We start from the raw sequence: 138,268 nt of genomic DNA on the forward strand, positions 1-138,268 counted from the left end.
AACGGTCCTCTACACCCATTTTCTAGTGGTCGACTGCCCAACGGCATACAACGCTATCATCGGCAGGACGGCGCTCACAAAAATGAAGGCCATGCTGTCACCACACATGCTCCTCCTCAAGTTCCCCACACACGCTGGCGTCGGCCAAGTGCGAGGGGACCAATTGAGTGCACGGACGTGTTACGTTTCGGCAACCAAGGAATCGGCAAGGGCTCCGCTTCGCGAAACATACTCGGTCGCCACCAGCTTGGGCGTACCGAACGGCAGGGGGACGGACAAACCAGATGACCCCCGAGATGAGACTGTAACCCCGCAAGCGCAACCCGCCGAAGATTTAGAACCAGTCACCCTCTCCGAAGCACAACCGGACAGACAAGTTCGAATCGGTACAACCTTGAGTCCGGCACTCAGGGCCGATTTTATCACCTTCCTGCAAACCAATGCAGAAGTCTTCGCCTGGTCATACGACGATATGCCCGGCATCGCCCCGAGTGTCATCAGCCACAAGCTCAGCATCTGCTCCACTTTCAAACCCATCAGGCAGAAACGGCGGGCCTACGATGCCGAACGGTATGAGGCAATGAGGCTCGAAGTAGACAAACTGAAGACCATCGGCTTCATCCAGGAAGTAACCTACCCAATTTGGCTGGCAAATTCGGTTTTAGTCAAAAAATCAAACGGCGCCTGGAGAATGTGTCAAGACTATACCGATTTAAACAGGGCTTGCCCAAAGGACAGCTTTCCTCTGCCACGGATCGATCAGATGGTGGATGCCACGGCAGGCCATGAACTTCTTAGCTTCATGGATGCACACTCAGGCTACAACCAAATATTCATGAGCCCTACCGATCGCGAACACACGGCATTCATCACCGACAAGGGACTTTACTGCTACAACGTCATGCCGTTCGGCCTGAAGAACGCTGGGGCGACATACCAGCGATTGGTCAACAAAATTTTTTCCGACCTCATTGGCACCTCGATGGAAGTCTATGTGGACGACATGCTGGTCAAGAGCAGAACGGCCGATTCTCATCTCCACAACCTTTCGCTCATGTTCGGCGTCTTAAAAAAGTACAACATGCGCCTCAACCCGAGCAAGTGTGCCTTCGGCGTTTCCTCGGGCAAATTTCTCGGCTTCATGATCAGCCAACGAGGAATCGAGGCCAACCCTGAAAAAATCAAGGCATTACTCGACATGCAGGTCCCGAAGACACAAAAGGACATTCAGAGTCTGACTGGGCGTGTCGCCGCTCTAGCCCGGTTCATCTCCAAGGCTACCGATCGGTGCGCTCCATTCTTCAAAGCCCTCAAAGGAAGCAAACGGCAGATTGTCTGGACTGCCGAATGCGATCGCGCCTTCCAAGATCTTAAGGCCTACATGAGCAGAGCACCCCTATTATCCACTCCTCTCCCCGGCGAAGAACTCATCCTCTACCTCTCGGTTTCGGCAACGGCACTTAGCTCTGTGCTCATTCGCAAGCCGAACGGCATCGAACTCCCCATTTTCTACATTAGCCATGCTTTGCAAGACGCTGAGATTCGGTACCCCGAGCTCGAAAAACTCGCCTACGCTCTCGTCCTTTCAGCACGCAAGCTTCGGCCATACTTTCAGGCTCACAGTGTTACCGTCCTCACCAATCAGCCTCTGCGCCAGATACTCCAGAGACCAGAGACATCCGGTCGGCTAGTCAAATGGGCCATCGAGCTCGGCGAATTCGACATCCGCTACCACCCTCGTCCTGCCGAGAAGGGACAGGCTGTAGCCGATTTCATCTCTGAGTTAACCGCGTCCGAGGGGCCAGTTTCGAAGGACGCCGCATCCGATTCATCTTCGACGGTACCAGTCGCCCACCCGACCGAAGGAATCTTTAATCCGTCAATTCCACTTTGGACTCTCTACGTGGACGGTTCGTCCAACCGACAGGGCAGCGGAGCCGGCTTGGTACTCAAGGCCCCTGACCAGACAACCATCGAATATGCCATCCGATTCCAATTCCGGACTTCCAACAACGAAGCCGAATATGAAGCTCTGTTGGCCGGCCTTCGGCTCGCTAAAGAAATGGGCGCTCAGCAACTCAGGATCTGTAGCGACTCACAACTTGTCGTGAACCAGATACTGACTGAATTTGAAGCCAAGGACACTTCGATGGTTGCCTACTTGACACACGCTCGCCGATTGCTGCACCACTTCACTGCGTACCAAGTTCAACAGATCCCCAGATCCGAGAACAGCCACGCCGATGCTCTATCACGCCTTGCATCAGCGATCGACGACAACATAGGGCGCCGTGTGCCGATCGAGGTCCTCACTCGGCGCAGTACCACCGACCTCGAAGTACATGCCGTTCGGCAGGATCCAAGTTGGATGGATCCTATCCACGCCTACCTCGCCAACGGCACGTTGCCTGGCCCCAAACCTGAAGCAACGACTATCCGCCGCCGATCGGCACGATACCTCCTTCTGAATCAGATTCTCTATCGGCGTGGTCACTCCTTACCATTGCTTCGGTGCATGACCCCGCAGCAGGGAAACTACGTCCTACGAGAGATTCACGAGGGGGCCTGTGGGGACCATTCTGGGGCTAGATCATTGGCTTTCAAGACCATTCGGCAAGGGTACTACTGGCCGACTCTCCATGCCGATGCCACCACCCTGGTCCAGAAGTGCGATCAATGCCAGCGTTTCGGCTCCGTTCCAAAGCTGCCTGCCGAACCACTCTCTCCGATTGTTAGCCCATGGCCCTTTGCCCAATGGGGTTTAGACCTCATCGGCCCCATGCCCCAGGGCAAGGGACAGGTCAAATTCGCCATCGTCGCCGTCGACTACTTTACCAAGTGGACCGAAGCCGAAGCTTTGGCAACAATCACTGCAGCCAGGGTTGAACATTTCGTATGGAAGAATATCATTTGTCGATTCGGCCTCCCGAACGCAATAATCACCGACAACGGAAAACAATTCGACTCCTCTCAGTTCCGGCACCTATGCCACCGATTTGGCATCAACCTGTTCTTCGCCTCCCCAGCACATCCGCAGTCGAACGGCCAAGTCGAAGCAATCAACAAGATCATCAAGAAGACGCTGAAGAAAAAGCTTGGGACAGCTAAAGGAGCTTGGCCCGATCTCCTTCCGGAAGCGCTATGGGCCATTAATACCTCCTATCGACGGTCGACTGGCGAGACGCCATTTTCCCTTGCCTTCGGTTCCGAAGCCGTTGTTCCAGTCGAGATCAACGCACCATCGTGCCGAACGGCATCTTACGAGCCAGAGCAAAACGAAGCCCAGCTCACTCTCAACCTGGACCTCATTGAGGAACACCGTTCCCAGGCTCAGCTTCGGAATGCCGCCTACAAACAACGGACTTCCCGCTACTACGACTCGCGCGTCAGACGCCGATCGTTTAAAGTAGGGGACTGGGTACTACGCAAAATCTCCCTCGCCACCAAGGACTCCAACGACGGCACCCTTGGTCCATCTTGGGAAGGTCCTTACGAAGTTGTCACCATCTGCCGCCCAGGCACTTACCGTTTGCGTGGTACCGATGGTCAAACCCTCGGCCACCCTTGGAATATAGAACATCTCAAATATTACTACAAGTGAACGCCCCTTCGGTCATCAACTTTTGTAATCGGTTTAATTTGGAACTCCCTATTCTATACATACGGCACTACCATTCAGCAATATTATGTCAAACATACTCTACATACGACATGCGCACATACAGAATTAAGGGACATGGCACATTAACCCGAAACAAACTGAACATTGATAAATAAGGGGCCACAGAAGGGCCATCTGTCTTTACAATGCGCCGTTCGGCACGCTCAAAAATGTTAAAAACAAAAGTCTACGAGGTGGGTGGATCGGCTTCGGTCGCTACAACATCGACATCAGCTGACGCAGGCACAGGATCAGTCGACGGCTCGGCAGTAGACGTAACGGCAGCCCTCGGCCCGGGATGACCTTCCTCCCCACTGCTTGAATCGGTGTCGTCGGTTTCCTCGGCCTCGGCATCCTCGCCCTTGTAGGCCTCCACCATCTCTTCGGTCACCCCTTCCGGCAGCGGTGGTGGATCCCGGAGGAAGTTCAGGTTCAGCTTCTTGTCAGCATTATACCGTTTGACTCGATAGAGAAAGTCGTCACATTGCTCCATGACCTCTCTATCCACCAAACGTGTAAACTCCTCCGACGATCGGTAGTCCGCAACGGCCTTCGCCTTCTCCTCTACTAGCTCCCTGGCATGCGACCGCTCGGCCGCATCCATCGCCACCTCTACCGCTGCCTTCGCCTCATGGGCAGCCATCACGTCCAGCTCGGCCGCCGCCAGCTTCGACGCCAGCTCAGCAATTTTCGCCGCATTCTCCTCGGCACGCTGGTCCGCCTCCTGCAGCATCTTTCCGGCATCAGCGATCTTCGAACGGCCCTCTTCAAATCTCTTTTGGTACCGTTCGGCAGCATTCACAGCTCGCTTCGCGCAGAGCCACATGTCCATATTAGCCTGCCACACCAACGGACACATTAATACATGCCGAATCAAAGTATCCTTAAGCTACAAATCCTACACTTACCGCTGCTTGGAGACGGAAGGCCCGACCGGTTTGTTCACGCAACGTCTTCGTTGACAGTTGCTCCAGCTCAGCCAGCTCCATCTGAGCACCGTCAATCATACAGTTGATGAACGGCACAGCCTTCCGAGGACACGCGATGTTAACCGGTCCCTCCTCTCCCTCCACCTCATCATCAGGGATCAACACCGATGTCCCCTCGTTCGGGCCCCTTGGCCGTTTCGGCAACGGCGTCACATCGATGGGACCCTCGATCTGCCGTTTGCCCGTCATTTGGAGGTGAGCCTCCCGAACGACCTCTGCCTCCGCCGCCCTCTTCTCCCTCCGGCGGTCAGCCACCGTCTGCTCATCAGCCGACGTCCCTCCCGCTGGCCCTGCCGTCTTTCTCTTCTTCGGCCCGGGGGACTGAACCTTCTTCGTCTTTGGCGCCCCTTGCCCCTCCAGACGCCTCCTCGTCGCCTCGCTCATAGGCCTCCCTCCTGCCACTGCAAAACAGGAAAGGCACGATGTCAAAAAGGAAACGGCAGCATAGAAAAAAACACCGACCCTGCCGAACGGCATCTCTTACTTTGCCTTTTTTCTTCTTCCTCTTCCTCCTTCACCCTCCGATCGTGTTCGGCCCTACCGATCAGGCCTGCCTTGAACAGATTCCGGAAGTAGAGCAGCTCCTTACAAAACCGATCTTCTTCGGCAATCTTCGCTCTCACCCTCTCGATTGCTTCAATCTCTCTGATCGGTGCGGCCGGCCGTTTCAAGGACACTGAAACCAAAATACCAACGGTCAGTACCCAAAAAAAAAAAAAAAAAAAAAAAAAAAAAAAAAAAAAAAACACTATTAACCCTGCCGAACGGCAGGTTCTACCCTACCGACTGTCTGGAAGGACGTAGGAATCCTCCTCTCAACGATAACTCCGGGTGCCGATTCCCAATCACCGGAGACAATCACTCGACGCTTGCGCCACGTCTTTTGAGAGCTCGGCACCCCCACCACAAAGTGCCCACGCTGCCCTGCCGAGAGACAGTTGGACTGAACCCACCCTCCATGATCGGCACTCTTCGCCCTCGTCACACTGTACAGCTGGGCGAACTGTTCGTAGCTTGGCTCCCCCTCACCGGCCAAGCTGAACGCCGTGATCGTCCCGAGCAGCGTAATCCAAAAATTTGGGTTATACTGCCCTGGCGCATAACCGATCGCCGCCAGGATCTTCTGCACCGAATGCTTTAACGGCAGCCGAAGGCCATGCTTAAACACATCTGTGAAGAAGACCACCCCCTTGTCATTGTCACTTAGCGACTCTAAGGGCTCCGGAATTCGCATCCCTACCGATTCCGGAATGTTGTACTCCGACCGAATCTTCGCCAACTCGGATTCGGTCAGTGTGTTCGGCTCTAAGTCATCTACTCCGAACACAGGTTCCGTGGGCTTCGCCATCGGGATCCGTTGCCTACCCCTGACGACCCTCAGCACCCCTTCCCCGGGAACGGCAACAGAGACACCACCCCCATCGGCCTCACGACCCGAGGTCGAAGGCTCATCACCCCCAGGCACCCTCGTTGAAGTACCCCCAGCCTCGGCACGCCCTCCTGCCCCCTCCACTATCTCACAGCTCGAAGAGCTCACAGATTCAGAACTCCCACTCTCTTCGGCAGAACTTCCCGAGGACGACTCATCCTCGAATGCCCTCGGACTACGCCTACGCTCGGATTCGGTATCTGACATCTACAAACAACACACGAACGTACACTAAGGGCTGTGCTAGAATCCAAATCCTATTCTACCTCCTAAAAACACTACGTTCATACGTGTTCATGCGTGTTCATGCTTGTTCATACATTGTTCAAACATAAATTCTTGCAATTCAACACTTTGATCCATGGGAATACGAAAACACGGCAACATACCTTGTTTGCACGGTGGCTCAAGTTCGTCGGAAATCGCCTCCGCCTTGTTCAAACTTGCCGGAAATCGCCTGCTCAGCCTCAGCACGGTTGCCGGAAATCGCCTCTCACAAGCTCTCTTTGCTCTCAAAATCTCACTCACCTCTCGTGCCGAACGGCAGGCGCACATTGATGAGTTCTCACTCACCTCTCGTGCCGAACGGCAGGCGCACATTGATGAGTTCTCACTCACCTCTCGTGCCGAACGGCAGGCGCACATTGACGAGTTCTCACTCACCTCTCGTGCCGAACGGCAGCCGCATATTCATGAGTTTTCACTCGCCCCTTTGCAACAACCGGCACATCATGCCGTCTCCTATCCAAGCTCACTCCCTTGGGCACTTGGGGGACTACATACCACCATCGGCAATTATGGGACCATTGTGTCCGGGTCAGAATGCCGAATACACATTCAAGTCCCCAACCGAGAAGCTTCTCAATCGGCAACTTGGGGGACTACTGTTTGTACCATATCTGACCCTCCACTCGTACAACGACACGTGGATCTCATAAACTCGCCCAAGCACCCAAGGCCTCGGACAATCGGCATAGGCTACTGATGATATTGTCTCAAAGCAGCAAAAGATCATTACAGGGCCCAACACAGCCTACAATCGGTATCCCCTACCGATTCTGCAGAATCAACCTCGAAGCACCCGCCTGAAATATCTAAGGACTCGTGTCAACCTCATAGGGCCCTCCCACGAGTCCCACATCGAAAATGAGCGCTAAGAGCATACTAAATGCCCTCTATAAGTATGCCCCTCCCACTACAATACAGGGGTAAGACTTTTCAGCTTGACTTTTATACTTCTATATGGTCAACAGCAAGAGCTCTTAAAAACAATCTTACTTGAGCATCGGAGGGTCTTAGGCTGGTTCCACACCGGTTCCATAGACCTCACGAGCTTCGCTTATCTTCTATTCAGGATCAGCATCCAAGGACAGGAAGAATCGGCATCCAACACCCAATCGATCTCTTGATCGTCCATCCCACTTGTAAGTTGCACTCATCTCTATCTATTCAAGATTTAGCGCCAACAACTTTCACAAGTACATCTTCCAAAATTCCTCTTGGATATCTCACTGATCGGTCCGCCAATTGAATGCTGACAGAAGTTGGTTTAAGATCACCTAAGTTAAGGGCTTCAAAAACAGAATAAGGCATCAGATTAATTGAAGCACCTAAATCAAGTAAAGCTTTGTCAAACAATTTATCTCCAATAATGCAAGGAATTGTAAAACTTCCTGGATCTTTTAATTTGGGAGGGAGCTTCCTTTGCAAAACAGCAGAAGCTTCTTCCGTTAGTGCAACCGTTTCATGATCTTGGAATCTCCTCTTGTTGGTACAAAGGTCCTTCAAGAACTTTGCATAACTCGGAATTTGCTTGATTGCATCCAGGAGAGGAATATTGACTTGCACTTTTCTGAAGGTTTCCAATATTTCCTTGGCTTGTTGATTTTTTTTAGAACTCATAAGCCTGTGAGGAAAAGGAGCACGTAAGATTTCTTCGTCAGTAGGTTCACGACTTACCTTCTCCTTTCTTGCCCTTCTTGCAAGTTCATGCTTTGGGATCCACTCGGATGAAGAAGCTGCTTGCTTATCTCTCTCTTTGTTGCTTTCATCCTTTTCTTTAGGCTCAGCCACTTGTTCAACCTGCATGTCATCAACATTGTGAATCAAATCTTTAGAACCATTTATTTCACCAATTACCTTACCAGTTCTCAAGGTAACTGCTTGAACATGCTCACGCCCAGTTGGATTAATCTCTGGTTGGCTAGGCATCATACCAGGTTCCCTTTGACTCAAAGCTTGAGCAATTTGTCCCACTTGATTTTCTAGATTGGCAATGGCCTTATCCGTTTTCTGCATGTGGGTGTCATTCCTCTGCATGTAGCTTTTTGTCTCAGTGATGAAACTATCTGTGTTTCTAGCCATGGAAGCAACAAGTTCTTCCAAAGATTTTCCTGTAGATTGTGGTTGAGGTGGTGGTTGTGGTGGATTGTAGTAGTGCATTTGACCATGAGGTGGGCGAGTATGTTGTTGACCTTGAGGTGGGTGAGTTGGCCCTTGAGATGGTTGAGTTGGCCCTTGTTGAACATTCGAATTGTCACTCCACCTGAAATTTGGATGATTTCTCCACCCCGGATTGTATGTTTGTGAGAAAGGATCATTCTTAGGCCACTGATTTCTCTGAAATGAGTCCACTGCATTTGCTTCCTCATGTGCCAAGGGACAATCTTCAGTGTCATGACCAATTGTGGAGCAAAATGCACAAACCTTGGATGATCCCGGTGCCAATTTCTTCACCATGTTGGTTAGGTTTGCAATCTGAGCTTCCATACTAGAAAGGGTACTTACATCATAGGATTCCCCTTTTCTGACTGGTCTTTGCCTTGAATTATATTGGCGAGCATTTGCAGCAACAAGATCAAATATTGCTCGCAATTCTGTTGGAGTCTTGGTCATTATAGTTCCTCCTGCAGCTGCATTCACATTATTTTGGTCCGCTTCAAAAAGTCCTTCATAGAAGTGTTGCATTAGAAGCCAAGCTTGTATGTTATGATGCGGACAAGTGATTAGAAGCTTCTTGAAACGGTCCCAATAATCCTGGAAGCTTTCTCCCGGCCTTTGCAGAATTCCTGTAATCTGACTTCGGAGTTCATTTGTCCTTTGTGCTGGGAAAAAATGTTGCAAGAACTTTGAAGCAAGATTCGTCCATGTTGTGATGGAATTTGGAGGTAGATAGTGAAGCCATTCCTTTGCTGTATCCTTTAAACTAAATGAGAAAAGTCTCATTCTTATCTCATCACTACTCATGCCTTCGATCTTTATTGTGGAACACACTTCCTCGAAGTCTAGGATATGTGCATTAGGATTTTCTCCAGGATTTCCCAAGAACTTAGGCAATATGTGTATCATGCCCGATCTCAACTCAAAGTTTTCCAAAGTGCTTGCGGGATATACTATGCAAGATGGTTGTCCAGTTGTTGGCGGTGAAGAGTATTCTTGCATAGTAAGTTCCGCATTTGCAGCTGCTGCCGCCATTGGTGAAGGTGGAGGTGACTCGACTTTTGGTGAGCTTGGTGATGATGAAAATGGCGAGAGTGAAAAAGGCAATGAAGTAGACACAGCTAGTTGGATGTTCCTTTCTCTCAAAGCTTGAGCTTGGATATCTTCTACAGTGCAATCTAATGAAATATCCAAATTCAGAAGGGACATAAGTAAAATGTTCCTGCAATAAGAAGAAAACAAAAACAAACTCAAATAAAATGAAATGACAAACAAAGAAAAAAAATGAAAATAAAATTAAGTACTCTAAATATACTCAAACAAAACATATAAGCAACCGTGCCAGTTCCCCGGCAACGGCGCCAAAAATTGTTGCATTCCTAAGAGGACACAAATTAATGTGCAAACAACCAATTAAAAATACCCGCAAGTGCACGAATCTATTGAAGTATAGATTATGTAAGTACGGGGTCGATCCCACGAAGAACTTGTCGGCTTCCTATAAGTTCTAATTTGAGTACGTAAAGAACACTTAATTGACACACCACAAATGCACAAATGCAAAATGGAAACTAAAAATGAGTAAAGAAGTGTAAAAGAAATGAAACAACACAAGAAAACTAAACAAAAACACAAACAGCATTTTCTATCACCCTTTTATCACCCATTTATCACCTATGAACAGTGCTAAAGCGACCGGTCGTCAGGTAAAAGCGACCGGTCGTTTTTGGGCAGATTCGAAACTCAAAATTTGACTTGAAAAGCGACCGGTCGTCAGGTAAAAGCGACCGGTCGTTTTTGGGCAGATTCGTTTTCTCTGTTTTTCAGTTTCGACCTCTGTCCAGTGTTTTGCCTATAACTTTCCAACCGTACGTCCAAAATTCACGTTCTTTATACGGTTGGATTCAGCACAGAAAATGGAAGAACACAACGCGGACCAAAAGTCCAAAACAATTACAGAAAGAAATAAAATTCAGTAAAAAAGACACGTAACGTGTCAAACACGCAACTCACACACACATTGGGGGGGGTTTTGATTTGGTTCAAGTGATCTATTTCTATTGCATGTAAGTAAATGGACTTTGAATTTAAATGAGAATGGAAGAGATGAATTATCAAGATGTGAAATCAAAATGTAACAAACACTAGGGTTTCGGAATCCACCCTAAACAATTCTACCCAAGTTCATGAATACTCAAGTGATGAACTCTAAACGTGTTGATGAAGATGTTCGCAATCAAGACCATGGGTCGTGGCTCAAGACGCATTGATTCTCTCTAATATACGTAAAGTGCATGGTTCGTGCTACAATACTTGTGCCCTCCTCATAACCGAACCTAGGTATGGTTCGTACTTCGATTCAATTACAAGGAGAACCCATTAAGTTCAAAGAGAATATGAACATCACAAGAATCCTAATAGCATGGTGTTTACATTAGGTATTCAAGAAACCAATTCACATGGATGATTCTTACTTCATCCATTTATTGCTTAGGATAACATGAGGATACACATAATCCCAACAATCTCAAGAAGCATGCTTTCAAAGGTGATCAATCAAAGAAGAACATACATCAAGGATAGATTAATTTGGTGAATTGGAATTCATCAACAATATCTAGAAATTCATACACTCAAGCATCAAAACAATAAGGTATTCATGTTTAGGGCTTCAACCTAAGCCCTAGCTATGGAGTTTAGTTCCTCATAATCATTTCAAACACAAATTCGAAATAAAACTAGAAAGAAGTTACAGCTTTTGTGAAGGTGGAAGCTCAAGGTCTTCAATGGTGGAAATCTCTTCCACTTCTTGCTTGGATGACTTTGTCTTCCTCCTCTAGCTCTCTAGCTCCCAGCTTTTAGAAAGTCTCTGCAAATTGTAATAAAAACTGAATGAATGATCCGTTGCCTAGCTGCTGCCCCAAAGTCAATTGATTCCTCTCTATGCTCCTCTCTCTCCTCCTTTTCATCATGGCACACTTTTGCCTTTGTTTTCTTGTCTCCTCTCATGATGAAGTTTTGTCCTCACAAATATACTCTCAGAAAATTCCACTTAACTAAAGTAAAATATTGTTACGAAAGGCATGGTAACAAGTAGAAGTAAGATCACACTAAGTGGAGGTGAAAACTGGCCAACTCGGATTTCCAGAGCTGTGGTAACATGCTGGATTGGTTGGATAGGCAATACTTATCCAATGGAGCTCAAATTTGGATATGTTGTAGTCAACATCCATTGGAACAAGTCTTATGAAGATCATCACCTCATCCAAGGACCGGAACATGCTGATCCAAGGCCACGAAGTTGACCTACGAAAATGAACAAAAACAGAATTTATATCAAATAATGCACTTTTAGCTCATTTTCATACAAACCAAAGTAAAACCTATTAAAACACAAAAAAGAAGTAAAAAGCTATAAAATGTCAAGAACTAACTCAAAATAGTGGGTGAATAACATGAAAAATCATGTGTAAAAATGAACCGAACAATGGTTGCAGACCCTGAGGACACAGTTCGAACATCTGCAAATAGAGAAAAAAGAGAGTATTTTTTATTATTTCTTGTAAGTCTTTACTAAGCTTTTATTTAACAATACTAACCGTGTTCAACCATGGTAATCGAATAGAGTGTCTTCTTCTCCTATGCTGCCTTTATTCTCTTGTCTCTTAGATAGGGTGAGGTCTGTATGTGAGATAATTTGCTGCAAGGGAAGGGACCTCTATTTATAGATGCATCACATCGATACCTTGCCTATCAAGAAGTAATCGTGTGTCCTTGTTGCATTTAGATTAGGTTTGTTTCAATCCATATTATACTAGGAATCCTCTTCACACTTGTTTTCTTTAATAAACTATGTATAAGTGTTTAGATAGAAGACTGGGTTTTGCTTCCTGATCAACTAAGAAAACTGAATCCTCTTAGGATTAGAAGATCACCTTATGTGGACTAAGACAAGATTTGTCTTACATTTCTCACATACCTTGTCCTTGGCTAATAATATGAAAGCCAATGGTGAGGATATGAAAGAGCTCTAGATTGTGGAGAAAATTCTTTGAACCTTGAGAGACAGGTTTGAAGGCAAAGTTACAGCTATTGAAGAGACACATGATCTCAGCACCATAACTGTAGATTAACTACAAGGATCGTTGTAGGCTTATGAACAAAGATTAAATGAGAAGTCAGAACCTGGGATTGATGAAACATTGCAGGCTCAGTTGAAACTAAAAAAGGAGAAAATGTTTCTAAAGTTTAAGAATGCAACAATGAGGCAAGAGTTAATGTAAACACTAAGAACTCCAATCATAGGAGAGGAACACCCAACATATTTGGAGGAAAAAGAGGAAGAGGTAAAGGTATAAGCTGAAGTCAACCGTGAGATAAATCGAGTGTCCAGTGTTTCAATTGTCAGAGATATGGTAACTACAGTACTGAGTGCAGGTCCAAGAAGTCAGAAAACAAGGATTTTCATGCAAAGATTGCAGAAGACAAGAATGAAAAAGATGAGACTTTGCTTCTAGCATGTAATGCTGTAGATGTTAGTGAGAAAAATAAATGGACACTGTAGATGCCAGTAAGAAAAATAAATGGATTCTGTAATGCTGTAGACTTTGCTTCTAGCATGTAATGCTGTAGATACTGTACTTTGCTTCTAGCACATAAAGCTCAATTCAATCTTGTCATATCCCCACCAAACGAGGCCTCAATATCTGATATATAAACGGGACTCTTGCTATTTTTGCTGTGAACATATCTGTTCTCACTATCCCACCCCCATTTGTTACTTTTCCAAGTGAAGCACAAGCAGAGGAAGAAACCTAAGACTTTTTATTGGTATATATGAAATACATAATTTTTTATGTATTTATTTTGTGTACGTGTTGTAGCGAAAAACAAAGAGGAGAAATGCTTATTGGTATATGCATTTATTTTTACTATTAATTTAAAAAAAAAAAATAAGTTGTCACTTTGGCCATGGTTGTGGAATCTGTGTCAACATGGAATAAAAAAAGAATTATTTTGATATAAAGATAGAGTTGCAGTAGAATAAAAAATAACATGGGACCAACAATATATAGGCCACGAACACCTTTTATCGTGGCAGAAACTTAATGGCAACGCCAGTAACTACCACAATTAGGTGTTTTGTGGTCAATTTGTGGCCAACATCCTTTGGCCACGGGTTGTCAGTGACCAAGTTAAATATAGGTCACGGGCTGTCTGTGTCTTATAATGATGTTTTCGACTAAAAACAAACATAGGCAAAATTGAATTGTGAGTATTTTCTTGTTAGGGTTGGCGAGAAAAGAAGTTCCCAAAGCAGACCGTTTTCTCATATGAGTGTTTTTTTCTTTCTATCAATTGGAAACCAATTCAACGACAAACCAAAGATATTTACTTTAATATAAAAATTTGTGGGCCTTCCTGGTTAAGGGTCCTAGGCGTCGTCCTTGAAGCCATGTCTAGAGCCGGCCAACTTGACTAAGCCCATATATACTATTTTCATTTGTTTTAATTCCTTTCAATTGGTTAAGTATGATAATTTTCTTTTTATAAGTTCAAGACAAAATAATAGTATGAAGAGAGTAAACGCAACAAAACCTCTCCACCAAAACACACAGCAAACAAGTTCTCAATACCAAAAGACTCAACAAACAAAACATCTGTAGCCACGGGCGGAGCCACAGTGGGGTCAGTGGGGTCGCACGACCTCTTGGAAGCCATGGAAATAGGCTTGGAGGTTCCTTGGAGTTGTTGGTGCGACCTCTTGGAGCTGCACACCAAGTGCTCGACGAATTGGCTGAAGGAGAAGGCTGTGCGCGCAGCACAGCGTGCCTGTCTTTCTTTTAAAAGCAACCAAGGCAAAACGACATCGTTTTGGGCTATGAATTTTTTTTTTAAATGACCTGGCCAACACGACGTCGTTTTGAGCCAAGTCTTTTAAAAAAACAAAACAACAAATGCCCAGCGTATCCTTCTATCTTATCCAGCACCGATACTTCCATCTAAAACCCCCAATTATTATTGTTTTGGTTATACTTTTGTTGTTGTTAATTGATATTGTTATTTTTGTTGTTGATAAATAATGTGTTGATACATATTTTTTTAATAGATATTGTTATATTTTTCTTTTTTTGTTCTTTTTGTTCATTCTTTTTTTTTTTGTTCTTTCTTTTTTATAATTAAGTGGGTCGAGGTGGAAAGCAAGAAAATATGGGTGCTGGGAACAAGGGATGAGATCCCAACATGCTTTCGTTATTCAAGGACGTTGTCTGATGCTTTCCTTACCATTCAAACCAGGATGTCATTCAATCTAAAAACAAAAGCAAACTAGAGAGAAAACATAAGCAGAAATCAATCAAAAATGGAGTTCCCTTCGATTCCTGAATCCTCAACATATTTGAATTTATCCCTTGCTCCTTCTTCAAACCAGGAAACAACACATGAAAATGTTGTGTTTCCACACTCCAATTTTCACACCGGTTCTATCTCTGTGCAAGCTGCAAATATGCACAATGAAATCCCAGCAAATATGCATAAAGTCTTCAAAAACCCTTCTTCTTTTGGGTACAGAGGGTTTTTAGGGTAGGTTGGGGTTGATGCTAGAGTATTAGTGTGCGTGTTTGTCTGCATTTTTTTACAAAAATTTATTATTAGTTTTACGTTAGTTTTAAATAATTGGATAAGAAATGACTCATTTGTCCTAAAAAATGCCTCAATAGTTTATCTTCAAAAAATTTCGACATTTTTACACTATGACCCTGTGACCCGAGAGTTCTGGATCCGCCACTGTCTGTAGCAAGATTGGTCTTATTAATCGTCAAAAAAAAAAGAAAAAAGACAATGAAAAAGGAAACAAGTGGATTTAAAAAAACAAAAACATTACGAGGGATATAGGAAACTTTAGTAGCGAGTAAAATGCAGAAACAATACTTGAATAACATATTCCCGGATTTACCCTTATTGACTTAGAAAAATAACAAACTTGAAAAGAAAGAAAAAAGAGAATTTCCCAACAACCTGCCATGACCTCCTCAACCTCTCTCCCTTGCTCTTCCTCCTCACCCCATAATTTCCCTTCAAAATCATATACTCTGCAGACAATTCACCTCAGAAATCTCAGACCAACATGATATATGTCTGCAATTTGAACTTGAGCTTAACTGGTTTCTGTTACCCACACTACTCCGTTTGGTTTCTGAGAAAACATAGGAAACGGAAGGAAAAGTAAAAGTGTTGGATTTTTTTTTCTTTCTTTTTTCTATTTGTGTGTTTAAGCAAAACAAATTATTGAAGTGTTGGATTTGATGAGATTTCCCAGATTGGTTTCATCTCAATTTGCACCCATTCGAGTGATAGCGTTTATTGTGCTATATATTTTACACTTCTTTTGTGAATGTACACATCACATTCACGTGCACGGTGCATGTTCCCTACAAGAACATATTTCCAATTGTGCTATTTTGAAATACATATACGTATACAAGAGGAAATTTGTATCACATAAATTGTCTTTTTTGGTGAAGCATGTGACCCCAATTGTTTTGCGCCTCCCTTTATAATAGTAGAGAGATATATATATTTAATTTGAAAAAATATGCAAGTATTAAACGCGCATCAACAGATAAAGTCAATTGAAAAAACAAAAAAGAGGCTAGTATAATATTATGTTTAACTTTAAACGGTTCGTTTTTGGTACATTTGTAAAAATGTTGTTGGGTGTCCAAACAAAATGTTGTTTTTAAAAATTTGGGTCATGGTATTGGGTGTTCAGAAATAATTTATGGGTGTTCATTGCACGGCCCAGCCCATGAACTCTTGTTGGAAGCTAAAGGCAATTGACGTTGACAAGCACTTGCACACTTCGGGGACAATAAAAATTTAAAAAAAGAAATCAAAAAACGAAAAGACCCTCTGAAAATGAAAGCGTTAACCCAAAAACCCCAACTTTGAAGAACCTCAGTGACACTGTTACAGAAGAGAGCCGGGAAAAGAGAGAAGAGGGAAAACAATGTCGGGCTTCCCATTCGGATCCTCCTCCTCCGCTTCTTCTCAGTTTACGCCTTTCATCAAACCTCCTGTCTTTTACCCCGCCACATCAACCGGGTTCTCATGGTCGTCCGCCCCAGCTTTCGGGTCCTCTAGCCCTAGCTCCGCCGTGGCCCATTCTTTCGGATTCAGGTCCTCAGCAGCGACCTCCGCTCCATCATCCTGGTTTGGCTCCTCGCCTTCAACTGTATCGGCATCCAGTTCACCCCTGATTGGCTCCGCTTCCGCTTCCGCTTCATCTCTGTTTAGCTCAACTTTCAGCGCACCCTCTCCCCTGTTTGGCTCATCTTCCACAGTTTCTTCAACACCCTTGTTCAGCTCTACTTCGTCGTCTTCAGCTTCAACCACACCCTCTTCCCTGTTTCGCTCATCTTCCACAGTTTCTTCAACACCCTTGTTCAGCTCTGCTTCGTCGTCTTCAGCTTCAACCACACCCTCTTCCCTGTTTGGCTCATCTTCCACAGTTTCTTCAACACCCTTGTTCAGCTCTTCTTCGTCGTCTTCAGCTTCAACCACACCCTCATTCCCAAGCTTCTCGTTCCCAACAGCCTCGCCTCTTTCAAAGCCAACAACAACGTCAACACCCATCACTCCTACTCCATCAGCAACGGCTTCAAGCTTCTCGTGCGCACCATCCACTTCCTCTGGTTCACAACCCTCTTTCGTATTCTCCGATACCGCCTCATCACCCGCCCCCATTTCCTTCGCAAAACCCACCTCACTGTCCTTCTCAACTCGTTTTGCTCCATTGTTTTCTACAGTCTCCACCACAAGCGCTTCTTCGACTCCAACTGCTACCACCACAACCCAAGTCTTTTTGTCTTTGCCGGCTTTTGGTACGCCTCCTACTACTTCTGCAGTTTCCAGTACTGTTGCAAAGGCTTCAATGGCAGCGCCTGCCAACTCAGCTGCTCCGTCCGGCACATCGGGTTTAACAGGGTTTGGAGTGTCCTCCGCAGCTGCTTCTTCTACTGGCTTTTCCTTGCTGACAAAAGGGTCGACGCCTGCTTCCTCATCACAAGCGCAACCAAGCACCACTGTGCCTGTCTTTGGTATATGGGTAGAATGCTGAATTGCAATGCTAGATTATGTTGTGTAGGAGTTTTAACTTTGGAGTCTACTTGTATAGAGCAATTTGAGTTCTTGTGCTTGGTACCTGAATTTGTATTTGTTTTTGTTATCACTACACAAGGAACATGAAAATGCCATTTCAAAATAACCTCATTTTTTGCTGAATATGTACATGTCTAGCTCGAGTATATTTTTAGTTTGTTAGACTTCTAATGAAGTGTGACTCTGCAAATGTAATTCTGTAGGTGTTACTACTGCAGCACCTGTAGTTGCAACGACAACAACTCAGACATCAACGTCACCTGTTGAGGCTTCAACTAGTGGGTCTGTGTACTATGCCTTAGTGATAACTTTGCATTATGTTCTTTTTTTTTCAGGGTTAATCCTTTCGGTTTTTCATAGCTCTTCTTGTTATAAACAAGATTTGTTAGGAAGAAACGAACACGAGATTAAACTTGAAACATTAGATGGAATGCTGTTGTGTAACTTTGTGGTGTACCTAAACTATCTAGTGACAACCAAAAATTGAAAAGAAAAATAAGTACAGTGCAAATAATCATATCCTTATAAAGATTTGGGACTTCTATCTGACGTCTGTTATTATGCGCTGCTTGTCTTATAGGACAACTTCAACCGTCAGCACTACAATATCTACTGCACCAAAATTACCTTCTGAGATCACAGGGAAGACTGTGGAGGAGGTACTTCATATGTTTTCCTCTTCTTTTTAAGTAATGTTGTTTTCTTGTGCAGCTTTATGAGCGAATTGCCACTTAAATCAATTTTCATATTCTAGGTTTTATGAACAAAATATTTGGAAAATCCAACTACTGATCATTAAGTGTAGTGAAAGCAAATATGTTCTGTCACACATGTTACACTATAAATTCAGTCCTTCACAACTTAAAGAAAGGTTTATGTTTTCTTTGAAAGGCTAGTCCAGGAATTTAAAAGAACGAAAGGAAACTAAGAATGAGAATCCTTGTTTATGCCAATAATGTTTGAACCCCATCGGACATAGGCCACTGAATTTACAATCTCCTCTGCAACTATCTGGAGCAATTGCTTCTATCTTTTTCATCTCATGTTCGCCATCACTTTACTCATTTTTAACACCCACTTATATATTCTTGTCAAAGGAAAGAAAGGTGAAACTTTTCTTTAAGGAAATACTTGTCAATACCAGTTTCTCTACTCCAGTCCCTCTATTATTATAAATGCATCTCCATATTATTTATTACAGGGGATAAATTTTTTCTTTATTATGACCTATCCAACCTATTCCTTGTGTTCTCATTAAAAAGAAATCTAGTCATTGTGATGCATTTTATTTTTTACTTTAATTGAAGATCATCAAGGAGTGGAATGCTGAGCTCCAAGAACTTGTTTAAGTATACTGGTTGAGATATATGAACTTAAAGCCAGTTTTCATTCTGTATGTTGATACTGTAGCAACTTCATTTACATGATATCTTCAGTGAGTAGTGCCTTTACGCGTAGTGGTATATCATGTCCATGTAAGTAACATGGGACAATCAGTTTATGTTCCTTATTTTGCTGTATTGAAGATAAAAAGACTACTTGTATAAGCATGCACAGATTGATTTTTCATTTCTTCAGTGAGTAGTGTTGTCTTCTTATGTTGGCTGATTCTGAGTTGCTCTGACAATTCATTCTCTGTTTTGTCAGGCTCCCCCTACTTCTTTCAAGCATGAAACTTCATATCCTATTACCACATCTGGTCCTTCAGCTACATCGGATTGTTCCAAACTTGTGGAGCAATCTACACTTGCCGCTGAGGTCCAGATTTCTACTGCCATCTCTCCAGTACTACAACCCTCAAGTCTGGATTTTGATGCTCTAGATCTGGAGGCTCAATTGGCATTAATATGTGGAGGCTCTTCTAGTTCTGGCTTTACTCCCAGCGACAAGGCTCAACAAGCCATTTCTAGGATCAACCTCTGGCAAGCTAAGGATTTCGCTGTGGAAGAGGGCCATCAATCTGTGGGGGAACTCATTAATAATTTACAAATTTTGGCTGAAGAGAATCTCATCCCCAAGTCTATTTTCAGTTCTGGAGTCACTTCAGCTCAAGAGTTTCAACATGCTGCAGACTTGTGGGGAACAATTCACACTTCCTTCGAGCAAGCTATCACCTGTAGAGATGTCTGTCAAAGATCTACTGAAAATTTAGAGAAAAGTAGATCCCAATGCTCTGCTCAGGACTTAGAATTGCAGAATCTCAAAGTTGAAGCTCAAGGGGTAGAAGCCGAGATTGCCAAATTGCAGACACAACTCAAGGCCATCAAGACTAAGGAAAAGGAAGTACGAATTAAGTTGCAACTTAACCTTAGAGATGCCTGGGAGTTGCAAAAACAAATCACCACTGCCCAACCTGGATTGGAGGAGTCTCACGCATTAATTCTGAGAGGATCAAAATTGAGAGCAGACATGGATGCCAAGTTTGGAGTTTTGAAAGTTATTTTAACCAGTATTGTACTATAACTTTGATGATCAAATGAAATATCAGAGTCTGTCCTTTTGTTACCAATCTGATTTAACCATAACTTGGTCTTTTGCATTGATAAGAGGAATCGTTTTATAACCATATATTTAACATATGGGCATTTTAGTCCTAAATTCTAATTAAGATTAAACTCACTTAAATCATTATTTTCAAACCAAACCAACTTCATAAAATGCCCACAAATATTACACAACATAACATGATTTTTCAGAAATATAATTACAACAAAACATTAATTTTGAGGTTATTACAGGGAATGAAACCTACAACCTTGGGTGTAAAGGTAAATGTTCTTAACCACTTGAGCTACAAGCTTGCGAGACTAGTATAATCTTTAACCAACCTTGATAAAAAAGAGAAGAGACTAGTACAATCTTTCAAAATAAACAAATTTAAATGCTGTTGGGTTAATTTTCTAAAATTGGGTCACGGTATTGGGTGTTAAGAAATATTTTCTGGGTGTTCATTGTAAGGCCCAGCCCATGAACTCTTTGGAAGCCATTGACAAGCACCTGCACTGCACACTTCGGAAACAATAAAAAAAAAATTTTAAAAATTTTAAAATAAAAAGACCCTCTCTGAAAATGAAAGCGTTAACCCAAAAACCCCAAATTTGAAAAACCTCAGTGACACTGTTACAGAAGAGAGCAGGGAAAAGAGAGAAGAGGGAAAACAATGTTCGGATCCTCCTCCGCCGCTTCTTCTCAGTCCACTGCGCCTTTCTCATTCACCAACCCTCCTGCCTCGTCCCCCGCCACCTCAACCGGGTTCTCACTCGGGTCCTCCGCTTCCCCATTCGGATCCACCGCCGCACAGGCCGCCACCTCCACCTCCGGGTTCTCATTCGGATCCTCCTTCGGTGCCTCCACTTCCTCAAACCCTTACTCCTCCTCATCTCCCTTCCCCTTCTCCCTCAACACCACCGCCCCCGCCCCCGCCCCCGCCCCCGCTTTCGGGTCCTCTAACCCTAGCTCCGGCCCGGCCCCTTCTTTCGGATTCGGATCCGGAGCCTCCACCGTCACCATAGCCTCCTCTGCTGCCGCCCCTTCTTTTGGATTCGGGTCCTCAGCAGCAACCTCGGCTCCATCATCCCTGTTTGGCTCCTCGGCTTCAACTCCGCTGTTTGGTTCATCTCCATCCCAACCCCTGTTTGGGTCATCCTCATCGGCTCCCGCTTCCGCTTCCGCTTCTACTTTATTCGGAGCACCGTCGTCCACCGCTTCGTCCTTGTCCGGAGCAACTGTATCGGCAGCCAGTTCACCCCTGATTGGCTCCGCTTCTGCTTCTGCTTCATCTCTGTTTAGCTCAACTTCCTTCACACACAGCGCACCCTCTTCCCTGTTTGGTGCATCTTCCACAGTTTCTTCAACACCCTTGTTCAACTCTGCTTCGTCGTCTTCAGCTTCAACCACACCCTCATTCCCAAGCTTCTCGAGTTCCTCTTCAGGCTTCTCGTTCCCAACAGCCTCACCTCTTTCAAAGCCACCAACAACCTCCACACCCACCACTGTTACTCCATCAGCAACGGCTTCAACCGCTCCAAGCTTCTCGTTCGCACCACCCACTTCCTCTGCTTCACAACTGTCTTTCGGATTCTCCAATGCCGCCTTATCAGCTGCCCCCATTTCCACCGCAAAACCCACCTCGCAGTCCTTCTCAACTCCTTCTGCTCCGTTGTTTTCGACAGTCACCACCACAAGCGCTTCTTCGACTCCAGCTGCTAGCACTACAAACCAAGCCTCTTTCTCTATGCCGAGTTTCGGTGCGACTCCTACTACTTCTGCAGTTTCGAGTGCAGTTGCAACGGCTTCAATAGCAGCGCCTGCCAGCTCAGCTGCGCCTTCCAGCACAGCAGGTTTGTTTACAGGGTTTGGAGTGTCCTCCCCAGCTGCTTCTTTAGGGACTACTACCGCTGCTGCTTCTTATACTGGCTTTTCCTCGCTGACAAAAGGGTCGACGCCTGCTTCCTCATCACAAGCGCAACCAAGCACCACTTTGCCTGCATTTGGTGAGTATTTCAACCCTCTTTGGCTATTTTGAATATTTTATGAAAACTTCTTGGGTTAATTGTCTCTAAATTGGTTAATTTCCCATTTAGAATCAATATCAGGTGTATGGGTAGAATGCTGAATTGCATTGTGTAGGACTTTTAACTTTGGAGGCTACTTGTTTAGAGAAATTTGAGTATCTTGTGCTTGGTGCCTGAATTGGTATTTGTTATCACTGCACAAGGCACTTGAAAATACCATGTTTTGCTGAATATTTACATGTCTAGCTCAAGCATATTTTTGGTTTGCTAGAAAGGTTCTGATGAAGTGTGATTGTGCAAATGTAATTCTGTAGGTGCCACTACTTCAGCACCTGTAGCTGCAACGACAACCAGTACAAGTACCACTGCAATTCAGACATCAACATCACTTATTGTGGCTTCCACTAGTGGGTCTGTGTACTTTGCCTTAGTGATAACTTTGCATTGTGTTCATTTTTGCTTTAGGCTTAATCCATTTCGGTATTTCATATTCTTCTTGTTATAAACAAGTTTTCTTATGGAAGAGCAGATTAAACTTGATAGATTAGATGGAGTGCTGTTGAGTAATTTTGTGGTTTACTTAAACTATCTAGTGAAAACTGAAAATTGAAAAGATAAAAAAGTGTAGTACAAATTATCATATCGTTGTAAAGATTTGGGACTTCTATCTGACTTCTGCTCTTCTGTCCTTCTTGTCTTATAGGACAACTTCAACTGTCAGTACTACAGTATCTACTGCACCAAAATTACCGTCTGAGATCACAGGGAAGACTGTGGAGGAGGTACTTCATATGTTTGCCTCTTCATTTTTAGTAATGTTGTTTTCCTATGCAGCTTTATGAGCGAAGTGCCACTTAAATCCAACATTCATATGCTAGGCTTTATGAACAAAATATTTTGAAATTTCAACTAGCGAGCATTAAATGTGGTGAAGGCAAAATATATTCTGTCACACACATAATATTACACTATAAATTCATTCTCTCACAACTTAAAGAATGGTTTATGTTTTCGTTGAAAGGCTAGTCCAGGAATTGAAAAGAATAAAAGGAAACTAAGAATGAAAATCCTTGTTTATCCAAATAACATTTGAACCCCCTCAGAGATGGGCCACTGAATTTACAATACCCTCTACAACTATGTGGAGTAATTGCTTCCATCTTTTTTCATCTTTTGTTGGCCACTACTTTCATTTTTAATGTCCACTTATATATTCTAGTCAAAAGAATGAAAGGTGACACATCTCTTTAAGGAAATACTTGTCAATACCAGTTTCTCTACCCCACTCCCTCTAATGTTATCAATGCAAGTCCATTTTATTACAGATGATAAATTCTTCCTGTATTATGACCTATCTAATCTATTCCTTGTTTTCTCATTAAAATGAAAAAAAATTATATTCCTTGTGATTCATTTCTTTTTTACTTTAATTGAAGATCATCAAGGAGTGGAATGCTGAGCTCCAAGAACGTACTGGAAAATTCCGAAAGCAGGCCAATGCAATAGCAGACTGGGACAAGAGGATTTTGCAGAACCGTGATGTTCTGCTTAGGCTCGAGGTTATCTATTTCCCAATATATCAGAGAACTTGTTTAAGTATACTGGTTGAGATATATGAAGTTAAAGCCAGTTTTCAATTCTGTATGTTGATACAGTAGTAACTTCATTTAGTTGATATCTTCAGTGAGTAGTGCTTTTACTCACAGCGGTATATCATATCCATGTAAGTAATATGGGACAATCAGTTTGTGTTCCTTCTTTTGCTGTATTGAAGATAAAAGGACTACTTATATAAGCATGCACAGAGTGATTTTTCCATTTCTTCTATTTCTACTGTGCCTATCTGTTTTCCTTCATCTGCTGGTTTTTCTTTATTTATTTACACTGTTCTTATGTACTAATATGGAATTGTTTAGAATTTGTTATGATTAATAATAATGTTTAACTTCCATATGTTTTAATTATTTAGATTGAAGTGGCGAAAGTGGTTGAAACCCAAGCTAACTTGGAGCGGCAGCTAGAGTTAATCGAGACTCATCAGCAAGAGGTACTTTCATAAGTCTTTTGTATTTTTACCATACACTGCTATAATTTGTATTACTGGGCACTAATTTTGGGATAGCCCTCATTATGTCAGTCTTTGTATATAGTCTATACTCATGCATCTCAATTGTTGTTTCCTTGATTTATGAAGCTACTCTTTTATTTATAAGATGAGGTCTGCGATTGATCCCCTTAGATAGATTTGCACATCGTGGGCACACAAATAAAATCACACGTTGTGATTATCTTTGTGGAGGCCATTATAATTATTAAAATCTTCTCTTTTAACTTTTGTGTATGTTTCAAGCCCTAAAGCTGATACATAGAAGCTTACTTTTGTTAGTTCAATTAGTAGCCTTCCAGAAATTTGTAAGCACAAGAACATACACAGCTGCCTATAGACCACAGAATTGCAAATAAATGCATGATAAGGTTCCTTCTTCTGGTTATATTGTTAGGTTGATAAGGCTTTGCAAAGCATGGAAGAAGAAGCTGAGCGTATATACAAGGACGAGCGTGGATTGGTTCTTGATGATGAAGCTGCATCGACAAGAGATGCAATGTGAGTTATTGTACAATTGCTCGTTTTAATTTATGTGATGGAAATATTTTTGGCAGCTCTATGTTTCTGCACCAATTGCATATGTTTTTTCTTTTCCCTGTTCCAGTAGTACATTTTTTGCATTAAGAAATCTAAACATTTTGGTGTCACCATTCCTAAAATCAAATTGTGAAGTATGTTCCTACCTACTCAATTGAGTTTGGTGACTTGACATGGAGTATAGGGAGCATGAACTAGCCAATTATTGTTGGTTTATGGGATTAGTCTGTTGATTGTCAGGCTATATTTTGTGAAAATTGGATTTGGTTCAACTATGCTCTCTCTCTCTCTCTCTCTCTCTCTCTCTCTCTTGCACATGACAGACACAAAACACAAAAGTACACATAAAGGTTCCTCTTTTATCACTATTCTGATTTCAATTGCAGGTATGAGCAAGCTGAGTTTATAGAGAGAGAACTAGAGCAGGTGACCGAACAGATCAAATCAATTATTCAGACCCTAAATGCCAACCAGGTAAAGGTTTTCAGTGCTATTTCTACTTCTTAAGAAGCTTTTCCAACATATGTAGACAAGTATAACGATGCTTTCATTTTGTTTAGGGAGGAGAACTTGATACAAATGATGGGATGGCTCCATTAGATGTGGTTGTACGAATCTTAAACAATCAGCTCAGTTCTTTAATGTGGATTGATGAAAAGGTTAGTATCTTTGTTGCACAGTTTTTGAGTTATTATAATTAGCTTTAAAAGGGATGCACTTAGTTGGTTTTATTAGTAACTAGGAGGTGTAAAATACAAGGACTTGCTGATCTGGTGTTTGTTTTGGGCACCCATGTGCTGGTAGTCATGGAAGAGTTGCAAGTCTGGAAAATCATAAAATCTCAAACTCGCTGTTTCCTTTAAGTTAGAAAAGTTGGGGAGGGGGAAAATGCACTTGTTCTTATTAAAGAATCTCAGTTTATTCTTTAGTTTTTTGGTATTTTGTTATTTTGTTTTTGTACATACCAACATTTGTAAGATCGAAATGTGTGCAGAGAAGTGTTTTTCAAATACACGTGTTACTATGCCGTCTATATTTTCAGATGCACTTTGATTTTAATTGGAACACTGATCTTCCTCCATTTCATCAGGCTGAAGAGTTCTCTTCGCGAATTCAGAAGCTTGCCAATCAAGGTCCTGCTGCAGATCGTGAATTAATGAGTCCAAAATACTGGATGTCCTGATCTTTAGAAGTGTAAACTACCTTTATTTTCCTCCAAGATCAGGTTCTAACTGTTTGAGATTGATATATGCCAAATATTCTTTGTAATCACCATTGCGGTGCATAAATGTTGATCTTCCTGGATAAGATGATTGTATCAGATATTCAAATCTCTATTAACAGTTTGTGAATGTTTACTTGACCTCCATAATGATTTTGCTCTTTTGTGTAATTGACTGTTTTAAGAATCCCATGGCATGAGATGTCAACCTTTCTCACCGAAAGAGGTTTCGCAGATTCTTCCAAATGTGGTTTCGTGGATTATTTTTGTACCCTGATGTAGTAGTCTAGTAGTCCCCAGTGACAGTGGCAAAAGATTTAAAACTTTATTTAACATAACAATATTTCTGCATAAATGGGGACTTATGATGGCCAAGGTGCTTATCTTTGTACAACCATTTTCAGAAGCTAATACGGTGATCAGGCCTTGTGGAATCGAGTAACAACCACAATTAAGAGAATCACAACAGAGAGAAGCAATGAAGACCTAACTTTAGCTTCAAACTGATCCTCGTCGTCTGCCGTAGGTTTTTCACTCGGAGGAGTTTCTGGAGGTAGAAACATCTCATTCACGAGTGATTGAAATGTCTCAACAAGTTGCATAATTTTTCCTTTTGTAACATCCATAATCCACCTCATAATTCGTGTAGATAATTCTGGTTCCTCGTTTTCACTCTGAGGCAGCCCTTCATTTTGAGCCACAAAGATAGAGATTAGTGTAATGAAATTAAATTTAGTAGAAGGCCATGTTTATTGCCATGGAAGAATAAAAGCAAAGTGGTTTCCTAGTTATAGTTTTCTGTTTATCAAAAACACTACTTTAAGACCAATTAATGCAGAAAGACAACTGATAACAGAAAAAATCAAACAAACATGCATCAATGAAATAGGTGTTGCCAAGTTTGTGCATCAGAAATCTATTTAAGATACCCAAAAAAAAAAATATTCCAAGTAAATTAAGTATGGGATAATTGGAAATGCATACCGGGGAAGATAGGCTCTTGGAGCTTCTTGACCAACTCATTGTTGGTAACAGCTTCCCATAGGGCTTTATCAGATGAAAGGGAGACCACCAGTCTCTGCATTCAAGTTAGATTACTCAAGTAACATTTTGGGAGAAAAAACAGCACAACGTAAAAGATGGGCAAGGGACTTGTAGCTCAGGTGGTTAAGAGAAGGCACCTTAACACAAGGATCCGTCTGCAACGATTGGAAAGCCTCATAAACTCTTCTTTGTCCATATGAGAGCAACTTTCTTGTAACACAGCAATCCAATATTTGCTGAAGCCATTGAAACTCTGTCTGAGATGAAGTTATCCCTTGCATAAAACTGTTCAAGATGGAAATATGATATCAGAAACATTCAAGTCTCAACAAGAAGTGAATCAAATCACTTAATCACAAAAGGAACAAAAAGAAATTATTAAAATCTGCTTTCACTTTGTGATTTGTTAATTATGAACATAGTATTCTTTGATTCTGGATATCATTCAAATAATTTATTATTGTTTTAAGTTAAGCTTGTGTAAGCAAATCATTAATGAACACAGTTTTTCCCTCCCTTCATTTCATCAAGTCAGCTAAAGGAAATTTGCATGGGAAATTTGATCAGTTTTCCAAAAACATAAAACTAAATTAAGGTGAGAGGAAATATAATCATCAAGTAAAATAAGTAAAAGGCATCCAAGGAAATATAAACATAAAAATAAAGATAAAGATTTAGATTATATGAAAATAAGTAAAATCTTGACTGCTTTTCATGGGATTGATTGAACATCCACTCCGTGGACAAAATTTGAGTTCCATAACAGAGTAGATAACATTACCCCATCAAAAGAATCATACCCCAAAAGTTTAAAATTTTGTAAAGTTAATAATACTTACTTGAGTTCGAATCCACCTCCCGTAGTTTAGATTAGATTAGATTAAACTAGAATATAGCTTGTATAAAAATTAAAAAAAAAACATAATACTTACTTGAGAAGAGCAGTTATTGCATTTTGGACTTCAAATTGGGAAGGAACAGGCCCAAAAACAGAGCTCAGAGAAGACCCACTTGCTCTTCTATCTTCTTTTCCATATGCAAGCTCTAGTTTTCTGCAACTCTCACTTCCACAGAAACAGTATGTGGCAGAACAAGAGGGTTTAACAGTGGCAACATAACTGGATGAAACTGGACGCTTCGAAGAAGAAGAAGAAGAAGAAGAATGTTTGATGTGGATGGTGGGCAGGTCAATATGCATGGTTCCTCCTCCCATGGCTTTTCTTTCTTTCTTCAATCTGCTGAGGCTCTTCTGAGTTGAAATACAAAAGGGAAAAGAATTGGCCGTTTTCTCTTGTTAGTGTTTTTTTCGTTGGTTTTCATATCTACACGTCAAGGATTCAACACCTGATGTTTAGCCAATCTGTTGTAAACTATTCTGAGAAATCTCATCCTTCCCCAGAGGCCCATGTTGATATATTTTGGGCTGTTGCTTCCTTTCATATATGTTTTTTTTTTTTTTTGGGGTTCGAATTGTAAGATAGATATTTTCAATCATGTCAATAACAAGGAGCTTGTAACTTAAATGGTTAAAAATATTTATCTCTACATTCAAAATCCTAGATTCAATTTTCTCCTTTTTAATATCGCTTGTATAGAAAGAAAAACAAAACAAAAAAGCGCCAATAAACTAACATTGTGACAAATCATAAATAAAACTTTAACTTGCCATAAATAGATATCCAAAATTGAACTTTATTGTGGTTGTAAGATAAGTGACTTAGCACGGATAAATTAGTAATCACGCACTCGTTCAAGTGTAATTACTTAAGAGGACCCTCTTTGTCACCTAAAGATGGTTTAATCTCAACTATACCCTTTTAATATGAGACAAGTTCAACACCAAACTTAAAATTTGAAGATAATGTAGTAATTACACTCCATTTTCACTCCTCATTTTGAACAAATATGGACAAACTTTTTATGAACTCTTCCACTTGAAAAGAAATTTGTGAGTTTTGACAAAACATTGATTGGTTCTCTGACTGGCTCAATCTGCCTCTATCGAGGAAAACTCTCATGCAACGTCAATAACACTTTTTGCTATTCTACTCAATAACACAATGACATGTATGATAACTTTTCCACGTGTCATTATGTTATTGACTGAGATAGCAAAACATTTATATCCCCGCTACAAGTAAATATTTTTTTGTCTCGATGACACTAATTAAAAAGCCAAAAAACAATAATTAAAAAAGATCTATGGTGGAAATACGACGTCGTTGTTATATACTTAATTTCTTCCATCAATGCAAAATTATTGTATATTTCCAATTGCTGCTATTAAGACATGGCGTTTGAGAGTGAATGAAGAGCCGAAGAGGACGCGTTGCGTTGAGAAAGAAAGCAACAAAGAACAGGCTCATAGATTTGTACACCATTCTCTCAGAAACTCCTCCACATCTGGAGTAGCTTTCCCATTTTTTCCTTTTTGTGTTTCTTTAATTCCAAGGTACATTTCCCTCTCTGATTTCCATTTTTGATCCATGTTATATATAAGAACTATACATACATTTATATCAAATATGAAGAAAATGTATAATGTAGGTTTGGGTTGGACCAGATGGCTGATGGAAATCCCCAATCGAGGTACGTGAAGTTGACGAGGGAACAAGAAGCGCCAACGGAAGATATCACCCCTGGAGAGCTCAACCAACCCATTCAAATTCCTCAGGTCCTTCTTTCACTTCCTGGGCTTCGAATTTTTTTTGCAGAAAATCGCAAATTTGGGTTCATATCTGAGAAAAATGATAATGTTGGATGTTGGTTTTCTGTTGTTTTTTGTGTTTTCTTCTATCTTGTTGCAAATTAGCTTCTGGTTTGCTTATAATTGATATTCTTAGAAACCTCTCCTCTGTTTTTAAATTATAAGTGCAATGCTAATGATATTTCTGACATTGAGGTGACATGTTTTAGTGTGCATTTATCTATGTGATGTACCTCAATCTAATGTTGAAATATTGTCCTTGTTATGTTTTTTTGTTGGTGTTGATGATTATGTTTAGTACTGGACAGTTAATTGTTGATAAGTGTGCGGAATGTGGGCAACCCCTGCCTGAAAGATACCAACCCCCAGCTGATGAAGAATGGACAACTGGGATATTTGGCTGTGCTGAAGATCCTGGGAGTTGTAAGCGTTCATCTGCTGTATCACTTTTCGTTTTCTTTTTTCTCGGGATGGGAGGCGGTTTGAAAGCATAATTTTCTACTTTTGTTGATTAATCAGGCGAGGAAAAACAGGGTTACATGTGGCCCACTTATGATGATTAATAAGGCAAAGAAAAACAATGTTAAAATGTGACCTAATGATTTGGAAGTTAGACCTTTAGATTGTCCAAGTTAAGCAAAATTGTTTTTTTACGCAACCAGTTCTCACCTCAGCAGGTCAGAAGGCTTTGTGTATCCAAATAGGAATAGCATTTTGGAAATTTATGTTACTCTCCTAGCTTTTACATATTGTGTTCCTTGCTGAGATCATAATGTGCCTAGATTTGTTTGGATTTTCTGAAGAAAAAGAGAGAAGATTTTTAGATTTTAGAGTATTAGTTGAGTGAGATAAATTAGATGTCACTACCCTGATGGAATATATTTTATCACACTTTCCTGATCATTCAAAATTCCTTGAATTTATTGTGTTTATGTTGCAGGCTGGACTGGACTTTTCTGTCCTTGTGTGCTGTTTGGGCGTAATGTTGAAACAATACGAGAAGATATTCCCTGGAACAATGCCTGTGTTTGCCATGCCATGTGTGTTGAAGGAGGAATTGCAGTTGCAGCAGCAACAGGATTCTTTCATGGTCTTGATCCTAAGACTTCAGTTCTCATCTGTGAGACATTGCTATTTGCCTGGTGGATGTGTGCAATCTACACAGGTCTGTTTAGGCAGTCATTGCAAAAGAAGTATCATCTCAAGGTGAATTTCAGTTCCTATATTTCTTGAAATGCAAAATAAATCAGATCATCTGGAAGAATAGGATGTGAATAAATTTCTGAAATGTAAAAGGCCCGTGTACATTCACTTTAGATAATTTTGTGTTTTCTCCAATTTATTTTTGCATTTTTGGTAAGTTATTTTGTTAAATTTTTTTCCACATGATTTTGCTTTGTACGCAAATGGCTTTTGGTGATAGGCCCTACTTTTAATAAGGTGAAGTTTTTCTTGTCTCACATATAATATATAGCTTCTGATGTGAATTTTATGTCATACTATGAAATGTTGATTCATGTGTTTGACTTTCCCGTTCGAGTGTGATGTTCTTTTGTTGTGTGTGTGTAAACCAGATGGTTTGTTTGCTAAATTGCCTTTGCACTATCCTCAGCTGGTCAGCAAATCAATTATCTACATTGTCTGCTATAAAGAGCTTTTAGATACAAGATTGTTTTTTAATCAGTGTTTACTTCGATAATTTTATGTGTTAGTAGCACTGATGCTTCAGAAAGAGCAGACTTCATTTATTTTCATTTATATGCTTGAAATTTTATCTTTCTTCAATACTTCCTTCTAAACTTAAGTAGGATAAAAATAAATAAAAATTCATTTGTTAATCAGTTTCCCAGATAGAATGTGAAATGGATGAATTTGAGCCTTTAAGTGTATTTGTTTACTTTTCTGCTATCAATATCTAGATTTAAGTCTCTCTGATGTACTAGCATTGCATGCTGAAAAGATGTATCTAAATCAAAGACCTAAGTGGTCATAGAAAGAAGCCATCAACACATTAGTTATCAAATGGTTTAGATACTCCAATTTTTAGAGCTAATACGGGGCCCTTGAGACATGATATCACGGGTTCCTGTTTTCAAAACCTCAAGATTTACAGCTTTAAATTTTTGGTGGAAACTCAGAATATTTTGTTTATGAAAGAGTAGCTTGAGGTTTGTAACAATTGCTTTCAGAAAAAAGTAATTTAGTGTTAGCTTTTATTATGGAAAGAAAGCCCTGAAATCTGTTTCCCTTCCTGAAAAAGCTAATGAACTCTTTTAGGATTATTTCATTTGAACATTAACACCTATAGTGGTGATGGGTTCTGACTTAGTGTGCTACTTTTCTGCAGGATTCACCCTGTGATCCATGCCTGGTGCACTGCTGCATGCACTGGTGTGCTTTGTGTCAAGAGCACAGGGAGATGAGGAACCACCTATCTGATAATACTTCCAATACGATGACCCTTGTTGCCCCTCCACCAGTTCAAGAGATGAACTCTGGAGAGAACAAGGATGCTGCTTCGTCTTCGGAGTCTTCAGGTCATGAACACAATGATGCTGCTTCGTCTGCAGAGTCTTCTGATCATAAAAACACCAATATGGAGTTGGCCCTGCAGCCTGTGTAGAGGATTAGCATTTTGCTACATAAATGAAAAGAATCTTTCTTTCCATACAATTCAAGTCTTTAGAAGATCAACCTGTGCAGAAATTTGAAGACCCTCAAACATCATTAGGATGCAAGATCTGTTGCTTTTGAGAAACATCATATAAGTGAGGCTTTGTTATTGTCATCAAGTTGATTCCTTTCTAAGGGTTTAGAAATGTTCATTATTTTGACACCAATTTCATTGACCCATGGATTTTGCGTTATAGTAGTCAAAACTAAGAAACTCCTACTTCAAGACTGTCACATCTGTGCAATATTATCAATTTTACTACAAAAATTAAGCTAGAAAAATGTAAGAATTGTTCTTATTTTATATTTTATTTTATACAAGCGATAGTAGGGGTGTGGAATCACATGCACTACCTCACAACATAATTTCCTTATTCAAATGATTCATTTTTTAGTTTTTCCTTCAAAGATCATTCATGTAAACAATCATCAAAATTGGAAATTCATTAGATATTTAATTTTTATTAGTCTTTCAAACGCTTTTAGCCAATTCACTGTGATTAGTTTTTTTTAGGTGAGACCCAAGGGTATCCACCGCCGACAGCAATGACTAATCCCTTTTGCCGCGGGAGCTCTCCCAATGGAGGTAAACGGCTGGCCACGAAATGCGCTCCATTCCCATGGGCGGGGATCGAACCCCCAACCTCTTGGTTAAGGAACTGTGATTAGTTTTCCAGTAACAACTAGATGATTATTTATTCTTGATTTAGATTATTTTACCTATGAGTCGTGTTTGACCTGGGTCATAAAAAATAGATGGTTCAAATCATGAAATTAAAATTTCAAATAATCAGACCGAACCAAGACCAACCCGAATTTTTATTTTTATTTTTTCTTCCACTTCATCTCTCAAAATCTCTCTCTGTAAGGCCATTTTCAACCCATGACGCCAAGCCCAAAAATATCCCAAATTATAGCCCAAAACCTCTCACAACCCAAGAAAATAAAGGAGCCTAAATTTGGGAAAACCCAACTTGGGGCCAAATAGTATCCAACTATTGCCAGGACTCAAAAAAAATTTCAGTGGAGCCCACCTGCTGCTAGTGCAGCCCATGTGCAAGAAATCAGATTAGGGCTCGTCACTGCAGTTGGTTATGTTGCCATTGGATTCCAACGGCAACAATTCAAATTTCATTTTTTTTAATATTCTAATAGTAACTTAAATCAACGATCTAGATTAAATCTAAGCTATTTTAATGGTAAAAAAAAATCCAACGGCTAAAATTTAACTCCAACGGTCAAATTAATCTAAATCATATCCAACCCCAAAACTCACTCCAAATTCTATAAATACTCACTCATTTCTCAATTAATCTACCAAAAACATTTTTTTCTATTTCTCAATTTATTTTTCCTTTGTCAATTTCATCAATCTTCTTTCATTCTCATACTTTTCATATCATTTCAAGCTTTCAATGGATAACCGTGGCAAGGCCATCTTTTTCTTTATGTTTGATGATGATTCAGATGATGAGGAACATCATCAAAGAGTGATACAAGTCATTGTCCACCATACTTCACTGGAGAATGAAGCCACCAAACATGGTGGGTCGGTAGTTGGTCGTGAGTACAAGAATCGTGAGAGGGAAGATCACCATCGCAATCTCATGTTCAACTACTTTGTTGAAAGACCACATTTTAATAGTACGGACTTTCGTAGTCGGTTCCGAATGCGGAAGGAGTTGTTTTACTGCATCTTGAATGATGTTGTCAACCACGAGCCATACTTTTGCCAGAAAAAAGATGGGCTCGGCCGACTAGGGCTATCCTTGAGCAAAAGTTAACCACTGTCTTTCGTATGCTCGCATGGGGATGCTCGGCTAAAGCGACCGACGAGTACTATGGATTGGGTGAAAGCACAGCTCTTGAATCACTCCGTAAGTTTTGTTGTGCTATTGAAGCCGTGTATGGACAATGGTACCTTAACTCTCCAAATCCAGCTAACCTTAATAGGCTATTGGACAAGGCAAGCCGTCAATGCTTCCTATGCATGTTAGGAAGTCTTGATTGCATGCACTGGGAATGGAAGAACTGCCCATCTGCTTGGGCAGGCCAATTTATCGGTCACAAAAAAAAAAAAAAAAAAAAAAAAAAAAAAAAAACCCATTGTTGTGCTAGAGGCCGTGGCCTCGTACGACACATGGATATGACATGTCTTTTTTGGAGCTACTGGATCCAACAATGATATCAACATTTTAGCTCGTTCTCCATTGTTCAATGATGTGGTACATGGAGTGGCTCCTTATGTTGAATATATTGTCAATGGAAATCAATACCATTTGGGCTACTACTTAGCAAATAGGATCTATTCCCATTGGGCTACTTTGGTGAAGACCATCTCTTCTCATGAATCATGATAACCTAAAGAAAAGGCTTTTTGCACAAATGCAAGAAGCGTACATGAAGGATGTTGAAAGAGCATTTGGAATACTACAAGCTCGATGGGCTATTGTTCGGCGCCCTGCACGTATGTGGTGCAAGGATAACCTCCACTCAATCATGATGACGTATATAATTTTGCACAACATGATTGTGGAGGATGAGTACGAATATGTTGAAGAGGAATCTGATGATGAGGATATGTGTCCACAACGATCCAGGAGGGCCAAAGCAAGACAATACGAGCTGGAGCCAAGCATTACATATGAGTACCACCTAGATAAGCAGACTCCCTCTGATTACCTGATTCGTCATAATAGAGTTCGATATCCACATGTGCATCAGAGTCTTCGACATGATTTGATCAATCACCTTTGGATGAGCTTTGGAGATGGTGAATGAGGTCGACAATTGTTTCAATCCTCCTTTTGTGTTTCAATTATCTTTTGTGTTTTTTTTTTTATGTTGTGTGTTTTCTTTTGGAATAAAATTATATTTGTGGAATTTCAATATTTTTAAGTTAAATTGTTCAAAAAATTAAATTATGAAGTTATTTAAAAAGATTAAATGAAGAAAAGTTATCCATAAAAAAAATTAAACTTAAACCATTTTTAAACAATTTAATAAAGTTACGGATTTAAAATTTGAGTCCGGAGGGTTGGAAGAAAAAACGGTTTGAGTCTGACTAAAACCCAAATAATTACTTTTTAGATGAGGAAAATTTGGGTTTAGCCCATTGTTGTAGAAGTCCTAAGCATTTTAACTATCAAAACCACAAGCAACTCACACAGTGAGACAGCAGAGAGGGCAGTGTGCCAAAGGGTTCAGGGTTTTACGTCAAACCCCTCAAAAGCCCTAAAACCAGACACCACAACCATGGCGCGCTTCACTCGACCTTCTACACCACGCCTCCTCTACACCCTCTACACCAGCCCATCCAAAACGGTACCGTCTCCTTCTCCATCCCCATCTCCCTCTCCATCACCAGCCTCCTCTCTCCTCCTCGGCTCTTTTCACCTCCGCCAATTCTCTTCCGGCAATCTCGCACGTGCCAAGGAGGACAAAGAGCCATGGTGGAAGGACTCCATGGACAAGCTCCGAAACATCGGAATCTCGGCCCACATCGACTCCGGCAAGACCACCCTCACCGAGAGAGTTCTGTTTTACACTGGGAAGATCCATGAGATTCATGAGGTTAGAGGCAGAGATGGAGTTGGCGCGAAAATGGATTCCATGGATTTGGAAAGAGAGAAGGGGATTACCATTCAGTCAGCTGCCACTTATTGTACTTGGAATGGCTATCAGGTAATTGCAATTATTGGTTTTTGCTTTGCTTCTGTCTTACTCGGAAAGTAATGGGATTTGATGGAAATGTGAATCTTTTAATGGTGGGCAGTGATTTTTTATTTCAAAGTATGGGGAAATGGAAACTTGGCATATAAGGTGTAGTTGGGTTGTTAAATTTATAAACTTGTTGAAAATGGAGGAAGTGATCACTCTGATATGCTTCTACTTTTAATATTACACGTCAAAGACAATTAAATATAAGTTTTGAATTAGTGAAAATTTTAGCAAATGTTTGAAAATCTTGGATTTTGAGTTTAAGATATACATGAATATTGAATGACAATTCGTTTTGTCGCTTCTTTCTATACCTGGAACGTGCAAGAGGCTTGAGCTAGTTCTATTGCATTGAAGAGAATTGGTGGAAGATGGACCCGGGTCATCTTTTATTGATACGTTTGTTCTTACTTGAGAGACCTGGGAAGCGTAGCAAATTAAAATGTCACCTTACTCTTGGAGTTAGTAGGAACATGCAGTATTACAATGTTCTGTCTGAAGCTACTAATGCTAAATGAAATTAGCATTGTAGATATTTGGCGTACTGTCTTTTCCAACATATATAAAATAAAATAAAAACCTTTGAAATCACCAAGTAAGATCTAGATTCTCTTGCATGTTTCCCTTTGCTGCTTTCTCTTTAGTAAAACTATTACTTGTCAAAAAGTAAATTGAGGTTAGTAATCTTAATTTCCAGAATAGAAGAAGAAAAATGTTTCCATTAACCATAAATTTTCTATTGCAGGTTAACATAATTGACACCCCTGGTCACGTTGATTTCACCATTGAGGTTGAGAGAGCTTTGCGTGTTCTTGATGGTGCCATTCTTGTCCTTTGTAGTGTTGGTGGTGTGCAAAGTCAGTCAATTACTGTTGATCGACAAATGAGAAGATATGAGGTTCCAAGACTTGCATTTATAAACAAACTTGACCGTATGGGAGCAGATCCGTGGAAAGTTCTGAACCAGGTGCATTTCAAAATTGACGAATCATGGAAACATCTCAGTATTTTAGGTTTGCTTATTGTTTTGCTACGAGGGAAGATAGAGCATTCAGTATACCTTTTCGTTTGTCATAATGAACACAAACCATTAACTAATATCTCAGGATATTGGCCACATAATTATATCCTGAGCTTTTCAGGTTGTAATTTACCCAGAAAAAATTGATTTTGATGGCTATGTGTTCTTAAATCTCTATTTTTAGGGTGTAAAATTATTTGGTTAACATAATTGTAAATTTGTAGAATTTGTGTGATGAAGTTCAAGGAATTAGAACTAATCTTAGTTTGGGTCGATTGACATCAGTTTCTATTTCGGTATGTTGAGGAATGCATTATACATGATTGTAATTTGTCCAACAACCTGATACAGCGAGACATGACTTTTCTAGTTCTTTTATACAAAGCGTGCTAAAATGAAACAAGGGACATGAACAAGCTAGATTTCCCTTGATGGTTCAGATTGATTTTTTATTTTTTTATTTTTAAGGATAGTTGTACATCATCATGTAAATTTTATTGAGTTTTGAACCTTAAATAGTGATGTGGTAGTGAAATTGATTCTTCTGTAGGCAAGGGCTAAGCTCCGGCATCACAGTGCTGCCATGCAAGTTCCGATCGGGTTGGAAGAAGATTTTAAGGGTCTTGTTGACCTTGTGCAGATGAAAGCTTTGTATTTTCATGGTTCCAGTGGGTCTGTTCTTAACACTATTGTGTTCACATGGTTCCTTTTCAATGTGCATTTCCATTTCTATATTTTTTTTCTTATTGTCTTTTTGCATCTTTTAGTGAAAAAATCGTTATTGAAGAAGTTCCTGCTGATATGGAGGCGTTAGTCACAGAAAAGAGGCGTGAGCTAATTGAGGTTGTATCTGAAGTTGATGACAAACTAGCTGAAGCATTTCTTGCTGATGAACCTATATCGTCTACTGATCTTGAGGTACATTAGACAAAATTCAAAAGAAAAAAATTCTGAAAATGTTGCGGAAAATGAATACAGAATATTTTGTCTTGACTTGTTAGATGCAACATAAGCTATAATTTTCAGTTATCTTTTTCCATTTTTACTTGTCATGGGTTTTGGTGGTTGGATGTTCCTTGCAAGGGTAAAATTATGTGGTGGCATATATTTCTATAAAGTTCTAGGTGGTGCTATCTCCAATGTTTGTTTTTGTTCAAGATAAATTAATTTTTGCATATATCTTTCTGTGCTCTTGAAGTTTAAACCCTTTTTTTTTTTTTGAGTAGGAAGCTGTGCGGAGGGCTACTATAGCACAGAAATTCATACCTGTGTTCATGGGTAGTGCATTTAAAAACAAGGTACTATCTTCTTTTAAAAAACTTATTCCTTCTAACGACATGTGCATCATTGGTTACATTTTCTGTTGTTATTTGTCAGCAATCAACTTCAAACGCTTTCAGGTTGATGTGTTGACTTTCACGTACTTTGGTTACTTAAGATTATGATGTATTATACTTTATACAGTAAAGGGTCCAAACATTTATGGTCACCAGATTAAATCTTATGTCATCTTTGAACAGACAAATTAGTAGACTCCTCAATGGGTATAGATATATCATAGATCTTAACTGCCAGCAGCTTTTGCTCTTTTATGTAGCTGTTTGGTTCTACTCGAGGTAAGGTTAATTAGGTAACTAACGCAGGGCCCTTGCTGTTATTTTTGTTTTTGGTTTCTCCTGAATGGCCTTGTGGAGGCTATATGGTCTGTGTTGGTGCAGTTCCATGTTATTACGGCATGACTTTGGAACTTTTTTAGCAAACATTGAATTTCTTTGGTCTGTTGCTTTGCCTCTTGTTCTCTAGAGTAGTCATCCTTTTCACCATTTAGGTAAAATGATTTGTACATGCAACTTGCTCGTCCCTCTTAATAATTTTCTTTATTTTCTGCCATTTATGAGTACAGGGTGTACAGCCACTTTTGAATGCTGTACTTAGTTATTTGCCTTGTCCAATTGAAGTCAGTAACTATGCTCTTGACCAGACTAAGAATGAAGAGAAGGTACTAAGTTGGTGGAAATGCATCCTGAAACTTTTCTTTTCTTTCATTCTCCAAACCTGCCTGCGTAATAAATAAAAAAATTACCGCAATACTGTAGGTTGCATTGGGTGGAACTCCAGATGGGCCTCTTGTAGCACTGGCTTTCAAATTGGAGGAAGGGCGTTTTGGTCAGTTAACATATCTAAGGTATGCCTTAGAGGTGCTGTGTTTTAATGTCAATGTAGCTTTTCTTATTTTTGTATTAATGTATTATGTTATAATAACTATGCTAACAATTATTTTGTTGGTGAAGAATCTATGAAGGTGTCATTCGGAAGGGTGATTTTATTTTCAACATTAACACTGGTAAGAAGATTAAGGTAAGTCCAAGGAATGCAATGTTTCATCTCACTGTTTTCAGTTCAAGTTAAGCCTTTATGCCTTATGGTCCTTCTGCTGCAATAATTGTTTCATGCCACCAATTTCTTCCATCTAGTCTTGTGAAATCTAATTTGATATTTTTTTCTAAAGCAATTGGTGGCTAATTACGATATGTGGATTATCAAAACAAAGTTATAATGTGGAATGGAATGATCTGGGGTTGTCTGATTATTTATGATAGTTTAAATATGTGAGGCACAGTGATTCCTCTGAAAGAGAGTGGTCATTCAATGTAAATAAGATGAAGAGTAGTAGAAACTGATCAGGAAGGAAATGTCCACAAGAGATGTAGTTGAGGATATAGTTCTTTTTCTTTTTTGGCGTAAGAAGTTCAGGGTATAGCTCTCAAATAGGGATTGAAATCGGGAAAAAATGATATGGTGGATTCCAATTTGTTTGGATAAGAATTCATGCAGCTGACCCCAAGAAGTTGGGATTAAGGCTTTGTTCAGTTGGGTATGGTTACCTTCTGTGAATCACTAGTGGTGAATCTTTCATTTTGTTTTCTTTGCTGGCAAGTCTTATCTTCATATAAACAGTATGACACTTTAATTTGTATCCTTTTGAATGTTTTGCTGAATTCTGTGATCTTCTAAAACAGGTTCCTCGCTTGGTCCGGATGCATTCAGATGAGATGGAGGTTAGTTTTTTGTTTCAAATTTTTGCTAATAAAATTATTTGATCTTTCAGTGTGTGAAAATCATTTTTACAATAAAACATCTCGAAGATGCTCTAGTGATGGGTTTTTGTCTATGGTGGTAAATTTACTGATATCAATATTTCATCCACAGGATATTCAAGAAGCACATGCTGGGCAAATCGTTGCTGTATTTGGTGTAGACTGTGCATCAGGTTTGACTTCCCTTTATCATGCACAGAGAATCACTATGCCTCTTATAAAAAAGGGAATCTTTGGATGAAGGAAAGATGTATTGATTCATTAGATTTACACTATCTACCTAGTAGTCTGAGTAGGGAATAAGCAAAATCTTGTTGAGCTTTCTAAAAGAGGGAGGGATATGTCAGAATGGATGTTAGACAGAGTCATTCAGAAATATCTAAATTTTCAGTCATGATGAAGTCATAGCTTTCTTAATTTTGTGCATGACATTGACAACAAGTTTGAAGCGTTATAACATAATGATTATAATGCTTTGTTCCTGTTTTCTACACATTTTATTCCTTTCATAAATTTGTTCTAAAGCATGTTTTCTTGTATCTTCAGGAGATACATTTACTGACGGGTCAGTTAAATATACAATGACTTCTATGAATGTCCCTGAGCCAGTGATGTCATTAGCTGTTCAACCAGTTTCAAAAGATTCTGGAGGACAAGTGAGCTGATTCCCTTTGATTTTGTGTGTGCATGTGCCGTGTGTGTGTGTCTCATTATTCAATGGCACTTACATTAATCTTTTTCTTTTTTTGTTGCTAGTTTTCGAAGGCTTTGAATCGTTTTCAGAGAGAGGATCCTACATTCCGTGTTGGCTTGGACCCTGAGAGTGGACAGGTCTGATGTTCAACATGATTTCTCTCTCTCTCTCTCTGTCTCTCTCTCTCCCTCTCAAATGTTCAAAGTATATTTCTTTTCCACTACAAGAAATAATTATTGCCTTACATTATTGTTCCTTGAGTAGACAATCATCTCTGGAATGGGAGAGCTGCATTTGGACATTTATGTTGAACGCATTCGGAGAGAATATAAGGTGCCTGGCCTGTTCTCATTTTGCAATATATAATATCAGGAATATTTTTTTTTAGGTAGGTTAAGTTTTACCTTGTACTGCTGCTGTATTCCTATTCCCATATTTGTTCTAAACAGGTTGATGCCACTGTTGGAAAACCTCGTGTAAACTTCAGAGAGACTGTTACTCAACGGGCTGAATTTGATTATTTACATAAGAAGCAATCTGGAGGACAAGGTCAATATGGGCGGGTATGTGGGTAAGTCCAGATGATGCCTTTATATGCACGATGTTCAGACATGATTGTATTTGTGCGATACATGTGTGCATAATCTTTTACATGTACTCAAGTTACTTCCTTTGGAAACCTGATAATTGGCTTTCTTATTGCGACTTGGTGTTTTCTCCCCTGCATGTAACTTGTTTCTTAATTGGTACATTGCAGATATGTTGAACCGCTGCCTGCCGGGTCACCAACCAAGTTTGAATTTGAAAACATGATTGTGGGACAAGCTATACCATCAAATTTTATCCCAGCTATTGAGAAGGGTTTCAAAGAAGCAGCCAATTCGTGAGTCCCCATCTGGTCTTAAAAGTTGGCTATAGGAACAAGGATAATCCAATATCTAATCCATTCAGGATTTCACACTATAAAAGTTACTATATTGCTATAACGTCCTTGTCTAAATGTCTGTCCCTTTCTATTGTGTTTGCTCATAATGATATCCCTTGTACAGGGGTTCCTTAATTGGACATCCAGTTGAACATGTTCGTGTTGTTTTAACTGATGGTGCTGCCCATGCTGTGGATTCCAGTGAACTTGCCTTTAAATTAGCTGCAATATATGCATTTAGAAAGGTCCTTGTCATATCCTTGAATGAAGTGAATTCTTTTTAAATTTGATTTAACACATATTCTGGAACCTACTTTTGCCTGCATGATCTATTTTTCAACTTCAAAATTTTGTCCACTCACTCCAGTTATTCTGTATATTAAGTTCTGAAATTTTCAAACAGTGCTATACGGCTGCAAAACCAGTGATATTGGAGCCTGTTATGCTCGTTGAGTTGAAAGTACCTATGGAGTTTCAGGGAACTGTAGCTGGTGATATTAATAAGTGAGTGTTTTCTTACTTTACTGAAGTACTAGATCTTTTGTTTTTTGTTTTTTGTTTTGCTTTCTTGTCAATCAAAATATATGGGTTAATCCCACTATTTTTGACTGAAAATGTTACTGCTGTCATTTGATAGGAGGAAAGGTGTTATTATTGGAAATGATCAGGAGGGAGATGACTCTGTTATTACTGCCCATGTAAGTATCTCTTGCAGTCTTGTAGTTCATACTTCTTCCTTTTTGCTTAGCCAATAGAAGGAGGTACTTTTGCTCAGCTTGACTTTAATGCTACTAAGAAAATTTACATATTTTGTCCAACATCTGTGTACGATTCAAGCATATATGGTAATACAATACCATACTTCCAGCTTTTCTTCTGATCAAAGGGTTTGGTATGAGCGTTAGGTTTGTTCTTGGGAGATATGGGAGCTTCTGTCGATGGTAGTGGTTTAGAAAATGTAGGAATTCATTAAATTCTCAGCTATTTGTACTTTGTAGGTATGCTCTTTTGTCTGAAAGAAAAAGTCCTAACAAAAAAAGAGAACTTCTCAGTTGGAGTTAGTGCCCTTATACTTGCTTGTTTAAACCGTATGAATGTGTAGATACTTGGTTTGATACTTTTACAATATTGCAGTGTGAAAACACTTGGCAGATCTGATATTTCTTGCTATTCATCATTTTATTTATTTAGGCATCGTTTCTTTTTTGGAGTAGTTACTTGCATGTCTGACATAAAACATTCTACATGTTGAAACATTTCCCGTAGTTATTAAATTTGGTTGGAGTGGTGTTTGCATTACCTTAAAATTAATGGCTGTTTTTATGAGATAAGTCCCTGAAAAATATCGTGAATTGGCTCTTAGGTTCCTCTGAACAATATGTTTGGGTATTCGACTGCTCTTCGATCAATGACACAGGTAATGAAGAACATTCTCTTTCAAGTGCAAAAAAATTTTATTTCCGAATTCCCACTTGAATTGTGCGTAAGTAATACTTGTATCTCTGCAGGGAAAAGGTGAATTCACAATGGAGTACAAAGAGCACTCGCCGGTTTCTCACGACGTGCAAACGCAATTGATAAACAATTACAAGGGCACCCATGCTGCTGAATAGCACACGATGTCTAGACACAGTTGGTAAACAATTACAAGGGCACCAGTGCTGCTGAATAGCATGTGTTTCGTCAGATGCATTTGCCCCATTTTTTAAGTTGCCGGAGTCCAATGTGTTTGTTATAATGTTAAAATTTTGGAACTTTAATATTATTAATTCTTTTAGGGAAAGAGTAATCTGTGTTACATGATCCATAATTTTGAAAAGCACCAATAAAACTCAAATTGCCTATTAAGGGCTGAGATGATGTATCACTTTCTCCTGAACTGTGTATAATATAGTTTCCTTTCCCCATTATTCTGGGCTGAATACTTGTACTGTACCATTAATATAAAAAGAAAAAGGGTTTGCCCTTCATAGATTTAAGGCATTTTTCAGCATTCATTAGGCCCCAAGTATAATACATACAATTTAATATAGTAGCTAAGTTCGTATCTCTGCTTATACCATCAAAAGGATAATTTGGTGCTATGAAATGGCTCTATGTACCACCCTTCAAATGCTTTATATGCATAAAGCGTTACACACCATCCACACTACAAGTAGACACACAGAAACATAGCGGAAATGAAGAAGAGCTCAACAGTTTTTTCTCAAAAGGGTCCATTGGTTCCTACTAGTCATTCTACTTTTAGCAATTTGCTTGGTCAACGACGCTCAGCAGCAATGTCATCCAAGCCGCCGGATTAGAGGCAGGAAGGCTCTGCCTAGACAATGTAACCAAAAAATGAATCCTGACTTGTGGTAAAGGCAAAATGTACACAACCTACACATGTTCACCACTGTTGTCTGCAGTGATGGGGGCGGTCCATCGGAATGTACAACCAATACCACAATGACAACACACCGGTCGTGACACCATCCACTGGATAGTGTGGTGGCCATGGTGTTGGATGAGTGACTACTGTGGGATGTGATGCATACCATGATTATCAACCTCCTTGTCTGAACAACGTTGTTGATGACTCAAAGGCTGTCTGGGAAGCCTTGGTGTGCCCGAGAACAACTGAGGTGGCTTAGATACCACATGGTCTGACGCTTAGCTTGTTGCTTTTGTGGGTTTATGTATGCGTATTTACTGTGGAAGTTGTTGTATAATGTGTTACATAAGAGTAGGATTATAATTATAATTTCCTTTGCCTCGAATCTTTGTGATTGTAAGCTAGTTCATGGTTGCAGATTGGGTTTGTGCTGACTTTTTTTTGGTAGAGAATTGCAGTGGAATTTGAAGCCTCCTATGTAAAACAAATGAAGATGTTGACAATTAAGACATTTGCAACTACATTCAGCAAAAAGATCTTATGGAAGGACTCTTAGCATAAAACAATGGTAATTTGTTCACAATAAGGAGCTTGCTATTTGATGTGAACATAGGAAGAAGCCGCCTCTAATAATCAGTAATCACCTCAACATGTTTGTTGCGCTAAAACATAAAATTACTGATTCTATATCAAGCAACAAAATGAAACAAGAAACATCCAAATCATTCTAACGAGTTTACAAACTAATTCATTTCAGTCAACTCATAGGGGGCGGTAGTGGAGGGTTATTGAGAGGGGGAGGTGGGGGCATTGATGCGTGTTGCATATTCGGGGGCCTCATTTGAGGTGGGGGTGGTCGCCACATAGGTTGTTGGTTTCCCATGGCCATAGGTGGTGGAAGAGACCTTGGAGGAGCCGGAGCACCCTGTGGAGGGGGTTGTGGCATGTTTGGAGGAGGAGGTCTGAACTGTTGCATTTGTGGTGGAGGCATTTGACCTGGTTGCTGTGGCTGACCCTGCCAGGTTGGTTGTACAGCCATCTGCATGGGTGGGAAAGCCATACCTTGAGGGGGTGGTGGGCGAAGTGGAGGAAGACCAACACCACCATTTGCAAAAGGTCGTGGAGGCACTGGAGCACCCATGGTACCATTGGACTGAGGACCATTGGCAAGTGTTGGGGGGCCACTAGCGAACAGTGTATGAGGCCTGCTCTTTGAAGTAGGATTGCTTGCAGCCAAAACTCTCTCTGCAATGTAATTCTGGTAGTTAAGTAATGTCCAGCAATAATAACATTGACCTATTCTAATCCCTAATTTTTGTTTTCCCTAAAGGCTAAGCCAACTACAAACTATTTGTTTTGTTTGTTTAGTGAACCCAACTACTAACTTAATATGGTATATTTGTCTCATCCAAATGCATAATGTGCATAGTACCAACAAATAAGAAATGAAATGAAAACCAGGAGGAATCAAATTCTGGTCTCAGCTAGATATAGACATTAATGCTGCACATATGAACATACAAATGGTAAAAACGGGTTATACGTGTCTCATTTTGGATTCTATCAACAGATGCTCACTAAATTCAACGACACCCCCTTATTAAAGAAGAAGCTTTCATGTGGCAAAAAGAAAAATTACAAGCACAAAAGCAGCGGCTGAGTAAACAAGAGGACTTACCTGCTGGAGTACCATGACGCTCCCCTTTAGTGTCCTTCTTATATGCATATGACACTGTTATTTGACGATTGCATAGATACTGGCCATTCATTGCCTAAAAAAAAAGAATAAGAAGAAACCCAAATTCTTAATAAACTCAACATGAAAAAGACAGCCATTTCAACAAGCATTACAACAATAGTTCGAAGATATTAAGCTTTTACTGACAGGTAGAAGGATACATACCTCAATAGCTGCATCAGATGCCTCAAAGGAATCATAGCTAATGAAGCCAAATCCACGGGAATTTCCGGTTTCGGGGTCTCTCATTATCTAGAAAAGAGAATTACCAACATTACAGTCCAATTTGCACATATGCATAACCATTTAATTTATCACAGAAAAATAAAAAATTGGCAATGATCATTATGCATGAATTTACCCTCCAAATAAAGTCACAAGCATGCTAATGTATCTCTTCACATTACAAACATAACTTAATGACAAAGGAAGAAAGAAAAAAAAGACAAACTTTAAAAATGACGATAATCCTTTGCAAGAAGTTATTTAAGTTACGAAATATTCAAATAAAAAATGTTATGTGATGAAAGACATGCTGAGGCATTACCTTAGGATTTGTAACTATGACTCCAAATGCACTGAATGTATCATAGAGGAGTTTCTCATCCACATCCTACAAGAAATATTGGGTTAAAATGCAACGTTAGAACTGATGTCATAGAGTATCTATCTATTTGCAAAATAAAGTTTTCCGAAAGTCTTAACAACTTACAACATCAAGATTTCCAACGAAAAGGTTTGCCCCTACATCCAAGCTCTTTTTATCTTGGGATGCCTGAAACCAAAAAATCATACAATTCATCAAAATTCCATTACTTGATGACATGGGGCATTCAGACACGGAGCAGAATGCTTTTTATGATGTTAAATTCCATTTCATAATTACTACCATCTATGTGGCACAAAGCACATAGAATCCAGAAAATGTTAGTTAGGAAAGCACAGTTCAATACCTTATTTACACGTATTGGCTTCCCGTAAAGTTTGATCATATTAAGCACCTTGATTGCCTGCATAGCAGTCAATAAATAAATAAATAACCAGAAGCAGAAAACTCTAACAAACAAAAGAAAGAGTAACTTGAGAACAAGGAACATTGTGGCTTATGTACAACACTTACATAATCAGCGTCCTCTTCGCTACGGAATTCAACAAATCCATATCCTTGATGAAGGTTTGTCACTCTATCTTTGGGAACATACACATTCACTGAAAGACAAAGAGCTCAAACATCAGCAAATCTAAATCAAACCAAGTACACATATCTTCATTAGGATTTTTAATACACAGGTACACATAGATACAACCATCTAAATCTACAAAGCAGGTTTTTGATGAGATACATACCAACAGGGCCAGCTTGAACAAACAGCTCCCACAGTAATTCTTCAGAAACCTGAAAGCAATAAAACAAAATCAACAACTTGAAACAATAATATAGTAAGACCCAGTTGAGCAAACTCAACAAAAAGGCCCTAAATGCTCAAATTTCTCATCTTTGCTGCGAACACTTTGCTATCCCAAATCAAAAAATAAACAAAATGGACAGAGAACCTGAGGGTCGAGATTGCCGACGTAAGCAGTAGCGTCTTGATTTCTCTCGGCGGAGTGCTGGCCCAGCAAGTTTGCTCCTACTCCTGGAGCTATTCGAGTCGTCATTCTCTCTCTCTCTCTCTCTCTCTCTCTCTCTCTCTCTCTCTCTCTCTCTCTCTCTCTCTCTCTCTCTCTCTCTCTCTGTGCTTGTTTACTTTGTAGAGAAGAGGAAATTAGCGAATCAGCCGAAGTGAGATTGGCTGCGTATCAATTGATGCCAAAATTTTGAGGACCATCTAATGGAAACAAGATTGTAGCGTGTTGAATTACTACACCGCCCCTTGTGGTTTGGAAGGCGAAAGAGGAATGGGGATGGCGACGGTAGCTGAGCAGAATGGAGATGGAGCGTTGGAGCTGCTTAGGATGAAGATGATGATGGCTGGGTTTTGGGTTTTCTTTAAGCCCTAAGCCCAACAAACCACGCACCCAAAGGAAAACCGCAAACTTTGTCTGAAAATAATAATTACATTATTGAAAAAATTTAACAAAAACAATTGAGAAAAGAAAGAAAGATAGAAAGAGAACGATGTCGTTTGGCTTTTAACTTAGAAGAGAGGGAAAAAGGAAAACAAAGCTTTTAAATGCATCCAACAATTCAGACATGTACTCTCCACTTTGCACCCGAATTTGAATCCCCTCCTCGTACTTTAGATTAAATTAAAACAAAATATGGCTTATGTTAAAAAAATGCATCCAACAATAAACTGACTTTTTTTATAGTAAAAAAAATTAAATATTAAATATTAAAATGGGAGGCCATGGTTCGTATCCATCATCAAAGAAAGAAAAAACTTGGGTGAAACATGTGTTCTCCAAAATCTCCCTAATCACAGAAGGTCACGTAAGGAGTGAGATATAATGGATATACGACATATATATGCATGTGATATACAAGTTTTTCTCATTGAAGCTAAGGAGATACTCCTCCTTCATGTGAATCATAGTTTGACACAAGTAAAAACAATTCATCAAAATAACAAAAAGAAAATTTTATGCACACATATCACACTGCTATTGGCAGGAATGTAGGAGGTCTTACTTACGGGGAAGGAGGAAAGCATTTTCCAGGAAAGGAGGAAGCAGTGTCCTTACTTAAATTCTGAATGTTAAGCCAATCCAAAAGAAAGTTGAATGGCTAGATATAATTAAGCAGAAAAGCATTCTTAAGGCAAAACAAGTCGACAAATAAAAGAACCATATTAATCATGTAAACAATTCATGGCGAGAACGCCCCAAAGAAAAAGATCTAGAAACTCTATTTTATTTTATTACTGGATACATTATTTTGTAAGCTACGTCCCACTTTTCAACAAGGGGCTGGAAAACCCAAAAATTAATTAGTTCCTAACATGAAAGAATGCTAGTTCAGGCAAATGCTTGGAATCAACCCAGCTTTCAAGATCATAAAACTAGAGAGACAATATATATTGTGTTTAGGTGAACTAGGTGAATGCTTCTCGCAGCTCCGTCGGTAGCTCTAAGTCGGGCTCGAACTCACTAAGAGGGGAAAAATATTCATCCACCATGTCATTGGACACTTTCTCAACACTTGGAGGATCCCACTGCATATTTTCAGAACAATTAAAATTATATGAACAGGCAATGCGGACATTGATCTATAGATGAAAAAGTAAGGGTTGCAATATTGCCACTCATTATTTTGGTATTCAAAAGAGAAGCAATACCCTTTCCAGGTATTTCCATCTCTTTCCTGGTTCCACTTTCTTCAATTACTAGAGTTTTCAGTTAGATTATCAAAAGCCATCTAGTCTCAAAGGATCAAAGAAGGTACCTTTGGTGCAAAGTCCTTTTCGACTACTCGTGCCCGAACGCCCTAATGATGTCACCAACCAAGATATTAGTCACAAAAGCATGATAGTATTTTATCGGAAAAATAAATAAATAAATAAATAACGAACTGTGTACCTCGCAAAAGTCATTTGAAACCTGCTTAGTGATAGCCTGTAGGGACATTCGGTACTCACGGACCAAGCACTGATCAAGGGTCTGAAATCTACCTTCTCTTATCTGAACCAAGTAATAATGAAGGGCCAGGTCATATATTTAATGCAATATATTTAAACCAAGTCATCTCAAACATGTTTCATGCAGGCTAAAACATGTTTCATGCAGGCCTACTCACAGATCGCAAGGCAACCTTCAAGCTCAATGGTGAGACTTCTTTAAGTCTCTTTAGAGTAGAAGTGCACCATGCGTCATTTGTTCTACCTGCCTCACATTCCTGCACATTTATTTTTTAAAGCACGCAATCAGATGTTGTCCAAGAGGCAAGAAGGTATAAAGTACAATGATGCCTCAAAGATCCCCTCATTGCTGGAACATGGAAGGTATAACTTCCAAATGAACTTCCTTAAAGCACGCAATCAGATGTTGTCCAAGAGGCAAGAAGGTATAAAGTACAATGATGCCTCAAAGATCCCCTCATTGCTGGAACATGGAAGGTATAACTTCCAAATGAACTTCCACCCATCATCATATGGGGCCCAGAAGAAAACCAAAAGATGCTTACAATATGAAAAATGAATATCTTTTTAAGGAGTTTTTAAAACTTTGTGAGGTAGCTAAGAATTGGTAATGAAGTTATGTGTAGCAGAATCAGATCAGCAATTTGTTTCGGTCAGTCATTGGAAGTTCTTTAAAGAAAGCAAAAACAAAACGAAAAAAAAAAGTTGATAGCACCCTCTCAAGGCATTACAGTAAACCTTTTAAAGGAGGCAACCAAACCATTTTTCACTACAATAGCCCTAAATACTTCAAAGGAACAATGTCCTGAAGATTTCGTTTATCATCTGGAATCTTCTCCATGCAGGAAATCTTCAAAGAAGGTGCTCAGATTGACACGTGAGTAATTTGCCTCCCAGATCAAATAAATCTTTCTCAAAATGACTGCAATTATTTTCTATGTTTCTTCACTTCTTTTATTTTCAGTATAGTAAATATATCATCTACAACGTGATTAAGAGAACTCTCTTTCCAGATTGTTACTTAGAAAGTATCAAATATACTTTTGTTTTCTTTTGAGAGACAAATATAACCTATAATTTAAAACAATTTCAATAATAAATTTAAATGCTAAGGATGGTATAGTACACATACCCTATTCTTCCAACCAATCCACTCCCATCCTACATACCTCACACTCAAATTATCTCCTACTTTAACCCATCATGTTGCATACATATCTCGTGTGTCACTCCTTTGAATTTAAAGAAATAAAATTGAAAAAAGTTAAAACACCATGATCCCCTGAAAATCTTATAGAAATTTTTTATTGGTTTAATGATTCTAAATCTAAACTAAAGAGAAGTAAGTCAAAATTGATACATGCTTACCAAAGCATCAATAATTTCCTCAACCGTGTCATGGCTGAAACATTTATCAACTAATTCAATCCTACACAAACCAGACATGAATACATAAGCTAGCTAAAATCGTTATATATATATATTAAAGGAGCACACAACCACAGTTTGAAAAATTCATACAAAAAACATTTAAATTTGGCTGAAAATATAGAATATAAGGACGATTTGTAAATATTCTAAAATGTCCTTGGAACTAATTGCTATAATTAAAACAAACCTATGAAGCACACTTGTCTCATCTGGATAGACAAGTTCACCATACTTGTCTAAAGAAGCTTCAATGACAGAAGGATCATCAGTGACTATTTTCCCAAGTTCTTCTTCAATTAAAGGAAGCCTCTAGGATAAAAGGAAACAAATCACAAAGGTTATATAACAAAGATAAACCGAAAACAAACTTTAAAAAATGTGGAAAGAGTCCTGAAATTAACTGAACTATGCAAATAGTGTGTTGCAAGCCCAGAAGCAATCATGTCCAATCCATTGAGCCTTTCACCTGTAAGGGCCACGAACTCCCCTACAAACAAGACCAGACATAGGCAAACTGAATTTGGAAAAGTAATGACAGTGGACACTCTCCCATGCAAAAGAATACTATTAGACACAAGATGGGGAAATAAAAAGGGAAAGGGGCCAACTCTAAGGTTAATAGAAAGAAGAAAAAAAAAAAAGGATGCTGAAGCACATTATTATTTTTTTTTTTTTCACAGTTGTCTTAAATGAAGAGGCAAAATGATGCCAATTTTAACAGCTCCTCAACATCATTATTTCCCTAAATAACTCCCAGATGCTTCCTCAACTTCAGGAGAAGAAGGAAGACAAATTGAGTCACTTTCACATGAGGGCAGCACGGATTTCAAACCCTTTGGGAATCTCCCAAGCAATTGTCCGTATTTAATATAATTCCCATGATTTCTCTTGTTAAAATACATATCCTCCATCAGTCTGGAGGAAAAAAAGAAAATCTGCAACCTTATCTTTTCTGTTTTTGTCCTTGTACTACAAATGAATAATCTAAAAGCCAAGTTACATGTATGAAAAACCAAGCAAGCATACCTAAGTGACCCGGTAGATGTGACAGGTAAAAGGATGCCCCAGCATCGGGATGGAAACCAATTAGAGTTTCAGGGGTAGCAAATACCTGCAAATTGCAAGGATACACTATAACAGCTTCTACCAGCACATCGATGTAAAGAGGAAACAGTTTTTTATCATTTGAAAAAAAGACAAAGAAGAAGTAATATCAAATTCTTGTCTGACTCCTTTCTCTATGGTGAATAAATGAAGATCCTACTGCTACAGTTAAAAATTGTATACTCAAATATGATATTGAGCAAGCCAAAACCTTTTTTCCCCAAATGGATAGGTTGATTCCACATAAACGATTTGCAGAAATATGAACATATATGATGTCTTTTTGGAAGTACATATGCATTGCACTGATACAGCTGAATATATTATTTCCACAGTTTCAGTTGGTTTAAACTTCCACATAGGGGCGGGGTGGTGTGGGAGGGGAAGCAAATGAGCGACATAGTTAGGAGCAGAAATTACACATCAGATACACAAGTCACTTGTGCTTTTGTATGTCATTTTACTATTTTACTACATAAAGGTGAGCTAGTTTTAAGTGTCCAAGCCAGATTCACACACAAACTGACATAGATGTCGTGCCAAAGTGGGTGCGCAAGATACAGACGTTAGAGAAAGGGAATCAGATGCTTAAACAGTCCCCTATAGCATAAACCCCTTACCAGGCTGTGAAGCACATTTATTTATTTAGTAAAGATAATAATTAATACTGCACCAGAAACACCCATCTGTAGCTTGTACGCTAAATTCTTCAAAGCGCAAGGGACACAAGACATATTCTATACTGGTTAGACTTCCTAAAATAACTTGACATTTTTGCTGCATTACATCAGTCCCAAAACACCTCGACAATGTTTCAGTTCTTTTCATATACTAAGAACTAGTTTTATTCCTTTAAACATGCTCACGTCACAAGCAGTTAGTCATATAAAATTATGAATGCTTGAGTGTAATACAATTAACAGTGGGAGGATTTGCAAAATAGTTGATGGGAATCCTCGTGAAAAAAGAGAACAAAGAACAATGAAATATGGACCAATCACCAAGCCAACAAACATCTACAATAGAGAAAAGTAATGTGTACAAGTATCCTTGTTACATACAGTTTTATCAGTTGCAATGCGGAATGTCCCAGGTATTGAGACCCCAGCACCACCACCCATGGTAATGCCATTCAAGATAGCCACCTGCACGGAGATTAATCATGAACTTAAAAATGAGAAGAAAATTAAGAAGCGCTGCAAGATTAGGGACCTAAAATGCTTGTTCGCCCAAGAAAGACTCAATAATGATGAACTTACATGTGGCTTCAAACATGTACCAACCATATACATAAATGCATATAGTGTACTAAAAAATTGTTTACATTCTTCTATTTTCCCTGCACATTGTAAGGCAAATTTACAGGACTGTTAACACAATTGTCTGATATTAAGCAGAAAATGAAACCAACTGAGCCATAAAAGAGAAATCTACTTTGCACCCCTTTCAACTGGCTACATAATGCTAACTTCATCAAATTTGAAATCAAGTAAAAGTACGTAAGCCATAAATATATGTTTACAACTTATAAAATTGTTTGATAGAAAATCAGAAGCAAATCAGAAGGGAGTCCTACCTTTGTTTATCATATGATAAAGAGAAACTACATCTCCACCAGCACAAAATGCCTTGCCACTGCCCTTCAAAAATTCAAAACAATTTGTCAGCTGCCACCTGAGTAATCGCAACTAAGCAATATCAGTAAAGCATTGGACCAAAATTGATGAACAAGAAAAACAATCACCTTCATTACAATAAAACCAATATCAGGATTATCTTCCCAGCTTTTGTACAGTTTCTGCAATCTAGCCCCCTGTATACTCATTATGGGAGTTCTTAGAAATGGGTTTCAAAAGAAACCTTAAATAGAATTAAGGGTCTCAAAAAAAATCCGAAAAATGATTGCTTTAAGAGATAAAAACACACCATTGCAGTCGTGAGAGCATTGAGCGCTGAAGGTCTGTTGAGAATCGCTGTCCTGGACCAAGCTTTGCCTTCAACCAATACCTGAGAGACATTTAACAATTAGAGAGCTTGCGTTTCAAGTCTCTGAGCTTAGATAAAAAGAATAAAGAAATGGGTCATTGAGAAGAACTCACTTGGTGGTCAAGATCATCGTTGAGAGCATGGTCTGGGAGAGAACAGAGGCCTCTGCAATGGCTAAGCAAACGGCAACTGTGAAGGCCGTTTCTTACCAATGAAGCTGCCTTGAACCTCTGCATCTTTCTCTTTCGAAATTCTCTACTCGAAGTCACTACCGAGTAGAACCTGCGAACTCTTCTGATAACATAAACCCGTTTTTCTAATTCCGGAAAGAATTTTTTTCCTTTTTTTTTATATTCCATAACCCATTTGAGTTTTGAGCATAATGGGCTAATTCAATGTTGATATTTAGCCCACCCAAATTTTAAACCCTAAAAGCCCAATCCTTTTCTTTCTATCGCCGCCTCCGCTAAGCTCTGGCCTCGGAGATTCCGTCGCCTCCCTCTCAGTGTCATCCCTGATCTCAGACCGCCATCGACTCTCTCTCTGTCACTCTCTGCCTCTCTCTCTCTCAAACTCTTCTCAGTCTCCATCGTTTCTGTCTCTATATCTCGAACTCAAACCCTCACCCAAACTGTCATCTCTCATCTCATAGACTCTCAGGCTCTGTCTCTCTCTCAAACTCTTGGACGTCGACGGTCGACCAGGCTCACCATCTGCAGTCTGCAACTGACGAGGTAATTTTTTAACTTAGATTTTTTGTTCCATTTTTATACTAATTGTATTATCTATGATCACACTTTCAAATTTGAAACATTTGATTTTTTTTTTATTATTATACTTATTTTGCTGCTGTTGTGATTAATTATGTGGTTATGCTTAGTTTGTGTGTTTTATAGATAATAGATTTGAATAGGTTATCTGGGTTTTCTGGATTGAAGGGGTTTCTGCATGTGATTGTGGTTTAAATGTTTGTGTAATTAAAGTGATAAATGATAAGTTTGCGTAATCCGCATTGTTGTTGAGTACTGAATTGTCCACATTTCTCAGCCTATATATATATATATCTATGTAATTTCACTTGGATGCTTTTCGATTTTCAAACTTTGTTGACCCGTTCGTTTGTCTGTGTTTCTCCTCCCTATTATCTGTTGTTTTCTTTTCTTTTATGCTTTCAGAACATGGTTCTGTCTACTACCACCTTTGCTCGTGGTGAGAAGGTGGGGTTTCAAATGCTGATATGCTGTGTTAAAATTACTTTGTTCTTGGGATGACTGAATCTTTAAGTGGAGGCACAATTTTTATGTATAATTTTCTTTTCTGACTACTGTTCCTAATATCTTTTCCTATTTGGGTTGGTTTTCATTCAGAACTTAAGCAGAGTCATCTAGTAAATTGTAGCTAATTTCGATTATGTTTCAGCTGCACAATTAGGTAGGTAGTCTGATTGAAGAATGGATAAGACCATGAAAAGCTTAATTGAGCTTGAGACTGAAGCCGAGCATCTCCTTTTAGCCCGACACCAGGTAATTGTGTTTTATATTCTCTGAGAAGAAGCTGAGAAGTTGGAAAGTTTAAGCTCAGAGATTCTTTTCCTTTTTGCAAACAAGTTTAAACTCAAAGATGATAGTACATTTCACATGTTTCAATAACAAATTGATTGGATTAAAAGATTGGAACCAAATGATTATGTTTTAGATACTGTAGATTGTATATAACTGGCAAGACAAATTAATCTATTCCATCATGGTTATCTGGCTTGATTATTCGAAAAATTCCCTTTTGGTTCCTTAATAACTAATATGTTTAATTGAGTTTTGTTAATTGATCCATCCCAGTACAATTAAGTGGCTTTATTATGTGAACAAATTCAAGTTTATTATAAATGAATATATTTTATTGGGTCTTGTTAGGAAGACATTGAAGGGATTATGTTTGTTATGGTGAAAATGCAGCTAGTTGAAAATGACAGGGTGAGGAATGGGAATAGAGAAGCACTTACATCTCTGAGGAAGATAGCTCGGACAACCAAGACTAGTGTTCCATCTCCCTTTGAGTCGATAATGAAGGAGATTGTGGGGCCTGAATCAAGACCTTTGGTGAAGGAGGTATGCCCCACATGCGGCAACCATGACTCAAATCAGCGCACTTGGATGATGTTCCCAGGAACTGATGTTTTTGCAAGGATTCCATTCCATGCTGCCCATACTGTCTTGGAGTCAGGTTTTCTTTCAGGCCTCTTTTTCCTTTTTCTTTTTGTGCAATTATTTGGGAGCATAACCAACAGTAGTAAGTACACAAGAAATATTTTAAGAGGCTTTGTTTGAGTTCTTTAGGAAATTTGGTGTTGTCAATAATCAGGTGTAGACTTTTGATTCAAAACTTCTTCTTTTCTTTTTATTTTGGTAACTTTAGAAAACAGTCATTTTTCTCAACTTATATAGTACTCAGAGTAAGATTCTTGACTGGTCAAATTGACAAACAATATCTGAATAATGAAAACCTTGGTGGCTATCGGGTGGGATAGGTGGTATAGTTCTTAGATTTTAATGCCTTTGTTATTGTAGTTTATAAGGTTTAGAGTATAAGGAAAGAATCAAAACAAGTGAATAAAGGAATAAGAAGTTGAAATCTTTTCTGAACTAGGATATCCATTGGTAGCCCTTGTGAGCTTAAATGATTAAATAATCTATGTAGGATCTATAAAGAAATTGATAGAGCAATTTATGAATCTACCAAACTCCTTAAGCTCTAGAATTACCTTCCATTCAATAGGGCTATAGATGTTTATAAAGATATCATCTCCTGATATGCAACTTCCCTTAATCTCACAAAAGCTGTGCTCGAGATTATATTAGAGAATTTGAAATGGAGATGAGAGGGATCTGTTCATCAGAAAGCTTAATGCATGGTTTTTTGCTTCTGCTGAAAAGTTTTCAATCCAACTGGTTATTACTCAAACTTTCTTATGTTCCTACTGGTTAATGGATACATAAAGGAATTCAGTTGGGTTTTGAGATGAACGTTGCTGTATGGCTGTTTTGTCTCTCATTACTGTCTAAAGTTGGAAGTACAGCTCATGAACTCGCAGAATTCATGAGTTGTCATCTGTGCTTTCTCATATATATGTGTGTGTGTGTGTGTGTACATATATGTGTTAGTTAGATTGATTTTAATTTAATTATTTTTCAATTACTGATTCTGAAACTTAATTTTGCCCTTGGCATCCAGAACAAGAACAACTTGACTTCGATTCTAGAAGGCTGCAAAGCATTGTGAAGGAAAAGTCCCTTTTGATTTCAGAAAAAGGTGTCCTTGCAGACAAGGTCTCTCCGGGTGTGATGAAGTCTTTGGTAACCCTGGCAGACAAACCAAAGTGAGTTGTGCTTGATGCATTGATATTCAATCCCATTGTAACCTCACATCCACTCCCAACTAAGGATAAAGGAATGAACATTAATCTCTCTGGCTAGCATTAGTAAGTTAGTAACATAGCTCTGTGTAGACTAGTGTTAATTTCTCAACCGATGAAAAATGTATAGGAAAGTGATTGTGTTTATCTATTGAGGGATTCACGAGTCTTGTAAGATGTTATATTTTTGCACACTAGTCATAGTAGTGCTCATTTCCTCACCAGAAAATATCAATGGTAAGACAGGTTCTGCAGGATCCCCGCACACTAGTGCTTCCTATTGTATGTTTTGTCTTTGTTTGTCCTTTTAAGTGCCAAGTTTACTTCCCCCTTGCCCAAAAAGATTGGTGTCGGGTTCAAGGACCATTTTGTTTCATATGTACAGAGTCTGCTGTGTGGAAGTTTCATGTGTGCTGCCAGCAGAAGTGAAGGTAAATGTAATGGGCTTATCTTGTTTAGTATTAGCTGCCACAAATGCCCCCTTGCTGGAGGTTTCAGATAGAGACTTTAGGAGTCTATAACATAATTTTACTTGGACTAAATAGAAATCAATATGGCTGCTCTGTTTTCGTCGTGTTTGTGTGCTTCTGCTTATAATATAAATAAAGAATTGCTGACAGAGAGAGAGAGAGAGAGATTGCTTTATTTATTTATAATAAAAATAAAAATAAAAATAAAAATAAAAATAAAAATAAAAATAAAAATAAAAATAAAAATAAGCAACACCAATATTTTGCTCTAATGTCAATGTCACACTTCAAACTGTAACATGACAAATTATTAAGCTATAAAATCCTCATCTTCTCTCTGCCTTTTGCCTACTATGTTATTAAAAATAAAATAAAAAATTATGCCAAAACTATTTGATAAAATATATTTTTAATTTTGTATGTTAATATATATAAATATAAAAATAAAAATTCATTGAATATAAAAGTCCCTGTAAAGTTAGACATTCCTCACAGAAGAGTCAACTTGTGTGTCAGCTTTAACCACAAATGCCACCAGTCTGTGTACTCTCTCCTCCTCCTCCTCCTCCTCCTCCCCCTTGGACAATCAGACTGCCTCTGCCTCCGCCTCCTCTGGTCATCTGCTACTCTCACCCAACGCTCCTCGTCTGCTCTCGTCCGCGCGCGTGTCCAGCTGTGACTTATTTCTGTAATTTCATCGCCTTTCAAGGGCAATCGTTTGCATCAGTTGAGACAGCTGTCTTGAGCACGGAGCGAGTATGCCTCCAGTCTAAGTCTTGGGAGTGAGATGTTGTACTGCAGCAGTGGACCGATACGTATGGACAAACTAGCTGCTCCACCGAATAATACATCGTACGACGAAGATACGATCATCTGTTGATCTGTCGCTTGGTTTTTTTTTTAACCCTTGTGACCTTCTCTTTCACTTCATTTTACACAAAATTTCCAATTATTTTTTCATTCCTCTCACATTTTAATTCTTTCTCGATATAGAAAAACGTACAAGTTAAATCTCAATTACATGCAAAAACACTCATTAGGTTATTTTTAAACTTTTTTGCGACCGCCAGAATGAGAAATTAAAACGTCTAAATTTACAGCTTATCTCACTTATTTTTTTACGTAATGTAATTATGTAACTTAAGTTGGGAAATAAAATTTGTGATATTAAGCAATTTTCTATGTTATTTTTTGTATTAAGCTCAATTTAACACGTATATTTTTCTTCTGCAATAGAAAACTAGGAGGCTACAATGCAGGAGCCCCTAAAACACCACCACTCCATAAATCCAACTGAAGGCTGACTGAACAAAATGAGGTATATAGTCCGCTCAGATATGTTGATGCTGGTGTTGGTGTCCCAAAGTTAACTTTGCGAAAGTTAATTTCCTCATATATGCACGATAACTAAATGTAGAGACTCGGGATCCCTTTAACATGTATATTTGATTCAAGCGGATGCATTGTTTTCCAGTTTAGTGAAACAATCATAATGCATATCCTTGAGTGGGTTTTATACCCAAAAAAAATAAACCACACCCATGGTCGCACAGGATTCCCAATCCTGTTATCTTTCTTTATGTCGAAGAAAAACCAAAAGCAATGTTGCCAAAAGTGAAGATATATAGTACGATTTGAGATCTTGATGATAATCGACTCTTTTTATTTTTTTAAATGATAAAATGATGGTGAAACCCATAATGGCTTATAAATGCATACAAAAAGAACAAAAAATTTATCATACTCGTAATTTGCATTATCGTACCTACGTTCTTTATATCAATGTAGGCTTACAAAGAAACAAAAAACAACAATAGGCTCATGGTCAGAGAATCATGCTTTAATCAAACAACAAATTATGGTTCCTTGACATTGAAGTTGTTCCATTTTCATTTTTGTTTCTTTTTGAATCCGTCTTTTGGGTTGCAATTTAATGGCGGGACTAGAAATTTTCATACGGATGGGTTAGAATTCTTTTTCCTTTTTTTCATTTAATGAGCTTTCTGGGGTGTGTAGTGAACTAAATTTTTCTGAGATGGAGTGGGCTAATTTCCTCTAAGTATGGTGAACTTTCTAAAATTAGCACTAAATTTTATTCATTTTTATAAATATTTACACTCACCCAAAGCCCACCCCATCTCAGAAAAATTTAGTGCAGCAACCTTCGTTAAAGACGATATAGAACCAAAATAGAATATGAGTAGTATTACGGAGCGGATTTTGGGAGAATGATTTGATTGTGAATATAGCCGGAAAGAGATGATGGGGAACTTCAATCTGAGCATGACTCAGAAGAAATCACCACAAGAGGCTTTTTATTCAAAATGTCCTAGTGGACTTATTCACTAATCCAAAAGGAAAAGATGAGACGAGAAGAGAGGGAGGAGGGGAGTTTTTCTTTTGAGACTCACATAATCTCTACAAAATGTGGCTCATGAACGAATGCTTTATTACCTAGTTGAATTAAAAAGAAAAAATGGTGTATGATATGATTATTATGTTTTTATGCCAATTATTAAATGTTATTTGGATAGAAGTTACAATTAGTTATAATTTTTTTTTTTAAAGTAACTTATAAAGGAGATAAATTGCAGAAAGATTTTTTCAGTGAAAGCTGCACATAGATGGATGCCATAAATATAAAACCTGCCATAGGTCGTCTAATGTGGGGTCTATTTATTGAGCCCAGAAGACTTGACAGTTAAATGGTTAGGATAAGAGTTGGTGCCTCGATATAAACTCTTGGAGCAAAATATTTACCATTTCTTTTTATATTTTCCTTAGTTTTCTTTCTTATTAAATTAGGGTAAATATATAAATTTGGACCCTATTGAAAACGTTATGTAAAAAAGAAAAAGGGAAATTTGTCGAAATTAGGATTAAAAATATATAAGTGTGAGGTTGGACCCTATCGTTTTTATTTTGTCACCATTGGCATTGCAATAAAATATCCAGACATGTGTTGAAGACATCGCTTTCTCTCCTCCTAAATTGGTGAAACATTTATAGGTGGATGGGGTTAAACCCAAAAGATATCTAGTTAGGATAAAGTATTTATCAACTTTGGTGATCCATTCACTCATTTTCTTTTCTTCGCTTTCAATTATATTTGCAGGACCTCGGTGATCGTATTCCAGTATGATATAATAATTAGTTTGTTGAAATAATTATAAACTCATGAGAATAATTTTATGATGTGGGATGTTAAATAATTCAAAAATATTATAATATTGTCTACTCAAATTATTGCTTATAAAGCTTGAGTTAGGTCGCTTTCAATAATCAAGAAACAAAATTCAAGCCTCCTCGAAACAAAACCAAACCAAATCATTTACGAAATTTTTATAATAAAAAAATAGAAGAAAATAAAAGAAAAGGTCGAAGGAAGGAAGTAGATATAGAAAATGATGATCCTCTCTGCTCCAAAGTGATGAAAACTCGACACGGCAAAACAGATAGTGGGCCCCTCATTAAATTACCATAACCGTGTTACGGAGGGAGAGAGGGGGAGAGAGGCATGGCCATTACCCACAAGGACACACAAGTCACCTACAGCCAAGCCAAGCCAAGCCACAGTGTTTGAGGAGAAAGAGTTTCCCTTCCCAATTCCTCCACAGTCCTAACTAGTTGGACACAGAATTTCATTCATTGCCTTCGTTGCAATAATAATTAGGGTGAGGCTGGACAAAATTGTAATTTTGAGAAAGAGAAACTGATCCACTAATCAAGTCCCTCTGCACAATCCGCTTCATTACTCTCTTTCACTTCCTCCTCTGTCTCCTCCCTCCCTCCCTCCCTCCTTCCCCCTCTTCTATTCGCACTTTGCTTTTCACCTTTTAGCCTCTCTTTCTCTCTCTCTCTCTCTCTCTCTTCTTAAGCAAACTGGGAAAGAAAGAAAACCCACCCCATTGTTTCCATCAATGTGACTATTTGAGTGTGTCTCAGTCTCACTGTGATCTTTATATATGAGCTAAGCCCTCTTTTCAGAGAAAGCTTGTGAGAATTGGAAGAAAGGTAGCTGCAGACACCACCACAGTCAGTGAGTGAGTGACTGACTGACTCTGTTACTGTGCCGCTCTCACTCTCATACACTCAATTTTCAACAAGCTAGAGAGAGAGAGACTGTATGTACCCGTAATGTTCATCTAACTGACACGTCATCATCTCTTTGCCCATTGCAGGTTCTTTTCTTTCCCTAAAAAGACCTCGTCGGAAAGGGCGCCCCGGCAAAGACCCACGAGATCATTACCAAAATGCTGGACTACGAATGGGGAAACCCCTCCACCGTCATGCTCTCCCCCGACAACGACCCCGGATCCGACCCCACCCGACACCACCACAACACCGCCATCATTTTCGACCACTACGCCTCCCAAGCCTCCGCCTTCAACAACCTCGTCCCTCCTCCTCCTCCGCAGCAACAGCAATCTCACCACGCCGCATTCGCCCACCACTTTAACTCGGCCCAGGCCCAGCAGCTCCACTCCATCTACGACGCCCAAGCCTATGCTAGCGCTTCGGCCTACGCGCCTCCAAACCACCACCCTCTGCTCGCCCTTGACCCGATCCACGGCGGCGCGGGCCACGGGCTCATTCTAGTCCCGAAATCCGAGGACCTGTGCCGGCCCGTGGACTTCGCGTCGAGGATCGGGCTCAACCTCGGCGGCCGGACCTACTTCTCCTCCGAGGACGACTTCATGAACCGGCTCTACCGCCGTACCCGACCGGCCACCGAGACCGGGTCGACCCACGCCCCGCGGTGCCAGGCCGAGGGCTGCGCCGCCGACCTCTCCCACGCCAAGCACTACCACCGCCGCCACAAGGTCTGCGAATTCCACTCCAAGGCCTCCACCGTCATCGCCAACGGGCTGACTCAGCGATTCTGCCAGCAGTGCAGCAGGTTCAAAATTACCCCTAATACCCCTCCCCCGATCGCGTAATGACAGAAATGCCCCCGGGGTCTTGCTTGCTGTTCTCCTCCCGCCCGGCCAATGATTGGCGAAATCCCGTTCGCCGTACACGGGGGTCGATCCCCAAGGGCATTTGCGTCCGTATACAAATTATTACGTGCCCCGTTTTCCGTTTGGTTTGATAAATGCACGTGAGCAAGGGTTTTTCATGTCTGAAATGATAAAAAAACCCTGGTCTTGCTGTGGATTGACGAGAATGGCCATGGGAGACGAATCATGTTTGGTGCATGGCACAATGATTGGCGCGTCCGTACATGTGGGCGATCCCGAGGGCATTTCAGTCCGTGAAAAATATTATACCCTTTTTTGGGTTATTGCGCTTGCCGTTTATGGAAAGAATGTGTTGAAATTGATTAATTAGACAGTTAACCAACTACTTAACTAAATTACCTTTATGATTATTAATTAATAAACTATAATTAAATGCAGCATTTTGACTATATTTTGTGGTAACTTTTTCTTGCAGATTTCATCTTCTTCCGGAGTTTGACAACGGAAAGCGCAGCTGCCGGAGGAGATTGGCCGATCACAATCGTCGCAGGCGAAAAACTCAGCAAACAAATCAAGAGAATCACAACTCACAAGTACAGCAGCTAGTGGAAAATGCCCGGAATTCTTCTTCAGATAATGTTGCAAGTAATTAATTAACCCTTGCTTTATTAAGCCATATATGTTTTCTTTAATTTTGTTTTAGTATGTGGAAATTGAACTTTTGTAATATTTGGTTTTCTGGGATTTGTTTGGTATAGGGTCTCCTCCGGAGTCGGCAGCTCATTCAGCGTCCTCTGTGACCGTGGCCCTGTCGCCGCCACGAATGACGTTGGATTGTTTTAGGCAAAGACCCTATCAAGCTGCTGCCACAACTTCTTCAGGGTCATCAAGCTCACTTTTTTTCTCAAGTGGGTAAAAGCTAATTAGTTAATCAATGGCGTTGTCTATTTTCAATTAGTCTAGCCTTCCCTAAAGTTTCAGTCTTAGTCTGAACGAATTTTAGTCACATTAATTACATGCAATATTGGAGCATGAATTTGGCTATTCTCTATATTCTATGCAAGTAGATTCTTTAACATTTTTATTTATTTTTCTCTGCAATTAATGAATGCATTTTAACTTGGTGGAAACAAGGTTGCCGGAAATTAAATTGGAAACTGTTTGTGTTTGGTTCCAGAGAAAGTTATGTGTTTGTGTTTGTGTTTGTGTTTGTCTTGGTGCTAGAATTTTCCGGGAAAATGCAGGGAGAGATAGAAAGAAATTGACTGCAGCACTAGTAGTAGTAGTTTCAGTTTTGTACTTACAACTTTAACTTTAATCTGAGGAGGAATATAATGAAGGGATAGAAAGAGGACGTGAAGCCGTCAAGCTGTCTCCCAAATGGAAGCTGTACTAAAAACCAAATTAATTATCAAGCAGCAATTTTGATCAAAATCAATCAATCACATGCTCTCCTCAATTAATCTCTCTCTCTCTTCTCTCTCTCTCTCTCTCTCCATAGGATCGTTGTGAGCCGTACATCCACACTTCAAAGGGTCCCCATTGGGACCTACTCAACGGAAATCACATGGATGGGTAGAAATTGTTAATCATGGCAAGCAATTATTTCACCATAATATGAATATCTCTCCACACAGGGACATAAAGCCTGTGTTTTGGAAGTACTTCTTTTAACAGCGCTACAAAACTCTTTCAAGTACAGGTGAATTTTCAACAAGTCATATGCGACTACATTTAAATGGGTTGCCACGCTTTAGTGAGTCGAATTTCTGATAGCGTCAATCGTCTTGTTCGTGTTGACGAAATATCTCCTTATTAGACGGATTAGGTTAATGAATCGAGAACTTAACGAATTATTCATTTTCTAATTAGGTCGATGAGTTTCTAAGGAACAATGTAAAATAAGAACAACAATAATTCTGTCAGCTAGAGCTGATGTTACTTTGTGAATTAATGTGTAGCATATAGTACTAAATTGAGGGTATTTTTTTGTTTTTTTTTGCAACAATTACGTGATAGAGTTGCAAGAACTGTAGTAGGCATGCAAGTCATGCAAAGATCCTTGTCGTCCTTTTCTAGAAGAATTGCAAGTGCGGATGACATTGACTTATAAAATTAGTCACATGACATTGTAACATAATAATAAAAGTGATCCTCTTTGTCCCAATTGAAGATTACAAAGTTGCATGATGTGGAAATTTAATATTGGGGGTTTCCTTTTTCTTGTTTTCTTATGTGATTTCATTAATCCTTTTCTATCATCTTCATAAATATAATATATATGATTGTGAATGATGGGTTCTTTTCATTCTCTGATGTGGAAGTGGAAGCCTCCTTGCACTTTCCAGGAAATTTGTTGTTACTAGTTAGGCCTTTTTCCTATGTGTCTTTATTCATCCTACTTTTTTGCTAGGAGCTTCAATTAAATTGAGATATGCTTTTTTTCTAAATTAAGACAAGCAATTGATCTCCTTCCATTCATTTCAAATCATGGATGTTGAAAACAAAAAAAACATTACTTCGCTAGTTGTAAAGTGAACTCTCACCTCAAGACGTATACGGTTTCTTTAGGTAAATCAATCATATCCGTCACACTCTATTTTAACATATCTAAAAAGAATCTCGAGCCTCCATATTTAGAGTTCATGTAATCACCTGCATTTCTAACATATGAACCATTAAAATTAATATAGTATGAGCGTTAATTTTTTGTTTTTTATAAAAAATATGAGTCCAATAATGTGAGAGCTATCTTGTATAGTTGCCTATAATTAAAAAGTGTGTATGACTTGTGGCTGAAGTAGGAAATCCCATCTCACTGATGAGCTCATTTTGTAATTGTTTGGAGAGAGGTCACTTTCTTGCACCTCTCACTTTAAGTTTCGTGTCCCCTTATCCTATATCAAGCACAAGAAAAAGGAAAAAGGCTATAGCTATCCCCTCATCAATTGGTGTTCATTAGTTTGACTGACAATATAAAGAAAAAGTAATTAATTGAAACGGTAAATCATATAATTTGATGTGTAGTAATTTAATTGTACTGGCTATTTTCGTTTGTGAGTACTTAAACATCTTGTATATGAAAGAATTTGCAATCTTAATTGAAATGCTTATGCCAAAATTTCTTCGATCATGCGTGATCGTTAGTGGATGCATGCTAGATTGTCTTAATTTTGATGTTAGATCGCTTCGTTATTGTAGTCCTTTGTAGGTAGCTTGTATTAGCCATTTGTGATTAATGATTTTTTTGGCCGAATTATGAATGCAATCCCATAATTTTTCAACAACAAAAAAACATCTTGCATATAGGAAACATGAAGTATAATATAAAATAATCCAATGCATACGACAAACCTTAAACATAAGGACTAATAACCTTCCAAGCAAACCAATCATTATATCAATAACCTTCAAAATAATTCCAACTTAGGTAAACCTAACAATCAATCATTATATCAATAACCTTCAAAATAATTCCAACTTAGGTAAACTTAACAATTGAGTGTTTCTTAAGGAAGCACTTCCAAGTATTTTTTTAAGAAGCGTTTCGATTTCTAATAATTTTTGTTGTTGTGTTTAATAAAAACGCATATAAATAAAAGTGTTTTGTTACTACTTTTTACAGAAACACTCCCAAACCGGCCATATTTTCTGTTAACTAATCGTTGATTAGCCAAAAAGAAAAAGGCCGGTGGTCCAAACTTTAGTTAATAAAATTGATATTTTGTGAGCTCTCAAGTCCTCCACAGGGAGGAGTAGTGGTGATCGCAAGCCAGTGAGTGGTCCAAACTGGCACGCAAACAATGAAAATATATTGCAACTCTCTTTGTTTAAAGAGAGAAGTCAGAAGAATAAAGGAGGTACACTTCATGTTTCATTCAATCAGTGCAACATTACCCTCAGCTCCCCAATCCCCAATGAAATCGTCCCATTTTTGTGGGTCGCAACCAAAGCACATGCCACACTTCCTGGCTAGCTATACTCAGTACCTCACCATTATATTATTGAAAAGATTTACTGAGAAAGTATGATTGAAAGAGTAGCAACTTTTAAACTCCCAATTTAACCGTGAAGAAGATTTACTATGAAAGCCAAAAGATGTGAAGAAGCAAAACATATTTGATTGGCATAACCCTCTGAATTCCTATTGTGAGGATAAAATTAGGGATTTTAACCGCAATGGCAATACCAGAGTTTCATTTGATACTCTAACTCGTTTTTGAGTCATTAAGAGGCTTTCAATTCTCTAACGTTTTTCAATTTAGTCATTATTAGAGAATAATTACGTCAAAATATTGAACGGAATTTAACGAAATGACTAAATTGAAACACATATGAGAATTGGAAAACTGAGTATAAAATATTGAATTTGAAGGTAGCATGGAAAGTGAACTCAGAAGTTGAAATTGAAATCAACATATTTTTGTGATGAAGGGATTTGTAGGCCCCCCGCAATTTTCACTGCAGACTGATCTTAAAGCCACTGTCGCTGTGGGTTGTTCTTGTGGCACAGAGAGCATACTTTTCAAACCCTGCACGTGGATACTTGTTGTAGGCTCCTAGTTCTGATACGTGGGGCATGGCATGGAGAGAACTTGCAGGTCTGGTCACGTGCAACGCACGTGATACGAGGAAAATAGTCTTTGCCCGTTTGCAACTACAGCTGGAGAGAGAAAAAAAAAAGGGAGTTGGTAGTTTGATATGAAATGTGAATGATGAATTGGTAGGTGTGTGTTGTGGAGGCAAAGGGTTTTGTTTCGTTGTGTGTTCTGTGGCTGGAGGACCACGCAAAATAATGTCACAAATATGGATATGGGGTAAGTCGGTAACTCTCCTTTTTCTTCTTCTTCAAACTACTCACGGAATTCAGCTACCTATTCTTAGGAAGTTGGTAAGGTGTTATAAAGAAGTGCTCGTGTGATTTTACGAGATAATTTTTTGTGTTCGGATTCTTAATTTGAATCAGTCACGAAAACACTGTGTTAATTGAATTACTTGTTTAAAAGTTATTACATACAGAATCTTCTTCGACCATGGATGTTTAACTCATGATCGAAGAAGTTCGATTAAACTCAAATTCCTGTTTAAACTTTGAAAATCTACCTTAATTATGAGTTATGAGATCTAAAAAAAATCTATGTTCAGTCCTACACACCTGTCGAAAGGAGCAAAAACATGACAGACATGCATGAGCAAGCACATCAAATTATTGATGATATAGGCAGTAACATAAAGTGTCTCACAGGGCGGAACAGAGGTACGGTCAGATTCTTTCTTCTTCTTCTTCTTCTTCTTCTTTTTTTATTTTTTTATTTTTTGAGGGTAATATTTGCCAATTCTTGAGAGGACAAAATTATGAGTGTCTCCGGGCTTATAAGTATCCCATGACCATAATGTCTTTTCAAAATATTTCATGTTGCTCAAAAAGTTTATTTTCTCATCATTCTTCTTGTTTCTTGGTAAGAAAATTCTATTAGTGCAAATGTGTACTCATTATACAAACACTTTTATGACAGTTGGGTCTACTAACGGATTTACTTTTTCAAAATAGGGTTTCAATTTGTGAATCCGATATTAAATGGGCTTGCAGATCATTACATGATTAAAAAGTACGATATCTTATTTTGTCAACGAGATCTAATTCAATTAAAAATTATCTTAATTGGCATATTAGTGTTCTCATGTTCGAACTTCCATGACACCTTAGTAGTGTGTATGTAAGAAACTCCCCTACTCCTATAGATTAGAGACTACCACTTGTGTTAAAAAAATAATAATAATATATTATTTTGGATGATTAAGCCCAATGAATAAAGGCTTTTGTACAATTATCTGTAAACTACCCATACATGAACTTAAGATTATTGGTGTATCTATATATATAAATCAAAAGACAGAGAATGGTGAAACATTCAAAATACTAGAAAATGCCCTTGGTTAATAATGCAAACATTAAGAATTAAAAATATTAATTAAATGAGGATAATATGGTAAATTCATAATTTTCATATTTAAAAAAATTAAAAATTAAAAGAAAATTCATATAATTGATCATATTTTTATGGAACACAACTACCCATTATCTTTTGAAGTGCGTGCGGAGAGACTAGTTTATTTGATGTGTGATTTACATCACATCATGACTTGTACCGAGTTAACAGCTACAAAAAATAGTTAATTATGATTTAACTACAGTGAAAAGTACTTGGTTACGGATGCTACATTGAAACAATGGCTACACCATTTATGCCCACCACAAGATTTAGATGTCATATGTATAAGTAGGGTTTGCGACCCCATACAGAACAGTAGCAGTTTTGATTTCTCCACGGAGTTTCCAGTACTAGAAAGAAAGCATAATTTCTCAAGTCTTTGTCGTCCTCACACACACGAAGCAGAAGGACTAGGCATATAGCAATCATTATTATTATTTTTATATAAAAGAGGACATTGGTACTAGTATTATTTAATGGGAGTTGTTCTGAGCTTTGGCGTTACTGGTCAGGGACTTTTAGAAGGAAACTTAATAAAGCAGGAAGGTCTGAAGATAATGATTTGCCAAATGTGTGTAAACTTTGAAGTCTTGCAAATGGTGGATGCTCTCCATCGCATTTTGCAATGTACTCTCAGTGATAATGGAAATTACGAAAAAGACACACGCATCTTACGATAAATCTAAGGTAAATTGTTAAACCATATATAAGAATGTGGGAGTCTATGTACTATATGTGATTTTGTTTGTTAACGGTGTGGGAACACATAATTTCGGCAACCACTCAGGTGACGCCATGTGGAAGACGGAATATTCCCTAGGTCATGTGATTGTGCCAATTAAATTCCCATTTAATTTGCCAATTATTAAGATTTAAAATGGAAATATCTCCATAAATCAAGATCCGATTTTCATTCAATCTCATTGATTTACCCATAAATCATACCAAACAAGGAGGATATATAGAGGCAAGCTATTTTCACACATGAGGTAACTTCTAGTGGCTCACACGCTACTTTTGCTCTCTCTCTCTCTCTCTCTCTCTCTATATCAGTGTCCACCCCACCTTCCTTCCTCGGAGAGAAAATTACATCCTTTCAGTATTATCTGTATCTCCCTAAGACTTGTACTGACTTAAGCATCGGAGGGCCCTTGGCTAACACCACACTGGCGCTCTCCGATTGATCACTTTATTTTCCAGGGTTCTAGGGAGAAGATAATAAAGAGACGCAAGGATCTTCTCTAAATATTCCAGGGGAGGAAATTTGCACAAACAAATTGGTGCTTTCATTGAGAGCACCAATATGTTTATGCAATTTTCCTCCCCTATAATATTTGGAGAAGATCCTTGCATCTCTTGAATGTCATTTGCCTCGAACTCTGCAAAATAATGGTGGTCAATCGAATAACTCTGATGCTTAAATCAGTAAATGGTCTTAAGGAAATGAAGATTATACTAAAATAATGAAGTTTTCTCTTCGAGGAGATAGGGAGGAGCGGACACCGAGAGAGAGAGAGAGAGAGAGAGAGAGAGAGAGAGAGAGAGAGAGAGAGAGAGAGAGAGAGACGGCGAGAAGCCGAGTGAGAGAGATGATTGAGAGGTGGCATGTGAGCCTTGTGTTTTTGCTAGGGTTTTCAGAATTACCTCATATGTGAGTTATGGTAAATCATTGTTTTATATAGAAAAAGATGATATGATAAATTAAGGAGATTTGGTGAAAATCGAATCCTTGATGTAGGGAGATATTACTATCTTAAATCAAGATAATTGGCTAATTAAATAGGATTTAATTAGCATAATTATTTGACCTAAGGAATATTCCATCTTCCACATGTCTCAAACTGAATGGCTGCAAAAAATATGTGTTCCCACAAACAGAATTTTTGTTTTGTTTAAACAATCCGGAAATTTATTGAAAATGTTATCTCGGCATTTTGGGCTCTTGCATTAAGATTTTTTTTACACGAGTCCTGAAATATGCTATTTTTTTATATATAGGATCTTGAGTCCTAACATTCCACTCTTCTTATGTACCCAACATTCTCATTGGCCAACTCTATTGACACTCTGAAAAAAAAAAAACAAAAAAAAAAAAAAAGAAGAAGAAGAAAACAAAGAGAGGCTCTATCGACACTGGTCCCGCTGCTTAAGAACTAGACATTCGAATTGGGGTAATGCTAGGCTTACCACATTTTTCATACCACATTCATACCACCTCTCTAATAGAGGTGGAGCCCACCAATACAATGGGGCCCACATCTATTAGAGAGGTGGTATGAATGTGGTATGAAAAATATGGTAAGCCTAGCATTTTCCTTCGAATTGAGATGGAGCTATATAGAAATCTTATAAGATTAGGACGTGGATAGAAGTATAGTTGATCCCTCATTTGTTAAGATCGAATAGTCCTGATCCATATTGATTGCAAAAGGAAAATGGAGGCCCAATCGTATTTTTCTTGTTCATTAGTTCCATGTTTCAAGAAGAAAAGTTATTGACATACCTTTCAAACTAGTAATCAATCTCTAAACCTTTTCATTGTCTCGTTCATCTTCCTCCTTTTCTTACAGTCCTTAATGAATAAAGAGAGTGAAATCTCTACAATGGGAGTGAACTTATATTTTATTTTCGGTAAAAGAATGGAAGTGAACTTTATCAAGGACAAATGCTTTTACGAAACAAATACCAGTATGCATGCGGGACAAGAGGCCTGTCCCAACACATAAAGAAAATATGTAAACCAACTAATTAGAATGTATTAATGTCCATCAACGAACCAAAAATAATATACAGTTCGACAAACTTATAACACAATAACACCACATCCACACGCGGCACGGTGTTACATACCATGAATCTGGAAAATTTTCTCGCCCTAATTTGTCTAATTGGCTAACTGACCTCACACTAAAACAAAGCAATCAAAGAATTATCTACCTTTTCACAACCAAAAAAAAACAAAAAAAACAAAAAAACAAAAAAAAGGTTAGACCACACTGGCTCCGTGAAAGGAGTTCCACAAATCACACTCTTGATCTTCTTCAGCCTTGGTTTTGCCCCTTTCAGGCAAGAAGCCGTATGCCGGACTCGGAGCTTGCCGGAGATCAAGCGTCAAATGCGCACCACTGCCCTCATGGAACCTGTCCCAACCATGTGGATAATTATGATCAGAAAACATCTGGTGCTGCTGTGGTTCGACTGAATTGGACCATGATTGGCCATGATCACAAAACAAATCTTCGGTTGCATGGTTGTTATGTGACGATGAATCCCAGTTTCTGTCTTCCGATGAATTAATGAGCTGGCGAGCCAAGACGGCTGCGCGGTTTTCGGCAATGAGCTCACGAAGTGCAGCACTGGATCTTGAGGAGAGATCAGAGGGAGATACCCAGGAATCAAAACCAGTGTTCCTGGATGACAGAAGAGAGAGAGCACGTCCTGTCGGAGTTGATAAGTATCCAAACCTCCCGTTTTCTGTTCACAAAAAGAGAAATTCTCCATGATTAGCGATAGGGTTTTCCTTTCATTAATATCGGAGGTTAGCAATAGGGTTTTCCTTTCTATAATCTCTTTTCTTTTGGCGGAAACTAAATTCGCAATGGCAAACATCGATTCGGAAAGACTCAAAGAATCTCTAAAGAATTTCTAAAAGAAAATTATCAAGAAAGCTAAAAACAAAACAAGAAAAATTAAGAACGCGATAAGGAGAGAAATGTACACACCTTGAGAAGAAGTTCTGGATAGAGAATCATGAGAGCTCTTTCGTCTTCGCTCATTATGGCCAGCTAATCTCCTCCTACAACTCCTCTTAGACTCGTCAAACTCTGACACTACATGAAACCTATACCCATTTACCGATTTACCCACCCATTAGAATTTAGAACAACCAACATCATCATCATCTTAATAATACCAACTATTGCCAAAAATATATAATAAAGTGTGATGAATCTTTTTTTTCTTCTGTTTGAACATTTGCTGACATTATTGAATGCATCAGACTAATTCTGATGTATGAGCGAATGTATACGAAAACATTGCTAAAAGGTTGGCTTAAGCCCTTTTAAAAGAATCATCATCCTGTGATCTTCATCAAAGTTACTAAAAGTTGTCATGATCTTACAATTAAAGCAGAAATAAAATTCTTCTTGAGGCTCAAAAGCTTATTGGAAAAAACAAGTCCACTTCATAACCCAATAATTGTCTTGTAAGTTTTTATTATTGAAACTCAAGCAAAAACAACACAAAATAAAAGATTTGATTCCCCCTATTTCATCCTATTTTTACACTTTATATATATATAGTCCCCTTCTATTGAAAGATCCCTCAAATAATTTTATTTGCAGGATGTCCTTTAAGGTCTCCTACGATTTTTTTTTTCAACGATCCAAACCATCTATTTTTTAAGTCTACATTCATAGATCATCCTTGCAAAAAATTAGAGAAATCAAAAACTGTTTCGACATCCAATTGTGTCTTATAAATATGTTGCACCGTACTGTCCAGTTCAATAAAGGATCACATTTTTAGAACAAAAGGAAACTGATCGAAACTAAGGTCAAAATTAGAATCCGATTCGCCTTTTTGTCTCTTTTGTAGTAAAAGAATATGTTAGAAGGACCGGATTTTTGAACTGCATTAGTGATTGAAAAATGCAGTCATAAATAAGTGGTTTTACTACTTTAGGCCAAGAAAACATTAATATATATGGTATCAAGAATAAAGTTGTTTCTTTTCCGGTCTAAAAGTTTAGCCTCCCATTCATACTTCTTCAAAGAAATTATGGTAATTTGCACTTAGTTAATGTTCTAACAAGTGATGATAAACCAAAAACAATTGTTCTCTAATGATCAAGTTCAAGATGGCAATTTCCACTTAGTGTCAGTTTTTTTTTTCTTTTTCTGGAAAAAAATGGTTAAAATATTTAAAATATTAATAAAAATGGAAAGGAATTGTAGTTCAGATTAACAACTTTATCCATAAGAATAACAATAATAATAAGAAGAAGAATTCAGCACAAAAATAAAGAAGAAATGAAAAGGAAGTAACCTGCTGCACTGCTGACAGAAGCGCTGCTCTTGTCCCAACACCGTGACCTTGGAAGCCTTGGAGTGCATCTCGCACACCTTGTGCCTCCGGTGATACTCCTTCGCGTTCATCAGCGGCACGTGGCAACCCTCCACCTGACACCGCGGCACCACCTTCAACGCCAAAGTCGCCCCGCTCCCATACAGTTGCTGCGCCGCCGCCGCCGCTGCAGCCGCTCCTCCTCTGCCTCTCTTGCTCATCACGCCCACCGGGAGCCCCGCCACGTGTCGATCATCCAGGGCATGAGCATGAGCACGAGCATGATCCTCGAAGTAGTGCCTCTTCCCCAGCTTCAAGCACATCAGGTGTGGGTCCGGATGGTAGTGGGAGAGGGCCCCGCCGCCGTAGAAACTAGAGTGCTGCTGCTGCAAGGGATGGCCCATTATGAACGCGTGACCGCCGGCGCTGGCCTCGGAGCACGTGGCGGAGCTGGAAGCCCCCCCCGTGGCTGCCACAGTGACGGCGGCCGGAGAGTAGAATGAGTTGTTGTCAGTGGCAGCAGCAGAAGCAGAAGTAGAAGTAGCACGACCCCATATATCCCAATTGGTGAGGTAGGTGTTGTTATTACCATTTTGCCCTCTGCTGCTGCTGCTTATGTGACTATTATTATTATGATCAAGCCCTAACATGTTCATGTTCATGTTCCCACCTATTTCCATATCTCTTCTCCACTGATCTGAGAGAGAGAGAGAGAGAAAGAGAGAGAGATGGGTTTTGGGTTTGGATAGTTTTGGTGGTAATATTGGGTACAAATTATAGGCAGAGATAAAGGACCAGCTGCTAGTGTATTTATATGTGTGTGTCTATATATATATAAGGGGTAAGAGATTTTCACAGAAATGGGGGAGCAACAGGCTGTAGGAGTTGCCTGCTGGTTGGGTATCACATATATAAGAGGAAAGGGGTTTCAGAAGAGAGACAGCGAGAGAGAGAGAGAGCAGTGAAGGGTTCTCTCTGGGTTTCTTTTGTTCTACACCAATGGGGTTAAAGTGATTAAGCAAAAGGCTGCAAATTTTAAGTTCACTCAGAGAGAGAAGAGAGAAAGAGAGAGAGAGAGAGAGAGAGAGAGCAAAGTGGCACGTGAGAGGGAATGGATGGACATGGGAGCGCACGTGGGAACAGTGGTAGGGTGGAGCCAGCCAAGCTCCTCTGGAAAATGATTTGATTGAAGAGAGTCACTGCTATCATCAGTATTCAGTATGAGAGAGAGAGAGACAGAGAAAGGTGAACTTGTGATTAGACCAGAGAGGGTACTGAAACAGAAAGAGAGACGGACACGTGGCTTCCTACTAATTGATCCAATAACAATATCGTTTTCAAGTTAAACATTTACCTAGTCCTGTAGCGTGCGATTTTCTTACAAAATGTCTCAAAATAGTACTTCTAATAGGCTCACTTTCATTCTTACAAAATGTCTTAATTACAACAGTACTCCACGAAACTTTAGTCAAATCTTATTTTGTCACCCAAACTTAAAATGGTCCACTTTCATTCTTTTATCAAGATTTGGTGACCCACATTGCCCATGTTGTCAATTCAATCTAAAAATTTGTTAACTTTGATAACGTGACAGGGGAGTTTTTGTAATTTCATACACACGGATCATTATCCAGCAATTAGGTGAGTGACGTGGCAAGTGGACCCACCTCCACATAGATAAAAATATAATTAAATATTATAATAATTAAAAATAACTAAAAATTAAAATAAATCAGAAAAAATATATTCAAATTATACGGAGTTTCACTAAAATACCCAAAATGGGGGCTAAAATTATAAAAATACCCAACACCCAAAACACTTTATAAACATACCCAAAACTCATCATTACACACACTCAAAACCCATTTATAAACATACCCAAAACTCATCATTACACACATACCCAAAACCCATTTTGAGTATGTTTCTATGTTTAAATAGTGCTTGGGTATTTTTATAAATATCTATAATTAAAAACCCTACCCAATCGCCCTAATCCTCTTACCCACCCACCCACCATCTACCGACCACCACTCATGCCTCCTTGCGTCGCAAGTTTATAGCTTCGCCGACCAAAGAGAGAGAGAGAGAGAGAGAGAGGGATGTTAGATTGACATCTCTCTCCAAACCAAGAAAAAAAGAGATAAATCAAACAAACAAAAAAACAAATGAGAAAAAGAGAGAGAAACAGTGGCGGACCCAAACTTTCGTTCATCTGAGGGCTTAAAAAAATTCAACCAATATATAATCAAACAAAAAATATTTCAAACTTTGAATATTAATAGCATCATCTAATAAGTAAATTTACAATTGTCCTCGACGACTTTTCATATTCTGAAAACGTTGCATAATAAGCTCATTATCAATACTATTAAATATGTCTTTTTCAAGATATACTACCAAACAATCATTCATCCATTGGTCTCCCATTCGATTACGCATTCTGTTCTTCACGATGTTCATAGCAGAGAATGCCCTTTCTACTGAAGCTGTTGCAATTGGAAGTGTTAACGCCAATTTTATGAGAAGATAAACTAGTGGATATGCCTTATACTTTTTTGTCTCAACTAGTGTTTTTGCAAGAGCAGCGATACCTTGTAATTCCGAGTTTGTAACAAAAACTGAGCAGCGATACCTTGTAATTGCAATTTGAGCAAATTACATATTTGAAAAATTCAGGGCTAGTTAACAAAAAATGCAGATGAGAGAAAGAAGAACTCAGAAGGTTGAAGAGGAACCAGAAGAATTTTGGGTGGGGTGTCTTGGGGGAGAGAGAGAGAGAGAGAGAGAAGGGGGGAGGAATGAGGTGGAGAGAAAGGGAGGGAGGTTGCGCTTTGATGAATTTTGGTGGTTGGTTGGTTATCCGGTGTTGCATGAGTTGGGGGTGAGTATGGTGGATATTGGTTAGGGAGGGGGATGGACGGGGGAGGATTGGGGCTGTTGGGGGAGTGATTGGGGCTGGGTAGGGTTTTTAATTATTTGAATATATATATTTTTGATTTAATTTAATTTTTAGTTATTTTTAATTAATAGAATATTTAATTATATTTTTTTCTATGTAGAGGTGGGTCCACTTGCCACTTCACTCACCCAATTGATAGATAATGATCCATGTGCACGAAATTACAAAAATACCTTTGTCATGTTATCAAAGTTAATAGACTTTTTGATAGAGTTGACAACAAGGGACAAAGTGGGTCACCAAACCTCGGTCAATGAGTGAAAGTGGGCCATTTTGAGTTTGAGAGGGCAAAGTGAGATTTGACCGAAGTTTCAGAAGGCATTGGTGTAATTAAACCTTTCTAATAAAATTACTCACTTATATATAATATTTTACTTTGTCAAATTTCCAATAAGATACTCTACATTCTTCAATACGAACAAATATATTTGGCAAAACGAGGTTTCACTCTTTGCTTACAATGTTTTTCTAACAAGAAGTTAAGATGTTCCTTATTTATTATAAAAGTGTTTACAGTTCTTACTTTAGTATAAGAAGATTTTGTATTTACACAAGCATTTGAAGTCTTAGATTTGATTCCTCCCTTTCCAAATATCACTTGTATTAAATTTTTTTATATAAAAAAAGTAGTTTGTATCTTGCCTTTGGTTTTACTATTTACTTAAAAGAATGCCCAAATACATGAAATTTTACGAGGGGGGCTCACTTGTGTAAAGACAAAAATGTGGTTGATGTTGGCTATAAACTCTCTCTTTTTTTTTTCGACAAAAATTAAAATAAAAACTCTCTCTTTTTTTTTCTTTTTTTTTTTTAGTTGTTTTTGTTTTTGTTTTGTTTTGGTAGCCGCTAGGAGGGGATCATGAAAGGTTGGTTATAGAACATAGAGGATATCAATATGCTATCCAGTGCCATCATGGTGGGACATGTACCTGATTTTGTAGGGAAAGTAAAATCTTTTATAGGTCCCCATGACATTTATAGCATGAGTGCCTTACCTTTCACAATTAACAGATTAATAATGTAAATAACTTATTTCGTTGGAAAAAAAAAAAAAAAAAAAAAATCAGAAAAGAGAATAATATTGACAAAATTTCAAATTAGGTTTAAATATACATGGCAACTTTGGTGTCAGTCATTCCTTAAGTCATTTCATCTCTTACTTAAACTTAACAAACCCAAAATTTACAATTTTGTGCATTGACCATACCTTTTTTGTTGGTCATGCGACCCTACTAATTTTGTACACAAATTTACAATAAAATGCGTGCAATACTTGTCGGTTCTTGTACGAACTTGCCTAAATAATTTGAGATTCATATTATTCATCCGACCACAAAAAGTTGGAGAGAAATAGGTCAACTCACACACCCTTTTTGGTTTTTTGTTTTAACCTTCTCATTTTCCCAATATTAATTAGTTAAAAAAGGGAGGAAAAAACCCTAAACTCACATTTATGTCAAGCCATAATTTCATGTGTGTGGCGGCCTCTTACAAGTTATAAAGAATCAAAAATTCAAACTCATAATACATACGAAAAATAGTATATGTATCACATATGTCAATAATTATATTGCTTATCGGTTGCAATCATAATTTTCCTCGACAAAGGGATAGACAAATACATTCTGAACAAGAAAAATTGCAAGAGATAGACAAAGAGTAGCAATTTAGCAAATATCTTTAAAGTCCCCCCCGGCCCCTTCCCCTTAAACCCAATAGAAAGAAAAAAATCAAAATTTCACAAACTAAAAAAAACCTTAGGTCCTTTCATGCATTCATATTATACATGAAAAAATGTTTTATGTAAAAATATTGACTATGAAAAATGGTTTTTCAGAATAATCATTTTCTCAAGATAATTTTTGGCGGCTTTTATTCCTTACACATCAAATAAGAAAACTTGATTTTATGGGATTTTAGTATGAAGTATATATTGGCTTAATGAGCCATCATTTTTAGCCTAAATCGTATTTTGCACTAAAACTGTTTTTTCATATTTTGATTTGGTGGGAATTTGATTTTCTAGTATTTTTTATTTGAATCCAAATATAGGGTACTTCCTTATTTACATTGTAAACTGAAGAAAATGGAGTAATGTAAAAATAAATGAAAGTAAGAGGACAAAGACACTTACTTAAATGCTGAAAATGGAAATAAGATAATCTGTACACTTGGAACCACCACCAACTGAGCAAATGGGTAGTTTGAAGCACCTACTTGTGCCTTAATAAGTCCGCCACAACACATGTGGGTACATATCAAAACGTAAAGTATTTGAAATAATATACATATAGAAATACATAACAGCATATTACTTTTAAAATATAAAAAAACTTGAGTGGGGCTTGGGACCACATTGGTACCAGTGTGGCTCCGCCCCTATTTATGTCCCTTTTCAATGAGAAAGACTTTCTGAAATGAGGATAGCACTATTTTGCTATCCCCGACCAATAATGTTATGACATACGTGATAATACTTCCACATGTCATAGCATTATTGACCGGGAATAGCAAAACAGTGTTATCCCTGTTGCAATTGAGTTTTTCTCCTTCTCAACACCCATTCTAGAATTTTTTTTCATATTCAATCAACTAGAGTTTTTGGATTGGTGTTCTTTATTTTATTTTTTTTAAAAATTCCTATAAAATTGAACTTCACTTGGGTTCCACCTTCATATGCGATCATTTTGGTTGGGATGGTGGATAGCAATGTTATTATCCCACAATTAATGCAGGATGAAAAGTTGGTTTTGAGATTTTACGTACCCCACACATATATTTTCTCCCTTGTAAGGTCTTCTCTCCAACCACGTACTCAAAAAATGATATGAATATCCACCACTCTTTTTCTCACAAACAAACATATTCCAGCATCGTAGACTTTCGACATAATGACCCATATCATAATAGTGTGAGTGAAATCATTGAACATAATTGTGACCAGTGACGGATCTATATGGGGACAAGGTCGAAAAAATTTGAACAGTTTGATTACTTGCAAGTAAATACATGTACATGGATTTTGTTTCTTTGCTATCAAAATTAAAGTTTGGCAGGACATAAATCTGGTTGTGAATACCCAATAGTGGGAACTAGGATCCATCATCATCATCCACAAAAAAAGATCTCTGATTTCCAATATTACTCCTCACATTGGCTGATTGTGACCACTCCTTATTGGCATTCTTTTTGAATGGTCAGAAAAATAATTCATACTTTGGAAGACTGTTTTTGCTGACAAATGGTGGTTTTGAAACCTAAAGTTACCAAGTTATCTGGAAACTTTTTTGTTTCTGCATTTATCAGAAGTTATACGGCAAATCTCCTTGTCATGGTTTACTTAATCACAGTGTTATAATATAAGTAAACGAAACAATTGATGATACTGCGTGAGAATCCCAGGTGGCAATGCATGCCAATGTGAAAACAATATAGTTTCAAAGTAGTTTTTTTATTTGGAAGAATTTATTCGGATCCAAAACAAACCAAATTGTCCAGACATTACTACAGGCAATCGTGGAAGATGCAGTAACAATGACAGATCGAAGTACTTTTTTGAACAGCTATCCCCAAACGGTACCAGACAGCAGCAAAACGACCGTGAAAAAAAGGTATTGGAATTACTGTCACTTTTGCTTCAAGTAAAATAGTAAAAACTAACTATGATAATTGAGTAAAAGCAAAAGTACTCTGCTGTCTGCTCCTATTCAAGGAACTATATGGACGACTTTTTTGAGCAGCAGTCGGTGAACCCACAAATCAAAACAAAAAACCACATATTAGTTACTGCCCGACAGTCACTTGTCAACTCTTTTTCTTTTCTTTTCTCTTTTTCTTTCATTTTAATTTTTGAGAAAAAATCATTTTGATGTAGCATATACTTATCACTCCAGTTAATCATTTTGTGAATATTAACTCTAAATTTGGATATAACTTCCACATCCCTTCTTTCATATATACCTCACTCTCTCTCTATCTTATACATTGAATAAAATTAGGGTGGTGATTTTCCCACTCTCCTTTTATCCACCTACACTCTCTTTTGTTTTTTTATTACTTTTTACTATAAGATAAAAGAAAGTATAAATGAACAAAAGAGAAATCAGAACGTACAATTTAAAAAAAAAAAAAATATAAGTGGATAAAAAAGAAGTGGGAAAATCAATACCCTAAAATTATAGCGATGTATGCGCTTTCTCCTGGCTTGCCATCAATGCGTATGGTTAAAAAAGACTGAGGAGGAAATGAGCATCCAAAGAACTGGGACCCATGCCACTGATTAAAACTCTGACTCTGCGATTGTGCCACGTGTATGGTCGTAAAGTTCAGTTGTGCATCGTATGGTCTCTTTAAACGTACATGCGCAGAAGACTCAGAGCTCAAAAACTTTATGTGGTTTTGTAGTTTGCGGGAAATTTTTTAGAATTTTCTCCAAACAATAAGATCAAGAGAGAGAGAGTGAGGGGGAGGAAATTGAAACTGTGTACTCTAGCTTCGTTGGCTACATGGCAAAGTGGGTACTCGACACGTGTCCAAACAGACCATGGTTTCAAAAAAAATTGTAAGTACTCTAATAACAGAGATGAGCGTGCAAGTTACTGAGTGTACGATACATGGGGAGCATGAGGCTACGTTGTTTCTTTTAATGAAACACCAACAAGGATTACAAAAGAGATGAAGAAAGCATTAGCGGGGGGACCATTTTATTTATTTATTTATTTTATTTTCTGGGTTCATCTTTTAAGGGTGATGATGATACGGGATAGGAGGAAGGAGGGGTCCATCAAACCATGTTTTTAATTTCACTTGGAGATCTCATCAACTTTGGGATAATCATTGTACGAGAATTCGGATATTATATTTAAAGCATCACAATTATGGTAATCAAATCTAAAACTTTTACGCATGGCTTGTTTAGGCATGTTTGATCAAGTCCTTATTACTTTAAAAAAGGCATCTTTAATATCCACAAATACGTCATATCATATGATCGTATATATCCAGAGAGAATCAACCTTCCTCAAAGAAGGTACACCCAATGGATCGAGCAGATCTTAAGATACAAGACTAAGGGTGGTAAAAGTCAGTTAAAAAAGAGAAGATGATTGCGACCTTTCACTGTGAAAAGAAAGTCCAAAGTTCACTGTATACCTAAAGAAAATCATTCAAACGAAAAACACAGTATACAGCTCTGATAAAACATTATCCATACAGAATATGTATATAGGAGAGAGAGAGAGAGAGAGAGAGAGAGATTAGTTGCATTAGCACAATTCGTTTTGATAAAGCAAAAGGGTAGCAAAAATCCCATTAAGAAAGAAAGATGGTTTCAAATGTGAAGACATGGAAAGTTTTCACCAAAAAAATACAACCTAAAGACGTGTGTGGAGGAAAAAACGACACAGACAGAGAAGTTATTGTATGAATCTATCTGAGACTGCTGAGTCAATCTGGGGGCCATGCTTAAGTGCTTAGCGCACAACCCTCCATCTTTCTGAGTTGATAAAAGAAAAGTGGGTGCAGAATATTGCAGATAAATATGTGTACCACAACATTATGTTTTTATGTATATATATTATATGGACCCTACCAGCTAAAAGCTAATCTTCCATCATTTTCAACTCCATACATGTGAAATAGAAACCTCCCAATTTACTTCACATTTTGAATGATCTGTTTCATATCGACAACAACTAAAAGGATGTCTACTCTACAAAATTCAATTCCATTGGAGCTTTGTGCTTTTGGAGGAGTCACATGCATGCTGCTTTGGATGGATGAGCCAGAGGGCTCACCAGAGCCATTGAATTCAATTGATGAACCTTGTGAAAAGTGTGTCAGGTATATACGTAGAGCTAGGATTTTGGTCTGCATTCCATAGTGCTCTTCTACTGTAACCCACTGGAAAATTCTGCCATACAACAATCAATCACTTTGAACATGTTTGCGTTCGGAGTAATATTCTCTATTGTTATTCCTTGATATTACATTTGGGTGAAAAATAAAGGCTTGGCTTTGGCATTAAAAACCTACTTGGGCTTGTCCTGGCCGACGTTTAGCTCTGCAGAGTGTTGGTCCCATTGCAAATCTGTGTCTAAGTAATGGAACCAAGAAATCCAATGTAGGACAGATGAGCTGTGCTGTAAGAAAAGGATCACGTGGCTGGCAATTGTTGGGTTGGGGGCCCAGATTTATTTCCAAAGGAGCTTGGTCTTATTTGGGTCTCAAATTTGAGGCCTACCAGAAATCACATCACACAAGTATTGTACACCATAGTCACTGACTCACTGTCACATCACATAAGGAGCTTGGTCTTATTTCTTATGTAATTTTTGAACATTGTTGTTTTTAATTTTTACTTGACATTGTTTGTATAGGGACCCGCGCAGGAAGAGGGTAAACTAGTGGTTAGTCCGATGAGCAAGCCCTTATGTGTTAGAGCATCCACAGTGGGGGGTGTATAAGGGGGTGTATGTTAAATATACACCCCGAGTCACCGGAATCGTCTCCAATGGTGAGATGTAAATGGATGTAAATATACATCATCACCATGGGGATGTAAAATAAAATGTATATTTACATCCATTTTTACATCCCTTGCAGGTGGGACCCACCCGAGAAAAGAGAAGAAAAATGAAAAAAAGTCAACATAAAAGGCTGGGACTCACGGCTACACCCCCGAATTTACACCCCCTCACTGGAGCAAAAAACATATTTACACCCCCCGGAGGTGTAAAGGGGATGTAAAAGTGGCTTTACACCCCCGATTTACACCCCCCACTGTAGATGCTCTTAGAGATGTTTGCGTAATCCTCACGGCTTCGTCTTGTCGGTTGTAATTTGGTTTCTCAATAATGTATATCACTTTTTCTCAACCCAAAAAAAAAAAACAAACAAAACAAAACTTCCATCGAGACTTTACTGAAAAAACCCATTAATCTAACTGAGCTGGAGCTGTTAGCCTATAGGGCACATGAAGGAAGTTAGACGGATATGGGTCAGGAATGTTTACCTGAATATTTTGTTTGATGAAAATCTAAGCCCAACAAAAACAAGTTGAGCCCAGATTTGTTTACTACCTGGAAATTCATACTACACTATTACTAATTGATTTTAAATTAAAAGTTCACATTGCAATATTTTCTTTTAATACAAGCGATATTTTAAACTACAAGAGAGTAATAGGGTTTCTCATACACATTGCCAATGTGTCATGGAGGGTCGAATTTGAAAGACCACTGGCCTGCAAATCAAAATCATTTTCCACTGAACTAGACCTCGTTGGCATTCACATTCGAACTTATTCACTCAAAAGTTGTCTCGAATGCCATTGATGAGTTAGATCTTGATGGTTAATACCTTTGATAAATTTTCCTCCATTGGTGGCAGACTTGTAAAAGCATCCAGGATACTCTGCAACATTAATCGCCATAATTTGCGTGCATGTCACTATGCGCCACGTGTAGAACTAGAACCTGTTTCTTCACAAACATAAATGAAACTTTGTTCTACCAAAATTCCTATAGTTTGGGATTGTTTTCCCTTTTTCTGGTGAACAAGATAAGACAGCCAAACATAAAATTGATAATAAAAAGGAAGCACACATATTATTAATTCCATGACTTGCTGGTCCATGGTTGTTATATTGGTTGGCCTATCAATTACTGTTCTGTAAAGGGAAATAATTTCCAGCGGGAACAGCATAAACTAACTACCAGCAGTTGGAAATTTGAGGTTGCAAAAAGTTACTGTATACCAAGACAGTTTTTCTGTTACAAAAGTTGGTTTGGTAGTGTCAAGTCAAGTACTTAGTTGACAAGTTATATATGAACTAACAAACTGAGAAGAAGCTAGCTGGAAACACAAAATTGGGTCATAATAGAAAGTAGTCAGGAAGCAACACTGTGGTTGTGTCGTGGCCTAACATGGTAGTTGTTTGTGACTTTCCAAACAATAAAGTATGAAACTGTTTCAAATCAAATGCTTTCTCAGAGTTTGACCAATTGAGTCATCCACACGCCTAAAAAAATTATCACAATCCTAACGACCACGAGTGCAAGTTTCAGACATTTGAGCTAGCTAGCTATCCTTTATTATCTTTACCATACGTGCACCAAACTTGGACTTGAAAGCTAATGATTTCCCAAACTTATAACTTATAAGTGGGTTTCCACCCGATTTTAACTATTTGTCATGAAATGTTATATTAAATGTTAATTACGGGTTTTATGCGATTAGTAATGTTGTCAGAACATATAACTTTGTCATCTTGATTGAAAATACGAAAAAGAAAATTTGTAAAAAATACGTTTTTATGACAAATTATCATAAGGAACATTTAATATTGGTGAATTCACTCCTTGAATTGATGCCCTCAAAAGTACACATATATATCCTTTGAACTATGTATTCAAACCCTTAAACACAACATTTGAAACTTCATTTGATAGTAGGATCACATTTTCACATGATCATCACAATTATGTCATTGACTCATATATATATATATATATATATATATATATATAATACAAATGTTTCACACATCATGATAAAAATGTTTCATCTGTAGTAACCGCGCACATCCTTAAACACAACACACCATTATAATTTCCCTATCATAAGATGTCTGTTATCTTATCTTCCATCTGTCCTTCATATATTAAAGCTTCCTTCCCTAACCTCGAAACCCCTTCAACGGCTCTACCTGCCATGTCTCTGTTATTCAGTTATTACCTCTCCCTTTTCTTCTTCTTCTTCTTCTTCTTCCTCAACCTCCATGCTTGGAGAGCCAGCCCCGACACCGGAATCTTATCATCAGAGCATACAAATCATCACTTCACGTTGCATGGCACACAACGTTATGTCTACTTTACAGGAAAACCTAGGTGGGTGCGTCCCATGACGCCCATGACACTCACCTACGCTTTCTCTCCTGACAACATGATCAACTCCTTGAGCTTGTCCGATATACGACACGTGTTCAAACGGGCTTTTGCCAGATGGGCATCCGTGATTCCAGTGAGCTTCGCCGAGGCTGAGGACTATGGCTTCGCGGACATCAGAATAGGTTTTTATAGTGGTGATCATGGTGACGGAGAGCCGTTTGATGGGGTGCTTGGGATTTTAGCCCACTCGTTTTCACCGGAGAGCGGGCGGCTCCACCTCGACGCAGCGGAGACGTGGGCGGTGGACTTTCGGACGGAGAAGTCCCCGGTGGCCGTGGACTTGGAGTCGGTGGCCACGCATGAGATTGGTCATTTGCTAGGGTTAGGGCATAGTTTGGTGAAAGAGGCGATTATGTACCCGAATTTAAAGCCTAGGGATAAAAAGGTTGATTTGCAGCGTGATGATATTGAAGGAGTGCAAGCTCTGTACGGATCTAATCCAAATTATACGGTTGGTGATTTATCGGAGTCATACATTTCGACAAATTTGGCCGTTGATTTCAAAACTTCTAGACGATCAAAATGGGCCAATTTCATCCTGGCTTTGATCATAATCTGTTCGTGCATATGTAATTGATTAGCTAGCATCACAAGTTTGTTTTTTTTGTTTTTTTTTTTGGGCCGAGATCAGATCAGAGAGTGTAATGGTCCTCTTTTACATTAGCATAAAGGTTTTTTCTTTTTCTTTTTAGAAAGTTTTGAAGTTCACAAATGTCACATTTGAGCTTCAATATGGTAGTTGCTATAAAATTCTCGAGATAAACATGAAAAATAGGTTTAACTTGTCTGAGCTCCAACCTAGCCCATATAGGCAAACTTGGGCCAGCACTATATGACATCAAATTTGGATCAAGTTGGGCTCCAGTTGGACCTGATCTCTAAAATATACCTTAAACCAATGTTTTTTTTGGGTCATTTTCTAGGAAGGAGGAAGGCGAAGTATTATATTAGGTTACCTCAAGATTGTCTTCTACGTAAATTGAACTCGGGTGCACACTTTAAGGAAAGGGGAGAGTGTGACCCACTTTGACACTGTGGTGCCACACCCATATGCTACCTTAAACGAATGTATACGAGATGCTAAATATGTAGATTAAAAAAAACTTTAACATAAGTTGTGATTAGTCATTATTATTGGGCGCACTAACCAGATCTCTGTCGTTTTCCTATGTGGGAAATCAAGCCATAAAGTCAAATTGGAGTCTTAATCAAAAGGTATTCTTTAAACCAATATAAGGAAAACATGGTGGCCAATGATGTGATTAATTTGTTTGGACCCATTGGACTTTAGAAGACACAGCATTGATTAAAACATATTTTTTTATATATATGTGTGTGTACACATATTGATGCAAAGTGTTGAACAAAAATGAATCTATAAAGAGAATTTCATTTGTCATTAAAGAAAAATAAACAAACAAACAAGAAGAAGATCTACCAGGAAGATGTGGAGGCTGGCGGAGTAAAATAATATCCATAGATTAGATACAAGAAAGAAAAAAACGAAAAATGTATTGGTGGGTGGTTGGGAGGTCGATGGCATTGGCCATTGGCAACTCATTTCTCTCCCTTTTCTCTCTCATTTTCTCTCAGATGGAAAGTAACTTTCATCTCAAAAGTCAGTGAGCGTGTGTCTGTTTATAAAAATGATATCTTGACCTACAAGCATATTTCAATTTTTAGTTATCATCCACGGACAAGAAGTTTGTACGTAGCTCTAAGGTATTACTTATACACGAGTTTGCAAACAATCTTGAATATTCCTCATGGGTATTTTTTTTTATATAAGCGCCAGTCTAAACTACAAAGGTATCGGGGTTTTTTTCACACACATTATCAATGTGTCATGGGGGTTCGAATATGAGACCACTGGTCTACAAATCAAGACTCTTTTTTCACTAAACTTGACCCCGTTGGCTCAAATTTCTAATTTTAAATCCTAGTAAATGTTTCGTCACAAGTTCGTCTATTGGCATTAAAAAAGAATAGGAAAAAAATAATCCATGTTTAGAATTTTCTTTAGGTAGCATGCGCATGCACTGTGATAAAATCAAGACAAATTAATGCCTAAGTGCTTGACTAGTGGACATCTTTAAACTAAAGAACCCATTATCAAGATCTTGTCTAATGTACCTTATATTAAATAACCCTTTTATCATCGTGATAATCATTTGTGTCCCTGCCAAAGTCATATATTATATATTTCACAAATCCAAGTGAAATTGACCAACATGTTTTATGATATAATAATGTGTTTGTGAACTTGAGATCATCTCTCACAGCCCAAGTAAATGTTTATATGTTTACCTACAATAATGGCGGTGAGAGATATACTAATTAATTGTTTAAAAGAGAGTATTTACATGCCGATATAATCTAGCTCGATGAAAAATGACATTGGTTTGCAAAGGTGAATTAAAACAGAAAATCTCAAATGTAAAGATAATTTCTCTTAATCATTCGAGCTACAAATCCTTTACATCACTTGTTTAATTTGACTCGCTTTACACAAATAACTATTAAGATGACATTTCTGATGGGTGATCACTTTCCCTCATCATCACAACATCGAGAAGTACTACTTAAAAACGAGAAAAGATTTCGAGTGGAGAGAGAGTTGACATTTCGATACTAATTAATGAAACCTAAGTGGCTGATAGAAAGCAACTCCATGTGTTCCAAAACTGTGATTGCAAAATCCATTATTTCAGACCACAAATTAAGATTTGTTTTTTTATAAGTGAAGAGGTCAACTATCGTTCATTGGACGACACTGTTTTTGTTTTGTTTTTGGATTTGAAATTCTTATGAATAAGATAGAAAAACAGAATCAACCAACTAAATTCATTCTAAGAAGTTATATACACGTGAATGAAGATATTCTTGGTTTTGTGATCAAGAAGATGACACCCAATTAATTTTCTCTGGATGTTAGCGTAGAGGCAATGCCTACATATGCGTAGAAATTAGAATTTTGACATGTTAAATGCCCCAAATCATCACGCAAACCATCATATATTAACATCACCAAGAGAGAACAAAAAAATAAAATTATCCAAGATTAGTATTATTTTTTGACCAAGAACTCTAAAATTGTTATTTGCAATAATACTTGTTAAATCACGAATGTATATTCAGATATATATATGATTTCATATCATCGATAACTTTGATTGATAATAAAATAAGAAGTTCTTTCTTGAGATTTTGAATATCAAACCGTCAAATTTTAGCTCAAATAGACATCAAATTTCCAATATATATAGAAAAATATTATGTTATCAAACTGTGAATACGGACCACTGATCAAATTAGTTCTTGTCTAGCTATGTAAGATTGCTAAATCCATTGAATTTGTAACAACTAGATTGAAAATCAAGGAAATTCAAGATAAGCATAGAGAATCCATTTCCATTAAGAGAAAGACATTAGTGACGATCTTTAATGAACGAAGATATACATTGAAGATAAGCATATATGCTTTCTACTAATTAATCATTCTTTGTTACTAATTTGGTGTAGCTCAAAATAAGTAAGAGAATCAAATGTAAAGAAGGATTGGGATTGTATTGGAACGAACGAAAATAGCACTATTTTCATGTGCTTTGTTGCTAGAAACTGCAAATACAACTTGCTGATGCAGGTTTGCTTGTAAGTGGGATAAGAGGAGGTTGAGGGTATGAAGGCGAAGCAAACCATGTGACCCATCTTAATGACAGTTTGGAAACAAAGGAAAGTGTGGACCAATGGAGGAAACGTCTCTTGGGTAAATCATGTATTATTTTTAGTTAGTTTCCTTCTTCAATATATATATATATATATATTTTATACAAACGATACTTTAATCTAATCTAAACTACGGGGAGGGAGAGTCAAACTCAGATGCACATGTGCTCTAAAACCAACTTGGCTAAGTCCATGTCTACAGGCTGAGAGAGAGAGAGAGAGAGACTAATTTGATAGAGTTGGGGTCATATGGGAATGCTTCTTTAGGAAGCACTTCTGCTCATATGCGTTTCTAATAAAAGTGATTTTATTATATAAATGTTGAAATTTTCATATAAAAAGTTCTAGTGCTTCATGGAAAAGCATCTTGAAGTGCTTCTTGAAGAAGTACAGACCAGGTGCTTCTCCAGAAAGCACTTCTATTACCCATAAACACTTTTAAGTTTTTCTGTCAAACGCTGTCATAAACGCTCTTGGATATTCCAGAATCACTCTAAAACATGCCAATAAATGTCTCTTACCAACAAATAATTTAAAGTAATTATACAGAATTCAAATCAAAATATATAAGTTTTAATTCTCAGATGATGTGACACTATTTTATTTATTTGATTTCTAGTCGATTCTGGTAAATAATACATAGTTATAACCCGACTCGGAATATTTGACTGATATTTTGGGGAAAGCTCTGATGACTTTTCGGTATGATTTGTGTGTAATTTATTGAGTGTTTGTAAGTCCAATCAACCAGAGAGAATAAAAAATAATAATAATAATAAGAATAATAAGAAGAAGAAGAAGAAGAAATAATAAGAAAATAGAATTGGACGGAAGAAAGAAGATGGCTTCATTGTCAATTCAAGAGACCCCCAATGAGGAGGAGTTTTGTTGCTTTCTCATAAATGGCCAAAACACGTACAGTGGAAGAGACCTTATCAGCTTGTGTACTTTGGAGATATTTCAGAAATGGAGCATGTGTAAGACGAAGAAAAAACAATTAAGAATTCATGATTTAAATGAATGGCCTAGGAAGCAACAACATCCACTCAAATTTCACATCTCCAACCCTCAAATTCCAAGCACTCACTCAGCCTCCCTCACAAACAAGGAAAATAATAAAAATCTTGGGAGAAAACATATATATATATATTCTTCTTCCCTAGTTTTTCATATTGGTGACAATAATGGAGAGGGCCTAGCTATCTATTAAAGGCCTTCCTTCAATGAATCTGTAAAAGTTAGCAGCTTTAGGTACTATGAATTCTTTGGTGAGAAGGCATTCAATTCTCCTCTCACTCATCAGCAGAGTCTCAAACAAGCAAAGAGGAGGGTGCAAGTAAGTTGTTGTTTTTTCCAACTCCCCCAAGAACCCCCCGGCTGTGCCAGAGACAAACCCTACACTTGTACAAATCAAATACTCTACTCCTTGTACGTACGTACAAATCAAATACTTCTTCCCTACGTACAAATCCGTCGTCTACGACTTTTTTGTGTGTACATTTGGGTAATCAATTTGATAAGAAGAGATCACAAAATCTGTATTAGTTTAATTAGCACCAACAATCCTACCTTAATTGATTAATTATCACATGACATTAAGCTTGTTTTGTGTACTTCATGCAGCAAAGCTTCTTGATTTGTAAATTAATTAGCTCATGATATTCATTGATCCCAACAAAGCTTACGTTTTTTTATTAATAACTTAATTACTTAAAAACCACACCACAAATTAAGAAAACAAAACACATATCGAAAACAAGTTATATATAACATATATATATATATATATATATATATATATATATATATATATATAATTAACATAATCTACTTCTATAAACACTTAGAACCCTTTTAGTTTGACGAGGCTGCTGATCATCATGGCTAGCTGTTTTGATATCACACTCACACACTCACAGTCTTAAGCTGTCTTAACACATTACATCCTTGAGAAGCTTGTACCTTCGTGCGGTGGGTCTTGGTGACGGCACGCCGCTGTTCTTACTAGCCTTCTCCCCGCTGCCGCTGCCGCCACTGTCTTGATGATCACGGTTTTGTTGATGATCGTGTTGCTTGATCTTGTGGTCACCGGAATATTCGGACCGGCTCGAAGCGCCTCCGGTCTCAACTCCCCCGACCACGCTCGATTTCTTGGAAGAGCCACCGTGCCTTGTGGTGCTCCTCTCTTGATCACTTCGGCACCAATCGCACAGTTCAATTGGCTCCGCGTACTCACTATAAAAGTTACTACAATACCTGCATATATTTGAATACATATTAAGTTTTGTTTTTTCATTTATTCAACAAACTTTCGTTCATGAGATTTGATTACGAATGGTTTCACAAGGTAAATAACAAGCACAATTAATCAGGCCAAAAAAAAAAAAAAGTGTAACACAATTTCACATGGGTATCATGCTTAATTAATTAGTAAATGATTTATTTATTTTTAGTATCAGCATTAATTAGATTATGACATTATAAACATGTTTATATACATATAAAGGTTGATGATGACATAGGATGGTTTTGCTATGGTACTATATATGATGAGCATCATCTATATGCATGGTATGGTACCAATAATAATATAGGTTGGTTGGGTGGGTGTTTTATGGAGAGGGGTTTCTACCTATTCAGTTACCAGTAGCTATCACACATGAATCATGATGATCATGATGATGATGGTGATGATATAAAACATCATGATTTCTATATTTATACACACCCACTGACTCACACATACATACATATCTATACACAAGCTAGCTAGCATATATTTTATATATCCATATATCTATTTGTATGATGCTTGGCATGTATATGATGATGATGATGATTATGGTGATGATGGTGAAAATCCATACGAGTGTTGAAAGCGGTTGCGGCATTTGTTGCAGCGGAAGAGCTTGTCAGGAAAACCCACGTCACCACACATGCAGCAGACAGTTTGAAGATCCACCATGGCTGATTTTTCTTGAAGCAATTCAAGAGCTACGAACCCTTTAATTAACACACAGAATATTTTCTATGTATCAGGAGCATACCCGAGAACCCAAGAACCCAAAAACCCAAAACACCAAACCCAAGCAGAGAGAAAAGATATACAGAGAGAGAGAGAGAGAGAGAGAGAGAGATGAGAACTAATGATTTTAAGTCGGTGTGTGAATTCCATGTTTATACATGAAATAATTAATAATTAATATTAATTATAAACATAAATATATATATATATATATATATATATATAATTAATATTAATATATTGGAGGAGATATATACATAGGTAGACCACAGGTTGCTTGCAGTCGTTTTCAGTTAGGGCAGAGGGGAGAAGAATGGTGAACCTTAAAAAAGAGGTGGGAAAATGACACTTCTGCCCCGGGCTGAGCTTGCCTTCTTCCCTACCTATCATTTCTTTTGCATTTCAATGTCCATATCATAAAAAAATAATAATAATAAAATAAAAATGGCATGTTCCATCCCAAGAGCTATCACTACGCTCCTCTTTAATTGAGTGTGATGTACGCACTTGGATTTATATATTTTGTATGTTTATGAACTTTTTGCACACATTTCAGATTTCATCGTACACTTAGTAACAACTTTTTATATTATAGATAGTGTCATTATTTTTCTATTGATATTAATTACTTGCACTTTACATCTTTGATGTGGTTGCTGTCTACATTTTTTATATTGAAACAAATGGGGGAAAAGAACAACTTCTTGTTGGCTGCCTTGAATATAGGCGCATGAAGCATTCCTTCATCAATACTCAAATGCACGATGGAGAACGCATCCGGAATTTTAGGTTATAATTAAATTTAAATTTCTCTACGAACAAGATACTCCACTTTAAATAGATTTGTTATGAATAAACAACATGTAATGCATCATCTTAATTATAATTCCACACTATATATTCAAATGTAGATATTTGCAAGTTAATGTGTTATATTGTTTCTTACAGGAGAACGTTTTGAATCATATTGACACATTTAGATGCTTACATTCTAAGATTATACATGTTTTATAGTGTATAATAAGATAATTCGTTCACTAGTTATGTGAGCCGGTGTAGAACCATCCCACCTCATCAAATTTTAAATTGATGGACTATACTAAGTACCAATTAAGCTTCATGCCATCAAACTAAACCTCAATGCTTACCCTTTGCCTACCTCCAAAGTTATATTTGCAAGTTGCAAAACAAACTTAATTTTCTTACTAACAGAGATGAGGAATTTGAATTTGCAATATCTTTTAAAATTTATATAATTAGTGAGTGGGAAATTAACATATACGTAATGCATAATATTATATTATTTTATTATTTTATCATATTTATAAGAGGTTAAGATCATTTATTCTTATATTCAAAGTTTTAGGTTTAATCCCCTCCTCTAATATCGCTCGTATCATTTTTTTCTTTTGGGCGAAAGAAGTGTGCATTAATTTCTAGATATTTCTAAAAGTTACACCAAACCTTGACCTTCTCACTTTATACAGTAAATCCAAAATGTGAAAGTTGGCAAAAACAAGTGGGGAGAAATTTCACGCGCTTTTGGAGAAGCATGGTTGGCAAGTTCCAAGCATTGCAGTGTGGTAAAAGGGTAAAAAGCAAATAGTATGGTCAACATTTCATTGGGTAAATTAATAGTTCAGTCAACTTATAAAGGTATGGATATGTCCGTCAATAACCTATTTGTAGTGGATAGTTTAGGAATATTAAGAATTCCACGTACAGTATTGCTTTTTCTACCTTTAGACAAAGCCCACACCACACCACTAAAAATAAAGCGAACCTGCGATTTTGCTACAGTGCTTCGAGGGGTATAAATATACGAAACAGTACCGTGATCATGACGGTCCAACAAGGACTGAAAGCTACCAAAGAGAGAGCGTAAGCAGATCAATCCAACGGCCAGAGATCGGTTTCAATGTGCAACTCATGTGTGATATTATAAAATTGTACCTCCCCCAAGTCGCTGATAAGCACAAAGTGGGCCCAGGTTTCACTTTTGGTCCGCTTTTATTTCGAATTTATTTATTGGCATCCGAGTACCGGTTTCAGCCTCCAATTACTGGTGCCTATTTGCCCTTTTCAGAAGAAAATGTAATTTTTTATGGGGATTCTTTTGTCACTTATTGTTGCCCTTTTTCTTCTACTTTTTTATTTTTAAATACCCATTTTATTCTTACTTATCCTCTTTTCAGAAATTAAAGTTTTTTTTTTTTTTTTTGGTTTTTTGGGTGTGCGTGTTGGGGGAAAATATCTTCTCCGCATCTCACCTCACTCTTTTCCCTATGTTGGGTAAGACATGACTGCATGGAAGCGGATCAAGAAACTAGGGTTTGGTATTTCAAACTATAAATCGAGGAAGTTGGCCAAATTAGACCCATTAGCTTGAGTTTGTTTTGTTTTTTTGTATGTTGGGTGAGACATGACTACATAGGAGAAGATAAAGAAACTAGGGTTTGCCATTTCAAACTGTAAATCGAGGAAGTTGGTTAATTAGACCGATTAACTTGATTTTGTTCGGGTTTTTTGTTTGTTTTAAAATTAGTGTTAAACCGTATTAAACCGGCTATTTTTCTTCAAAACTCATTGTTTCTACGTGTATTGATGCTATTAAATGGGCTTTAACCTTATCATACTATTCTCCCAACATTGAATCAACCCGCCAATAACCTTAATTTCTTCCTCTTTTCTCGCTTCTCTTGGAACCGTTGTATTTCTCTTTTCTCTCCATCTCTCTTTTAGTCGTCTGTAAATCATTTCTTATTTTCTCTCGCATTGCAAATATCGCCGTAAATAGCAATCATGCCGTGATTTCATGAAATGATTTAGTTAATTAATTTAAATGTAAAGGGTGTTTTGATAATTAACATTGTTCTACTTTGAAGCCACTTGCTTTCTCTCTCTTAGCATAGATCAAGAATTTTTGACGGTTTGATTAAAGGAATTTCTCCTTAATCGAGCTATTGGAGTTGCTTTCAATGACTAAACACCACCAAATTAAAGTTAAATAAATCCAAAATCGCATTTCAGATCCGCTCAGCCAACATTAATCTTATGGACTAGCGTTTCTTATGACATTTCTTCATTTGTTATTGTCCTAACACGCACGTTGATGAATAAATTAGTTATAAAATCAATTAGAAAGGTCGGCAGAAGGAGCTAATCATCATCAACTGTCATTAAAAAAAAAAAATTAAAAACAAAAACTCTAGCAGTGGGGCTGATGGATGGTGATGGTGATGATCGTGAAGGAGGTGATAGGTGGGTTGGCAAAGCTACCTCCCCTAATCCCTTGTGGGGTTAGGAAATTTAATTTGATATTAATCTCTAAATTCTGAATCAACTATCACAAACAACGACACAAAACTAACTTAGCCATCATTCTTAACTAACTAGCCCATAATTACTCTTCAAAATATTTAGCTACTTTGTCATCATATCTAAAAGCAATCATCAAATCAATTATATGATGAGAAAATTAAGCCTAATCTATATGAAAAAAATAAAAATAAATTATCATCACCGTTATCAACAACAGTAAAAGATAATCAAGTGATGGAGTAACAGTATTGTACGAGGTAATTAGATGGTTGGGTGGGAGGGGACATATGTAAACCAAAAGATTGAGTCGAACAAACCGCCCATCACAATCACAATCGAGAAAAAGCTATCCAGCCAGGCAAATGAGGAATTCCTGTGGTTGTAAATGTATACTTATGTATTAGTGTTATACTTTAATTTTATCGGATATGAATTTTAACACGTGAACTAATAACATTACGTGATCGCATTTTCATCACTCGTATATGGTATGTGTAAGGCTATCCTCCATTCCCCAGGTGGAGAGGGTGCCACGTCTCCTTTTGTATATCAGCAGTTCTTAATCATCATGGATTAAATTCTTATGTTAGACACGTCACATACATGCATGATTACTAGATATGCATATTGCATGCATATGCTATATCAACGAATTCATAGATATATGCATGCACATGCATGCATTCATGTTGCCATAGGGCAAGCTAGTGTTTTTATCTCTGGGGACCAGGGCCATATATAAAAATATAAGAACATTTGTAAGAGTGTACCTATTTTGGGGTGTACTCAAAAGTATTTAAAATGTGGCTATACATATGCCAAGTAAGTTATGTTATCATCAAATCATTGAAAGATGGATCGACCCAAGCCCAGCTGCTAGCCTCCTCCCTGCATGTGGCAATTCAAGTCATCATCATGTTGCACAAAACGTTACTTCCACGGTTACATGATCCGAGCGAGCTAGCTACTAGTGATCATGAGAGTTACATACATCTAGCTGAAGGAGAGGAGATGCATGTCAGTCGGTATGATTACTTAGTATTATATGCAACATAATTAAGAATACTGATTCTAAAACTCGTCTGTCGTTCGTGAAATTTGAACTGTGATGATAATTTTTAACAGAGGCCAAATGCCACACTAGTATTTTCAAGTGATCTTATATGGTAATTTCGATATGTCTTTTACATTGTCACACTATACTCAATACCAATGCTTTTATATTGTCTGCATATTTTCAATTTTATCAAAATAGTCCCAGAGAGGGGTGGCAATGGCAAAACAAAAGGGCAACAGCTTGGAGTACGTCAACAGCCACACTCAAGTGTTTCCCAAAAGAAAGACAATTTGGCAGCACCACTTTTAATTCCATTGCTGACGACCAGAGCCCATGAATCACATTCATTGGGACCGCCTAAGATTTGCACCACACTTTTCTTTTCATACTAGGGCAATTCTACGCTCTGATTGTGCAGACATTCTTAAGTGCCCACATACGATCTCAACCGCCCACGTGTACATGATCTGCTCATGCATTCTAATGTTGAGATAAATTAGAGAAATTATTGTGTGTATGCGATTAACACTACACTATTCGAACTCGTTTTCTTATTATTTGAGTATTTTTATGACTCTATTGAAATATGCATTTGAAAGATTCTTATGATCATCTAGTTGTTGTTGCATTTGAAAAATCACTTGAATTTGAAATTATTTGAAAGATTCTTATGACTGTATTGAAATATGCAAGAGACAAACTTATGTATCACTATTGTGTACAACCTTTCTTTATGTCACGTGATGAGAAAAATAAAAAATCGGACATTTTTCTTCACATGTAAGTTGGGGTGATTAGGTTTTAATTGTCAATTTGAAATTTTTTACCATCCAACAAATTGAACATCTTAATTACTGAATTCCCATTTGAGAAAACTTTAGGCACCCCAAACCAAGAGCATGAGGAATTGCTACTTATTAGATGTGGTGATATGATTTTCCGATTATGTGAGATTAGTCCTCAAGTCAATCACACAAGAAAAGATAATCATAGTTTACACCCAAAAAAAAAACCATCATCTTGCTGGCAGGAAAAAAAAAAACCTTTATTTCATTGTTGGATTTAAAAATATGAAATGAATACTTTATGCATCCATCACTAGAATGAAAATGAAGTGAAAAGACATCACATAAGAAAATCATAAGTGAAAATCCACTTAAAGAAGATCCGTTTTTGTTGACAATTTTCGATTTCTTTTATCCTCACTTTATAATTGCTGTTTTGAGATTTGAAAGCTTCAACTCACTAATAAAATAAGGTTATAATTAGGTTAAATAGTCTAAAACCTCATTTTCAGAATGGCTCTTCCACTTTAAAGAATTTAAAAATAGAGATAAATAGTCGTCATTGCAATTGACGCCTACATAATATATCAATATAGTCCTTTTCTATTAGGAGATTCCTCAAATAATGGATACTTTGTGAGGTCTAGTATGAATTTTACTTCAATAATCTGAATCGTCTGTTTTTCAAGTCTTCATTCATAAATCATCCAAATAAAAAATTATACACATTGAAAACCATTAAGACATCTAGTTGTTGTTATATAAATAAAGTCTCATATCAGAAACTTAACAAAATAAAATATAACATATAATGAATGATTCCACTACTAATATTACCAATTCCTTTTGTGATAAAACCCAACCATCTATTGGGCTTTGTAGGTGGTTAAGTTGTGGATAATATCGGTGTCGCTAGTAGTGGGCCGCTGACCCGTCTCTCTAAAATTTAACATAATATAAGAGCCCAGGTTTTCTTGTGACATGTGCTTGTGTTCTCCTTGCAATTTAAGTGATCTTCTCCCCTCCTCTTCAAGGGAGGAGGGGGAGTGAAAAAGATATGTTTCTCTTTCCCATGGAGATATTGCCTCTTTCTTGACTCCGACAACTCCTTTTCTTCAGGGGGAGATAATGATTGAAGAGAAATTGTGTGTGCGTGAATTAGCTAAAGTTGATATGGAAGAATTTGTCATCATTTTCAGCTACCGTTTCTGTGGCCGTTGCCGTTGCCGTGGCCGCTGCTACCGCCTTTGATTGCTAAGCTTTCCGTTGCTATGGCCATTGGCGATGCCATGTTGCTGTGTTTTGATCCATCTTTACAACATAAAAAACCCTAACTCTAAACACTACCTATTTCCGCTGCACTATACACCTTGCCTATAATTCTAGCTTGCCACCGTTGTCTACCTTGCTACCGTAGCTGCAGCCTACCTTGCTATTGCCGCCGTTGCTGCCTACCTTGCTATTACCGCCACTACTGCCACCCCGCCATCCATGACCATGCTTAATGTTGATGCCTTTATTTCTTCACTTACTTTTGGTTCTGACTTACCTACTGCCGTGGTCACGGGGTTTCTATGTTCCGCCTTACGTAATGCCTTGCTTTTATGTGTTCTGCGATATCTACGGCTGTGCTCGCAGTGTTTCTGTGCTCACAAGGTTTCTGTGTTCTGTCTTACCTACTGCCATGCTCACAGGGTTACTGTGTATTGCCTTATCTATTACCGTGCTTACAGAGTTTCTGTGTTCTGCCTTACCTATTGTCATGTTCTCAAGGTTTCTATGTTATGCTTTTATGCGTTCTGCTATGTGCCATATTTGTTAGGGTTTGCTCTTGTGTTTATGCTGCAAACTTTGATTTGGTTTGTCAGTTGTTTCACTCATGGTTTATGACAAGGCCTTCTTTATAATTGTTCGATTGGTCAATGTCAAGCATGGTGTTCTATGACTCGATTGTCAAGTTGGGCATGCGAAACATCTTTGCCCCAACTTGAGGGGGAGTGTTGGCGAGTCGTCACTTAGTTAGGATTTTGGTTTCTTATTTAGTGAGAATGTTGGTTACTTACCAATTATTATTTAGTCCTATTGTAATAGAGATTTATTTCCTATTGTAGTTTGGATTTATTTCCTATTTTATTTAGGGTTGTACTTATTTATAAATACCTCAATATTGAAGAAGAATAAAGATATGAGCATATCAGAGCATAATTGAATATTCGCCCTACTTTGTTTAACAGTTGTGAACAATAAAGTAAACGAATATGATACTTCAAGAAAACACTAAAATGAGTGTTGAAGAATACACAGAGTCCTACATCATTAAAAAAAAAAGGGTGATTGATGTGGAATTGATTGCACGTGTAGCCCACTAAAAAGTGATCCCACATTAGGAGAAGTGTTGAAGAATATGCAGAGTCTCACATTGGAAACTTAACAAAATAGAAAGTCTCATATGTTGCTAGTGGCGGGCCAAGGGTTCGTCCCTCTGAAATCTTAACAATGAGAACCATTAAACATATCAAGGAGATGATATTTGGAGGCATACATGAAAGATACATGGTTTAAATCATCGAAATACAATGCGAGTGAGCCCACAAGAATGCCCCAATAAACGTATTTGAAAGATCCATCAATTGAAACTTTATGTATATCAATCTCCTTATCTTGATGGATCCCTTAAATAGACATACGCCTTGTGTGGTCCACTGCGAATTTTATTTCAACAATCTGAACCATCTATTTTTCAAGTCTTCATTCATAGATCCAAATTAAGCTAACCATCCATTTCAAGAGTGACATGGTCCCTTGCAAATCCACCTTTGATTAGAATTTTCTTAAGCGTGCTACTTGAGTCGCCTCCTTGATACTAATATGAAAATTAACTAATGACTTTGTAAATTTATGTATTTGGGATCTAATAATCCTTGTGAGGCCTGCTACGCATTATAAGTCAATGAAACAAACAATCTATTTTTTGGGTATTTTTTTCAAAAATCAGCTATGCAAAAAAATAACCGCTTGTATTCGAAATCATTTGACCACTGAATTAAATGGTTGTCATTTTAGTGTTTTCTTAAATGATTTGTCTATTTTGTTAGTCAAAATTAGAAGTCTTAATGGCTTCCAATTTGTCTAATGTTTTCCAGATAATCTATGAATGAAGACGTAAAAAATAAAATCACTCGAATCATTAAAATACAATGCGAAGTTCACCTTAGAGTACTTCCACCCCTCCCCTTTTGTCATGGCAAAAAGGGGCCTAGGCTCCAAAAACAACCTCCACAAAAGACAAGTTGCCATGGCAAGAAGTAGGCCCATGAAACTAGGCAAGCTCGAAAACAAGACTTTTTTAGGCAAGTTGACGTCATGCTAACATCAACGACTAATTTTAATTACAAAAAAATTAAAAAAAAATTACCAAAAAAATCACAAAAAAAAATTCTATAAATATCTAGCCATGTTCTTCTCACTTCCCACACCAAAATCCAAACAAGTTTCTCTCCTCATACCTCATGTAAATAATGGTTGTCATTGAGGTTGTCATGGCAATGGATGAGAATGCATAAAAAATAGCTAAGACAGTCACGATTCAAGTGAATAGTATTTGCCCTTACTTATCCTTGCCCTTTGTCATGTCATGACACAATAAGGTGGAAGTGCTCTTACAAGAGTACAAAAGTATCCTTCAACTAACTAAAGTTATTAACCCGTGAGCCATATTAAATGTGTTTCACAACCGACCCAATCGCGGGGCTCACTGGATTTGGTTCAGGTCGGCTAGGGTACGGCCCAGATTTTGTGTACCACTTGTCGTTGCAAGAATTCCCAACAACCAATCTATCCATATCCAGATGAAAAAGCACAAACAATACAGATAAATTGGTAGCAGAACTCATCTGTGTAAATCAAATTCACACTTCTGCAAAAACAGAAAACGAAATTGTACAGTTGGGGACTTTTATCCCATCTCTGTGCCCCTGATAGTCTTTTTCCTTTTTCTTTTTAATCAAGCTCTTATTAGGATACTTTTTCGCTAAAGCTAAGCCAAAAAGATTCATCCACGTTGCTGTTGTGTTGTAAATCACAGCACCTTACCAAGTACAATTTTGAAAAAGGAGAAATGGGAAATCATAGACAAGATTTGCTGAATCCCAAGCCACATAATATATATATATATATATATAAGTGAATGAGTGATGATCCAAAGCCATGGGAGACAATATTTGCAGGCACGCCTATTAGTGCGTAATCATAGAATTGTGATCTCCACTTTTTTATATTGCTTTGCTGATCATCTCCTTCCTCCCCGTATCCCTCATATCCCCTTTTGCTCTTGCCTGCGGTTGCATCATCTCTAGAGTCTTCTCTTTATTTTATTGGGTGAGGAAGTGGCTTTTGAGGTGGGATTTTAAACAAGATTATCTCAGGCTCCACATTCAACAAGTCTCATCAGTCTGTTCATGGTAAATAGCAGATGCATTATTTCAAAGACTTATGAATAAATCAAAGAGGAGGAAGGAGAGGGAAAATGATCTAATAACACCATGAGTAAAATCCTAGACAATGTGTAGAGAATGCCGGTCTCGAACAAGCTATATGATTTTCAACCAACACCATGAGCAAAACGAAGTGAGAGAGATATTTAGGGACATTCCATTCTTTCCTTGCGCTATTTTTTCAGATTGGAGGGACAGTTGTCCTCTGTAAATTGTAATTTATACCATTTTTTACAGGATTAATAAAATATTCTATGATTGTGTTTCTCATCAATCAAATAAATGGGAAATTAATGTCTTTGTATGAAGTTAAAAGTACCCTTAATGTGGGAAAGTTGACCTAGTTGGATTTGACGATGTGCAACCATGGAAATGATTGCAGGACTATTTGGTTCAATGGGTATCAAGGGATTTGATATTACTCAACCGATAAGATGGTTTATACAACATTTCGAGAACTAGAGTTGAATGACAGAATAAATTCATGTAGCCAACCTCAAGTAGTATGGGATAAATGTAAAACAAATAGCAGGTGGAAAGGTCTGGAATTCATCATTTTGACTTCTTGAAACAGTTGTTTTCTTCGAAGTTCCAAATCTGTTGTGGTACTCGTGTCATTTCCAATCTTACTAGATAGTACCTAACTTTGGCTTTTCAGAAATTATGATCCCATAATTTTACAAAATATAGGCATGAGACAGGAAAATTCACAGAAAATGGAATGGTTAACAGCCTATCCAGACTTATCAAAAATGGGGGAATTGACAGGATTGTGGATTGATGAAATATCATATGCAAATTTAACAAAGGTACAGAATCATCTAGTTTTCTTAGGGATAACAAACCAAAGTTATGCAAACAGATCAGATCTGGAATATTATGAGAGAGTAGTAACATTCAGATAAAGAACAACACTACTAGGTAGTTTAATCAAATAAATGGCTTTTGAATAAGTGAACTCACATTATGTCGCACCAATAGCAACAACGAAGTCAGTAGCAAACATTTTCTTCTTCATTCTTTCCAAGCATAGGGAGCGCGGTCCACGACCAAATAGTCTCCTCTGATATCCTTCACAACTCGAATCTCATCATCAAGGTACACAGTGTCAAACCTAAAATGTAACAGGTTGGACCAATGAGGACATTAGTAGTGAAGCCTCAAAACTGTACATGTCAAGCTGTATTCCTGTTGTTCCGGCAGATAATATTTCCTATCACAGGTGTTGCATTTCTGTCTTTCAAGGGTAAATAGAAGATATAGAAATAAGGCAGACTGCAAAGTTTTCTCATTTCTAGTTCTGAAAGATAAACAACTAAAAAGTTGAATCAGCAGTTTTCTTGCAGGAGAAAGAGAAATGATGAATATTCTGGAAGAAACCAGGTGCACAAGCCAATCAACAAGATATCATCTATTAGGGGAAGATATATTACTGCCTTGTGAGAGAAAATCCAGCCTGAACAATTATGAATAAAGTTATTTCCCTACAATCCATGGTCTTGAAAAAAAAAAAAAAAAAAACAAAGTTCAGCAACTCTCTGCCGGACAATAAGCTGAATTCCAAAATTAGTCATGCTACTTAAACCAACGACCTAAAGAAATTATTGACGATCTTTAACAAATAGTATTTGAAAGTGCTTCTACAAGCCAACATTTGATTTTGATATCAAGCAATAGGCCTGAAACAAATAGGGCAGGGCTCAAGTTAGTTTATATTCATCTGATATTTGAGGCCGGTTTCAAGCACATGGCACGCTCAGATAATAAGCAAGCTAACTTCCTATATAATAAGCAAGATGGACAAGCATGCTCCTTTTGTAGTTAAATCCCAATTTACAGAGTAAGCCTCTCTTTTCAAAGCAGTTCAATGCTGCACCTCAAAACCACTGAAAAATTAGAGAAAATTAAAGAGTGCTCATTCCAAGCGAACCAAGAAACTTCTGGGAATTCAGTTCAGACATTGTCAACAAATTTAAAGGAAAAGCAGCTTTCATAAATAGAAATTTTGCCGGGAGGCGAGTAGTGATAAGAATAACCTATTGTTGGCAGGAAGAATCCTAAGGGCCCGTTCGGTAACGTTTTAAGAGGTTGTTTTCATTTTTAGAGAACAAAAATGAGGCAAAAACACGTTCGGTGGCCCAAAAACAGAAAACACTGAGAATGTTTTCATAAAGTTCATGTGTACTTGTAGAAAACAGAAAAAAGTTGTTTTCATTCTCGTGGAAAATGTTTTCATAAAAATAACTCACATATTATTATTTCAAATTGTACTACCATGCACGTTTTCATTGTTTTTGTTTTCTGAAAATGTTTTCTAATTAATCTACCAGACGCATTTTCATTTCCTGAAAATGCAAATTCGTTTTCTTGTTTTCATTCTTTGAAAATATTCTCAGAAAACATTCTTCGAAAACGTTAGTAGACGGACCCTAAAGATTTCCAATCATTAGCACTTGCAAGAGCACCTCCAGCGCTCCTCTTTTGCCTGGGCAGGAGGGGGCCTAAGCCCAACAATTGGCTCCAGCGCACAACAGCAAGACCGGGCAGTTGGTGGGCTCCACAAGCTTGGGTAGGCCCAAAGGCAAACCTTGCTTGGGCTGTTGCATGGGTTTACTGATGTCATTGATGAAGTCAGAAACGGAAAAAACAAAATAAATAAAAAACCAAAAATTTCAGAATTTTTTATTATAAATAAATACCTAGTCATATTCTTCACTTCCCACACCAAAATTAATGGTTTAAGTATAAAAAATAGAAAATAAATTAAAGTGAATAGTATTTGCCCTTGCCCTTTGAGGTGGAACCGAAAAAGGAAGGCTGCCACCAGCGGCGGACCTATGAATTTTTCAGCGGAGGTGCAATTCTTAAAAGCTAAAAGCTCAAAAAAAACAAAAAACAAAAAAAAAAGGGACTCAAGAAGGAGAAAAAATGCAGGACTCTTGTGATGCACACACACTTTGGGTGATGTTAAATTGGTTTTTTATCAAGAGAATTCCCAATCCCACTTAAACAAGAAATTCCCAAAACCTAATTGAAAAAAGAGAAGTTCCAATTAAAATCCAATTAGGTAAGAATTATAAAAGCCCTTTAGAAGCCCACGAATGGCCCAGCAGTTTCCCCTTTTTTTTATCTTAATTTTTTTAAACCCTGGTTCAAAACGAACAGTGGCAAGGATGTAATCATCCACCTCAAAACCCTCTGTTCACATCAGATACATGAGCTTCATAGCCTCCTGGCAGAGACCATTCTTTGCACAACCCACTATCATAGCCTTCCAAGAAACCAAATTCCGTTCTGGCATGCTGTCAAAAACTTGAAATGCCTCCGTTACATAGCCACATTTTGCATAATAGAAATCAAAACGCTACCCACAAAAACATTAGACATGGCAGGACTTTTATTTGCAGACGGAATTTCCCGTGCAGAACGGTTTCCAGCTGGGCGCATGCTTTCAAAGCAGATGAGTAAGTAAATGAGTTGGGCTCCACCCCATCCTCCATCATTTCATTCAAGAGCAGTGCAATTCACTTGCGCATTTCATCGAACAGCTTCCGTGCATGAGCAGAGGTGCAACTTCAGCAGCTTTTATGGAGTTTTCCGGCAACCGGAGGTGCAGGTGCACCTCCTTGCGCCTGCACAGGTCCGCCACTGGCTACCACTATTCACATGAATAGTGTCAAACCTTGCCTTGCCCTTGCCCTTTGGGGTGGAGGTGCTCTAAGTGATTACGTTCCCCTTTATTGAGGAGTTGGGTTTAAATCATGGAAAGTGAGGGATAGAAAGGTAGAAAGTTATCCCACCTCTATGGACTATGGCCTATCTATTTGTGGGGGGGGCTGGCCCGAAGGCCAGTTTCGCCCGAGGGGCTGACGACGTCAGCGTGACGTCAGCGCAAGCTCCAGCCTATAGAAGACAAGTGTCAAGGCCTTGGCGCTCCGATATGCTTCTCCTCCTCCAATCCAATGGCTGTCATTTTTTTGGTAATAAAATTATGAAAAAAAATTGAATTTTGTTTTAAAAAAATACCAAAATATTATGAGTAAATGTCTTTCAAGACCTTATTTTCATTTTCAACATTTAAGTAAATGTCTTTGTCCTTTTACTTTTATTTATTTTTATATTACTCCATTTACTTAAGTTTACAATGTAAATAAGGAAGTATCCCCCATTTGGATTCAAATAAAAATACTAAAAAATCAAATTCCCACCAAATCAAAATATGAAAAATCAGTTTTAGTGGAAAATACGATTTAGGCAAAAAATGATGGCTCATTAAGTCAATATATATTTCATACTAAAATCCCATAAAATCAAGTTTTCTTATTTGATGTGTAAGGAACAAAAGCCGCCAAAAATTATCTTGAGAAAATGATTATTCCGAAAAATCATTTTTCATACTTAGTTAATATTGCACCTCAGCTAAAAAATTTCTGGGTCCGCCAGTGCACGTAGGAACCCGAAAATCTTATCCGAAAATATTATCCAAATTAATTATTGAGGTAAAAAAATTTGTAAAAAAAACAAAAAAAATGAATAGTAATTGCCCTTTGCCATGGCAACGGGTGGAAACACACAATGCTATTTGCAAAGGCAACCACTATTCATGTGAATAGTGGCTGCCCTAGCCCCCCTTGCCATGGAAAGGGACAAATGGCTGGAGCTAAGTGAATTTTAACATTTCTAAGTTCTAACTACACAAACAAAACCAGCTATCTCTTGGGTATTTGTTAATATCAAAATAAAGCAAAAGAACTCACCAACCCTGCCCAAACGGTGGCAATGGAATCTCCCAATTCTTCCCTCGTAGAACCGCACTTGTAAATCTAGCACAACCCAACATCACTAATTACAAAGCAACACCAAAACATAAAAATTAATACAGAGAAAAAGAAAAATTCCCAAAGTTTCAATTTTTTTTAATTATTTTTTGGTTCATACTAGTACGAAATACCAATGCATACTTAAAATTGACTCTCTGCTTTGAAGCGACGGCGATATCAGAGCGGACGAAGAAGACCCCATCTGGAGGAAAAGTGATGACATTGTTGAGAACCCTTTTCCCAACATCAATGACCTGCAAAACGTCGCCGGTTCGCGTGCCGAACAAGGAAGCGTTCTGGATGATGAAGAGCTGCTCCTTCTCTGTCGTCCAAAGCAGCCGCCAAGTGGCCGACAGCGACCCGCCGGTGGTGATACTATCTTTTCCCAGAGCACCCAAGTCGTCGATGGCGCTGACGATTGAGGTGAGCTTTGCGGGGTTGTTCTGGGTCTTGAGGCCTCGGTCCTGATCGGAGATGAGGCTGAGGAGGTGCTGCTTGGCGAGCTGTGATTGGGCTGCCGTGGAGGAGCAGGTAATCTTAGCGGGGCGGGGGGAGTGGGGTTTGAATGGGATGGTGCCGAACGGGAGACACGTGGCCATTTGAATTTGGGGTTTTTGTAAGAGAGGGAATGGTGTTGAAGTTTTGAGCTTTCGAGTTCATGGCTGGTACTGGTAGTTGAGTTTTTGTCAACTGGATAATTGGCGGTTGAAACTTGAAAGGTTGGAGATAATTAGGAATTCTTATTTAAAAAATGACGAATTTTTACGAGGGCTTCAAAACTCTAAGGAAAGCTAAAATCTTTTTAATTTTGTATGGTCCGGCCCAGATAGATTGGGAAATCCTCCATGGTCCAGTCTGAATGGAGTTGATGGATTATACAGATCAGGCCGGCCCAGAAATGGTTTTTTTTGTTTTGTTGATACAATCAAATCTAATCTACAGGAGGACTCAAATTTGGGTGTAAGGAGGCGGGATCACTGTACTGGCTAATTGGCTTAATTCATATATACGATCCGTAAATGAGTTTAGGAATCGTGATGTAGTAATGAGAATTCTTCAACTGAAGCACTTAACACAACTCAAGACACCCATTTGGACTACAAGAGAATAAGCATTGTTTCTTATAAATAGAGGTTTTGATTCACAGAGAAATACACAAAACATAAATCAGTCTGACTTTACAAATTTGTACTGTTATTTTCAGCATAAGAGTATAGTAATCTACTCTAGGAGTAGTAATACTAGAAGCACCAAGTTTTTTTCGCATGGTTTATCCACCAAATGATATGTTAGAGATTTGAATATAAATGACATAATTACAAATTAGTGGACGAACAAAAACTTGGTGAGATGGTGAATAAACTTGGTGTGTGTAGCATTACTCTTTATTATGCGATAAATTCCTTATAAGTTGTATACTTTCATTTTTAGTAAATATAGAAATATAGAAAAAGAATAGTCGCATATCTAATGGTATTTCAATAGAAGATCTAATGGTCTTTATTAAACTAGTTTTTTTTTTTTTTTTTGGTTGAGAAATTGTGAGATTGCATTCATAATTCAGTCAAATAAGCGACTAATCACAAAGAGCCATTAAAATTACGAAGAAATCTAAAATCAACATTAAGATAATCTGGTGTGCATCCACTCACAATCACACAACTCTAGTATAGACATCCCAACTAAGATTGCAAACTCATAACAATCAAAAAGAGATAAAGCTTGGAAAAACCATCATAACAATACAAATAAAAACTCTCACAAATGAGATGTGAAAGCTCTCACAAAAGAGAAAACCCAAAGAGAGTTTATAAGACTTATCCCAAAAATAAAGAAACTTAACCAGTCGGATCGCAACCTCATTGTCACAAAACCAATCAATTGTCCGCAAGTACTGTTTGTACCATATCTGACCCTCCGTTCATACAGCGACACGTGGATCTTAGAAGCTTACCCAAGCGCCCAAGGCTCCGAACAATCAGCATCGGCTACCGATGATATTGTCTCAAGTGGGCAAAAGGTCGCTACAGGCCCAACATAGACTACAATCGGTATCTCCTACCGATTCTGCAGAATCAACCTCGAAGCACCCGCCTGAAATATCTAAAGACTCGTGTCGACCTCATAGGGCCCTCCCACGAGTCCCACATCGAAATTAAGTACTAAGAGCATACAAGATGCCCTCTATAAATAGGCCCCTTCACTACAATACAGGGGTAAGACTTTTCAGCTTGACTTTTATACTAATATATTGTCAACAGCGAAGGCTCTTAGAAAACAAACTTACTTTAGCATCGGAGGGTCTTAGGCTGGTTCCACACCGGTTCCATAGACCTCACGAGCCTCAACTCTCTTCTATTCAGGATCTGCATCCAAGGACAAGAAGAATCTGCATCTATCACTCAATCGATCTGTTAGATCGTCCTCACCACTTGTAAGTTGCACTCATCTCTATATGTTCAGTTTTGGTGCCAACAAGTACTAAAAGATAACAAATTTGCACCAATCAACTTTCCTCTTTGGCAAATAGAATACATACATCAAAAAGGATAAATCCTCATAAATCTGTTATAGAATTATGTCATAAACGAATCAACAAAATAGAGAGGAAGACGATGCAGGAAGGGGGAGCAAAAGAGGATGTGAAGGGGAGGATGTTGAGAGAAAAGTTCAAAAAAGAGGAAGATGGGACCAAACTCATGGTAGTCACCACTCCTTTTGGGGTGGGGCTAGGAGTTTTCTCTCTCAAACTAGTTAAGGAGCTTACTTTTCTCATAACAAATATTATCCTTAGCATAGAAGATAGTGACGGAAGAACATGATTGTGAAATTCATGTGATCACAGAGGATCATGATTGTGAATTTGTGATCTTTTTTGTATTATAATACAATATAAACTCCAAGGCATGTGAGTTCTACATAGCCATACGTTGCAATGCCTCGCTAGTTATTGTACGGACTCACCAAGTCACGTGGCGTTCCCCATTTCAAGAGCCTTTTTTTAAAAAAAAAAAAAATTCAATTATCGACCATTTCATGACTATTAGAAGAATTAATATGATTTTTTTTAGAGTGCTGCTAAACGAACTTTAAAATTAATTGAGTACACCCTATGATTTAAGTACATCCTAATATTTTAATTAAAATATAAAATTAACTAAGTACACCATATTTAACTACCAAAAATAGCCATGATACACCTATACACTCTATCAAAAAAACACCTTAATACCAGTCCTAAATCAAATTTCTCTTTTTACATGAATTTGTGCCCTATGTTTATATTTATAAATGTATTGAATTTACAGACACAAACATTGAACTTATTATTTGATTTCACAAGTTATATGAAGGAATTTTCATGGGCCCTCAACATATTATTTGGATCTAAACCAGAAAAGCTATAAAGGCATTTCCGATGTTTGTAGCAAGTCTGCAACATACCCACATGGTCGTGGATATCTTCAAATCATCAATATTAAACAACCCAGAAACTGCTCCCTTTGAAGAACAAATTAAAACCAATTTCCAGAGGAAGGTTACGAAACATTGTGGGCAGTGAAGAACAAATCAAGATAGTATAACCCATTTGATAACAAAATCAAAATGAGATTTACCAATATCAGACGACCACGACACCAGTATAATGGTACGACAACGGCATTGCTGTAACGGTGGAGAAGCGGATGCGACGACAGTGTTAGTGTGACGGTGGAGGAGACGATGTTATGAAGGAAGCGTTGCTATGTCCGGTGTAGGAGACGACGACGGAGTTTCATAATTCAATATATCTTTTTTGGTCATTTTATATTAGGGTATTATTAGTAATTCAATAAATAGTTTGATAGTAGGGTGTACTCAGTTAATTTTAGGGTTCGTTTAGCAGCACTCTTTTTTTTATTGTCTAATCAAATAGATTTAGATAATCTATTTAATAGCTTCTTCTTTGTTATGAGGTTTTGGGCAAGATTACCTCCTTCATAACTTCATTTAGTTATCTTTTTAACATAAACTTTTAGCAATTGATGCCAACACAATATCAAAGTTTTTTGTTCTTATTTTTTTGATATAAACGATAGTCGAAAATATAGATGAGAATGATCGGACTTAAATACAAAGAAGTGAACACATTATGTTGACCAAGTGACACAAGACAAGTCTATAACATGTCCAAGTTAAGAGGAAATTATGCTCATTATTCTCTAGATTGTTCTTCTATGCTGACATCCAGATATTGTTACTGTGCAAACATCATATATTTTATACTACATGTTTGTGCTTTCTTTCATGTTTATAATGACATCCACACTATAATAACGTCCGGACATTCAAATGAAAAAACAAAACAAAAAAACTGACACACAGATTTATATACACACACAAAAATGTTGGAGTTTGAGGATTCTTCTCAGAATTGAATTTTTTTGAACCCTGTTAAGCTCATTGCAGAAATTATAACTTCAAAAAAATAAAGAATATTGAAGTCTTACAACCAATAGAAACGAAACACAGAAAAAGATCAAAGTCCAAATTTTGCATGCAAAAGGGCCGTCTTATCAGAGAAGTGTCTCCTATCACGGACGCAGAACACGTGCCCAAAGCCGATATCTCACTTATTATTAAGTGATGCGAGCCTGGCCCACAACCCATATCCACCGACATAGCCCAAATTAATATTCCTCTTTTTTCGGTAACTTGATTATTATTATTATTATTATTATTTTCTTAATTAAGTAATTTCATTTGAAAAATGAGAGAATCAGAATCACTTGTCCAGAGAATATATACGGGGGATTGGCAGAAATATATGATGATGGATCAATTGACGCCATTAATTAAATAATTAGTTGAATTGTTTTTTAATTAATCAGGATTAATGAGCACATGAGCATGCATGCACTGCGGTGGGTTACTTTGAGAAGGGAAAAATGCGTTAAATATCGGGATCACCATTTTCCCTGTCATGTATGTCACGTGATTCGAGACATCTCTCTCGCTAAGGCCAAGACCCAAGAGTACCAAAAGCTTGCTATATCCTAATTTAATTTCCTACCAATATTATAGAGCATAGTTGATATTATCAAGGTTCATACGAAAAGGTAAAGAGGGAGCAGAAAGAAAGGATGATGATTTGCATGGAAAATTATCTGTGATTCACATGAGTAATTGTAAATTATTGATGTATATAAAACTTGGATCCCGAGTCTCTGTATTTAGGGACGGTGTATTTATTCATATTTCGCTAAATCTAGGTCATTACAATAATCTAACAACTTAAAATATGGCACATCATTCAGTTTTTTTCTTATTCTCTAAACAGACATGACAAACGTTAACTAAAACTGTTAGATTGGAGTTCTTTTTGTTTCTTCGCGTTCATGTCTCCTTAGTTTACAACAAGTTTCTTTTTCTTTTTCTTTTTGGCGTTTTGGTCATCTCCTTCTTTCTCCCTTCTTGACTGATGCCCTCTTGAGATTCAATGGAAAACCGTTCATGGTTATATTAATCTTCAAACCCAACCAAGTTAAAATAATTTTTTGCTTTTCTTCGGTGTTTTATGTGTTTTCTGGCTTCACAAGAGGAACTTTTTGTCGTCATCTCTTTCCCCTCACAATCTTGTTTTCCTTTGATCAGGAAAGTAATTTTCCATCCCCAATGGATTTGTCTTTAGTTTTACTCCAAATAAATTACCTATTCAAGAATTTTGGAATTTTGGAATTTTTCCATTTCATTTGGATTTGAATATTCGCTCAACCATGGGCAATTTTTCATTGAACCCCAAAGAAAAGAAGATTAAGTGGAAGAAAAAAAAAAGAGAAAAGAAACACGCTCTAAACTTAACGTCTTTTTAGAGAAGAAGAAAAAAACTTGATGACGTGTTATGTTCTAAGGGATTAGATTATTACAACGCTCTAGATTTAGCAAAATGCGGGTAAATACACCGACTTTAAATGCAGAGACTCAAGATCCATGAAACTTAATAAAATTTTAACTTATTTAAAAAGGGGAAGTGATTAATTGAAAAAGGTATGACATTTAACTGTTTTCTCATAATCGGTCAAATTTATAACTTTTAAAGTATTGAATTACAGATTGTAATATCGTTATTTTTTTATTCTTTTTATATTAAGCACATGAAAAGTAATGAATCAAAATAAGGTCAATACAGATGTCAAATTCATATACATATCTACAATAATCATCAATTATAAACGAATATCAAACATTGATACAATGGATTGATGTGCATGGGGTCACATTCATCTATAATTATGGCGGATATGTCAAAAAATCTAGAATGAATCAACGATCATAAATCACTCACAAATGCACGGTGTCAAAATCCTTCTCTTAAATTAGTTGCCACTCGAACATAATTAAGGTAACACAACATTTCACATGAGGATGAGGATTACGCATAGGAAAATCCAGCTTGCGCCTTAATAGGTCCGCTGGATGTATCAAGAGAATCACGTCAGATTATGAATCAATCAAAACAAAAGGGAGGGGAAAAGGGGGACGTACTTTCCTCATAACAAGTGGCGCACCGTACGGCTTGGTACTCTTTCTTGTGCAAAATCTTTGGTTTTTCCCATGCAACCCCCAATATCAAAATGGTGGGCCTCCACCACCGCCACCTTCTGCTTCCAACACGTGCTTGCAGATGAAGCCTATCCTTTTTATTAAATCCCGCATATTTATATAGGGGAGTGTTCATTGTCTCTCGCATTTGGATATCCATCAATTTATTATTATTTTTGGTAATTATCATGAGGTGTCCGGGTCAGTTTATGCGCACCTCGATTAATCTCCACTTACGGAACTGAGTCTGCCGTTGGCCACCAGGTGTTGCAATTACTGGAATTCGAACTAGGGAGCAAACCCAGCTGAACCCCAGAGTCTTACCCAAATGGCAGACAAACCACTGGGCCACTCTTGGTTGTTGATATCCATCAATTTATGATACATTGTAGATGTTCCGTTAAGAAAAATATGCTAGCAATAGTTGCGTTTCGGGGGACTTCCATTAACTAATGCAAGAGATCCTTTTTTTCAATATAGGATATTTGATTAAATAAATTACAATATATAATGAGTGGTTCTATTATTAATAGTATCGAGATATTTTATGATAAAATTTTATACTTATTGGGCTATATAGGTAGTTAAGTTGGGGATAATATTAATGTTGCTAGTAATAGGCCGTTGGCATGTCTCTCTAAAATTTAAGAAACGACACATGCATATGTGTTCCAAACACTCGTTTATGTAAATACTAATAAACTTTGAAAACAAATTATTGTGTAAAAGTGATGTTCATTTCTTTATAGTTTGGATAATTATTAAAGTAGATTATTGTTAAAATATATTATTCGAATCGGCAATGTACGATAACAACTTAATTTTCTAGTAAGAATTCAAGGGTTAAGAATATTTAACCATACATATTAAGTCTTAAGTTCAATTATCACATTACAATATAATAACATAACATGTTAGATTCTCCATAGAATAATATTTACATGGATAAATTTATAATGAAAAGCTAGTATAAAATAAGAAGAAACAATATTGACAGCTGGGAATAGCTGTCGGTGGTGGGCATGGATGTCCATATCCATGGTCAAGTAAAACTAGAAGTAAAGGGAGGTAGTGGGGCGGCGTCAGAGAGGGATAATTAAAATATATATAAAAAAAATCTAATTTTCTTCATGTCTTCTCTTCTCTTCCTTTAAATTCAAGCTCTTCCTTCCAGTCCTCCTTTCACATTATAAAGGCCACCCCACCCCGGCGGTGTCCATTTCTCATTTATGTCTTCTGTCCCGACCACCACCTATCTCTCTCTCTCTCTCTCACCCTTCTAGGCTTTTACAGAACACCTATTCAATTTTCAAAACACATCTTTTTATTATTATATATATAAAAAAAAGAAAAGATGTTCAAAATTAATTATGTGCAGTTATTAATTTTAGCATCTCAGGGGTCAGGCTCATCAGAAAATGCATCTTCAATTAGTATTTCTTGGCCTCCAATCCAATCCTCTATCTTAAAATAGTACATTGAAAAAGAAAAAGAATATATATATAAAGCGTTGCGAAAATAGCACTTGAGGACAAATTTCATCTTGTACAATAAGTCATCTCATAACCTATCTATTTAAAAAAGCAATTGCACGTGAGAAACTATATATTTCAAATCTCTAAATTTCAAGTCCATTACTTTTCCAACTTAGACACATATATATATGTTAGAATTTGATTTTATAGTGTGCAAAATTTATTGAGATTATAAAGAAACAAAAAAAGTTTTACACACGTATCAAATAGTGATTGATAAATAAATAAAAATGAAAATATTTTTCTCACTACTTTAATTCAGGGTGTATTCTCACAACAAACCTTCTTAATATAGTTAATTTTTTTACTTTGTATTTATGATACCATGGTTATGCATATGGACACGTAAATGGTGGTAAGAATACACTTTAAATTAAAATGGTGGACAAAAATGCTCTCAATGAACTGAGGGATTACATCCAATAACTCACTTTATTATTTTATTTTTTTGTGCTTACCAATTATTTACTTATTTTGTTGGCGTTACCAATATTGATCATTGATAGTTTGCATCAATTTAGGGACTGGAATAAGCTTCGAACCGAGTGTCCAGTTTGACTTGAGGGAATTCCCATGTATCTTCAATCTGAGCTGGAATAAATAAATTGACTTACCCTTATTAACTTCTTGTTTATCCAATTACTTGTGTTTTTAAGCTACCACCCACCTTATCATTTTCACATTAATTGAGAATCAAGTCAGCTCGAAAACTATGAGAAGCTTTCTTCCTTGTGGAACAAATGTTACTATTTCGAGTATAAATTGATGGACTCAACGCTCTTAATTGGTGACGAGCATTACCACCACGTTAATCACCGTTGAATAAGTATGATTTCGCGTATTTACTACACGAATCTAAAAAATTAAACTCATCCAACAGACGTTAAAATGTATAATGTCCTCTATTAAGAAGGCACAACTTGCACTGCAATTCAGGTCATGCAATGCAATTATGGCAACAGATGGAAAATGCTAGCTATATATTACCCCTCTAGCTTACAGCCTTACTGCTGTGTACAACTGTAAATGGGTGGTGTTATGCATAGGCTGCATGAGTAGCCACGTGTCCATGATTGCATGAAACCCACCATACACTTGGCTGTTTCCATATTAGCATCATCATCACCATAAATAAATAAATAAATAAAATAGCAAAAGCCATTAACTTTTTATTTATCCATACTGGGGTTTGGGGGGTTGTAGAAGCACTGGTGTGTTGTACTGGGCAGCACTAGTGTGCTCTGCAATGCCCTGCTCTCTGCTCAGACAAGAGAAAAAAAAACCCAAATTTAAAACACTCATCTCTCTCTCTCTCTCTGCACGTTCCTCTGCTCCCTCTTCCATCAATATATCAACCCCCATTCTTCTCTCTCTCTCTCTCTCTCTCTCTCTCTAAGAACAGAGCTGAGAGCCAGAGAGAACCCACAAACCCATTTCTCTAAAATCACTCAGCTTTTTTACTCTGACTCTCTGCAAATTGGTAAAGAACAATAATGGAGGACGTGTACGGAGGAGGAACATCTGCTTCCTCAGCCCAACAACAGCAAGACTACTTTCCCATTGACGACCTTCTCGACCTGTCAAACGACGACCTTTTCTCTTCCTCTACTTCCTCCACCGACTCCATTGACCTCCACCCTCCGCCACTACCTTCGCATCTCCACGTCAGCTCCACCGTCTTCAACCCCACCGCCGCCACCGACTTCACCAACGACCTCTGTGTACCCGTAATTGCCCACATTTTCTTTTCCCCTTTCTCTTTTTCACTTCAATTTTCCCATTTTGTTTTCTTTAATTCTATTATAATTTGGGTTTCTTTTATTTTTGGGTTGAATTAGAGTGATGACGTGGCGGACTTGGAGTGGTTGTCGCGCTTCGTGGACGACTCCTTCACCGACTTCCCCACCACCAACGTCTTCGGCTCCGCGTCCTTCCCAAACGACACGTCGTCCTTGTTTCCGAGCCGGGTTCGCACCAATCGCTCAAAATGGGGCGGCCCACCCGAGCCCAGCGACTCACGGGCGAAGCCCAAGAGAGAGCCATCGGAAGCTTCTCCGTCGCCCTCCAAGCCGCGCCGGTGCGCGCACTGCGCCTCAGAGAAGACACCGCAGTGGCGGGCGGGTCCAATGGGCCCCAAGACGCTGTGCAACGCGTGTGGGGTCCGATTCAAGTCGGGTCGGCTCGTACCCGAGTACCGACCCGCGGCAAGCCCGACGTTCGTGCTGACTCAGCACTCCAACTCTCACCGGAAGGTTCTGGAGCTCCGTCGCCAGAAAGAGGCTTCTCAGCAGCAGCAACCCGAAGAGCAACACCAGCAGAAGCAGCAATTCTATCTTCACCGGGATGAGTATCAAGTGTGCTGAGGTGTCATGTACGTGTCGGTGTCTCAGTTGATGGGTCATAAATGTGAAATTTGGATGGGCATGGACATCATCAATATTTTCCACTTACTTTTGGTTAATTTTATCAAAAATGGAAAAGTTTTTTGTTTTTGCGTATAATTTATAAATGTATTTATTTTTTTTCTGTGAGCGGGCAAAATTATTAAAAATTTAATTAATGGATTTGGGGTGGGCCGGTGGTGGGGGGTTTAATTAGGGGGGTTTCAAGTTTCAACTACCAATGCAAATGCAATGCTCTCTCTCTCTCTCTCTCTCTCTCTCCTTTTTCTCCTTTTTCTTAAAACATGGCGGGCGTGATGGGGTTGGGGGAATGAATGGCACGTGATGAAGTGGCAGATGAGGCTGACCGAATATTCTTCAATCTTCACAGAACAACACTTCTTTTCACATTTCAATTGATAGGAAGGCTTGGATCATAGGGTTGTTGAATAATTTGAGGGCATAACATACATAAAAGAGTTGTGTCGTTCAATGAGCTAGTGATGTATTGTGACAATTGTGCTAGCGACAGTTGTTTCAATGAGCTAGTGATGTATTGCGACAATTGTCCCAACGAGTCAGTGAAGTGATTGTTAGTTGTTGAGGACGAGTCAGTGAAGTAATTGTTAGTTGTTGATGCATTATTGACGAGCCAGTGAAGTGATTGTGAGTTGTTGATGCATTATTGAATGAAAATCGAGCTTACAAGAAGTCAAGCTTAGCTTAGTTAGAAAAACTGAAGGGGATGGATGAAATCAAATATAAAATGTTAGTACAATTTCTATGCCTATAAACTATGACTGCCATAAACGCATCTCAGAATTTTAAAAATACAAGTGCATGTGCCCCTCAAGAGTTCCAAATTCACTGGCCCTTTGTCTAAAATCAGTCTTTGGGGTCAGATAGCAAAAGCCCCACCCAGCACGGATGGCCTACCAATTTATGCCAAGGCATAGATTTCTTGGAGCACGAGGCTCCATACATTGCAGAATTAGCAAGCAGAACAGAACAGGTAGAAATCTGGGAAACTTGTGGTCATACAAGTTACAGCACTAAGCAGCAAAGTTTGCAGAGTTTATTTTGCTAACAACATCAGAGATATCTTCATCTCTTTACAGGGGAGACTAGCAATTTCTAAACTTTTTCTTTGTTTCTTTTCTGGTTGTAACTTGTAAGGGCTTATACGTTCTTCTGTGTCTGATTTTTGTCCTGCATGAGATATGGGGTTGTTGCAAGCTGATTTCTGTCTCGAAATTGAGTGGTTTTCAAAACTGAGTCGGGTTGTTCATTGAAATGTATTACAAGAAGGGCATGATGAAGCAGATAAACTCTTATAAGCCAATTTATCAGCAGATAATTAACAAAAACATACAAACAAATAAACCCCCCACCAAGATTGATCGCCTATTCAGATTTCAGATAAAGTACTTTGACAGGAAAGACAGAGAAGGAAGAGAGATTAGAGAAAGGAAGAGAAAGAAGACTGCAGTCATAATGAGAATCTTGTTGCCTCTGCTCGCCCTCTCTGCTTCTACTAATGTTTCGGCTGCTGCTACCAGCGCAAGCGGCTCGTCACCCTGCTGTATTTCTTCTTTGTCTAGAAAACAAAACATACAAACCCCATAAATAGAACATCAGAGGAATTAAATTCTTTAAAGTGAATGAGGATGAATTTCCATGTGTTTCATTTCATGGAGTGTCTAACTATCAACAAAGTAAAGGCAGCCGCTATATATTCCCACTCCCACATTATCATCTTACACTCTAAAATTAGTATTTTATCGTTTTGCTTAAAGGCATTACGTACAGAAAGAGTGCAGGATGACAAACTGGTAGTACGAATAGCATCGCGCCCATATGAACTCAGTGATTGGCTAAACACCATACCTGTTCCTTCATCAGAGTCTCCAGAGATGTCATTGAACCAAACTTCCTTTTTCCAACCCAAAACATCTTCTCTAGTTAGTCTGAGAAAAGGTCCACCCCCTAGGTAGTATGTTCCTGGAATAAATTCTGACAAATCCCGACCAATGGCAGATGCATAACTAGGAACTGTAGTGTTGTGTTGAGTACTCATCTCGGTTTCTTGCTCATGCACAAGCTGGATGCCGCATTCTTTCACCCAAAACAAAGGTTTCGTAAACACTGAAACAGTAACTTCATCGCTGCCTTCCAATCCACTCCCCAACTTCCAATGACTTAACCACACCACTTGTTTTTCGTTGTCTGGAACGCCATGGCATGATGGTGTATAGATCCACTTCAGACCCTTTGTCTTATTACAGACTCTGATAAGCAGTGGATTAGGTATGCTAGAGGAGGAATAACCGTTGTAACACTCTGTGTAGACAGTGAAGATGTTCAAGCCTCGAATCCGAAGATTGGGAAGTAAAGGAGGCACAGTAAAAGACACTGAGGATCCTTCACTTCTGTCACTGAACTGTCCTGGAACCTCATCTCCAGGAAGAAATGTGCTGAATATACCATATTCATGCAGTCCCTATACCAAATGTTGATATCAGTAATTCAATTCTTACATATTATATGTGTATGTGTGTATGTGTGTGTGTGAGAGAGAGAGAGAGAGAGAGAGAGAGAGAGAGAGAGAGAGAGAGGCACCTGGATGGGATGCATAGTCCCAGCTCCTGAAGAGAGCCTATCTGGGGTGTACATCCTAATGGCTTCCGTGGAATTCAAGTTGCACAAGCCCAAGAGCTTTCTCATTTCAACATCCACCATTCCAATGGGTTCTAACTTGTACCAGTACTCAATCTCAGCTAGCTTGAAGTTGTAACCATAAATAAACTTTTCTGGTAGACACGAAATTGATTGAAATGTAACTCTTTCCAACGACTCACAATGGATCGCGACAAGTTCTGTTATTTGTGGTAGCCCTACAAGCGATTTGAGCCTCGTACACTGGGAAAATGCAAGGTGATCAAGCCCGGTAAGGCCTCTGATGCAATCTGGTAAGCTGCGAATTGGATTATGACTTAAATCCAAGCTCTGCAACGAGGATAAGTTACCAAAATCCTTTGGGAAAGCATCATCAGAGAGATTACAGTTTGTTAGACTTAAAACAACTAAATTGCAGGGTAAAGTGGAAGTGTGTAATTGATCTATCGGAATCCCATCTGCTTGAAACACTTTTAAAGATTCCATTTTCCCCATCTCCATTGGGAACTCATTAAGACTTGAGCAACCAGATATAATAAGTGTTTCAAGTGATGTTAGCATAGAAATGCTCTTTGGAAGCTTTCTGATATTTTCGCAATCTTTCATATTCAAGTAAACAAGTTTCTCCAGGTTTCCAATGGATTCATGGACATCAACCAAGCTCCTGCATTTATTAAGAATCAACCTCTCTAGATTGGTGACCAAAGAGAAATCCCCGGTTTCGATGAGGTGACGGGAATAGCTGAGATCAAGGATCTTTAAAGATGGAAGACTCTGCAAGAAGGCAGGGAGTTTATTCATACACATGTATAACCATCAAAATCCATAAATAAAATAATTAGAAAAGAAAAAAAAAACGCGTGGAGGAGTAGAATATATACCTTTGTTCCCTGCCAGATTTTTCTTAAGCTACTGTAGTGCATTTCAAGAACAACCAAGCTCTCCAAAAGAAAATCACAGGGTATAGAATCTAAAGGAAATTCAAGCCAATACAACCATCTCAAACCTTTAGGAAATTCTTCATAACCTCCATTGAGTTGTACGGAACTAAGCTGTAGTAATCTTAGTTTCACCATCCTTGTAAATGCAATGGTTTCCAAGACCACCTTATTCGAATTTCTTGAACGATTTTCTACAGGGTACATATGCATGTTCAGGGCAAGTCCTTCAACTTTTTTCGAACCCTAACAGAGAAAAAAAAAACACTTAGATATGAACCAACCAAAATGCACACACGTACATAAAAGAAGGATGTTTCTTACATTCTTTTCTCTCAATACACTTAGAGAATCCTTATGATGCCATAATCTACTACGCTTCTCAGGCTGCTTCGATTCGAGGCGAACAATTTCTCTTCCCATGTCACGAATCATTTGATGCATCTTCACCTTTTTATACTCGTCAATTGTTACCAAACATCTATCGATGAGATTTTGCATGCCAATAGTTGTAAAGAAATCACATCCATCTAGTATTGTGACAACAACATCCATGTCATTTCCAATAAAGAAACATGCGATATGGAGAAACAGATTTTGGTCATGGTCATCTTGTAAAGAATCGTAGCTTATTCTGAGCTTACTCATGATGTCACTATTTGGAATAACTTCCAATTTCTTTAATGCACTTCCCCATACATCTATACTTTGCCCTGATAGAGAAGAACCCAAAGTTTGAAGAGCTAAAGGAAGCCCTCCACTGTGCTTTACTATGCTTTCTGAAAGTTCCATGTAACCTCCAGTCGGATGGTCCTGTCCGAAAGCATGCCAACTAAAGAGCTCCAATGATTCAACATGATTTAAAGTTTCAACGTTATGCACCTTAACATCTTGATGAGCCTTTAACAACCCCACAGACCTAGTTGTTATAATGATTTTACTTCCTGGGCAAAACCAATCTTTCATTCTAAGTATCGCATCTAATTGGCGCGTATGATCCACATCATCGAGAATAAGAAGTACTTTTTTACAGCTTATGACATCTTTAATCTTAGTGATCCCCTCACTAATATTGTGTATTTTCACTTTTCTCCCATTCAGAATATCAGAAAGAAGTTGCATTTGTACTTGAACCAATCCATTGGGTTGTTCAGAAATTTCCCTTATATTTTCAAGGAAACTTCTTCCTTCAAATCTTGAAAAATTTGAATTGTAAACAACTTGCGCAATGGTTGTCTTCCCTATTCCACCAATCCCATAAATTACACATATGCCAACATTGGAGGATCCATCTTGCAACCATGAATTAATGTCTTTCACTCGATGATCGATTCCAATCAGGTAAGGGGAAACACTTAAGGGAGTGCGACTTAGCTTGCCTTCAATCACTTTAACAATTTTCTTAATAAACTTTGCCTCGTGCCTAGAAAATTGCAATCAAAATGAATATTATTGAATCAAACATGGCATGCTATGACTTCAAATAATTAAGCTATTAAATCTGTGTTATATGGAACTAATTGTGAATAATGTTTGGCTCTTCCATGTAAGTGAAAAGAAAAATTATGCATACATGTCAAATTGTGATTGTCGTGAATGAAGAATAACATCCAAGTATTTTCCAATAATTACAACATGACAAAGTTATGTCTTGAAGTACTAGAGTCTATAGCCAGATAGAAATCTAATTAACGAGGCTACATAAAAATCTACCAGTTGTAATGGGAAGAATGATTACCCATCAGCTTCATTCTGTAAGACCATCCCTGCCAGATCTGCAACTTCTGTAAGTGCTGCTCTCCATCCGCTTATCCTGTCCTTGTTCAAAGATCGGTTCTGTTGGTGTCTAGCAAATGCTTTTGCCAAGCTTCCTGTCTGCTTCCTCACCTCAGATGGGTCAATGTCATAGAAGACTGGTAAAACTACATGCTCATCAGAGGCCCTCTTGCGTTCAAGGATCTTCACAAGCTCGTCAAGGCACCATTTGGAAGACGCGTAGTTTTTCGAGAACACAATGACAGAACTTCGTGAATGTTGGATTGCTTTCTCCAGCTCTGTCTTGATCCCTTCCCCTCTCTCAAGTTCATCATCGTCTCGGAAAGTTTGTAGCCCTGAATTGACAAAGGCTGTATAAAGGTGGTCAGTAAAAGTCCTGCGAGTGTCTTCACCTCTGAAGCTCAAGAACACGTGATAACTACAACCACAGTTAGTATCAGAAGTGGAGGCTTCTTGAGATCTTACAAGGGCCATGGATGAACAAAGATGCAATAAACTTGCCTATGATCTAGGGAAATATCAGATGACTTGTTGCTGGTTTCTCAGCTGAGATATCATGATAATTTGATATAAGCAAGCAGCTAATATATGTTCTTAATTTCTTGGTCAAGCAAAATAAAGTTGGGGAGATTCTCATTTGGCATGAGTAAGGAAATGCTTAAAGCAAATTTGATACGAAATATTTTCTTTGGATTAAGTCCAACTACTCCACTTAATAGTTTTCTATGGTCTAACCCAATTGATCATATTTTACTCAATGATAATATTAACCTAGTACTCTTTCAAGTCCCATTGGATTAGTAAATTAGGGGAGTGGGGACTACGTGCAAAGTGGCTAACCAGCTGTTGACCACAAAGCATGAGCACTTCTAGCTAGGAAAAGAGTACATGAAATTCATCGTCAGGAATTTTTTATACGAGTCGATGGATCAGCAGAAAAACAGAGGAAGGACACATTGTATTTGTATGTGGTTTCACATTTTTCTGAGTGGCTGGCCTATCTCAAGTTGCAAGCTCGTGTCCAGAGATTTTGCTTAGCTTTTTTGTTACCAATTTGCAAGTTAGACTGTATAAAGAGTTCTTTTTACATCTGCATAAGTTTAAGATTAAAAATTTGTCAATATTGGTAAGAAGTGAGCATAAATGTTTAAGAGAATCAATCGATAACGTGTCCTTAAAGATTAAAAGTAACCGCTCTTATCAGCCAATTAACCTGCATGATGAAGGCAGAACAACTCTTATCAGCCAATTAATCACCAAATTAAAAAAACCATCAAGACTAATCAATCACAATCATTCAGATAAAGTACTTTGACAGCAGATAGACCATCTGAAGCAAAGATGATTGCATCAAATACAACAATTTTCATGGAGGACTTGTGGCCTGTCATTTCTTTCACTGAGAAAGAGAAGAGCGAGAGACTACTAGAGAAAGGAAGAGAAAGAAGACTGTGGCCAATATGCTCCTAAAGACCGCTTCCGGTTCGACCAAAAAAAGAAGAAGAAGACTGCTTCCGGTCCATGGCTTTCACACGGGTAAAATTTTAATTGAAGCTTTTCCATTTTGATTACATATGGGGGTGGGGCAGCATTTGAAATACATTACATTGTGGGCTGTCCTTTTTCTTTTTTTAGTGAGGGAAAAAAGAGCGTGAGCGTACTAGAGAAAGGAAGAGAAAGAAGAAAGCACCAATAATAACGATAATCGTGCAGCCTCTGCAACCACAGTTGTTGTTTGTCCTCTCTACTTCTATTAATGTTTCTGCTGCAGCTGCTGCTGCAAGTGCAAGAGGCTCATCGTCACCCTGTGGCTGCCTTTCTTCCTTGTCTACAAAACACACAAATACTAGAAAGTCAACATAAAATATCAGAAGGAACTAAATTCTTTGAAATGAATGTGGATGGCTTGGCATGTGTTTCAACATCAAAATAATGATAATAAAGCAGCAGCTATTCCCACTCTGTATTTCAAAACACGAGCAGGAAAAGTGCAGTAGGATAAACTGAGAGTACGAATAGCATTGCCACCACAATTAACTTGCGGTGCTAATTTATCAGTGATATCTAAACAACATACCTGTTTCTTCATTAGAGTCTCCAAAGATTTCTTTGAACCAATCTTCTCTTTTCCAGCTAAAAACAACATTTCTACATTCTTTATTTAGAGGTCCACCCCACATGAAGTATGTTCCTGGAATAAACTCTGGCAAATTCCCACCAATGTCAGATGGATAACAAGGATCTGTGTCGCCGTGTTGGCTACTAATCTCGCATACTTGCTCATGCACAAGCTGGATGCCACATTCTTTCACTTCAAACGAAGGTTTTGTAACTATTGTAACATTCACTTCATCCCCGCCTTCCAATAGACTCCCAAACTTCCAGTGACTTAACCATATCACGTCATTTTCTTCGTCCGGCAGACCATAGCATGTTGGGGCGTAGACCCAGTTCATACCCTTGCTGATGTTACTGACTTTGATAATTACTGGATTAGGCATACTAGAAAAAGAATACATGTTGGAATTTGCATAAATAGAGAAGATGGTCAAGCCTCTGATCTTGAGAGTTGGAAGTAGAGGCACAGTAAAAGACACTGAGGACCCCTTACTTCTATGGCTGAACTGGCCTGGAACCTCGTTTCCAGGAAGAAATGTGCTAAATATACCATCTTCATAGAGTCCCTATACCGAATAGCAATTAGTAAAATTGTTCATTAATAACCAAACTTCTCTTTCTCAACTTACATAGCACATGATATTGCACACAACATCGCTGCATTTACTGACGAGCAATAGTTGAAAATCCAATATTTTGAGCATGCCGTATAAGTTTTGGAGAGAGGGAGAGAGAGAGAGAGAGAGAGACCAATTACCTCAATGGGATGCATCCTGCCATTCGAATAGAGCATATCTGGGGTGTACATCCTAATGCTTTCCATCGATTCCAAGTTGCACAACCCCAAAAGTTTGATAATTTCTACATCCACTCTTTCAATAGGTACTAACTTGTACCAGTACTCAACCTCAGCAAGTTTGGAGTTGTAACCATACTTGATACTCATTGGTAGGCATGAAATTGATTGAAACGTTATTTTTTCCAATGACTCAGAATGGAGTGTAACCAATTCTGTTACTCTTGGTAGTCCCTCAAGCGATTTGAGCTTTGTGCACTGGGAAAATGCAAGGTGATCGAGCCCCAAAAGGCCTCTGGTGAAATCTGGTAGCCTACAAAGTGGATTGCTACTTAGATCCAATCTCCGCAATGAGGGTAAGCTACCAAAATCTCTTGGAAAAGAATCATCAGAAAGATTGCAGTCTGTAAGACTTAGAACAACTAAAGTGCAGGGTAAAGTGGTAGTGTGTAATCGACTTATTGGAACTTCATCGGCTAGAAACACTTTAAGAGATTCCATCTTCCCCATCTCCACAGGAAACTCATTAAGGCTTGAGCAACCAGATATAATAAGTGTTTCAAGTGATTTTAGCATAGAACTGCTATTTGGAAGCTTCCAAATATTTTTGCAATCTTTCATATTCAAGTAAACAAGTTTCTCTAGGTTTCCAATGGATTCATGGACATCAACCAAGCTTGCACAATCTTCAAGAATCAATCTCTCTAGATTGGGGACCAATGAGAAGTCGCCGGTTTCAGTGAGTTCATGGGAATTGCTGAGATCAAGGATCTTTAATGATGGAAGATGCTGTGAAAAGAAAAATGCAAGAAGGCAGGAGTTAATTCTTGTAGATTTGTCTACCAGTTAATCTCTAAGAAAAACTAAAATGAAAAGTGTGGAGTAGCATGCATACCTTTGTTCCCTTCCAGATTTTTCTTAAGCTACTATAGGGCATTTCAAGAACAACCAAGCTCTCCAAAAGAAAGTCACTGGGTATATAGTCTAAAGGGAATTTAAGCCAATACAACCATCTCAGTCCTTTAGGAATTTCTTCATAACATCCATTGAGCTGTACAAAACTAAGCTGGAGTAGTTTCAGTTTAACCATCCTTCTAAATGCATTAGTTTCAAAGACTACCATATTTGATTTTCTCAAAGAAGTGTCTACAGGGTGCAGATTAAGGGCAAGACCTTCAACTTTCTTTGAACCCTAGTACAAAGAAAATAGAACACAAGGCATTTGGATTAGTAACCAACATGAATGCACAAAAACGGAAAAAAGATTATGTGTGCGGCATACATAATGAGCATGTTTCTTACATTCTTTTCTCTCAATACATTGAGAGAATCCTTATGATGCCATAATCTACTACGTTTCTCCAGCTCTTTTGATTCTAGGCGAACAATTTCTCTTCCCATGTCACGAATCATTTGATGCATCTTCACCTTATCATATTCATCAATTGTTAACAAACACCGATCGATGAGATTTTGAATGCCAACAATTGTAAAGAAATCACATCCATCTAGTATTTTCACTGTGACATCCTTCTCATTTCCAATGAAGAAACATGCAATATGGAGGAATAATTGTTGGTCATGGTCGTCTTGTAAAGAGTCATAGCTTATTCTGAGCTTATTCACAATGTCACCGTTTGGAATAACTTCCAATTTCTTTAATGCACTTTCCCATACATCTATGCTCTGCCCTGATAATGAAGCACCCAAAATTTTAAGAGCTAATGGAAGTCCTCCGCTGTGGTTTACTACCTTTTCCGAAAGTTTCATATAACCTTCAACTGGATAGTTCTGTCCGAAAGCATGGCAACTAAAGAGCTCCAATGATTCAACATGATTTAAGGTTTCAACATTATGCACCTTAACATCTTGATGAACTTTTAACAACCCCACACACCTAGTTGTTATAATAATTTTACTTCCTGGATAAAACCATTTTCGCATTCGAAGTACTGCATCTAATTGGTTCGTATGATCCACATCATCAAGGACAAGAAGAACTTTTTTACAGCTTATAACATCCTTAATCTTAATTACTCCCTCACTAACGCTACGAATCTTCACTGTTCTTCCACCCAAAATATCAGAGAGAAGTTGTACTTGCAGTTGAACCAGACCATTGGGACCTTCTGAAATCTCCCTGATATTTTCGAGGAAACTTCTTCCTTCAAATCTTGAAAAATTTGAATTATAAACAACTTGTGCAATGGTTGTCTTCCCTATTCCACCAATCCCATAAATCACAAATATCCCAACATCAGATGATCCATCTTGTAACCATAAATTAATCTCTTTGACTCGAGAATCGATTCCAATTAGGTAAGGGGCAACACTCAATGGTGTGCGACTTAGCTTGACTTCAATCACTTTAACAATTTTCTTGATAAACTTTGCCTCATGCCTAGAAAATTGCAATCCAAATGAAAATAAATGGGGAAATCAAATTATAAAGCTTGGTATGTTAATATTATATATATCATGAAAGAAAGCTTTAAAAGGACCAGTTATAAATTAATGAAATTTACCCATCACATTCATTTTGTAAGACCATGCCTGCAAGATCTGCAACTTCTGCGAGCGCTGCCCTCCATCCATTCACCTTGTCCTTGTTCAGAGATCCATTTTTTTGGTGTCCAGCAAATGCTTTTGCAAAGCTTCCAGTCTGCTTCCTCACCTCAGATGGATCGATGTCGTAGAAGACTGGTAAAACTACATGATCAGAGGTCCTCTTGCGTTGCAGGATCATCACAAGCTCGTCAAGGCACCATGTGGAAGACGCGTAGTCTTTCGAAAACACAATGACAGAACTTCGTGAGTGTTGGATTGCTTTCTCCAGCTCTAGCTTGATATCTTCCCCTCTCTCAAGTTCATCGTCGTCGCGGAAAGTTTGAAGCCCTGCGTTGACAAAGGCTGTATAGATGTGGTCAGTAAAAGTTTTGCGAGTGTCTTCACCTCTGAAACTCAAGAACACATGATAACTGCAACTACAAGTATCTGAAGAGGAGGCTTCTTGAGCTCTAACAAGTGCCATTGATGAACAAGCAGCTCAATAATTCTAGCTGGTTTTTTTTTTCCTTGCAGGTTTCTTAGCTGATTATATCATGATCAGGTGATATTAATGTTCGAATTTTTGTGAGTATTTCAAAATAGAAAAAGAAATTTCATTACTTAATTATGTTGAATTTAATTTTCCAGATTGTGTGGTTTGTTTACCTCTTTAAAACTAAATTATTTTGTGTATTTATTATATTATATAAGTGTTAATATTCATTTGATTGGGTTTTAATTTCGTGTTATTGTTGTGGTCTTATAATTTGTTGAAAAAGTAATGCATATTTGTGTAGATGTAACTACACAATTCTAGAAAACTCAAGAAACTACAAACTAGATTATGGAATGTTGGCAACACACACAAAAATATGTAAAGAATATTCTAGAGGCTTTTTATCACAAAACGTCCTTGACATTTGCGAAACTATCAGATTGCATCCTTAAAGTTTTTTTGTATCACTCATGGTGCCTAACGTTAATATAGGTACTCTTAAATAGTCCATCTGTCAAAAAAACTGTTAAATCCAGGGATATAATCGTCAAATCAATCCAAAATTATAATATATATATTTTTGGGTTATTCGCAGCAATGGTCCCTCAACTATACCCGTAGTTACACTTTGGTCCCTCAATTCAATTATTAGTTGCAGGGGTCACTCAACCAGGTGCTATGTTGCATCAGTAGTCCCTCAGTCAAACTCTGTTAAATTTTCTGTAAAAAATAAGGGTAAGTTCAGAAATTCATCCACAACCCTCCATTGTCGCAACCCAATCCTTGCTTCTCCTCTCTTGTACCAAAATCTGGGCAGAAAAAAGAAAAGAGAAAGACAACTCAATTGCTTCTCCTCCCTTGTACCAAACTCGCCACCCAATCCTTCCTCCCACCCCAACCCAGCACTCACTATAAACCATCAACCATAAACATCCATCAATTTCTCTGTTTTTATATTTTTATTTTTCTATTCGTTTTTTTATAAACCACCACCGTCAATTTCACATCACCTGAAATGGCGCCGGCGTCAACTCTACGACTGGGTTTTCTTGTTTATGTTGCAGTGGTTTAGGTGCCTTTCTCCTCTTCCCTCTACGGTCCTGTTCATGGAACTCCCTATCCATCAGATTGTTGATGGGCTTCTTAACATGATGTTCACAAAGATTAGTAGAGGAGGGGCAGAAGAAAGAAGAGGCGGAGCATATCCAGATAACAAACGTGTTATTGCTGCACTTTGACAGCAGATGAAAAGAAACAAAACTCTGCTCAAACGAACTCAGGTATAACTTTCTCTCTCATAAAGGAAGTCTACACACCAAATTGGCAGCAAAAACAGAAGCAAATCTGGAGATGCACGGTGCACCCATTTGCACATTCTCCTCCCAATTGAAAAGCCTAATCAAATTAAGAAGAAAATCATTGCTGCAGATCTCAGATTATGTATTGGGACTGTACCTTCGTGCAACTTCTCGGAGGCAAAATCGTGAATTAAGTTCCATAGCTGTGAATGTCGTCGACCAACAGCTGCTAATCGTGAATTTAGCCCGCCTAGCCGCTAGGCGTGCAGAGGGTTTCTTTTGTTCTACACCAATGGGGCTGCAAATTTTAAGTTCGCTCAGAGAGAGAAAGAGAGAGAAAAAGGGATTGTTGTGGAGGAGAGGGAGGGGTTGTGGATGAATTTCCAAACTTACCCTCACTTTTGACAGAAAATTTAACAGAGTTTGACGGAGGGACTACTGGTGCAATATAGCATCTAGTTGAGTGACCCCTGCAACTAATAATTGCATTGAGGGACCGAAGTGTAACTACGGGTATAGTTGAGGGACCATTGCTACGAATAACCCTATATTTTTTATTTCCTTCCCTTCTCTCTTTCTTTCTTCTTCTTCTTTCCCTCTTTCTTTTCTTCTTCTTCTCAAATTTTATGGGGATTTTTTCTCTGGATCAAGGCCTGACAGCAATGTCCGAGCCAAAGAATTGACAATGACTTTATAGCTTTAGATCATTCTGTTTATCAGTTCCTTTCCTTCTATATACGTGTATATTCAGAATATCCTTGGATTCCTTTTGGTCCTCATTATTTTCTAGGAGTTAATTTGAGTTACCAGACACATTTATCCACACAGCTTAATTATAAACACAAATGTTTCATCTTTTGCTGAAGTATCAATGTCTTTGACATCTGTAGGGGTCTTTTTCTTCCTGCAGCAAGTGGGCTGGGCTGATGAAGTTGTTCCCTTCGTCTGAGTTCGAAAATTAAGCCCCAAAATGCTTCGAAAGGGCAGCAAAGCCTTAGGAAGTATTTTGGTTATCTTCTCCAACAAAAACAGCAACAACTTACAGATAATTTCTTCACATTTACAGATAAACTTTTGGGCTTGGCATGAGAGGCATGTGGCATGAGAGCAAAATTATCATGGGTTTAGCACTTTAGGAGAGAGAACGTGGGTTCCTATGAAGGTCAGAGGTTTTAATGGAAGAGAGGAGAGATTCTAAGGAAGCTTAGTGAAGAATTTTGGGTGATTTTCGTAGCTTCCGGCAGCTCGACAGTGTCTCTGTCAGAGCTGTAGCAATTTTGCCAAAGCGTGGGAGATGGAGAAAATGGGCTAGCAAAGTGTTGGTCCTTTTTTCCAGAATGTATTCTTTTCGCCTGTGGTAGGCGTGCTCGGAAGAACACAGGAATTGTTGGACCTACACCAATGCCCCGATTGTATCTCTTTGGCCCACGCAGATGTTACTTCAATGTTCAACAAAATTGAAAGTTGAATCAGGTTGACAAGAGATCCAGTCCAGCCCTATCTTGGGCCTAACCTCCGAACTTCTTCCGATTCATGAGTTCTGCATTATAGGCGTGCCATTGTTGGGAGTATGACCAGTCCAACAGATCTGGTATGAGCGAGTGTGGTTAGTTTTTGATGGGGTTTGCGCCTTCTTCCTGAACCTCTATTCAAGCCACTGTGCACCAGGTGGGGTACTGGCCTGGTTTGGTTCTTTTCTATGCCCCAGTTAAGAGGACTTCACAATTCTTTCTCTCGTGTATTTGTTGACTATGGCTGGTGCGAGCAACACCTATCCAAGCAAGGGAAAAAGATAGAGTTCCTGGTTAGCAAACACCTTACGTGGGTTTACGGACCTAAATTTGATTTTGTATAAATTATTTAATCATGATTTCGGGCCCAGCTATCTGACTTTCGGGCCTGATTGGTTCATATCCCTCGAGCCTAAGTGGCCCGAATCGGGCTAAAAAAAAACCTTTCGTAATATTTATGATTTAGATAAGATGAAAGCAGGTAACAACTTAAGTTCTGCAGATATGAAAATGACAGCAAACATAAACATAACAGAATTCCTTAGATATGGGTTCCATCACTTGTTCGGTTCATTTTTACATATGATTTTTCATGTTATTCACCCACTATTTTGAGTTAGTTCTTGACATTTTATAGCTTTTTACTTCCTTTTTGTGTTTTCTTAGATTTTGCCTTGGTTGGGATGAAAATGAGCTAAAAGTGCATTATTAGTTATAAATTCTGTTTTTGTTCATTTTCGTAGGTCAACTTCTTGGCCTGGGATCAACATGCTCTGGTGCTCGGATGAGGTCATGATCTTCATGAGACTTGTTCCAATGGATGTTAACTACAACATATCCAAATTTGAGCTCCATTGGACAAGTATTGCCTATCCAACCAATCCATCATGTTACCACAGTTCTGGAAATCCGGATTTGGCCAGCTTTTACCTCCCTTGTGTCATCTTAACTTCTTGTTACCATAACTCTTGGTAACAAGGAATTACATTTGTAAAATAGATATTTTTTGAGCTTTTGGCATCTTTGTGAAGTCAAAGCTCCATCATGGCAAGGGGACAATGGGCTAAGGCTTTATCAAAGGTGGTAGTTTTATATTAAAAGGTAAAAGCTGGAAAGGAGGAGAGAGGGAGGAGAAGTCAAAATTGCAATCTGATATTGGGAGCCTTTTGATCGTGGGAAATCAGGCTATTCCACATTCTACACAACTTGAGAGCAGCTTTTGGGGAGCTAAGAGCAAGGAAGGAGAAGGAGGTGCAGCCAAGGAAGAAAGGAGAAGACTTCCACCATTGAAGACTTCAAGCTTTCATCATTTCCAAATCTGTAAACTCCTTCTAGTTATATTTCGAGTTTGTATTTGGAATAAGTATGAGCAACTAAACTCCATAGCTAGGGCTTAGGTTGAAGCCCTAAACATGATTACCTTATTGTTTTGATGCTTGAGTGTATGAATTTCTAGATGTTGTTGATGAACCCCATTCACTAATTGAATTTTATGATATGTGTTTGCTTCCTTTGCTTAATCACCTTAGGTTGTATGCATGTAGCTAAAGTTGAGAAGTTGTGTAAGATAACCAAGAACACAATTTCTAATTAGCAACAAATGATTGAACTTGTTTAAGTGAGCATCATGTGAATTGGTTTCTTGACAACAATTGATGAATTCCAATTCACCAAATTAATCTATCCTTGATGTGTGTTTTCCTTGATTGATTACCTTTGAAAGCATGCTTCTTGAGGTTGTTGGGATTATGTGTATCTTCATGTTTTCCTAAGCAATAGATGGATGGAGTAAGAACCATCCATGTGAATTGGTTTCTTGAATACCTAATGTAAACACCATGCTATTAGGGTTCTTGTGATGTTCATATTCTCTTTGAACTTAATGGGTTTTCCTTGCAATCGAATCGAAGTACGAACCATACCTAGGTTCGGTTATGAGGAGGGCACAAGTATTGTAGCACGAACCATGCACTTTACGTATATTAGAGAGAATCAATGCGTCTTGAGCCACGACCCATGGTCTTGATTGCGAACATCTTCATCAATACATTTAGAGTTCATCACTTGAGTATCCATGAACATGGGTAGAATTGTTTAGGGTGGATTCCGAAACCCTAGTGTTTGTTACATTTTAATTTCACATTTTGATAATTCATCTCTGCCATTCACATTTAAATTCAAAGTCCATTTACTTTCATGCAATAGAAATAGGTCACTTGAACCAAATCAAAACCCCCCCCCCCCCCCCCCCCCCAATGTGTGTGTGAGTTGCGTGTTTGACACGTTTTGTGTCTTTGTCACTGAATTTTGTTTGTTTCCGTAATTGTTTTGGACTTTTGGTCCGCGCTGTGTTCTTGCATTTTCTGTTCTGATTCCAACCGTATAAAGAACGTGAATTTTGGATAAACGGTTGGAAAGTTATAGGTCAAAAACTGGACAGAGGTCGAAACTGAAAAAACAGAGAAACGAATCTGTCCAAATGGTGATAAACGGGTGATAGAAAGTGCTGTTTGTGTTTTTCTTTGTTTTCTTGTGTTGTTTCATTTCTTTTATCTTCCTTACTTCATTTTTAGTTTCCAATTTGTATTGTGTTTGTGTGTTGTGTAAAATTAGTGTTCTTTACGTACTCAAATTAGAACTTATAGGAAACCGACAAGTTCTTCGTGGGATCGACCCCGTACTTACATAATCTATACTTCATTAGATTCGTGCACTTGCGGGTATTTTTAATTGGTTGTTTGCACATTAATTTGTGTCCTTTTAGGAATGCAACATCACTCATATTTCCTTTCACTTTTAAATCAATGGCAGAAACAGTAAAGATCCATGCTTATTACTTTCAAATTACGCAAAATACACTATCACGATAATTTGAGGTTTACAGCCGACTGAATTATACAAAAATCAAACTGAACATTTTCAGAAGTTAATCATACCATGGAAATGGCAGAGAAATAAAAAGACGAACACGGAGATCGCCTGGCTATCTGAAGTCTGAACGAAATAACTGGAATGCTTTGAATGCTTTTTGAGTGTTTTACGAGACGTTGCGTCTGGTTTTGGAGAGAGAGTCCTCTTCTTCTGTGCTGGAAGCCTTCTATTTATAGAGGCAGAGGAGGTCTCAAATGATGATGACTGGGTAAGGATATTTGCCTGTCGTCCAAAGTCAGCTTGCTGATTTGACGTTCTGAACTGGTCCGTAGAGGGGAAGATTGATCTTTCAGGCGAGAACCGATGGCTTTTTGAATTGGTTCCTTGGTCTGAAGCGTCTTCGTCCTTTAGTGATTTGATGGGCAAGTTGGCTTCTTACCTGGCTTGGTGGCTTCCTTCGGCGGCTGGCTTTTCTTCTTGAAAGGGAGAAAAGTCAAATCGTCATTTAATGCTGATGTTCCTTCTTAATCTCGCGTGGGTTTGGAACGGCTTTCGATTTTTATTCTGTCAGTGGTCCAATCGTTTTGGGCCCTCTGCCCTTGGGCCTCGGTTTTGGTTATCTCGGTACTTGTTATAAATCAGAAATGGTCTTTTGAAGAAAATACCTTGTAAACGATTATTGGGCTTGGGCCCTTGCCACATTCCCTTTTTTTTTTTTCTCTGGGGAAGTAACCAGTTTTGGTCCATTGACCAAAATTGGGTATAAACACAAAGCACGAAAATTTGCTGGGTTTGCAAGAGAGAAAGCTTGCTCTCTGAAGGTTGTGGGTTGTTGTTCTTTGGCTGGGTGGAAGAGGCCCTATTTATAGTTGCTGGGGTTTGCTCTTCTTCAAGAAACCCTAATGGTTTCTTCCTAACTTAGCTAGGCTTTCTTCTTCCTTTCTCCTCTTCCTTCTTGACTTACCTCATAGTGGCAAGGTCAGTTCTGCCCAATCCCACAAAATCAGATGTTTTGGGTGCTCTAAGCCTCTTCCAGCGGCGACCTCAGAAGGGAGCTTCCCCTTTTCACCCATCTTCTTTCTCCTCTTTCTTCCTCTTTCCACGGCCCAGTTTGATGAAGGAAAGAAAGTGACTGTACCCGTTGGTTTAAGGGGTGACATCCTCCCTTGCATGCCAAAATCCCTTGGTTTCTTGAATTCCTATACTTGGAACTAGTTCCCAGCAGCTACCTATGTGTAGATTTCCAACGTTGGTTGGTGGTTTTGCCTTCAAACTGAGTGCCAAGGCTTGAGCTGGTTTCATCCTAATTATGTTGGCTTTTGGGACAACCACAAGATCTATCCAATGGATGGGATAGCTTTGTCAAGTGTTGGGCTTTATTTTGGCTAGTTTGTTCTAATTGGGTTAATGGGCTTATTTTTTGGCTAGTTCATTCTAATTGGGTCAATGGGCTTGTTTTGGTTGAGGCAATGGTCCATCTCTTTTCTTGTGCTTACCCATGTTTGGACCTAAGAAAATGGGCTTGAGTCTCGAGGCCCCCAAGCGACCCGAGACTTCCATTTCTCGGCCCATCAATGGGCCCCATGATAACTTGTTACCATCCATACCACAACCCACTCAAGCAAGCCCCGGGCATTTGAGTGGCTTGGGCCCGCTTAAGCTTGTAGCGCGACGTGTTGCTTATTTGCTTGGCGTGGCATGTGTGCAAGCGCGTATGACGAACTTTCGCGTGCCCTAACTGGGCTTTTCCTCGGTAAGGTATTGCATTGGGCCGAGAATTTATTTGGGCCGAACCGTGAATTTTTTGGGCCTCAACAACATTTTTACTACTGCACAAATTTTCTGCAAGATTCACCTATTCGGGTGAAAGAATCACATATTAGTATGAGCTAAATTATTGACATTCTTTATTAGTATTAATATTAGTAGAAACAAAAAAGCCTCTGGTTCGTTTCGTAAGGAAAGGAAAGGGCAGAAAGAAAGAGGATCATGGTTCTGGAGTCCAAGCATGATTGCCATTTCCAGTCCTATTACTTTAGCTGCATTGTTTTCAATTCATATTCTGTTGAGTTTAGGCATGCGCATAATACCTGCTTATAAGTATATTTAATTTATGTTTGAGAAAAAAATCACCCAATTCAAAAACTCAACCAGAGAAGATAAAGTTCGTAACTTTTGTGGTTTAGGGAGCAGAGAGAAATTTGGATGTGTTTGCTATAAGGAATCTGGCGGAGAGAAAGAAGAAGAAGAAAAGAAAGAGAGAAAAAAGAAGAAGAAAGAAAGAGAGAAGGGAAGGAAATAAAATGTACATATTTTTTTTTATAATTTTGGATTGATTTGACGATTATATCCCTGGATTTAACAGTTTTTTTGACAGATGGACTATTTAAGTACACCTATATTAACGTTAGAGACCATGAGTGATACAAAAAAACTTTAAGGATGCAATCAGATAGTTTCGCAAACGTCAGGGACGTTTTGTGATAAAAAGCCTATTCTAGATAAAGCCACATACTTGTGGCTGGAGTAAGAGACCAATCTTCCCAAGTCGGTGGAACAAAGCATGTCGGTTGATCAAGCCTATAAATAGGCATGCAAAGCAATAAAGCAAGGTGGAGTCCAATGAAAAGAACTCCCAAACTATAAGGGAGCCAAGAGCTACCTCCTAAGCTAGAAAAGCTAGGAAACCAAGTAACAAAGCTAGCTATCTAGCTAATCAACTAAAGATGGTGGGAGTTAACCACTACAACTCCCAGGGAGCTATAGGTGAGCTACCCAACCTATGGAAGAAGCTTGAAGACAATAGCTCAAGCTAGGGCCAAATAGCCCAAACTAATCTAAATCAAGTGCAATGGCCAATAAGCCAATTAGCCTACACCAAGCTATGTACTATTCTCCTCCAATACAATAAAATCATTTTGTTTCAACTATTGTCTATTGTCCTAAACTCCTTCACCACATAAACCAACAATGGTATCATAAACACTCATCACACACCCTTCTAAAATACCAACAAGTGGTATCAAAGCAACACACATTACACGTCCTAAATTCTAACATAATTGCTTTCAATATCATTTTCATGCCGTTGGCATTTAAAGATTTGAGTCCAAAAATTATTTGCGTCAGTTTTGGTCGACCAATTTCTATTTTGCATTTGCTATATTGGTTTGCCAACTAACGTTAGAATTTTATAGCTATTAATTTCTGAAAAATGGGCAGAACTTTTAATGTGTTTTATTACAATTGGTTTAATGCCTTTGAGAAGCAACCAACTATAAAAAGCCTTATTTTGGAGTATGAGAAAAACGTTGGAGCAACATTGGCACCTTTCCTTATTATTTTCTCATCCACATTTTTGAGTTTGTGTTCCAATTTATTTTCTTTTATCAAGGGAAAGATTCGAGTTGTTCATCCGATTCAAGTATTGCGAGTGTACGCATATGAGGGTCATAGATTGTTGTATCTTGGAGGGTAAGCCGCAATACAACCTTACTACACTGAGGCATTGTCTCTAAGGGGCGAAATCTACTCTTAAGGACAGTGACTACAC

The 138,268-nt window shown here is 38.2% G+C and overlaps 17 protein-coding genes, 1 non-coding gene and 2 pseudogenes across 20 annotated transcripts; 11 read left to right on the forward strand and 9 right to left on the reverse strand.

The window, feature by feature from the left end:
• Positions 1 to 3,817: 3,817 nt before the first annotated feature.
• Positions 3,818 to 5,211, reverse strand: LOC148296860 (uncharacterized). The gene is made up of 2 exons (XM_088249064.1): positions 5,135 to 5,211; positions 3,818 to 5,051 (listed from the first exon to the last, which is right to left on the reverse strand). The coding sequence occupies exon 2, from the start codon at positions 4,518 to 4,520 to the stop codon at positions 3,849 to 3,851; it is 672 nt and encodes a 223-aa protein (XP_088105190.1). The 5' UTR covers positions 4,521 to 5,051; positions 5,135 to 5,211; the 3' UTR covers positions 3,818 to 3,848.
• A 3,851-nt stretch (positions 5,212 to 9,062) lies between these two features.
• On the forward strand, positions 9,063 to 9,169 carry LOC148296861 (small nucleolar RNA R71). The gene has a single exon (XR_015834231.1). It is a non-coding gene; the product is annotated as a small nucleolar RNA R71 (small nucleolar RNA).
• A 7,238-nt stretch (positions 9,170 to 16,407) lies between these two features.
• LOC110749001 (uncharacterized) lies at positions 16,408 to 20,180 on the forward strand. Its single transcript, XM_021948998.2, has 4 exons — positions 16,408 to 17,616; positions 17,881 to 17,959; positions 18,258 to 18,336; positions 19,325 to 20,180. Exons 1-4 carry the CDS (start codon positions 16,527 to 16,529, stop codon positions 20,138 to 20,140), a joined length of 2,064 nt encoding a protein of 687 aa, XP_021804690.1. The 5' UTR covers positions 16,408 to 16,526; the 3' UTR covers positions 20,141 to 20,180.
• A 554-nt stretch (positions 20,181 to 20,734) lies between these two features.
• On the forward strand, positions 20,735 to 26,228 carry EMB2766 (structural constituent of nuclear pore). Its single transcript, XM_021948997.2, has 9 exons — positions 20,735 to 22,170; positions 22,506 to 22,602; positions 22,895 to 22,973; positions 23,628 to 23,750; positions 24,161 to 24,238; positions 24,693 to 24,796; positions 25,222 to 25,309; positions 25,396 to 25,494; positions 25,926 to 26,228. Exons 1-9 carry the CDS (start codon positions 20,838 to 20,840, stop codon positions 26,016 to 26,018), a joined length of 2,094 nt encoding a protein of 697 aa, XP_021804689.2. The 5' UTR covers positions 20,735 to 20,837; the 3' UTR covers positions 26,019 to 26,228.
• A 129-nt stretch (positions 26,229 to 26,357) lies between these two features.
• On the reverse strand, positions 26,358 to 28,514 carry LOC110749003 (uncharacterized). The gene is made up of 4 exons (XM_021949001.2): positions 28,034 to 28,514; positions 27,239 to 27,386; positions 27,042 to 27,135; positions 26,358 to 26,742 (listed from the first exon to the last, which is right to left on the reverse strand). Exons 1-4 carry the CDS (start codon positions 28,312 to 28,314, stop codon positions 26,477 to 26,479), a joined length of 789 nt encoding a protein of 262 aa, XP_021804693.1. The 5' UTR covers positions 28,315 to 28,514; the 3' UTR covers positions 26,358 to 26,476.
• Positions 28,515 to 29,389: 875 nt separating this feature from the next.
• On the forward strand, positions 29,390 to 32,784 carry LOC110749021 (PLAC8 family protein). 2 transcript variants are annotated; one of them, XM_021949021.2, is made up of 5 exons: positions 29,390 to 29,553; positions 29,649 to 29,775; positions 30,117 to 30,231; positions 30,749 to 31,014; positions 32,156 to 32,782. In XM_021949021.2, exons 2-5 carry the CDS (start codon positions 29,665 to 29,667, stop codon positions 32,429 to 32,431), a joined length of 768 nt encoding a protein of 255 aa, XP_021804713.1. In that variant the 5' UTR covers positions 29,390 to 29,553; positions 29,649 to 29,664; the 3' UTR covers positions 32,432 to 32,782. The 2 variants fall into 2 exon arrangements, with proteins under 2 accessions (XP_021804713.1, XP_021804714.1); XM_021949022.2 differs by having other exon boundaries at positions 29,420 to 29,553; positions 29,665 to 29,775; positions 32,156 to 32,784.
• Positions 32,785 to 33,896: 1,112 nt separating this feature from the next.
• LOC148296862 (uncharacterized) lies at positions 33,897 to 35,263 on the forward strand (annotated as a pseudogene).
• Positions 35,264 to 35,620: 357 nt separating this feature from the next.
• On the forward strand, positions 35,621 to 43,849 carry LOC110749011 (Translation elongation factor EFG/EF2 protein). The gene is made up of 20 exons (XM_021949008.2): positions 35,621 to 36,165; positions 36,947 to 37,168; positions 37,773 to 37,894; positions 37,990 to 38,140; positions 38,449 to 38,520; positions 39,126 to 39,221; positions 39,319 to 39,407; positions 39,514 to 39,580; positions 40,243 to 40,281; positions 40,433 to 40,493; positions 40,867 to 40,976; positions 41,077 to 41,151; positions 41,279 to 41,347; positions 41,464 to 41,585; positions 41,772 to 41,897; positions 42,064 to 42,184; positions 42,343 to 42,443; positions 42,577 to 42,637; positions 43,303 to 43,356; positions 43,448 to 43,849. The coding sequence occupies exons 1-20, from the start codon at positions 35,737 to 35,739 to the stop codon at positions 43,550 to 43,552; spliced, it is 2,292 nt and encodes a 763-aa protein (XP_021804700.1). The 5' UTR covers positions 35,621 to 35,736; the 3' UTR covers positions 43,553 to 43,849.
• An 89-nt stretch (positions 43,850 to 43,938) lies between these two features.
• Positions 43,939 to 44,595, forward strand: LOC148296863 (putative ripening-related protein 1; annotated as a pseudogene).
• A 241-nt stretch (positions 44,596 to 44,836) lies between these two features.
• Positions 44,837 to 48,052, reverse strand: EMB2444 (RNA-binding (RRM/RBD/RNP motifs) family protein). Its single transcript, XM_088249427.1, has 9 exons — positions 47,606 to 48,052; positions 47,399 to 47,447; positions 47,172 to 47,260; positions 47,005 to 47,061; positions 46,764 to 46,826; positions 46,599 to 46,664; positions 46,217 to 46,303; positions 45,992 to 46,085; positions 44,837 to 45,558 (listed from the first exon to the last, which is right to left on the reverse strand). The coding sequence occupies exons 1-9, from the start codon at positions 47,708 to 47,710 to the stop codon at positions 45,071 to 45,073; spliced, it is 1,098 nt and encodes a 365-aa protein (XP_088105553.1). The 5' UTR covers positions 47,711 to 48,052; the 3' UTR covers positions 44,837 to 45,070.
• A 769-nt stretch (positions 48,053 to 48,821) lies between these two features.
• On the reverse strand, positions 48,822 to 54,509 carry LOC110749012 (3-hydroxyisobutyryl-CoA hydrolase-like protein 1, mitochondrial). Its single transcript, XM_021949009.2, has 14 exons — positions 54,264 to 54,509; positions 54,091 to 54,171; positions 53,909 to 53,977; positions 53,741 to 53,804; positions 53,424 to 53,503; positions 53,226 to 53,309; positions 52,087 to 52,171; positions 51,462 to 51,547; positions 51,248 to 51,369; positions 50,998 to 51,058; positions 49,788 to 49,886; positions 49,571 to 49,672; positions 49,437 to 49,478; positions 48,822 to 49,206 (listed from the first exon to the last, which is right to left on the reverse strand). Exons 1-14 carry the CDS (start codon positions 54,507 to 54,509, stop codon positions 49,087 to 49,089), a joined length of 1,341 nt encoding a protein of 446 aa, XP_021804701.2. The 3' UTR covers positions 48,822 to 49,086.
• Positions 54,510 to 54,742: 233 nt separating this feature from the next.
• On the forward strand, positions 54,743 to 57,844 carry LOC110749016 (P53/DNA damage-regulated protein). Its single transcript, XM_021949014.2, has 4 exons — positions 54,743 to 54,884; positions 55,570 to 55,673; positions 56,103 to 56,370; positions 57,379 to 57,844. Exons 2-4 carry the CDS (start codon positions 55,602 to 55,604, stop codon positions 57,525 to 57,527), a joined length of 489 nt encoding a protein of 162 aa, XP_021804706.1. The 5' UTR covers positions 54,743 to 54,884; positions 55,570 to 55,601; the 3' UTR covers positions 57,528 to 57,844.
• Positions 57,845 to 61,611: 3,767 nt separating this feature from the next.
• Positions 61,612 to 64,172, forward strand: SPL8 (squamosa promoter binding protein-like 8). The gene is made up of 4 exons (XM_021949013.2): positions 61,612 to 62,072; positions 62,211 to 62,929; positions 63,466 to 63,635; positions 63,749 to 64,172. The coding sequence occupies exons 2-4, from the start codon at positions 62,283 to 62,285 to the stop codon at positions 63,904 to 63,906; spliced, it is 975 nt and encodes a 324-aa protein (XP_021804705.2). The 5' UTR covers positions 61,612 to 62,072; positions 62,211 to 62,282; the 3' UTR covers positions 63,907 to 64,172.
• Positions 64,173 to 71,698: 7,526 nt separating this feature from the next.
• On the reverse strand, positions 71,699 to 75,151 carry LOC110749013 (squamosa promoter-binding-like protein 7). The gene is made up of 3 exons (XM_021949011.2): positions 74,033 to 75,151; positions 72,706 to 72,824; positions 71,699 to 72,457 (listed from the first exon to the last, which is right to left on the reverse strand). The coding sequence occupies exons 1-3, from the start codon at positions 74,728 to 74,730 to the stop codon at positions 71,970 to 71,972; spliced, it is 1,305 nt and encodes a 434-aa protein (XP_021804703.2). The 5' UTR covers positions 74,731 to 75,151; the 3' UTR covers positions 71,699 to 71,969.
• Positions 75,152 to 85,574: 10,423 nt separating this feature from the next.
• LOC110749004 (metalloendoproteinase 4-MMP-like) lies at positions 85,575 to 86,746 on the forward strand. The gene has a single exon (XM_021949002.2). It carries the CDS (start codon positions 85,641 to 85,643, stop codon positions 86,538 to 86,540), a length of 900 nt encoding a protein of 299 aa, XP_021804694.2. The 5' UTR covers positions 85,575 to 85,640; the 3' UTR covers positions 86,541 to 86,746.
• A 4,608-nt stretch (positions 86,747 to 91,354) lies between these two features.
• On the reverse strand, positions 91,355 to 92,840 carry LOC110749019 (zinc ion-binding protein). The gene is made up of 2 exons (XM_021949019.2): positions 92,557 to 92,840; positions 91,355 to 91,945 (listed from the first exon to the last, which is right to left on the reverse strand). Exons 1-2 carry the CDS (start codon positions 92,652 to 92,654, stop codon positions 91,621 to 91,623), a joined length of 423 nt encoding a protein of 140 aa, XP_021804711.1. The 5' UTR covers positions 92,655 to 92,840; the 3' UTR covers positions 91,355 to 91,620.
• Positions 92,841 to 101,602: 8,762 nt separating this feature from the next.
• LOC110749018 (Plastid-lipid associated protein PAP / fibrillin family protein) lies at positions 101,603 to 107,903 on the reverse strand. Of its 2 annotated transcripts, XM_021949017.2 has the most exons (4): positions 107,332 to 107,901; positions 107,128 to 107,193; positions 103,334 to 103,484; positions 101,603 to 102,328 (listed from the first exon to the last, which is right to left on the reverse strand). In XM_021949017.2, exons 1-3 carry the CDS (start codon positions 107,787 to 107,789, stop codon positions 103,385 to 103,387), a joined length of 624 nt encoding a protein of 207 aa, XP_021804709.1. In that variant the 5' UTR covers positions 107,790 to 107,901; the 3' UTR covers positions 101,603 to 102,328; positions 103,334 to 103,384. The 2 variants fall into 2 exon arrangements, with proteins under 2 accessions (XP_021804709.1, XP_021804710.1); XM_021949018.2 differs by lacking the exons at positions 101,603 to 102,328; positions 103,334 to 103,484 and adding an exon at positions 105,536 to 106,336 and having other exon boundaries at positions 107,332 to 107,903.
• An 8,577-nt stretch (positions 107,904 to 116,480) lies between these two features.
• LOC110749017 (GATA transcription factor 4-like) lies at positions 116,481 to 117,808 on the forward strand. Its single transcript, XM_021949016.2, has 2 exons — positions 116,481 to 117,034; positions 117,146 to 117,808. The coding sequence occupies exons 1-2, from the start codon at positions 116,801 to 116,803 to the stop codon at positions 117,668 to 117,670; spliced, it is 759 nt and encodes a 252-aa protein (XP_021804708.1). The 5' UTR covers positions 116,481 to 116,800; the 3' UTR covers positions 117,671 to 117,808.
• Positions 117,809 to 119,003: 1,195 nt separating this feature from the next.
• On the reverse strand, positions 119,004 to 123,780 carry LOC110749005 (TMV resistance protein N-like). The gene is made up of 6 exons (XM_021949003.2): positions 123,041 to 123,780; positions 121,627 to 122,725; positions 121,246 to 121,548; positions 120,308 to 121,138; positions 119,576 to 120,188; positions 119,004 to 119,285 (listed from the first exon to the last, which is right to left on the reverse strand). The coding sequence occupies exons 1-6, from the start codon at positions 123,550 to 123,552 to the stop codon at positions 119,104 to 119,106; spliced, it is 3,540 nt and encodes a 1,179-aa protein (XP_021804695.2). The 5' UTR covers positions 123,553 to 123,780; the 3' UTR covers positions 119,004 to 119,103.
• A 613-nt stretch (positions 123,781 to 124,393) lies between these two features.
• LOC110749006 (disease resistance protein RUN1-like) lies at positions 124,394 to 129,114 on the reverse strand. Its single transcript, XM_088249224.1, has 6 exons — positions 128,518 to 129,114; positions 127,295 to 128,393; positions 126,888 to 127,184; positions 125,954 to 126,781; positions 125,156 to 125,762; positions 124,394 to 124,906 (listed from the first exon to the last, which is right to left on the reverse strand). Exons 1-6 carry the CDS (start codon positions 129,021 to 129,023, stop codon positions 124,710 to 124,712), a joined length of 3,534 nt encoding a protein of 1,177 aa, XP_088105350.1. The 5' UTR covers positions 129,024 to 129,114; the 3' UTR covers positions 124,394 to 124,709.
• Between the last annotated feature and the right edge of the window lie 9,154 nt (positions 129,115 to 138,268).

Source organism: Prunus avium, chromosome 2 (genome assembly GCF_965620075.1).
Source record: "Prunus avium chromosome 2, drPruAviu1.hap1.1, whole genome shotgun sequence".
NCBI lineage: Eukaryota > Viridiplantae > Streptophyta > Magnoliopsida > Rosales > Rosaceae > Prunus > Prunus avium.

Excerpts from the sequence above, each read along its gene's own strand:
- LOC148296860 (XM_088249064.1), bottom strand. The coding sequence starts at position 4,520 with ATGTGTCCGTTGGTGTGGCAGGCTAATATGGACATGTGGCTCTGCGCG.
- LOC110749001 (XM_021948998.2), top strand. The coding sequence starts at position 16,527 with ATGTCGGGCTTCCCATTCGGATCCTCCTCCTCCGCTTCTTCTCAGTTT. Across the intron at positions 17,617-17,880 it reads CACCACTGTGCCTGTCTTTG|GTGTTACTACTGCAGCACCT; the intron begins GTATATGGGTAG and ends GTAATTCTGTAG. Across the intron at positions 17,960-18,257 it reads GTTGAGGCTTCAACTAGTGG|GACAACTTCAACCGTCAGCA; the intron begins GTCTGTGTACTA and ends CTTGTCTTATAG.
- EMB2766 (XM_021948997.2), top strand. The coding sequence starts at position 20,838 with ATGTTCGGATCCTCCTCCGCCGCTTCTTCTCAGTCCACTGCGCCTTTC. Across the intron at positions 24,239-24,692 it reads TCGAGACTCATCAGCAAGAG|GTTGATAAGGCTTTGCAAAG; the intron begins GTACTTTCATAA and ends TTATATTGTTAG. Across the intron at positions 25,495-25,925 it reads TAATGTGGATTGATGAAAAG|GCTGAAGAGTTCTCTTCGCG; the intron begins GTTAGTATCTTT and ends CCATTTCATCAG.
- LOC110749003 (XM_021949001.2), bottom strand. The coding sequence starts at position 28,314 with ATGGGAGGAGGAACCATGCATATTGACCTGCCCACCATCCACATCAAA. Across the intron at positions 27,136-27,238 it reads AGACGGATCCTTGTGTTAAG|AGACTGGTGGTCTCCCTTTC; the intron begins GTGCCTTCTCTT and ends ACTTGAATGCAG. Across the intron at positions 26,743-27,041 it reads CCAAGAGCCTATCTTCCCCG|GGCTGCCTCAGAGTGAAAAC; the intron begins GTATGCATTTCC and ends CTCAAAATGAAG.
- LOC110749021 (XM_021949021.2), top strand. The coding sequence starts at position 29,665 with ATGGCTGATGGAAATCCCCAATCGAGGTACGTGAAGTTGACGAGGGAA. Across the intron at positions 29,776-30,116 it reads AACCCATTCAAATTCCTCAG|TTAATTGTTGATAAGTGTGC; the intron begins GTCCTTCTTTCA and ends AGTACTGGACAG. Across the intron at positions 30,232-30,748 it reads TGCTGAAGATCCTGGGAGTT|GCTGGACTGGACTTTTCTGT; the intron begins GTAAGCGTTCAT and ends TTTATGTTGCAG.
- LOC110749011 (XM_021949008.2), top strand. The coding sequence starts at position 35,737 with ATGGCGCGCTTCACTCGACCTTCTACACCACGCCTCCTCTACACCCTC. Across the intron at positions 42,638-43,302 it reads ACTCTGTTATTACTGCCCAT|GTTCCTCTGAACAATATGTT; the intron begins GTAAGTATCTCT and ends ATTGGCTCTTAG. Across the intron at positions 43,357-43,447 it reads CTCTTCGATCAATGACACAG|GGAAAAGGTGAATTCACAAT; the intron begins GTAATGAAGAAC and ends GTATCTCTGCAG.
- EMB2444 (XM_088249427.1), bottom strand. The coding sequence starts at position 47,710 with ATGACGACTCGAATAGCTCCAGGAGTAGGAGCAAACTTGCTGGGCCAG. Across the intron at positions 47,261-47,398 it reads TGTTCAAGCTGGCCCTGTTG|TGAATGTGTATGTTCCCAAA; the intron begins GTATGTATCTCA and ends TTTGTCTTTCAG. Across the intron at positions 46,827-47,004 it reads AGCCAATACGTGTAAATAAG|GCATCCCAAGATAAAAAGAG; the intron begins GTATTGAACTGT and ends TTTTGGTTTCAG.
- LOC110749012 (XM_021949009.2), bottom strand. The coding sequence starts at position 54,509 with ATGGAATATAAAAAAAAAGGAAAAAAATTCTTTCCGGAATTAGAAAAA. Across the intron at positions 52,172-53,225 it reads GCATTGCAACTGATAAAACT|GTATTTGCTACCCCTGAAAC; the intron begins GTATGTAACAAG and ends TGCAATTTGCAG. Across the intron at positions 49,479-49,570 it reads TTTCAAATGACTTTTGCGAG|GGCGTTCGGGCACGAGTAGT; the intron begins GTACACAGTTCG and ends TGACATCATTAG.
- LOC110749016 (XM_021949014.2), top strand. The coding sequence starts at position 55,602 with ATGGATAAGACCATGAAAAGCTTAATTGAGCTTGAGACTGAAGCCGAG. Across the intron at positions 55,674-56,102 it reads TCCTTTTAGCCCGACACCAG|CTAGTTGAAAATGACAGGGT; the intron begins GTAATTGTGTTT and ends GTGAAAATGCAG. Across the intron at positions 56,371-57,378 it reads CCATACTGTCTTGGAGTCAG|AACAAGAACAACTTGACTTC; the intron begins GTTTTCTTTCAG and ends CTTGGCATCCAG.
- SPL8 (XM_021949013.2), top strand. The coding sequence starts at position 62,283 with ATGCTGGACTACGAATGGGGAAACCCCTCCACCGTCATGCTCTCCCCC. Across the intron at positions 62,930-63,465 it reads TTCTGCCAGCAGTGCAGCAG|ATTTCATCTTCTTCCGGAGT; the intron begins GTTCAAAATTAC and ends TTTTTCTTGCAG. Across the intron at positions 63,636-63,748 it reads TTCTTCAGATAATGTTGCAA|GGTCTCCTCCGGAGTCGGCA; the intron begins GTAATTAATTAA and ends TGTTTGGTATAG.
- LOC110749013 (XM_021949011.2), bottom strand. The coding sequence starts at position 74,730 with ATGGAAATAGGTGGGAACATGAACATGAACATGTTAGGGCTTGATCAT. Across the intron at positions 72,825-74,032 it reads TTCTGTCAGCAGTGCAGCAG|GTTTCATGTAGTGTCAGAGT; the intron begins GTTACTTCCTTT and ends AAATGGGTATAG. Across the intron at positions 72,458-72,705 it reads ATCCAGAACTTCTTCTCAAG|AAAACGGGAGGTTTGGATAC; the intron begins GTGTGTACATTT and ends TTTTGTGAACAG.
- LOC110749004 (XM_021949002.2), top strand. The coding sequence starts at position 85,641 with ATGTCTGTTATCTTATCTTCCATCTGTCCTTCATATATTAAAGCTTCC.
- LOC110749019 (XM_021949019.2), bottom strand. The coding sequence starts at position 92,654 with ATGGTGGATCTTCAAACTGTCTGCTGCATGTGTGGTGACGTGGGTTTT. Across the intron at positions 91,946-92,556 it reads CGCAACCGCTTTCAACACTC|GTATTGTAGTAACTTTTATA; the intron begins GTATGGATTTTC and ends AAATATATGCAG.
- LOC110749018 (XM_021949017.2), bottom strand. The coding sequence starts at position 107,789 with ATGGCCACGTGTCTCCCGTTCGGCACCATCCCATTCAAACCCCACTCC. Across the intron at positions 107,194-107,331 it reads AAGCAGAGAGTCAATTTTAA|ATTTACAAGTGCGGTTCTAC; the intron begins GTATGCATTGGT and ends GGGTTGTGCTAG. Across the intron at positions 103,485-107,127 it reads CCACCGTTTGGGCAGGGTTG|GTTTGACACTGTGTACCTTG; the intron begins GTGAGTTCTTTT and ends GTTACATTTTAG.
- LOC110749017 (XM_021949016.2), top strand. The coding sequence starts at position 116,801 with ATGGAGGACGTGTACGGAGGAGGAACATCTGCTTCCTCAGCCCAACAA. Across the intron at positions 117,035-117,145 it reads CCAACGACCTCTGTGTACCC|AGTGATGACGTGGCGGACTT; the intron begins GTAATTGCCCAC and ends GGGTTGAATTAG.
- LOC110749005 (XM_021949003.2), bottom strand. The coding sequence starts at position 123,552 with ATGGCCCTTGTAAGATCTCAAGAAGCCTCCACTTCTGATACTAACTGT. Across the intron at positions 121,139-121,245 it reads AAATCTGGCAGGGAACAAAG|AGTCTTCCATCTTTAAAGAT; the intron begins GTATATATTCTA and ends GCCTTCTTGCAG. Across the intron at positions 120,189-120,307 it reads GGACTATGCATCCCATCCAG|GGACTGCATGAATATGGTAT; the intron begins GTGCCTCTCTCT and ends CATTTGGTATAG.
- LOC110749006 (XM_088249224.1), bottom strand. The coding sequence starts at position 129,023 with ATGGCACTTGTTAGAGCTCAAGAAGCCTCCTCTTCAGATACTTGTAGT. Across the intron at positions 128,394-128,517 it reads TTACAAAATGAATGTGATGG|GCATGAGGCAAAGTTTATCA; the intron begins GTAAATTTCATT and ends GCAATTTTCTAG. Across the intron at positions 125,763-125,953 it reads GCAGGATGCATCCCATTGAG|GGACTCTATGAAGATGGTAT; the intron begins GTAATTGGTCTC and ends TATTCGGTATAG.